Consider the following 119,872-nt stretch of genomic DNA (forward strand, 5'->3'; position numbering starts at 1 on the left):
GTTTAAAATGCCCTATAAGGAATTTACTCTCCCTTCATTTTGCCTATTTGACCATCTGACTATTTGGCTCAGTTCCTAATGTTGACTTTTGTCCATTCAGATCAAGGCAGAATTCAGAAGAATAACCACAATTCCCCTCGAGCAGACGTTTATGTACAAGCTTGACTACTACACACCAAAACTTGTCACCTTGATGAAAGCCAAGGGTGGTGTCCTCGGGACCAAGCTGAGGCAGTTGTTGGACAAACTCAGTCAGGTGTATTTGTTCAAAATTGTGCTTGTTCACATTTAATTGCAGTGAGAAAGACTATACATGCACATCGTTCCATGTCTGTGCATATAAGGCACCAACTCCAACACTCCGTTGCCTCTGTTAGTCCACACTCCATCTTTCTCCATTTTTCAAATGGCTCTTGCTTTGCTCTCAAGTCACTGTTTGCAGATTTGTGCAGTTCATTTTGTATGAATACTCGGTTCAGTATTGACAATATATTCATCTGTTCACAGAACCAAAGCATTGAGGTGAGATGTGAAGCTGTTATCCGCAGCCTTATCCTTTATCTTGGTGAGAAAGAGGAGGCACTTTTTAAAGATTGCCTGGTAAAGCTTGTTTTTGTTGTTTTGTTACTTTATTTTAATCAGAGTTTTTGTAATATTTCATTAGCTGGTGGTTAAGAAGATTCAACAATTCAACTGTTTCGCTTTGTCTTTTTAGTAATACGGTTCAAAATCTTAACTCAAAATTAAGAGAAATGCAAACTTGTAAACTGAGTAATTCTTTAATCATATTAGTTAACACGCAATTCTATTTTTTTGATCCACTCATAGTATTGTCTTAATTCTTCTTGTACATTGTATACAGGAGGACAGCCGCAGTGATGCTACTCAACACATCATCAAGATCCTGGTTGTCCATGGCACTGATGGAGAAGATCCCGTTGATGTATCCATCCTTCTTGAAGACAAGGAGATGTTGGTGGGATGCGGCAGTACTGCCAAAGCTTGCACGCTGCTTATGGGCCTTATTTATGCCCTCAACCTTGCATGCGCCCCAACACTGCGCCACACATGTGAGGTGTTTCAGAAACACTGTCTTGAACTGGATGGGATTAAGCTGTCTCCAAAAGTACAGAGCTTAAAGTTGAATTTGCTGTCTTAAATGCACACAGAATGAACACAAAATGAAAAGGACTTTGACAACTATTTTCTGTTCTAAAATGGTTCAATGCAAAAGTAATACATAAATGCCAAAACAATCTAAGTGTAATGATGATTCATTGTGTGACCATGTTACCATCACTATCCCTTCTATAATAAACACGTAGTCCCAATAGTATGTAAGACACTTTACAAAAATAGTAATGCAGGGTTATTGTTACCCTGCTTGTGCACTTGTGGCTCCCTGCCTCTGAGTTCAACTTTGTCGAGGCTAACTAGTTGTAGGAAGTCTGAAATGTTATCTGTTTTATGTCAAGTAAGGCATGTGTTCTCTGTCCTTGAAGTTGATTGTAGATAAAAAGAAAAAATTGTTTCATTCTTAAACTTAAAATGTTTTATTCTTCAAAATGGTAAATGCAGACTTCCGGTTATGCGATGTAGGTAGAGGACGCACGGCTGAGGGCTCCCAGTCTACTTTATGACGAACCTTGTTTTACCTAGCTTTTCCTTTGAGACTTTGACAAATAAGACCTCGTAAGACTTACTTTAGAGATATCTTGCGAAATGAGCCACTTTAAATGCAACAAACCAGCAAGAAGCATCGATAAAACTCCAGCTAATGCTAACCATGCATATGCTAACATTTCCAAGAACGCAGCCGAGAAGCTAGCAGCGTTTGCTAACAACCCTTCGACAACGACAGAAACCGGAGATACCACAGCTGATATGCCCATTTCCATGGATCAACTGTCTGCAGAATTCGAAAAGCAGAGGAGGTCACTAAGGGATGATGTTTCTTCCCTGATCCAAGAGTCCATTAAACCCCTGCAAGCCTCACTGGACTCCTTGCAGGCGACAGTGAACTCGATCCAAAATCGCCTTACCTCTGTGGAGTCTGTAACCAGTGACAACTTTGAACGTTTAACTGCAGCTGAGTCCACCATCAAAACGCTCCAAACCCAAAACCTGTCTCTGCGGGGCCGGATCGACGACCTCGAGAACCGATGATGACTGTGTGCAGCAGTCTCTACCCTAGCGAGTAGCATAGTGCGCCCCTTAAGGAGCGGCATGTCACTACACTTGTAAATCAATTACTATTAGTGGCCCTATATGTCATATGGGTTACACATGTATGCAGTACTCATACACTCCTAACCCAACCAGCTTGGCCTATTGCAGCATTACAACATTTTCGTAGTTTAGTCTGTTTCCTTCAGATAATGGTTAGGAACATTTACATTGAGCACTGACTGAATACACCTTTTTTGAATTGTAAGTTTAACTGATAGACCAAGTTGCTCACCACCTGTAGAGGGCGCACACTCACAAACAGGAATATTAAACAAACTTTAATGCGGTTCCTACAGCAGTTATATAGTAGTTAAGTCCGTTAGTTAGAACACTAGGTGTACATTCATACTAAATACACAAATAAACCTGAGATAACGATAAACTCATTTTTATTTTAAAAAACATCAGCATTCGTTTTAGTTGCACAACTTGAACAACTTGCAGCCTGCAAGGCTGGTCACAAAAAAACCTGTAAGAAAAACAACTTTTTTTCTTCCTTTTTGTTTTTTGAACATTTCTACTTTTAATGTGCAATGTAAACTCAAACCCTTTCATTTATTTTTTTCCAAACTATCGTTCTACCTCTCCCACCTTTCATACAGTATCTCACCTCTCCCAACTCCCACCTCTCCTACCTCTCTCACATCTCTCCTACCTCTCCAACCTCTCAACTCTCCTACCTTTCACATCTCTCCTCTCTGACCTCTCCTACCTGTCACCCCCCACCTCTCACATCTCTCCTACCTCTCCCGACTCTACGGGGAACGCCCCCCCCATTCATTCCTATGAAAGTTGCTCAATGGCGCATGAAGCCAGTGCTCAGTAGCGCATTTAATAGGGACCAAGCTCGGTACTGCACCTGGGGCCAAAAAGACTTTTTCACGTCCTTCAGCATGGGGAAAGAGAAAATAATTACGAGAAAGGAAATTGTTTGTGGCTACTAACCAAAGTCGGAATCATCTCTGTATATTGTCAGGTTTTGACATCTGAGTGTTTTTTTCTTTTTTAATTTGCCATTTAATTTCACCACCTACCTTTAGGAACCTACTTCCGGGCGCCGTTCATGTGCTCGATCTTGCACGAGCCTGCCGACCCCAGCCTGCATGCATGCGCTCCCAGCTGATCAGTCATTGATCACCGTCCACGCTGACCACCGACCCTCCAGCGATCGCCACAGAAGTGTATTCAAAGGTAAAATTCGAATATAGGCTATACAATGATGTCAATTAAAACAGATTTATATTAATTTAATATAAATCTGTTGTTTAATATGGTATGTCAGCTAATTATGGTCTGTTTCTGACCAATGTACTTGCCACCTCATTAGCTAAAGTTAGCTAGCTAACTAACGTTATTTTCCTTATTCCACAAGATCATTCTACTTATTTAATGGCCTACAAGTTGTAGAATATGATCATGTAAGCCACAATAAGGCATTGGCATATGCTTTATAATGGTTAATAGGTAATATGCTATTAATATGCATGGCGTTAATATAAACAGCTATCAGTGGTTAATAAGTGGTCCCTGTTACAGTAATTTCTTGCTAGCCTGAATGTCTCAAGACATTTCTCAAATTACTTTCATTTAGATGGCTACTACTCCGTCTACTGCTACTGCTACCCTTACTACTACTACTACTACTACTACAACAAGGCCCAGGCCGGACATGGCAGTCCCTACCAGTAAGTCGTATAACAATACGTCCCAAATAACTACTTTTGTATTGTTTTGTGGTCTGAAGTTAAAATTATCAATTCTTCCAATGTTCTCTTTGGAATAATAACTGAGATGAAGTGGTAATAGTAAACCTGTGTAAGTACAGCACATTTCAATTTGTGTAGCCTAAGTTTTAAGGTGGATTTTTGTCAGAAAAAGTTTCGATGCTCATCAAGCAATCACAAAAGCACACTGAATAAACTACTCAAAATAAATTGTAGAGCTTGATACTAATCACAACATAGTCCAAAAGAAACGTTAACGTTAATCCAGTAAATTTAATTATAACGTTACTTGTCTGAGGAACCAGCTTTCCTATCGATGCATTCAAAAAGTGAGGCACCTAGCTAGCACCATGGAAGTATTAGCCTAGCACTGAGGAACGATTTAATTGATGACGCAATGTTATAACGTTAGTTTCTTCGCGTGAACATGTATTTTGAAAAGATTAATCAACAATACAGCTTTAATTATGTTTGCATTGGATGAGATTCTATGTAATGTTAGTGTGAGAATAGTTCTTCTAGTCAAGTCAACAGAGTCTGAGGGTCGTTAGCTAGCTCTAACAAGCTAGCCTACGTTAGCTAGCATGCCGAGCACGCTTTGAAATGACGATTTTAGCTACATTTTACTTTTTGCCAATGAAATTTCAATAATCGGTACTAAGTAATCTTCGTCTCAGTTCAGGTCGTGCAGTTGAAGGCAGCACAAGTAGGCATTTTCGTCTTTCTTCTCTCTGTATTCTCAAGCGCGTTCAAGTGCACCTGTGTAATTGCCACTGACTGGGGGAAAGGGGGCTGTGACGTAGTGTTGCGGGGATACCTAGCTAGGAGTGCGCAGGCTGGGCTGGGGCCATGCAGTGCGCAGGCTGGGGCCAGCGCGTTCACAAGCACATTCCACACATTCTTTCCGGCCCCAAACTGCAGTACTGAGCTTGGCCAGTAATCGCGCACTGACTTCAAGATGGCTGCCGGTTCGTGGGGTCCTGGGGGGAGCAGTGGTTCGGCCTGGAGTCGCCTTGTCACGGAAGTGGGGAGGCGTCTCCTTTGAGACTGCCGGCTGGAGAGATGCAGTTGGCGAACGCATACAGTACGAGGGTGGGTGTTTGCAGTCGGCTTTACTTTTGTCACGGTCGTTTACTTTGAAATATCTCCACACGGCTGACATTGCTCCTCCTCCACCGCCTACCAGCTCAACTGAGAGGTGAATGTAGCGCTGCTGTAAAGTGGTATCGGGTGGTGTTGTATTGGAGCAGTTTTATGATTACGAGTACAGTATCAGACTGATACCCGATGCTGGTATCGGTATCGGTGCATCACAATCAGTAAAGCCCTTTGGGACTACCTTGTGATTTTGGGCTATACAAATCAACTTGACTTGACTATTAGAAGCTTGTCCGCAATGCATTGTGGTACGTGTAGTCGTTATGGAAAAGACTGTGAGCAGGAGAAGATGGATTTCTCCGTCAGTATAGTAGTTCACAGTGAGGACTGTGTGCACATGCATGAAACCATCGGTGAAACTTTGAGTGAAATAATATGCTCATATGCTATATTTATATTTGATTTCATATCTAACTAATGCCAGTAATGATGCCTGTGGTGGCCAAGGTTGGTCCAGTGGTAAAGGCCACTGCCTCAGAAGCTTTGAATCTGAGCTGCCGGACTTTGACTAATCCCATGATGGAGATGAGAGGCGCCCCAATTATTTCTTACATGTCCAGCAGAGATTACATGATAAAGGACAAAGTTATTTCTGTTGTTTTATTTTTTAATTGCATTAATCATTTTTATTACACTAACCATTGAAACCAAGTCAACCTCACATCTGCTGTCATCTGTAGGAGGTGTGATCCTCACACACACACACACACACACACACTGTCTCTCGTTTCCTCTCCCCAGTCTGCTCCTTTCCTCCCCTTCCTCATCCCTCTCTCTTTCCTCCCCAGCCATCTCTCTCCTGTGTCTTTCCTCCATCTCTCCATCACTCTCGCTCTGTCCCCCAGCCTTGCTCCTCTCCTGAACAATAAACAACTGATCACCTGCTCTGAAACTCTGAGACCCCCCCTTAATTTTAATTTCCTCCTCCTCCTCCCTACTCTACATCCTCCGCACTCTTCTCCCCCCCCTTTGCTCCTTCTAGATGCACCCCTCAGTCCTCCCTCTCGCCTATCCTCACCTATCAGTTCTCTCTCCTCCTCTCTTGACCCTCTCCTTTCTTCCTCCCTTATTTAGATGAAAATCAGCAGTAATCAATATCATCATCACAGTAATTGTCAGCATTTATCCCTACAATGCAAATGGCTAATTAAAAATGTGTGTGTGTGTGTGAGAAAGAGTAGAAATGTGTTTGTGTACGTGCATGTGAGATGTCTCTAATAACAGCATCCTAGCTGTATGTACACACACACACACACACATGCACGCACACACACACAGTCTCCGGTTCTAGTTTATCTCATTGTTTGAACAGTGCCTGCTTTAATTAGGACAGGCTTGACTAAGTGTGTGCTTGTGAATGTTTGTGCACAAAAGTGTGTGTGGCATGCATGTTACAACAGTGCCCCCATGTGGCAATAATGGAAGAATAGACTCACCATCTCATACAGACATAAACACACATACACACACTCAGACACACTCCAATGACACGCTGTTATATTTGGAAACACAATTTCAAGCTATCAGTACTGGCTAGCTATTCCATTTTGATAAGAGTGTGTGTGTGTGTGCGCGCACGCATGCACAAGCAGTGACGTGTGAGCATAAGTGTACTGTCTGTGTAGTTCAGACAGACAGGGTTTACAGAAATTGTGCCTTTGTAACGATGATATTCTTAGCAATTATGTTGATTAAAGTTGTAAAAATTAATCAAAAAGTGGAGAAAATGACCTGAGGTAAGATGCAAAACATCCAAGTTATTCTGACTGTCTGTGGCTGTTGAAGTCTGTCACTGTCTCATTCATTCTCTCTTAGTTTCCGGTGCCAAAGTCTCCTGTCAGAACTACAAAAAAAAAAAAGTAGTCATAGTGTGAAGACTCATCATCGGAGGTAACTTGGGGTTGAGCATGACCATCCTATGCCTGGGTCCTCAGGTGGGTGTAGAGGGTGATCCTGGAGCCATATAATGAGAGGACGCCTGTGCGTGACAGCCCCCCCCCCCTTTTTTTCCTTCCCAATTGTATCCGGCCAATTACCCCACTCTTCCGAGCCATCCTGGTTGCTGCTCCACCCCCTCTGCCGATCCGGGGAGGGCTGCAGACTACCACATGCCTCCTCCGATACATGTGGAGTCACCAGCCGCTTCTTTTCACCTGACAGTGAGGGGTTTTTCCAGGGGGACGTAGCGCGTGGGAGGATCACGCTATTCCCCTCAGTTCCCCCTCCCCCAAACAGGTTCCCCCGACGGACCAGAGGAGGCGCTAGTGCAGCGACCAGGACACATGCCCACATCCGGCTTCCCACCCGTAGTCACGGCCAGTTGTTACTGCGGGTGGGAAGTAGGGATGCACGACAAAGCCGGAGGTAACACAGGGATTTGAACTGCCGATCCCCGTGTTGGAAGGCAACAGAATAGACCGCCACGCCACCCGGACGCCCCGCATGACAGCTTTTTACATGGAGTGGCTGATGCACCTGCAGCCTCCACACGGTCCTTGGCAGGGGGTGGCCAGAGTTCAATGGTATGGGGAACCAAGACGATTGATGACCGCCCTCTGTTGCAGCCTTCATCCGCCTTCACTGCTGTTGTGACCTGGAGACATCTTCCACCAGTTCCACCGCTGGTCTTTGTTGGAACACACACACACAATGACCAAGACACACACAATGACCATGTCACTCTCTTTGCTCCTCTCTCTCTTTTGCTGTCACTTTCATGGCTTTGTCTCTCCATTTGGTCTCTTTTCAATTCATGTTAAAGTTGTTGTTTGGCATGATGTGACTTTTCATACTACCGGAGCGAACATACACCAACACCAACGGCATCAGACAATTAAAACACCAATAACTCTCTCATAATCTATCGCTGTCTGAATCCCGCTTTTGTTCCCCGGCTCTTTCTCCCCGTGTATGAATAGCACACAGGCTCAGCAAAGAGTAATCTTTTCTTTTTATTAGCAACAGCAGCACAAAAACAATGAATTTATTCTGCACCTTCCCTCTCTCTTCCGTCTCCTCTGTCAGGCTCTAATGAATGACAAATCTTATCAGCCATCTTTTCATTAGCTCTGATATCACCACTTCCTTTGCTTGGGCACATTCCTTTAAATCTCTTATTGGCTGAAAAGCAGCAGGAGTGGAGGTTTGGCATATACGGGTGACAGCTGGCTTTAAAGCAAAATACAGAACAGATTTTTCCAAAGACATTTCTGGCGCTAACAATCAGAGTCAATGATAGACAGAATGTTGTCAGATTAAATTTTTCAGTGGCAGTCCTGCTCCGTATGTGTCTGAGAAGTCCCTCCTATGGCTGATCATTATCATAAGCAGTCGTGGGAATCTCCCCGTAGTACTTTTGCAAGGCGTATCGTTGCATATTTGCGGCCAGCACGTGTTGGTTTTCTAGAAAGGACAGCAACATGGAGGCTGCCGTGTCATTGTACCATTACTGCTTTTATATTCTAAATGAGTTGCATGACCCTGAGACTGGGCTAAGCCACTGAAGACACCATGTGAAATGTCAAAGGTTGATGAGCACCAGCAGAAAAAAAAAGGCTGTATTTTTAGCTTCCTGAAAAGTTGGCTACATGACGTCTGCATGACAGTGACTGAGCCAAAGCACGAAAATGGAAAAAGCCCCTGTAGGACAGTGTAAGTACTGCAACTCTCCTTTGGTGCCTGAGCTCTCCAAGCCGAGGCCTCAATGGACCACGCCGACCATGGTCTTGAACCGGGTGTCATATGTATTATACTTTAAGCAAATTATAAGCATATACATACATGAACTTTTCATTTGCTCACAGTCCACTCGTATGTGTTGTATCGTGGGCTCCTTCCTCAAGTTTCCGTCTTGTTTCAATTCAATTCGAGATTTATTTCATCTCTGCTCAGTTCAGTCAGATTTGAAGTGGCTAAGGATTATTTTCAATTTGTATTTATTACAGACTTATTCATTCAAGCTTCAATTCACCTGAGCTAAGTTCTTACGATTTAGTGTAGTGTGTCTCTTGTCTGTATTACGGTATAACACTGTCATGACACAATGTGTCAATTAAGGCTTCTAATTAATCATGTGTATTTAATTAGAGGGAGGTGCATCTATGTGCGTGTATGTGTGTTGGGCTCCTGTCCTTCCCTCCTACTTCCTCCTTGAAGGGGTGGGACTCTTCGCTCCTCTTCCTCCAGCTGCTTTAGGAGGAGTGGGGCTGTGGGCGGAGGGGGCGGGTTGGTGGGCGGAGGCGGGAGCTTTGGGCTGAGGGATCTCAATAGGGAGTTTGGGAGGGATGATGGTCTTGGGGGTGAGTGTTGGTTTTGCTTCTGGTATTTTCTCTCCTTGGCGGTACGCGCTGACCTGGAGAGATAACCAGACAACACTCATTAGCATTAAACACTTTTAAGAACGAACTGTCCCTCCTTCAAAGCTAAAGGGCTCTTGTGTACTCAGCGTGGTCATAATGAAGACGCTGACAGCTTTCCATACGCTATTACAGTGATCAGGATGTTAAAAGGCCCAATAATAATGAACATCTTTGATAATGAAACTTGTTACCAAGAATGTCAAAGCCTTTAACCCAGCAATTTTCAAAATAGATGAAACATGTTATGTCGTGAAATACAAATTCATTTCATTACAATCCGCCGTGTCTGTGCATAATTTGAAGAGACAGGCCGCAGCAGAAATGCTAAACTGACTCATGTTATCTTCTCCCCTATTGTTCCCCGTCAGGACTGAAATAATCACATCTTATGGCTCAGACACAGGACACAAGTCCAAGTTCAACGTCTACATCTGAACTGAGGCACATGTTAATCTAATCAATATGCGAATCTAGAGAATGTCCAAAAGATGGAATTTGTGAAACGTATGGTAAGAATATGATTATAATATATAAGATGTATAATTTTTGTGCCAAAGTAAACCCAACTGAGCAGATGCAGACTCACCACTATGTCAACGGACTCCCCTCCATATTTGTTCTGGACGATCATGGTGTATCTCCCAGAGTCATCCATGGAAACTCCTTTAATGGTGAGACTGGCAAACCTGCCCTGGTCCAGGGACACGACGTACTAGAGTAAAGAGAGAAAAGAAAGGCAAAAATATAATGTTAGCAATCATTTTTGTGTTAAATTATACCACAGCTGTTGCTAAATGTTGGCCCACAGCAACATTTCTTATTAGCCCTCAAGAGTTCCCTTCTCTTTTTTTGGATTTCTCCCCCCTTCCCAATTGTGCTTGGCCAATTAATTTTCTGAGCCGCCCCGGTGGCTGCTCCACCCCCTCTGCCGATCCGGGGAGGGCTGCAGACTACCCCATGCTTCCTCCGATACATGTGAAGTCGCCAGTCGCTTCTTTTCACCTGACAGTGAGACGTTTCACCAGGGGGACGTAGCGCGTGGGAGGATCACGCTATTGTCCCCAACAAGTGCCCAACCGACCAGGACACATGCCACATCCGGCTTCCCACCCACAGACACGGCCAATTGTGTCTGTAGGGACTCCCGACCAAGCCAGAGGTAAGACGGGGATTCGAACTGGTGTTCCCTGTGTTGGTAAGCAACAGGACTGCTACGCCACCCTAAACCTTTTCAATCTATTCTGAAACAAAATGAATGTCAGTGATTGTATTAGGATTCATTTGAAAGTGTGTGTGTGTATGTTTATATACATTTTTTTTCTGTTATTGTATCCATGTCATACGTATTGCATTATCTTCTTGGTGACTGCAGGAAGGGATTTTAATAAACCAAGTAATATCACAATAATAAAAACCTTAATTAAACGGGTCTCCATACAGTTAATTATCAGGCATGCAAACTTGTCACCTTTCGGCAAAATTTTTAATCCAAAATAGGTCAACTACGTGAATCATGCTGATCCGCTGAGAAATTATTATTTGGGGGGGGGGGGGTCCGACAGCCTGTCAACTCAAAGCGACTTCCATAGAAAGACAATGGAGCTCGAACATCTGATGCTGTGGATGCTCGTTTGGATACGCATGCATCGACTGTCAACAAAAGGCAGCAGCCAATCAGTCGCTAGTCACAGTACAGCGTGAGCCCAGACCACCAGTCCTGCTGTGACCTGCTGTGTGGAAAAAGCTGAAATGAATTTGCCACAGTGGCGCGTGCCAGCCACGAAACTACAGCGAAGACGTCAACTGAAAACCCAAAAATGCCTGCCAGTCGAAAAACCTGAGGTAAGAGATCAAATTGGAGGAAACGAGAACTGTTAACAAGCTAGCTAACATTGTTAAGGGAGGATGTCAGGTAGGAGGAGGTGGACGGCACAATCTGTAAGAACATCCGGTCAGCAGGAACCACTGACAAACCCCAACGGCAGCAGAGCAAGTGTGTCTGCCAACAGTCTGGCAGTGCTCAGGAGAGCAAAAGGCAGACGGCTGAAGAGGAGAAGAGGGCAAGGATGAGGCATACGGAAAAACAGGGAAAGTGGGCCCTTGAGACACTTGGTCCAGGCCAAGAAGAAAAAATAAGGACAGACCCCTCCAGCCCTGTCCCCCCACCCCACCACCAGTCCTAAAGCAGAGGATACTCTTTCATGCTCACATTTGTGATTTTTCTTTTAACACTGTTTCTGGTAGAGTGGATATGGAGAGTAATAATTCTGAAAATAATTGTAATTAGCTATGTACGTGATGGGGCTGCCCTTTGTTAATTAGGGGTCCAAGCAGCGAAGTTAGGATTATTATTATTTTTCTCCGCTAAAAGTGTGTGAGGCTCAGCAACCGTAAGTCCTAGACCAACCAACTTTGGTACGTGGATTCCTATAGCCCCCCACTACTCAGGCACCACAAATCACCTATGTCAGCCAGATGGTGGCGCTATAACAAAGGGTTATGCGTAATTCCCACACCATAAGTCAGATCAACACAAAACTGCACAGACCTATGCATCTGAATGTGCTCTACAACTTTGTTATTGGGACCACATATGTCAGCCATATAGTTTGCCCGCCATTTTGACTTGTATTAGATTGGGCGCGGTTTCTCAGCTAAAAGTGTCTGAGGCTCAGCAACCATAAGTCCTAGACCAACCAGATTTGGTAGGTGGATTCATACGGCCCCCCACTACAAATCACCCATGTCAGCCAGATGGTGGCGCTATAACAAAGGGTCATGCTTAAAAGGCCATAACTCCCACAGCATAAGTCAGATCAACACAAAACTTAATCGACCCATGCATCTCAATGTGCTCAACAACTTTACTATCGGGACCACCTATGTCAGTCATATAGTTTGCCTGCTATTTTGACTTATTTGGTGTGGAAGTGCTGCAGCTCTACATACCACACGCCAGGACACCTGGGTATAACGACATACTTTTTCTTTTTACGGCAGTCGGCTAGGACGCAAGAAATCAGACACCGTCTGGTCCAGCTTTGGAAACTCTGGCACATGTTTCTGAAGCAATGGAAGTGTTACGACATTTTAAAAAATTACGGTAATCATCTAGGACACAGGCGACCTAAGTAATCCGACAGGCGACCTAAGTAATCCGACATTGTCATATCTAGTTGGAAACTCGGGTAGGCTACTGTTTCTGAAGCAAGATTCTTCAATCTTTATTACATTACCAACAGCGGTTTAGCTTCATGTTGAAACGGTAGTCTATTACAGGCTAGGTGTATAAAAGGCCCCTACGTATCATAGCGTTAATTATTTACGTTGGGTGAAGGTATATGGTCATGAGGACAAAACCATTCAAATTGCTCCATAGGGGGCGCAACAGTGCCAATGCTTGGACCCCTCCCAACGCCACTTGCGGCTTTAATTGTCTTTATAAATATCAGCATATCATATGCAAAGGTAGGTTTACACTTAATTAACACTTTGTACTTTATTTTGCTGTCTTGTAATTCTGTTATCTTGTGACCAGCACCAGAGTAATCCTAAAAGATGTCAGAAATGAGCATTTAGTAGCTTATTTAAAAAAAAAAAATCTCCAGGCAGCACAACCCGGACCCCCTAGTGGGTCTGTGTTTTCCTCTGCTCACGCATCCTTCTCACCGTTTTCACCCCTAACCAGTTTGCATGCCTGATTGTAGATGTTACATTTTTAAACAAGCACTGTCCAATTCTGTTTCTTACGCCGCCGCCCTCCACCAATCCTAAATTTTACCTCTGACCTTCAATGTCACATGTCAAAGGCATACATGGTCTGTGTCTTTTCTTTGTTTTTGGATGAGGAGGCTCTGGTGTGTGCTTGAGAAAGTACCGACTTCATTTCTTTTCTCCCAGACAGCCAGGCAGTGAAAATTAAATACTAATATTGTGAAATATTTGTACTTGAGCACAGGAGTTTTCCATAGTCTCATAGCAACAAGGCAAATCATAGATGGTCACAAGAGCCAATTTTCTATTCTAAATACAGGACGACACATCAGGGAGGCCAATTCCAGCGAGACTCCACAGAACACTTTAACATGACACATTATTGTTCCAATATAATTACTGTAGCGAATTCAGGGGGCAGCCGGGACGCAAACCCAGGTCTCCCGCACCACGGGCGACTACGTTAACCATTTAACTAAAGGGTCTGACCCATTAGCCAAGGGCTAGTGAGTCTAGTCATCTGTGGTCATTACAAAATATGTATATATATATAATATATAATCCAGTGAGTCAAGTACATTCTTTATGAGACAGTAAAAGCCTGTTTCATGCCATAAGCAATCATCAGCTGTCAGTTGACAGCTGATGATTGCTTATAAAAAATGCTGAAAAAGGTTCAGGTTTATATCTGACCACTTTACAGTGGTCAGATATAAACCTGAGAACTACCTTACGTCTGTCTTGATGCATACCTGCAGACGGCTGAGACTGAGTGATGAAACATTTCTCCCACTAAACTTTGTGTCCAGATGAACTGATTCAACTTTGTGGGATACCTCACATCTGTTTTTATCATTCATCTTGTTTTTATTCAAGTTGTCAGGTAAAGGTTGTCAAACAGTACACCTACATATGGAACTGTTGTGTTAAGAACATGACATGCCAGAGGGCACTGGGGTTTTTTCCTTCTTTTATTGTGGCTTGTAGGGATTTTGGTTAAGCTGAGAGTACTCTGTGGAGAGGCGTCTCCATAGCTGAATGGTTACACCAGATGCCACACGGTTACAATGTCACCGGTTCAAATCCAGCTGGCGACCTTTGTTGCAAGTCCTACCGCTCTCTCCCTCTCACTCCTCCATATCCTGTCTACCGCCACTGTCACTATCCAACAAAAGGTATAAAATACCAACAAAATAATCCTAAAGAAGAGGAGAGTGCTCTGTGGAGATGACCTTGCACCTACTCCCATCATTTTTATATATTTCCATAAAAACCTGTCTAGTGTTGTGGCTGATGGATGTACCTGATCATCGGGTTCAACGTCGGCTCCATTCTTCAGCCATGAGACCTGCGGCTTGGGGTCGCCACACACTGTGCATGTTAGACTCAGGGTCTGTGGTTTAAAGAATGGTTGTCATGAACAGGCATGTGTACTCATACACACAACTGGATCTCTCTCTCACACACACACACATCATACCTTTTTCTCCATGATGGTAACCACATCAGGCAGTCCTCCCACCACCTTACCACGGTCTGAAACAAAAATGCCACATCAAAAAGGAATGATCGCTGTCATGGATTCAAATTATGAATGCCTGTCTTAACAGGGGGCACTCTCACTGCTAATGCCACAAATTAAAAAAATGCTCCTCATTAGAAGCATTTGGTACACTTGAGCACCTTAGTAAAACAGTGTGACTGGAAAAAGGTATTAATCTGAACACAGATCAAGGTACAGAGAGGAAGGAAAGAATGGAGGGAGCTAAGAAGAGACGATGGGTCAGAGAACGATGGAGAAGGAGAGGTGTGAGGGAAAATTCAGGTGGATGGATAGACATGGAGGTGTACAAACAGACAGGGATGAGACAGATACAGAGAGCTGGACAGGATCGGAGAGGAAGAAATGCTGGCATGGACTCACTCTTTTCAGCGTAGGCCTCAGCCCTGAAACACATGAAGATTCGGGTAAGAGAGGTCTTCTACCCCAGCCCCAATTTCTCATTTAGAGTTCAATATCTATATTTGCATAACCTGTCATAGGCTGCATTACCATAAAATAACTAACAATCACAATATACGAATTACTGGAACAGAACGTACTGTACACTAGCCAAAAACAAGTTGGAAAATATCAAGCCATTAATCTTTCTTTGGGGGGGGAATTTTTCTCCCCTTTTTTCTCCCTAATTGTACTTGGCCAATTACCCTATTTTCAAAGCCGTCCTGGTCACTGCTCCACCCCCTCTGCCGATCAGGGGAGGGCTGCAGACTAACACGTCTCCTCTGATACACATTGAGTCGCCAGCCACTTCTTTTCACCTGACAGTGAGGAGTCTCACCAGGGGGACGTAGCGCATGGGAGGGTCCCGCTATTCCCCCCAGTTCCCCCTGCCCTCCGAACAGGCGCCTCGACCGACCAGAGGAGGCGCTAGTGCAGCGACCAGGACACATACCCACATCCGGCTTTCTGGATGTGGGTATGTGTCAGACATGGCCAATTGTGTCTGTAGGGACGCCCGACCATGCCAGAGGTAACACGGGGATTCGAACTGGCGATCCTCGTGTTGGCAGGCAACCGAATAGACCACTACACTACCCAGATGCTCCTCAAACCATTAATATTATAAACACAAAAAGATATTCACCCCATAAGCATTTTGGGAATCATTTGAATTAGAAATAAACCTCAGGAAAGGAAAGGTTAGTCAGAAAGGGGCCAGATGTAGTTAACTGAGATATGATTGACTTCTCAGGTTGACATAAATTGCACATGGAGCTGTGCAACGTATTGATATAGTATATCTGCTTGGTCATCATATCCACATTACTAATGATCACTTCTCAACACTTTATTGCATGTAAATATCGTATGAAAGCACCAATAGTCATCCCTAAAATATCCTCACATTATTGATATTGAGGTGTTCAGTCAAAAATGTTGTGATGTTGTGATGATTTTGTCAGTATTGCCCAGCCCTTATTGTATGGGAAAGGAGTTTAGTCTTGATTTTTCGATTAGCTAAAACCCTACAGTTTGTTGTGTGGATGTCAACGGCTATGGTTGCAAGCTCTCTGTCTGTGTTGGGAATTCGAGGGGAGGAACGATGCCCCAAGATCTTTTGACAGGATTTGTTCAGAGCATTGCATTTCTATCGCCACCTCGCCTAGGGAGCAAGGAGAAGACAGACGGGCTCTCTGTTCCTGAGCAGCCGGGTCAGGAGGCCGCCTGCAGCCAACAGTCTCCACCGTCTGGATGGCTTCACAGAGTCTGCATTACAACGTTTTTGTTTTATCCCCCCCACATTTGCATCATTGACGGCCTTGAGATAGTCTGACATAATATGTTCTCTAGCTCACTTCATGGTTTTGCTGTATTTCTTTCCTGTGGGGAATATAATTTGTTGTGGTTAGACTGTCAGAAGGTTATCCTGCATGACAGTGGTCACTCTCCAGACCAATTTGCCGAGAGGATTTTTGTATTTATTTTCAGCCTTGTAAAAATAACATTTTCAATAATAATATTAAATTATTGTTAAATTATTATTATTGTCAAATAATAAAATAACATTTTAGTCACAATAAGTTGACTTGAGTTTAAAAAGTAAACTTTTTTTGGACTATGTTTGTCGAAGTATACCTCTCAAAAGAGGGAATTCAGCCAAGCGTTGCACCGATTGTAATATTGGGGTTTCCGAATGGAAATACAAATTTTAGTAAAGGATTTAATTCTGCATTTGTCCCAATTAGCCAAATGACCGCGTGCACTAATCTTCTCTATATTCTCCACACCTGCATGACATTGTTAAACAATTAAACACAAATGCATTTTAACTTGGAAAAATTTTGCTCCCATTCACGGATCAGCTAATAGAAACAGACACGGGAATTTAGTTGGCTATTAGTGTAAGTAATATTTCTATGTATTCAAATGTTTGAAGCATTAGACTCGTTGATGGAAGAATTACCTTTTTTTCTTCTTCTCTGAATTGTACATTTAAACATCAGAATGAATGCACTGATTAGATGTTGGAATATTTGGGTTAAATGAAACAATTTTTAGGAGTGTAGTCTTACTTGAGTTTCTGGAACTCAGCATAGGCTTTCTCATAGACTGAAAGAAATAAAAAAAAGTCACTTTTGCTGTTCACATGACTTACTCACATGACTCTTTATTTACTTTAGCATCATACCTTTGAGGCTCATGAGTAAATACCAAACAACCATGAAAGGCTCTCATACATGTTTTAAGAGTACTGTAACTGAATAGTATATGTGCATGTGTGTGTATGTTTACATGCACACCAGGGTAAGTGTGTTTGTGTGTATCTGTCTCTCTCTGCATCTGTCTGTCTGCCAGTTGGACTGTTATCTCTAGACAGGCTCACTCATTCATTCATTATCCAAACTGCTTATCCTGCTCTCAGGGTCGCGGGGATGCTGGAGCCTATCCCAGCAGTCATTGGGCAGCAGGCGGGGAGACACCCTGGACAGGCTGCCAGATCATCACAGGGCTGACGTAAACACATTCACACCTAGGGACAATTTAGTACGGCCGATTCACCTGACCTACATGTCTTTGGACTGTGGGAGGAAACCGGAGCACCTGGAGGAAACCCATGCAGACACGGGAAGAACATGCAAACTCCACACAGAGGACGACCCAGGACGACCCCCAAGGTTGGACAACCCCAGGGCTTGAACCCAGGACCTTCTTGCTGTGATGTGACCATGCCTACCACTGCGCCACCATGCCGCCCTACACAGGCTCAGTATGTATCAATTTGAGATACAGTAATGAAAGTGATGTATTACAAGTGTGTGTGTGTGTGTGTGTGTGTGTGTGTGTGTGTGTGTACTAACCTTCTCCACTGAGGTCCAGTGTGCGTTTGTGTGTGTTCTCAGGGTCTGTGATGATGATAGAGTACAATCCTTTGTCTTTGTCCGTAGGCTCGATCACCTATCAATTAAATCAATTAGTCACTCAGCTACTCATCTATCTAAGTGTCTGTCTGTCTACCTTTCTGTCTATCCAGCTATCTATCTATATGTTTATCTATGCATCTATCTAGATGTATTTGGCTGGCTGGCTGGATTACGTTGTCCTCAGGTATCACCACTAAAAGCTTTTGCGGGCAAGGCGACTTTTAACATAGCTGCTTTCTTCCCACGGGAACGTCTCGTTTCCAGGAACAAGTCAAATAGATTCAAAACAACATGTTTACATTCTATGTTGCTGGACAAAATTACCACAAAATGTCAAATGTCATCAGTTTTAGAGATTTATGTAACGCATGGTACCTCCATTGTTGCCATAGCAGGAGTTCCTCCAATCATAATCTTCTCACTGTGGGAGAGCTTAGACTCGCTGAAAGAGGAGTGCGGAGTAGAGAAGAGGAGAGAGACAAAGATGAAAGGAGAAGAATATAAAAGGAACAGAGAGGAGAGGAAAGAACTGTGTGTGTGTGTCTGTGGGCATGTGTGTGAAGCTTGTTTCAGAGGTAATGGAAAATTATGTTTACATGCCCCCCTAATGTCTCGCCTAGGGACACCTATTTCTCTCTCTCTCTCTGTCTAGATCACTGCCCCTTTTGTGTATGTGAAACAACCTCCATAATTTCTGTTCTCTGAATGGTAGAAATTCCTCTTCAACCCATTCCCTCTTTCTCTCTCTACCTTTCTCATTCCCATCGACTCTCTATTTGTGTCTCTCTTTCACTCAATATACCCCTCCCTCCCTGTTATCTATTCTTTACCTTTCTCTTTAAGTACCCCCCCCCCCCACACACACACACACTCTCTCTCTCTGCACCCCAGTTTTCAGGTTTCACTTTTTTGTGGAGACCAAAACCCAAAAAAGAAGTAAACCAAAAGTAAAACCAAAAAAGAAGTAATAGAGATGTAATGTTTTTAATTACCGCAATTTCCCTGCAGTAACCAGTCAATCTTAATCAGAACATTTTTTTTAAATTATAATTTGGCTGTACTGATTCAGTAGATAGGTCAGTAGCGAGAGACACAAAAGACAGGGGTACAAGAGAAGATGAAATTCAACACCATTCTTGACAGATTTGAATCCAGAGATATTGTGGAGAGGCTGCAGTTTTATATGGAGCATATATGCTATGTGTTAATGCTCTTTTCCCCCACAAACTAATAGTGAAAATGTTGCAAAAATTGCCTTAAGTCATTGACGTCAAAAACGAAGTGCTTGGTGTGTTGACAGGAAGACTTCAAGTGTCAACGGATGCAACTACTACTACCACTACTTACCACTTACTAGTAGTGTCACTAATGAAGGTAAACATAGTGAATTACCCATGCATCCAGGTGATGTTCATCTCGGAGGTGTAATACTTCATGTGACACTGCAGCTGAATGCCTGTTGCAGTACAGTTAATCACCAGCTCTGCTGCACTGGCACCTAGTGGAGGTAATACAAAGGGAAAGAAACCAGTTTTGTGATTCCTTTCTTTTTTCAATATGTCTTTTTTCCCCCCCCTTTTTCTCCCCAGTTGTATCCGGCCAATTACCCCACTCTTACGAGCCGTCCCGGTTGCTGCTCCACCCCCTCTTTTCACCTGACAGTGAGGAGTTTCACCAGGGGGTCATAACGCGTGGGAGGATCACGCTATTCCCCCCCAGTCCCCCCCCCCCAAAAAAATTGGCACCCTGACTGACCAGAGGAGGCACTAGTGCAGCGACCAGGACACATACCCACATCCGGCTTCCAAACTGCAGACACAGCCAATTGTGTCTGTAGGGATGCCCGACCAAGCCGGAGGTAACACAGGGATTTGAACCGGCGATCCCCATGTTGGTAGGCAACGGAATAGACCACTATGCTACCCGGATGCCCCAATATGTCATTTTTACCATAGTAGTCAGGACCGAATTTGGGAAAAACCCTTCTGAAAATGAGGTGGTAGGCATTTTGGGGTAAAAGTGTTTTCTTGGTTGTTCCTATAGTATTTTTTTTGTGCTGAATCCATTTCTGCCGGATGCCAAGCTGTACAAGTTACGGTTTTGTCATAATTATTGATTAATTAGCATAATTATTGATTAATCGCCCAAAATTAGAAATGGCTATAATTTTCCTATTTGTTAATATTTAAAATATGATTGTGTTGTATCATTGTAAAGGGGACCTTCTAGGCTTTCATTTAAGCCCATGGTTGTATCTTTCTGACAAACACAGAGGTCACATGACCTCTTTAAAGCATAAATTACACACATTTTCCCACAATTTTCGCCTAAACTATATAGTTTCTTTTATCCCTGTGGGGTCAAGGGATATCAGGGACCCAAAATTCAACAACTTCAATACTTAATGGCCTCTGTGGATTCAGGAAATGTATAATATACCCATACTATTTCTTTGTGAGAGGTTATTGTCAGCCTCAAAGTAGCAGTAACAGGCCCATGCCCATTTACCTCCATCCATTCTTTGGACTAGCATTACATAAAAACTACCAAACCAATTTTCACTAAACTTTGTGGAGGTGTGTATCATGGTCCACATTGGACCCAGATCAAAGTCAGGAGTGGCTAGGCTGTATCGGCAAAAAGAGAGGAGGCATTATTGGAATCACAAAGACATCTTCAGCTCTCAGCCGTTGGGCTCTGTCTTTCAACCTCCGAAGTGATCTTGCCCATAACACCAGGGTGGCCTTGGGTCTGGGAACCGGTGACAACTGCATCCACAATGAAACCACAAAAGGCAGAATGAAACGGGACTCAAAAGATGAAGATTCTTTGCTCACTGTCTTGCAGAGATTTGGTCTCTTTTCCACTAACCTGCCCCAGACACTGCAAAACATTGCGAACAACGACTTGGCTACACAGGATATCAAAGATGACCTGTTGAACGCTCCACAGAAAGGGCAAGATCCGTTGGATGCTTTTGTCAAGGAGAGGCTGAAGCCATCTAAGGAGAGAAGAGTGGGCTTCAGGGACAAACTGATACAGAACAAGTATTTGACTTTTTCCTCACTGTTTGAAGTAAAACAGTCAGATCCCAAAACTGGAAAGGCAAAAACTGTCAAGGCAGACAGGAACATCCTACAGCGTCACATTACAGCCTATGAAGCAGGACGTACAGTCAACCTGGACAACATAATGATGCATGAACTGTTCGTTGTACCTCTGTCTTTGGCAGAGGTTAACGGGCAGCTTCGTTCAGGTTCAAAGGCAATATTTGCTAAGATCTTGACAGCTGACATACCATGTCCCAATCACCTCAAAGCCAGAGATCTACAGTGTGAACCAATGCTAGTCATTGATGGACAAGCTGTAATCATTTCCATTGGAAAACCACAAGAAGCCAAAACCTTTGGAGACCTGGCAGACCGCTTTGTTGAATCTGTTCTTCAAAGTGGCACACAGTTCCAGCGAATTGATGTCCTGTTCGATCGTTACCATGAGCACTCAATCAAAGGCGGAACACGGAAACGGCGTGGGAAAGGCTCAGTGGCAATCAGAAGACCAGTTACAAACAGATTTAACACTTCCTGTAAAGTGGGAGAACTTCATTGCTCACGAAGACAACAAGGCAGACCTTGCTCGCTTTCTCTCCCAACAGCTGATTCTGAGGGCACCAGCAAACAAAACCATAGTTGCTGCAGGTGGTTTCAGCAATGAAGAGAGGGTCGAAGTTTCTGACCCAACCCTTGATACAGACAGCTTGGAAGCTAAACATGGAGAAGCAGATACAAGATTTTTTCTTCACTGCATTAGAAACAGAGTGGCAACCACTGTTGTATCTGCAAGAGACACCGACGTCTTGATTCTGCTGATCGCCTACTTCCACAGAATGCCATGCCAACAAATCTGGATGAAAGCAGGGACAGCAAAGGACAGAAAGTACATCCCCATTCATGCAGTTGTGGAAAAGCTGCAGATGGAAGAAAAGGTCCTTGAGCTGCTTCCAGGTTTCCATGCACTGACTGGGAGTGACTAAACATCATACATTGCAGGACACACGAAGAAGACCTGCTGGAATGTGTTTGGACAGCACAGCCATCTACTCAAGGGGCTTGGTGAAGGTCCTGAGCTTAGTGACTCCACCATCCAGGATGCAGAAGTGTTCTTCTGCAAATTATATGGTGCAATGAACACAAACAACCTCAATGAAGTCCGTTTGGGCATGTTTGTCAAGGGCATGACCATAGAGAGACTGCCACCCGCCAGAGATGCTCTGAACTTTCACATTCAGCGTGTGCACTTCCAGACTTTGGTCTGGCGCCAGGCCCACTTACAGTACCCGGTGCTGCCACCCCCTGAAAATATGGGATGGAAGATGAAGGACAATGTGCTTGTTCCTGAACTCATGTCGCTGCCTGCAGTTCCAGATACCTGTGAGGAGCTAGTGACCTGTGGCTGCACAACTGGATGCAAGACAGCCCGATGCAGCTGCAAGCCAAACCCATGCACTGCATCTTGTCAGTGCCGAAAGTCAAGTGACCTTTGCATGAATATGTAATGCACTGAAGAAAATAAAAATGTGATCACAAAAAAATGAATATGTAATGCACTGTTGTTTTGATTCGATCATTACTATCCATATTTGTAATTAGTGGCCATGTTCAGTGAATTTTATTGATTAATTAAATGGATGAAAAATGTTTACCTGGCCTATGATTATAATTGCATTAGTATTAGTAATATTATCATTATATCTAGACAATTGGTGTGGTAGTTTTTACGTAATGCTGGTCCAAAGAATGAATGGAGGTGAATGGGCCTGAGCTGGTGACTTCTTATTTAAGGCTCACAATAACCTCTCACAAAGAAATAGTATGGGTATATTATACATTTCCTGAATCCTCAGAGTCCACTAAGTATTGAGGTTGTTGGGTTTTGGGTCCCTGATGTCCCTTGATCCCACAGGGATAAAAGAAAATTGTGGGAAAATGTGTGTAATTTATGCTTTGAAGAGGTCATGTGACCTCTGTATTTGTCAGAAAGATACAACCATGGGCTTAAATGAAGGCCTAGAAGGTCCCCTTTACAATGATACCAAACAACCATATATAGAATATTAACAAATATGAAATTTATAGTCATTTCTAATTTTGGGCGATTAATCAATAATTATGCTAATTAATCAACAATTATGACTAAACCGTAACTTGTACAGCTTGGCATCCGGCAGAAATGGATTCACCACAAAAAAATACTATAGGAACAACCAAGAAAACACTTTTACCCCAATATGCCTACAGGGTTCCAGAATTCTGAAGTTACAGCCCTGACTATACACTCACCGGCCACTTTATTAGGCACACCTGTCCAACTGCTCGTTAATGCAAATTTCTAATCAGCCAATCACATGGCAGCAATTCAATGCATTTAGGCATGTAGACATGGTCAAGACGATCTGCTGCAGTTCAAACCGAGCGTCAGAATGGGGAAGAAAGGTGATTTAAGTGACTTTGAACGTGGCATGGTTGTTGGTGCCAGATGGGCTGGTCTGAGTATTTCAGAAACTGCTGATCTACTGGGATTTTCACGCACAACCATCTCTAGGGTTTACAGAGAATGGCCCGAAAAAGAGAAAATATCCAGTGAGCGGCAGTTCTGTGGGCGAAAATGCCTTGTTGATGCCAGAGGTCAGAGGAGAATGGCCAGACTGGTTCGAGCTGATGGAAAGTCAACAGTAACTCAAACAACCACTCATTACAACCGAGGTATGCAGAAGAGCATCTCTGAACGCACAACACGTCGAACCTTGAGGCAGATGGGCTACAGCAGCAGAAGACCACACCGGGTGCCACTCCTGTCAGCTAAGAACAGGAAAATGAGGCTACAATTCGTACAGGCTCACCAAAATTGGACAATAGAAGATTGGAAAAACATTGCCTGGTCTGATGAGTCTCGATTTCTGCTGTGACATTCGGATGGTAGGGTCAGAATTTGGCGTCAACAACATGAAAGCATGGATCCATCCTGCCTTGTATCAACGGTTCAGGCTGCTGCTGGTGGTGTAATGGTGTGGGGGATATTTTCTTGGCACACATTGGGCCCCTTAGTACCAATTGATCATCGTGTCAACGCCACAGCCTACCTGAGTATTGTTGCTGACCATGTCCATCCCTTTACCACAGTGTTCCCATCTTCTGATGGCTACTTCCAGCAGGATAACGTGCCATGTCATAAAGCTCGAATCATCTCAGACTGGTTTCTTGAAGATGACAATGAGTTCACTGTACTCAAATGGCCTCCACAGTCACCAGATCTCAATCCAATAGAGCACCTTTGGGATGTGGTGAACCGGGAGATTCGCATCATGGATGTGCAGCTGACAAATCTGCAGCAACTGCGTGATGCTATCATGTCAATATGGACCAAACTCTCTGAGGAATGTTTCCAGTACCTTGTTGAATCTATGCCACGAAGGATTAAGGCAGTTCTGAAGGCAAAAGGGGGTCCAACCCGGTACTAGCAAGGTGTACCTAATAAAGTGGCCAGTGAGTGTAGTCTCTAGTTGTATGATCCTGCTTCTACCTCAGCTCAAGGGCTATTTACAAAATCAAGTCATCTAAAGCCATTGCAACAAGCAAAAAGCATTTTCGATTTCTCCATATTATACTCAGCAAGACAACAGAAAACGACCAGGAGAAGAAATTTTAGTTTTGGTCACGTACACTAGATTGAAAAACATACGAGACAAAGACTCCTGGCTACAGCATTATTGACTGAGTCTTTACTTATTGTAAAAATGCTTTTCATCTGGTCACATCACCATGTTACCCTCCATTACAGCAAAGAACTGTTATTCTAACTTCAGCTGTGAAAACTGCAGCAGAGTTGTCAAGTGACTGCAACTTCAGATAGCAGCCATGACAGCTGAAAGCTCCTCCAGACTGCCATCATGGCAGCTCAGCACAGCCAAATGCTCCCAGAATAAAAAGTTTTAGCACTTTCTAAAATGTGGTTTAAAGGAGAAATATCAGATCAGTAAGGTTTGCGTGTATGTGTGCATGACCGTGATAAATTACTTTTCAGTTGCTATAGCACGTATCACTTGAGAAGAAGAATATCATTAGTATAACTAATGCCGCAAAGTGATAATGATAGAGTATTGAATCACTGCTAACAATCTAATCTAATATATACATAATAACTAGAATATTTAATCTCATTTTTGTTGTGGATACCAAGAAACCAGGAAGAAGATTGATGTGTCATGTTGTGATTTTTGCATGTGTTCACATGTGCCTGGGATAAGGTGTGTGTATATACCTACCAGCCAGCTGATTAATCTTGTTAATGGCGTCATCAAAGACTAAAAGAGAAAGATGAGAGAGAGTCAGAGGGAAGGTTGGCTTTCATGTTTCTCTCAGGTGGTTGTGTTAAATTAAAGCCTTGGTGATGAAAATGGTAAATTAAACATGCACTCAGTTGAAATTATTATAGATTTCCCAAATAAAAACATCCTTGAAAATGTATCGTAAGCTACTAATGACAATATTGGGTATTTATGAGTGGAGTTGCAGCAAACTTTATTGTACATATATCAAAGAAGGTTAAACCAGTCCATCTGGATACAACGTTGATTGACAGAGACGTTTCATCACTCATATGAGTGATGAAATGACGATGAAACGTCTCTGTCAATCAATGTTGTATCCAGATGGACTGGTTCAATCTTCTTTGATATTCTTACCTGGATTATTGAGCATGCATCAAGACATTTATTGTACATATGTTGCACAGCCCAATCAATCATATGTATTCTGAACTACTTTTCCCACAAAGTTCATGCGGTTAATTATTCTCGCCATTCAATTTACATTTTGCAAAAATTAACATTAGGTTAGATTTTCTCACAAATAAATACAAACAGCAGGACAGCTTTCAGCACTGCTAGCTTTTACTTGGCGAGCAGTTATGACAACGAATTTTTATTTATTTTTTTAATGCAAAACTGGTAGACTTTAGTAACCGTGAACTTGTGTGTCGATGAGCCTCGGGTTTCTTTCTTTTTTAATTTTTCTCCCCAATTGTTTCACCAGGGGGATGTAGCGCATGGGAGGATCACGCTATTCCCCCCAGTTCCCCCTCCCCCCCGAACAGGCGCCCCCGACCAACAACAGGAGGCGCTAGTGCAGTGACCAGGACACATACCCACATCCAGCTTCCCACCTGCAGACATGGCCAATTGCGTCTGTAGGGATGCCCGACCAAGCCGGAGGTAACATGGGGATTCGAACCAGCGATACCCGTGTTGGTAGACAATGGAATAGACCGCTACGCTACCCGGACACCCTGAGCCTCGGTTTTCTCTTCATTCGCCAGGCTCCAGGTCTCAGTATGTCCGTTATTAGGTTAGCCGTTCAGTCAGTTAGTCGGAGTAGTTCATTTGCAGGTCATTCAGTTAGTCAGAGACGCAGTCAGTCAGTCAGTAAGCTGCTAGCTGCAGTTAGTAAAGTGCATTTACTTTGTCCAGAAATGTCGATGTGGCTCATATCTTTTCCCCTGTCGTCACTGATGGTTGCCTTATAAATTCCCGCTGTCTTCAATGAGAACTGATGGTGATACAAAAAATATGAGACTCAACGGTGGACAGTAGAGGCTGCTAAATTTAACTTCCACTCAGATTGTTTTTTAATATAAAACCCCATTAAGTAAGCTTGGGACTGGGGGATATCAAAACATCAGTACTCTAGTCACGTGCAAACTAAACAGAGATGGTTATGATTATTACCACCGGGAAGATTGTATAATATAATAGTGTCATAGCAATACAATATGCCAGTGATCTCCACAATAATCTAAAATAATGGTACATGAAAGTGTCATACAACACTGAAATAAGTTTAACAGTGTCAGTATAAAAGTAGGCTCGTTGTAACACTTCCAGATGGGACATTATTAATAATAGCAGCAATAACATTCTTCAGTAGTTAGCTCTCACTTTATACGTGTATATTGTCATATATTGTTAAGTAGATGCTTGTGATATTGATATCAAGTGTAATATAATATAATTACCAGCTTAATTGGCAGTTTGCAGACTCCTGAACCCAGGTCAGGTTTCACGTCGGGTATGATCTCTGTATCTTCTCTAAACCAGTGGAATTCAGATTCCTTCTTCAAGTTGGCAACCTGGTATAAAGATTATATTTATTGTAAAAATGGGGGGGGGATCCACTAAGAAGTAAGTTACATTGTAAACTATCAATAGGCAGTTTGAAGTTAGGCATATCAATATGAATGGCATGTGTTAAATGCATTTATTGTGTAGATGGAGACTGCAATGTCTAATGTTTAAGCAGCACACAAAAAAACTATACCAGTGACCCTGTTATAGACATTTTTGAACAACAATTTCTCCCCTGAATGTTTTCAATTGTGTTTTTCTCGTAAACAAAGCTAAGTTACCCTAAATACATATCGAATGGTTCACAGGTATTTAGGAATGCAGAGTGGATTGTTCATCAGTAATCTAAAGCACATTACAAGGTAACAAATTTGGTATTTTAGTGCAATCCAAAGAAATGTAAAGAGAATATCAAACACCTCTGCAGGCCTTAAGTGATTGTGGGCGAAGTGACATTTGTTTGAAACTTTACTTTCCACTTTCATGTCAGAAGTAAGTGGAGTCTGAAATAATTTACTCCGGCTGCTCCTTCTGCACTGTTTTGTGTTGTTGCATCGCTGTCCCACGGGGGCATATCACATCCTCTGCTGTAACTTTTGCAACTTTGCAAGGTGTTGCTGAGAGTTTTTGTACCAAATGGTTCTCATTATTCCGAGGTGAAACTTCCCGAGATGCTTACAATTTTACTTTAGCAAAAGTTGCACATAGCTTGGTTCAACAGACACTAACATTTTAAAAAATTACTCTATATCTACAAATTGATTTATGTTCATAGAAATTACAATCTGAGCAGGCAGTTTTGCTGTGATATTAAGTTAATGAGCAAAGAAAGACTCCTTGGCTTCATTTTCTATACAATGATTAGTCAATTAGGTGTTGATTGACTTTGTATTTATTTTATCACAAACATCAGCAAGTCTTTGTTTGCATGTTTGTGCTTACCTTGCAGACCAGGCTGACGGAGCAGTCATCGCCAACATGTACCGTCAGGAACTCGCTGAAATGGGGACCTTCGGGGAGGTGAGGTGGATGTAGTTTAGAATGAGGAAGGGGTGGGTGACATTACAGTTGCAACAATGTTCATTTCCAACTAGGAGCACTGAGCAAAGCCCCCCCCCCAATTGTACTTTTCCAATTAATTACCCCACTCTGCCGAGCCGTCCTGGTCACTGCCCCATCCCCTCTGCTGATCCGGGGAGGGCTGCAGACTACCACGATACATGTGGAGTTGCCAGTCGCTTCTTTTCACCTGACAGTGAGGAGATTCACCAGGGGGACATAGTGCGTGGGAGGATCGCGCTATTCCCCCCAATTCCCTCTCCCCCCAAACAGGTGCCCTGACTGACCAGAAGAGGCGCTAGTGCGGCGACCAGGACACATACCCACATCCGGCTTCCCACCCGCAGACACGGCCAACTGTGTCTGTAGGGACACCCGACTACGCCGAAGGTAACACAGGGATTCGAACTGGGATCCCCGTGTTGGAAGGCAACGGAATAGACCGCTACACCACCCAGATGCCCCCGCATTGAGCACATGTGTATGGAGCTCCAACAGGCTATCTCATATATGAGGAGAGTTTGATCATTTCCAGCATATGCTTGAAATTGTTGTTCACATAACAAAACATGGAAAAATGGCACAAATCATGGGCTAGATTTTCCACACTTGTCTCGGTTCACAGCCTCTTTTGCAATGTGGGGAAACATAGGAACTCATACTCGTTCACTTTCTACACAGGATAAAAAGTGAATGATGTGCATCTCTTACCCTCCTTGACTCTGATGTACTCTCTCCTTTGGTAGTCAGCCTCAGCCAACGCTGCCTTAAAAGCTACAAACACACACACAGTAATTAAATAGTCTAACAATCATCAACAGTTGCAATGCATGTTTTATGTTAAGTTAAGATGTGAAGTCTAGGGATCGGTGGGTTAAGGCACAGTCACAAAGTCCAAGAAACAGATTTGGCTCATGACCTTGTGAGTTTAACATTAATCTTTATACATCCATCCATCCATCCATTATCCAAGCCGCTTATCCCAATCAGGGTTGCGGGATGCTGGAGCCTATCCCGGCAGTCATTGGGCGGCAGGCGGGGAGACACCCTGGACTGGCCGCCAGACCATCACAGGGCCGACACAGTCATACCTAGGGACCTAGGGATCTTTACACATGTATATAAATATCATAAAGTCTGCCTAAATTTGTTTACATTTCATAAAACTTTGGTCAGGTTTGAATTTACATCTCCAGTTATGGGCCTGCTCACCAAAGTGATGCACAAGTGCATCTTATTCACCCTGCATGGAGAAGTGCTTTCATCACTAAAGTGAGGGGAAAAAGTGAAATTACAGAATAAGATTTTCTTCATTATTCCTCCTCCAATTTTAGTACAAGCTTATAAAATGGCATGCTTAGCAAAGTGTTTCCAGAACGATTTGTAAGGAAATATTGTCTGAGCGGTATTGTTGCAGCCAGAACAGCAAGGACCTGCCTGGTTGTAACACAGGAGGCAAGGCAACCGTTCAGCCAGGCTTGACCAGTTTCTAAACATGGTGGAGTTGCTGCCTGTGAGCCAAACAGACCACATCAGTTAGGTCGGACCTCTGGACACACAGACACACTCTTACCGTCTCCAATCAGAACCAGTGAGCTTTGTCCTTTGCCACCTCCATCTGTGATCTGGCAGGTGAACGTCCCTTCATTCTCCTCAGTGAAATGATCCATAATGAACTCAATAACGCCGGTGGACACATCATGACCCATCTTGTTGGGCTACACACAAAGAGAGAAAGGGGCAGAGAGAAGCATAAAGACAGTGACAACAGTTATATGATAGAAGAGAGGCCAAAGCCATCTGAGGCATCTGCTCTCTTCTCTCACGTCTTTTCTCTCTCTCTGAATGATGTCGTCTTTCTCTTTTTTTGTGTGTGAAGAGTGTCATGTGAGTCTCCTTTGTGTGCACGTGCAGTCAGTCTTCCTGCAAGGTCTCTTTGGTGATGGTGGCTGCCTGGTATCCCCCTCATCACATTTTATATATCTTATAAATCCATATAATTTTGTTATATCCTTCTCTACAATGATTTTTTTTTAAAATTTATTTATCTTTTTAACATGGTGATGGTGGTCACATGGCTCGGGTCCTGGGCTTTTCTGGTGGTGTCTGAACACTGCTTGGCATCCTGCTCTACATTTTATATTTCATTATAATTCTGTTATCCTCTTTCAATGTTGTATTGAGTAAATTGTGTAAACACAACATCCATTGCATGTCTGTCCATCTTGGGAGAGAGATCCCTCCTCTGTTGCTCTCCCTGAGGTATCTTCCCATTTTTTCTCCCTGTTAAAAGGGTTTTTTTTAGGGACTTGTTCCTTATCTGATGTGAGGGTCTAATGACAGGATATTTGTGTTGCTGTAAAGCCCCTTGAGGCAAATTTGTAATTTGTGATATTGGGCTATACAAATAAAACTGACTTGACTTGTTGATTCATAAGTACAAATTAATACACCTGGCCACTTGACAGTACTTTGGGTGATACCGATTTATTGTCTCATGGAAGTATGAATGTAAGATAGCATATAAAAACTGGTGAAGTGATACTGGACATCCAGCCCGAAGCCATAATCTTTTCAATCATCTCATCCGTTGCTCTCCCATTCTCTCCCCCCCCCCTTTCTTTATCAATCTATCTATCTGTGCATCCATCCATTAGAGCTAGGCATTATATCAATATAAGATTATTTTGGGGGGGGGGGGGTTCTCCTTTTTCACCCCAATTGTACTTGGCCAATTACCCCACTCTTGCGAGCTGTCCTGGTTGCTGCTCCACTGCCTCTGCCAATCCGGGGAGGGCTGCTGCAGACTACCATATGCTTCCAGTGATACATGTGGCGTCGCCAGCTGCTTCTTTTCACCTGACAGTGAGGAGCTTCACCAGGGAGACGTAGTGCGTGGGAGGATCACACTATTCCCCCCAGTTCCCCCTCCCCCCCAAACAGGTAGCCCGACCGACCAGGAGGCACTAGTGCAGTGATCAGGACGCATACCCACATCCGGCTTCCCACCTGCAGACACAGCCAATTGTGTCTGCAGGGACGCTCGACCAAGCCGGAGGTAACATGGGGATTCGATCCAGCGATCCCCGTGTTGGTAAGGCAACGGAATAGAATGCTACGCTACCCGGATGCCCATAATATTCATATTGTGATATGAAACTAGATATTGTCTGGGATTTTTGTTGTCGTAATATTGTACGTAACTTAAATGTTGTCATTCCCTGATCCATTACAGTAAAGTGATACAATTTTCTGAACTTATTTGGCTGCTTGGTCATTATGTCCACATTACTAATGATCATTTCTCAGCATTTTCTTGTGTGTAAGTATCTTATGAATGCGCCGACAGTCATACCCACAATATCATGACAATGTTGATATAGAGGAGTGGTCTCCAAACCTGCCCCTGGAGAGCTACCATCCTGCTGGTTTTTACTCCAGCCCTAACTTTTTTTTTTTGTTTGGCTCTTTTCCCCAGTTTTTCTCCCCAATTGTTCTTGGCCAATTACTCCATTTTCCAAGCCGTCCCGATCACTGCTCCACCCCCTCTGCCAATCCGGGGAGGGCTGCAGACTACCACATGCCTCTTCTGATACATGTGGAGCCGCCAGCCGCTTCTTTTCACCTGACAGTGAGGAGTTTCGCCAGTGGGATGTAGCGTGTGGGAGGATCACGCTATTCCCCCCAGTTCCCCCTCCCTCCTGAACAGGCGCCCTGACCGACCAGAGGAGGCGCTAGTGCAGCGATCAGGACACATACCCACATCCAGCTTCCCACCCGCAGACACGGCCAATTGTGTCTGTAGGCACGCCCGACTAAGCTGGAGGTAAAACGGGGATTCGAACCGGCAATCCCCATGTTGGTACTACAGCCCTAACTTAACACATTTGATTCAATTAACCAAGGCCTTGATAAGTTGGTAATTAGAATCACATCAAAAATATTGTGATATTTGATTTTGTCAATATCACCAAGCATTACTATTCATCCATCCATCAATCAATACCATCATTAAAACAGTCTTACATCAGCTCCAGAAAGTTCCTTGTTGTTGGCAAAGAATTTGTAGGTGACATTGGATGAAATTGCCTCAGCCTGGAGCCAGAACCTCATTCTGCCTCTCTCCAAAATCTTATAGGCCAACTCTGTCTTCAGGGGGATGACTGGAAGAAAAACGAGCAGAGGAAGGAGGAAAAGAAAAAGGACAGAGAAAGGTGAAGGATTCACAAACACTGGCCCTTTTTAAACCTTAGACTTCCCATGGGCTTTTCTAAATGAGAACATCCATCATAGGACTGAGTGTAAATACTACAAAGTGGAGAAAGGAGTCGTTTGATGAGCTCTTATTTTCTTAATTGAAAATACGGCGGGTAAAGTTGAGGAGACAGGAAAGAGAAGAGGGCATTGCTGAGAGGAACAGAGTTCTCATTCATATAAACACTGGAGAAAAACATCATGTAACATTAAAGTCAATATGGTATACTGAATTAAAAAAGGATTAAATGAATGAGGAGAGGAGCAAATGAGAGCAGAAAGAACTGGAGAGGTAAATAGAGGCGAGGTAGGTGATGCAAAAGAAGGTAAGATTTTCTTTCTTTTTTTTCATCAAGTGGAAAGAAAATGTACTCCTGAAAGAAGAAAGAAGTCTCACAGGTTCAAAGAGAGGCACAACAAAGGGCAAAGAGAGAGAGAGAAATTATGAAAGAGGAGGGATAACAGAGAAAGATGAGTGAGAGAAAGAAGAGAGCGAGACCTACTTGGGTGTCTGATGTCATAGCTGAGTGTCAGCATCTTCTGCAACTCTGCAACACAGGGAGACAACTTAAACCTGGGATGATTCAATAAAGACCCTGCTCACAGGTAACGCTAGCATGTTACTTCTGTCATCTGATCATTTCAGAAAACCACAAGCCACTTAAATCCAAATAATAATAATAATCTATTAGTGTAGTAAATATACTGCTAGCATTGCTTTGTCTTCCAAATTTAATGGTTATATATGTGTTTTCACAATGTATATGTACAACCAATTTCAATAAATGGAGTGATAAGGGGGATAAAGGACAAGGAGCAGTTTTAAAATTATTCACTTACTGGAAAGATACAATTTATATGTTTTAAAACAAGGATGAACTCCAAGAGGTATCTGATTTTATATATTATGATTACAGTTCCTCTCTTTGATTTAATGGTTTTTAATATCTGGGTTGGACTGCATAAAGAATAAAATCTTAGTCATTATTGTTAATAATATAATTAATTATACAATATATAAGTATATAATGATTATATATGTTCTTCTGTCGCAGCGACGAGGACCATCTAGTCATCCTGTAGGGGCCGAATTCTGTGGGTGCGAAGATGGCGTGTTAGTCCAATCTGCGCCCTGAATGTTCTTTGGCAGTGTGGGCATGGGATAGTGGGAGTAGCTGGAGGGTTGCTGGCACGGTCTTTCCTGGCCTGCCTACGGCTCTCTGCTGCAGCAATCCTGGCAGCCTCACATGTGTTTGCACCATTTCGGACAGCTGCACGCCACTCTCCTCTGTTCAAAGCTTTCTGTTCCCATGTATCATAGTTGATTGTGAAGGCCTTTAACGAAACCTTCAAGGTGTCTTTGAAACGCTTGTTTTGACCACTATGGGAGCGTTTGCCTTGCTTGAGTTCACCATATAACAATTTCTTTGGGAGCCGGTGGTCTGGCATGCGAACTACGTGGCCCACTATTGCATGAGGATGGTATGTATACTCGGCCGTCTTGAGAGAGTGAGGACCTCTGCGTCAGGGATCTTGTCATCCCACTTTATGCCAAGAAGTTTTCTGAGGCATGTGGTGTGAAAGTGGTTTAGTGATTTTGCATGGCGTTTGTAAAATGTCCATGCTTCGCAGCCGTAAAGCAGTGTATTGAGAACTATGGCCCGATACACTTTAATTTTTGTCTCCTGGGTGATGCCTCTCCTGTTCCACACATTCTTGTGGAGTCTGCCAAAAGCAGTACCTGCTTTAGCAATCATATAATGATTATATATACATACATATATACACACACACACACACACATATATATATACACACACACACACACACACATATATATACACACACACATATATAATGATTATATAATATAATGTTAGCCTCAGTTAGTCTGAAATGTTTTTTCAAACATGTTTATGCTGTATTTCCAAACCAAAGCCAGGTACATTAGGTTTTAATAGGTTGAGTGTGAAGGTCTGTGAACAAGTACTGGAGTAGTGGTCATATTAAGATAAAAGTAGATAGATAAAAAGTAGTCAAAAGCAGAGAGAGAAAGATGGACTGATCATCCAAGATTGTCTAAATAAAGTAGGATTTGGGGTTTGAGTCATCAAAACACAGCAAACTTTGCTGAGTCATGAAAGATACCTTTTGTTCATGTGGATCTCCAAAGACAAAGGTATAGAAGACAGTGACTGCACATGAACATCTGAGTCCTCTGTCAATACAGGTTAGACGCACCTTAAGCCATGCCATACCGAGGCAGAGATGGATAAACATCCTACCTTCAGCTGTGATTGTGTGGCTAGCTGACACGCCGTCTGTGTTAGTGACAGCGATGGAATAGGTTCCAAAGTCTTCCTTATGAGCATGTTTAAAGATCAGCTTTGACCTGCAGACACAGATAGAGCAATGGATAAAGATGGAAAGACACATTGGGCCACATTCATCAGTTGGTATAGTATGTACAAATTTGTTGTTTGTTAACTTTTTTAGCTCTCAAGATTGTCTGATGGTTGTTTGTAATTCCTTCCCCAAAACATGTATTTCTACCTCTTGCAACGAGTAATCACCCAGGCTTGCAAAGACACCAGTGTTAGCCAATTGGTGTCTAAATTCGGGGGTTACCAAGGTTCTACATCAGTCTGTGAGACAAACTTCAGGGCTAAAAAATCCCATGGGTGTGGAAGAACAAATTTGTATGTACAAGCGATTGATGGACGAGGCCCATTGAGAGTGACATTGAGAAGTGTTGTGCATTTATGTCTTGAAAATTCAGTTTGATAACATCTGCTGACTTGATGCTTACACCTTTTCATGCACAGGTAATAAAAAAAATCTGACTACAATTCGTTTGCACAGAAATTCTGAGGATTTGTAGAAGTCAGTCTTACAGGTGGCCTTCCGTCTTGACCACGACTCCTTCGGAAAAGTCTGTGATTTCTTTGTAATTTTTCTTCCAGACAAAGTGAGATCCCTCATTTAGTTGGCATGACTCAAATGACAGAACAATGTCGCCTGTCTTTTCTTCCACCACACAGGACACCTCCTGGGAACCTGGGTTACAGAGATACAAACACATAAACACACACTCGGGCACACATGTACAACTGTACATGTACAATTGTACAACACCTGTGCTGCTGTAATGTCTCTGGTGCACTGTATCAGTGTCCATATCTTTAGAATAACATTGTAACTCTGCCAACTTTTTTTTTTTTAAGAGTTTTCTCCCTTTTCTCCCCCACTGTATTCGGCCAATTACCCTATTTTATGAGCCGTCCTGGTCACTGCTCCACCCCCTCTGCCAATCCGGGGAGGGCTACAGACTACCACATGCCTCCTCCGATACAGCCGCTTCTTTTCACCTGACAGTGAGGAGTTTCGCCAGGGGGATGTAGCACATGGGAGGATCACGCTATTACCCCCATTTCCCCCTCCCCCTTGAACAGGCACCCCGACCGACCAGAGGAGGCGCCAGTGCAGGGACCAGGACACATACCCACACCGGCTTCCCACCTGCAGACACAGCCAATTGTGTCGGCAGGGATGCCCGACCAAGCCAGAGGTAACATGGGGATTCGAGCTGACGATCCCCGTGTTGGGAGGCAACAGAATAGATCGTTACGCTACCCAGACGCCCTTTGTGCTGCCTTCTTATCGCATGTAACCCGCTGTTTTTAAAAAAGATACACCATTCAACACGGCATAGAGTCTGAAACAGCACATCATGTGTTATTTACAGTACCAACACAATTAAAAACAGCTACTTACCATCAATGTGTTTTGAAGAGTAACCTTCATATTTTATATACTGTCCCAAATTGTTGAAAATTATCTTAAACTTTTAATTGTCTGCTCTCTTTAAGTCTTACCTGGAAGTGCCTTGGCGGTCACGGGGTCGGAGGGCATAGAGGCCATGCCCACGCCTGTCTCGTTGACAGCACGAATGCGGAAAACGTAGGTCGAGTGCTCCTCCAGACCTGTTACCTGTTAGGACAAAGAGATACTGATAAAGAACTGAGTTGATGAGTTGAAAGAAGCACCTGTACCAGATTTGACACATCGCTTATTTGAGCAAACTTTCAGCATGTGAAAAAAAACCTCTGCTCATCAGGCAAATGCTCATAAATTTTTACTAAGATTTGTAATTTTGTTTTCCACTGCTGACCACACATTCAGGTAATTTGTGCTTTTAGGATTTTTCTAATTTTTGGTATGATGAACTGGAGAAAATGGCTGATGAATGAAGTCCATCAGGCCAGTTGCCTGTATTGGGACTGTAAGTGGAGTAAAATTAAAAATATCCTTCTTGCACACACAGACACGCACGCACGCACGCACGCACACACACACACACACACACACACACACACACACACACACACACACACAGTTACTTTGCATGTACAGCTCTGTCTTTTATTATACTCACAATGCAGTATACCTGCACAAAGTGAAAATGAAAATGTAACAGCAGTAACTCCATCCAAATAAACAGCTGATTTTAAAACGGTGTCAAATGTCAGCATCCCTCTAAAGCCCAGTTACTGGATATAATTATCACAGCTATTTCCATGCCACATTTCTGTTTTGCCACAGGCACCATAGTCAGCACAGGCCAGCTGTAGTCCCTGTTTTACTCTTTGGCCAATAGATGTCAGTAAAATGCAACAGAAATGTCTTTAAAGTACAGTAAGCTAAAAGTAAAATGTATTTCATTAGATAAGCTCATTATGTGCACAACTGTAATATAAATTAGGTTGAATAAAACAGACTAGATCAGCAGGCTAGTAATCATTATTAAGAAGGTTGAATAACACACTTTTGCCTTGTCATCAGTATAAGTGCCTGCTGAATAAATCATTGTACACAAGATGGTTAAGAGTCAGTACGTAAAAGCATATTTCATTGAAATGTTAAGATGTCAAATATCAAGATATTTTAATTCCTACAAATATATGTACTATGAAAGGAGTCCCAACACACTGGCATACTGCAGGGTCATCAGCTGATCTTCATTATTCTGATCATATGCATCCACTTTCTCTATTGACTAACAGAATTAGACCCACTGAAACACTACTGAAAGCACACGCTAAATATTTACTGTAAGATGTAGGTGATAAACCTCGCAATAAGCAGACTGCAGTTGGGCATAACTTTAAAGGGAAATTTTACAGATGGTTTTGTGTATGTGCAGTCGGTACTGATGAGTAATGTAGTGGACTGAAGCAATAAAGTCCTCACTGTGTTTTATATTGCTGGAGAAATCAGTGCTCACCGAGTCTTTCCCGTAGTGCCTACATGTACCAGAATGCATTGCATGTAAGCTTCTGTACCATCGTCCATAAAACCCTGTGCACTAGTGCTGTGGGAATTTATTTCCATTATCAGAATGGTGACTTAGCCGAGAGAATGAGGATGTGTTTTTTTAACAGTGTCGTTAGAGTAGGATTATTACGCTGTATGTAGAATTTCCGGCTGCCAAATGACGTCGCGACATGTCACTTGGCTGGAGAAAAAAAAATCTGCCTCACTGCCGTCCCCGAGTTGCAGAAATGATCATGAACAACTGCAGGGGATTTTCATGCGGTATCCCTGTCGCAGATAATAATAATAACAATAAACTTAATTTATACCTTTACACCTTTCTAAACAACGTTACAAGGTGCCTAGATAGACACAGATATGGCTGAAAATCTGTGAAATTTCTCTTTAAGATTTTGACTGTAACACACACACACACACACACACACACACACACACACACAATATATATGTAATTAGTAAGTGGTTGTTTTTCTCTCTCTCATTCTCAACGTCCCCCTTTAGTCTGTTCAACTCTTTTGCTCTCTTCTCTTTTTCCTCATCTTCCCATTTTTTTCTTTTCATCTTTGTTCTCTTTTATTGTGAATTACTTACTAAACGGCTGTCAATCAGACATTTTGTTTTGAAAATATTTTCTTCTGATCCCATGGTGCCATAAATACATGTCCTCTTAGATTTCCACGTTGCCTGCCTATTATATATATATATTCCGCTCCTCATTAGTTGAGCACTTTTATCAGCACCGTTGACGGTTTACGGAAAACGCTATAGATATATATATAAATATAAATAAATAAATATATATATCTATAGCGTTTTTTTCCGAAATCGTCAATGGTGTTGAGTGCTCGACTAATGAGGAGCAGAATACATCAACACGGATACAGGAAAAAAGATTTTAATGCATAGCTTAAAAATTGGTACTGATGAGTGACGCTGGGCAATGTTACGGTATGATTCTTTGTGAAAAAAACATTAGCAGCTGATGAGTGCGAGACGCACGAAACAGGCCTGTACTGCTATGCATTAAAATATTTTTTTATGTATCTGTGTTTATATGTGTTTAACTATCTAGTTCTTTCAGGCAGAAGGGGCAAGGAGGTTCCGGGGGGTTGTGTTTGTTAAGGAGCCTAAACTGGCCTTGCCCCTGTTTCTTTAGATACAGGGGCAACATATTTCCTACCAGAGGGCATGATCTCAAAGCAGGTGCTGAGGTTATGAGTTGAGTCCCTCACCATCATACTTGCTTTCTTCACCGCCCTCTGGTCACAGAGCTGCTAGAGGGTTGAGCACTGCCCCTCGCAGAGCTTGGAGCCCAAGGTGATCACCTTACGCAGCTTGGCCTTGTTGGTCTTGAGAGCCCCTCATACCATGCCAGAAAAGAAAAGGTGAGGAGGCTCTCTATATGGCAGATGTAAAAGCTACAGCAGATGGGAGGGACTATGTCCAGATGCCTCAGCCTCTGTAGGAGGTAGAGCCACTGCTGGCACTTTTTGAAGATGGTTTGTGTGTTGTCATTGAAGCACAGCCCGCTGTCACTGATGGTCCTAAGGTACTTGTAACTGCTAGCCCTCTCCACAACCTGTCCTTTGAGTGTCAACTGAGGGGAAGGTTCAGCCTTCTTCCAGAAGTCCATGAGGAGCGCCTCATAAAATGGGTGTAATGTGAGTCATCCTGCTGGACCTGGTCAACAGCCTTGCAGCAGCGTTCTGGACCATTTGTAGATGGTCAAGGGACAACTTGCTAAGGCAGATGAAAAGGGAATTACAGTAGTCTAGCCAGAATTATATAAAAGCATGAATGATCATTTCTAGCACAGGTTGGGACACAACTGACCTGAGTTTGGCAATGTTTCTTAAATGGAAACGTGTACAGGTCAACAATATAATGTGTTGATCCAAGTACATAGCCTGATCAAAAATAACACCAAGATTTCTAACATTAGACTGCACGCTGAGGAAAGGCACCCAATACACCGAGCAACCTTGGAAGCCTTGCCTTACTATCTGAAGCAATGATAAGGACCTCAGTTTTATCTGCATTTAGCTGTAAAAGGTTGTTGGCCATCCAGTCCTTAATAGCAATCAGACAATTGTGCAAATCAGTCAGTTTGTCAGTCCTATCAGGCTTAAAAGAAACATACAGCTGAATATCATCAGTATAACAGTGATATGAGATACCTTTTAATTTGCTAATAAGATGACCTAAGGGAAGCATATATAAAGCAAATAATATAGGACTCAAGACAGAACCCTGAGGCACACCACAGGAAAGAGCAGCAGTTTCAAACATATAAGGGCCAAGCGACGCAGAAAAACTCCTATCTGAGAGTTAGGAGAACCAGTCAAAGGTGCTCCGAGAAACACCCATCCACTGCCTAAGCCTTTCAGTCAGGATGCTGTGATCTACAGTATCAAAAGCTGTGCTAAGATCCAGCAGCAACAAAGCAGAGCATTCACCCAATCAGAAGACATTAAATGTTCAATAATATAATTACATGGAGGGATTTCAGGCAGATTAAAAGCCTTATAGCCTAAACAATGAAATCCATTAACCATGATTGCTATAACCTTGATAACCTCACCTTCAGGAAGCGGTGACTGACAGCTGTCTCATTGGCTGTGGTCCAATCAGAGGACCCTTTCTTAGCATATTCCACATGATAGCCAGTGATTGACCCAGAGCCTGAGTAAACAGGCTTGTGCCACTCAACCACCAGTGAATTATCCCTCACTTCACAGAATGTCAGGTCAAAGGGTGGACCTGCAATACAGACAAGAGAAAAAGAAATGCATTTTAAAATTCAAAAGCATTAATACTTTTGAATATGTTTTATTGTTTTATGTATTTTATATATTCAGCTTTTACAAAGAATCTAGCAGCCATTAAGTGCTCATTCAGCAATGCAATATGCCTCTATTTTACACTGTTTATGCATATGGACAGTTGTGTGTATTCAGCACTGCCATAGGCCTCTATTTTACACTGTTTATGCACATGGACAGTTGTGTGTATTGAATCAATCAGTTCTGCATCAACAGTTCTGCAGTTGGAACTGACAGCTGTGAAGTGTACAGTAATGTAAAATATTAAGTAACTGGCATTTGGAAGAATTTAGTATTCCAAAGGAAGTTAAATGAGAGGAACATGAAAACACCCAATATTACAAAGGGCAATGAAAAAGAATCTAAAAAGAAAGATTTTTCTCTTTGGCTGGAGCTGTCCTCAAATCTTGGTGTGGAGTCATAATAGTAAGTAGAGAAGCAAGTACTGTAGGCAAGTAAGTAATTAAGGGCAAAAGATAAAAAACTTGAAACAACTTGAGTTTTTAAAAGTTAGCTTGATACAGTCAATTAGTCAGTTAGAAAGAGTTCACTAACCAGGTTCTGGCATGGTCCAGGCATTACAGGTGAAGTCAGCTGAATGTTTAGAGGCTGAGCCCAGACCAGCTATATTTGCTGCATACACCTGGAACTGATAGGTCGCTCCTTCCTTCAAATCTTCCACCTGTCAATTATAATATTAACAGGTCACTCCAATAATAATAAACATTATTATCCCACTGCAGTATTGTAGTAAAGTAGAACTAGTAGTAGCAGTAAAGTGGAACTAGTAGACAGTCGCCTCTGCTTAGTCTTGTATATGTTAGTCACATTTAGCAGGTTGCTATAGGGCTATATTAACAAATTACACATTTATTTCAGTATACTGTTTACTTGAGTCAGTGCTCACATTACTTATACAAGATTTACAAATATCAAATCACTTTAACCCCTGTGAATAAATATAACAATAAAAGGCTGTTCACTTAAAATACCATTTTTTTCTCCGTTAACATTAACATTTTATTGTTTGACATACTGTTACCTTGTAAAGTCTTTCTTTAACTGATGGGATGTGAACCTCCCTCCACATGGTTGTTCCGCTGTGTCTTTTATCCACATAGTACTCCTTGACGTTTGCTCCTCCGGAGTGAAGAGGCTTCTTCCAGTTCAGAACCATGGAGTGGCCATCGCAGTTCAACAGCGCAATGTCATATGGAGCAGAGGGTGGCGCTATTGATTAGAACAGTCACATTAAAACCTTCCAACAACAATAACAGCTTACAGCAATAGAATGACCACCCTCGTCCAATAAGTAGGTTGCATGTGGGGTGGGTACTGATAATGTTTTTTTTATTCTTATCACTACCATAAATTATAGTCATTACCATAATCATAAAAATACTAACTGAGAGCAGCTTTGACGGTCAGTGGTGAGGACTCCTGGGATTCATCACTGAGACCCAGCTCATTAATAGCTTGCACGCGGAACACGTAAGTCTCTCCTTTGGTGAGACCACTGACGACAAACCTAAGAAGACAGAGAGGGTGAGCATGAGTGTACATGTTAAAAAGTGCATTGCTGTACTGGGAGGTGGGTAGCATGCACTGACAGATACGACCTGATTTTAGCAAAGATAAGAGTAAACCATAAATTTTTTGTTATGTATTGTAATAATGAAAGGTGTTGAAACAAAAACTAATGAGAAGACATAAAAATGTATTATTTTGTCAAATTTCAATTTTGGATTTTACTAATTAATATTAAAGATTTGGCTGGGTTATGCCAATGGCTACATCCAACAGATTTTTTTTTTTTGTGGATTTTTTCCCCCCACTTGTATCTGGCCAATTACCCCACTCTTCTGAGCCTTCGCAGTCGCTGCTCCACCCCCTCTGCCGATCCAGGGAGGGCTGCAGACTACCAAATGCCTCCTCTGATACATGTTGCATCGCCAGCTGCTTCTTTTCACCTGAGAGTGAGGAGTTTCGCCAGGGGGACATAGCGCATAGGAGGATCAAGCTATTTCCCCCAGTTCCCCCTCCCCCCCTGAACAGGCGCCCCGACAGACCAGAGGAGGTGCTAGTGCAGCGACAAGGACACATCCCCACATCTGGCTTCCCACACGCAGACACAGCCAATTGTCTCCAGCCCAACCACGCTGGAGGTAACACGAGGATTCGAACTGGGATCCCTGTGTAGGCAGGCAACGGAATAGACTGCTATGCTACCCGGACGCCCCCCATCCAACAGATTTTCAACTCCTTAAGATGGAGTACAGTTTCATACCCTGGATGCTGCAAAGTTAAAGGCTTTAGACTGTAGAACTATCTACCAAAGAAAATAAGGCTAAACAAACTGTAACCTGTAGTTCTTTTTTTCTATTTCTAAGATACACTGTGACAGACCGAAAATTAACTTGGTCCTTTTGGAAATGATTGAGAAGCTTGTGATCTGTGGTAAGCCATCAACATACTTTGCATCTGGGTAAGAACAGTACATGTCTTTGTTTTGTTTTCAGCTCATTGAAACCTGCTCTTGTAGGCCACGTTGAGTCTCATACCAAATTACTTTCATGACCCAGTTTAACGTACTCTGGGAAAATATTTTTTAGATGATGCTTGACTGATAGAAAACATACTTGGTACTCTTGTGAGGTTTGTGGTTGGCTGACATCCAGTCCTTGGATCCCTTCACACACTGGTCAATGTAATAGCCAATCAGATTGTTGGGTTCCTTTGGAGGAGCCCATTGGATGAGAACAGATGTGTCTGTTTCCCTCGTGGCAATCACCTGACCTGGAGCTGATGGCACACCTGATGGCCACCATAATTAAGAAATCGAAAGAGTACAATAAATAAAACTAACATCAAACTAGATAAAAACAACAGTGACCTCTGAATCTTGGGGGTGGCATTATATTGTGCTTTCCCGGCACATGCTGAGGCGTTCTCTGCTCTTTTTACTACTGATGTTTGATTGCAGAGAGTTCTTATGAGCCTGCTTAAACCAACATGGTAATTCGAGGGAAGACAGAGACAGACCTTTGAGTTCCTGAGTATAAATCTGTTCAGTTGGTTCTGATGGCTCGCTTGTTCCATACATGTTGGCAGAGAGAACCCTGAAAAGGTACTGTTTGCCCTCTGCCAGATCGAAGACGGCATAGCGAGGTGATCGAACAGGGACCTGGGTGTTAACACGCTGCCATGATCCACTGTCCACCATACACTGTGCAAAGATGGAGAGAGAGCGAGCGACAGAGAGAGAAGCCAAACATAAATATCATAAACATAAATATATTGTCATGGAGTTTTATATACAAGTGTTGCTGTGTCATGTCATGGCATGGGACTTGATGTTGTGTACATAGTTAGTGTGTGCATATTTAGTGTAGTTCAGTTAACCTCAGTTCATTCTAATCCAATGACTAGCAGATGAAAAAAAAGTCAACAATATTGAACAAATGTTGCATTAAAAAGTTCTACAATGTGCAGTAGTGATAAGGGAGTACTAAATTGAATATTGCTATGCAAAGTTTTAGACTTCGCTCTCCCTGAGGTTTCTTCCTATTTTTTTCTCCCTGTTGAAGGTTTTTATTTTAGGGAGTTGTTCCTTATCCGACGTGAGGGTCCAAGGACAGGATGTTGTGTTGCTGTAAAGCCCCCTGAGGCAAGTTTGTAATTTGTGGTATGGAGTTATACAAATAAAGTTGTCTTGACTTTAGTAGTTCGGGGTTCATTCATTATCCAAACTGCTTATCCAGCTCTCAGGATCATGGGGATGCTGGCGCCTATCCCAGTAGTCATTGGGCAGCAGGCGGGGAGACACCCTGGACAGGCCGCCAGACCATCACAGGGCCGACACACATTAACACCTAGGGACAATTTAGTATGGCCAATTCACCTGATCTACATGTCTTTGGACTGTGGGAGGAAACCGGAGCCCCCGCAGGAAACCCACGCAGACACAGGGAGAACATGCAAACTCCGAGGTCCGTGGTGGTGTAGCGGTCTAAGCATCGGCTTTGTGTCGATGCAGTTGCCCACTGGGGACCGAGGTTTGTGCCTCGGTCTCGTCAGATCCGACTATGGCCGGACTCGATGAAGCAGCAATAATTGGGAACGCTGTCTTCGGGAGGGGGGCGGAGTCCGCTTGTGTTCGTCACATGAATGCGTCTTCGTATGTGTCGGAAAAAGCAGTGGTTCGGCCTGGATTCACCTTGTCACGAAAGTGGCGAGGCGTCTCCTTCGAGACTGCCAGCCGGAGAGATGCAGTTGGCGAACGCATGCAGTACGAGGGTGGGTGATTGAACTAAAATAGGGATCAATTGGCCACTAAATTGGGAGAAATCAGAAATAAATTTAGTAAAAAATAAAATAAAAAAAGAACATGTAAACTCCACACAGAGGATGACCCAGGACGACCCCCAAGGTTGGCCTACCCTGGGGCTCAAACCAAGGATCTTCTTGCTGTGAGGCAACTGTGTTAACCACTGTGCCACAGTTCTTACCCCAGTTCTTCAACCCCGAACTAACGGGGTTGTGATGTAAAAATATGTGACGCATGTGATTGTTTTTTTTTGTTTTTTTTTATCCCAGTAAAGACATTCCTGTTTTTTATTGCCCTTTCTAATAGGGTGGTCAGATTTCATGGGCAGCTGCAGAATAGTATCTTGCTGAAGTACACTTCCAGGGTGGTGCTTGTGGACACATTGGACTGAGCCCAGCTTCTTCTTTGTAAACATGACTTCAGGCTGCCTTGATGCCTCATTTTAAACCCAAAACTGTTCTTTTTTCATATCTTATTATCATGCATCTGAATTTTTCCATAGCTTATAATTATTGCATCTGACAACTTCAGAGCGGTTTTAGTGATTCCAATATTTCAGCCTGTCACAAAAGGAACTCCTAAGAAAAGCATAAAAACTGTTGACAGATAAATTACAATGGAAAAATGTTTTTTCCTCTGTTCAAGCTCACACATTAAAAACATTCAGTGTGGTCTATGCAAAAAGAGAAATTTAACCTATCGGGGATCGATGGAGTACACACACACACACAAAATTACACTTGATTCACAACACTGATTCAAACACAGTATTAGAAACTGTGGGATTGGGCAGTAGTACTGCAGTTTTCTGTTATCTAGTACAACACCACGCATTGGAGTTTCGGTGGTGTAGGCTTTACTGTTTCAAGAGCTGTATAATGCCGGGCAATATGCCATCATGTGAATACTTGTGTTCAGCCGTTATAGCAGTGCACATTGTAGTAATCATGTAGGGTCTGTTACCTTTTCTATGTAGTACCACATGGGGGCCTTATTGGAGTAAGCTGGGGCTTTCCAGCTCAGAACAACATATGTCCTGTCTGTTTCTGAGGCATACATTCCCGATGGAGCACCTGGAGGCTTGCCTTCAGCTAGAGACACATACATGCATGTGCACGTGCATGCACACACGCACACATGCGCGCACACACACAAATCATAGGAAGACACATTTTATTTTAGCATTGACTGATTCTCATTTGGTTCTTGACTGCTGCACACTAAAAATATTCCCCAACCAATTTTTGAATTTTGAAGAAATTCTACAATGTTCCTTCTGAACATCATGAAATGAAATGGATTTGAACTTCTGCCTGACTGCACCTACTCTAGCCAGTGTAATCATGTCTCTTACTGCTTTGATAAAATGAAATATTTTAACCAAATATCATCCATCCATCCATTATCCAAGCCGCTTATCCGAAGTCAGGTCGCGGGATGCTGGAGCCTATCCCAGCAGCCATTGGGCGGCAGGCGGGGAGACACCCTGGACGGACCGCCAGTACATCACAGGGCCGATAAGTTCACACCTAGGGACAATTTAGTACAGCCAATTCACCTGACCTGCATGTCTTTGGACTGTGGGAGGAAACTGGAGCACCCGGAGGAAACCCATGCAGACACGGGGGGGAACATGCAAACTCCACACAGAGGACGACCTGGGATGACCACCAAGGTTGGACTACCCCGGGACTTGAACCCAGGACCTTCTTGTTGTGAGGTGACCGCGCTAACTACAGCGCCACCGTGCTGCCAGACAGTAATAATAATAATAATAATAACAACAACAAAGGTTTAAGGTTTTCTTTCTCCATTAAACTATAGGGGAATGATTACGCTCTATGAAAAGTGTAAGGAACACTGAGGAACGTGTATATTTATATTTGTACTATAGTTTGTCTGTACAGACAAAAACCTCAGTTTTGATATTAAAAAGTGACACAGTTTCATAGAGAGTAACCAAATATCAAATTGCTTTTAATACAAAAATTATATTTATGTATTTGAATTTACATACTTGTTCTAATTTAACTGTTGATGCCAATTAACAGCTACCTATGATAATAAAACTAACTGAACTAACTTAAGTCCCCTTCACTCTACAGGCAATCATAGTAAGATTTTGACTTAGTTTCCTTTCTAGTAACACAATAATATACTATAATGTTGTAATAGCACATTAAATTACAGAATACATTTCTAAATATCTATATTTCCACTGTTTGATGTTTATGTGGTTAACTCCCTACCTTCAAGGTCATCATGGTAAGATACCACATCCAGTTTTCCACCCAGTTTTTTGGCTGCAAGAAGAAAAATCATCTTTAATGACATGAACCACATGCATCTACCGGGAAAATCCACACATGGAGAAAATGTAATCAAATATGCTTTTGCATTGCTGATGTGTTCATCCATTATGTGTATTTGGAAATCCAGTTTGTTCCGACGACAGGGATTAGAGTAAGTGGTTTCATCTTAATTGCATGTCAACATCCTAATGCATAAGTGTTACTATGTGTCCTGCTGTATAAACAGACTAATGTGTCATTAGGAATTCAAAGGGTCAGGGACCGTAATGAGGCTGTACATCAAACTAACATGCTCACTATGTAACTGTCCATACAACATTAGCTAATGAAGCCCATCCAAATAAATAAACTGTCACGCTGGCTGCAACTCTGCTACATGTAAACAATTTACATCACAACGTAAGGACAGTTACCTCAGGTCCATTTTGCTAGTAACTGTTGAACTCCATTTAATCTTACTAAGTAATGGATTCAGACGTGTCATGCAAATTTCTGAAAGTATTCACACATTATATCTCAGCATTGAATTACAGGTTTCAAATGTACAATCTCTGCACTGAGTACAGTGAAGCAATATGATCAGGTGGGTTATACAGTTAACCACTGAAATTAATTTCATTATACAATATCCTATGAAAATGTAACCCTTAGATGAATAAAAAACAAAAAATACATAAATGTTTCATAAGAATAAACTGATTAAATCAGACTGCATTGAGGTATTTTAAAGATACAAGAAACAAACTTTATCCTTTAACATGCAAACTAAACATTTCATGAATAGTTAAAATCCTTTACTCAACCAACATAACCTGTAAATGTACTGAGAAGCCATTCCAAGAAGCTAAGAAGCCTTTCCAAGTCAGAGGAGTTGAGTATAAAATGGGTATTATTCATTCATCCATCCATTATCCAAACCGCTTATCCTTACTCAGGGTCACAGGGATGCTGGAGTCTATCCCAGCAGTCATTGGGCGGCAGGCAGGGAGACACCCTGGACAGGCCATCACAGCCCCCCCCCCCCCACACACACACACACACACCCTAGGGACAATTTAGTACGGCCAATTCACCTGACCTACATGTCTTTGGACTGTGGGAGGAAACCGGAGCACCCGGAGGAAACCCACATAGACACAGGGAGAACATGCAAACTCTACACAGAGGACGACCCGGGGCGACCCCCAAGGTCGGACTACCCCGGGGTTTGAACCCAGGACCTTCTTGCTTTAAGGTGACCGCTCTAATCACTGCGTCACCATGCTGCTTGAGTATTATTTATCACTTTAAATCATATAGTGAAGCCTTTCAAACTTTCTAACATTCAAACAGGTCACACATGCAGCATTGCTTACAATATAGCCACAACCTATCCTGCAGGTTTGCATTCAGTCACAATCACTTTGCTCGACTTTAAGAGGGGACTCTGTCTAGTGCATAGTTGAAGTTTTAATTATTTCCAGCCTCAATGACTGCCAATCCATTCTGGTCAGGCTCCCTTTGGAGCTCATCCAAAACACTGCAGCCCACCTTGTCTTCCCAATGTAAGCCCTCTCCTACATGCTCTTCATCAGCTGCCTGTGGCTGCTTGGGTTGAGTTCAAAGTCTTGGTGCTGACAACCAAGGCTAGCCATTTTGCCCCCCCCTCCCCAGTCATGGTGTGGCAGTGCATGCCACCTTTTGCTGGGCAACCTGCATCTACCAGCCATGTGGCGGTTTCTTTTCTCCTGGCAATCCTATGTCAAACCCAAGCCTTGACACTTTAACACTCTCAAGTAATGGCAAGAACTCTTCCATGACACAAATACTTTACATCCTCCTCTCCTATCTTCCTTCTCTAAATGGTCTAATTTGAAGTTGTCAGGGGTAAAAGATATATAGAAATCATTCTCCTTACTTATTTGTTTGTTTGTTTGTTTATTTATTTGACCCCCCCCCCCGTTTCTCCCCAGTTGTACTTGGGCAATTACCACTCTTCCAAACCATCCCGGTTCCACCTCCTCTGCCGATCCAGGGAGGGCTGCAGACTACCACATGCTTCCTCCGATACATGTGGAGTCGCCAGCTGCTTCTTTTAACCTGAGAGTGAGGAGTTTCACCAGGGGGACGTAGAGCGCAGGAAGCTCACACTATTCCCCCCAGCCCCCCCCGAACAGGTGCCCCAACCGACCAGAGGAGGTGCTAGTGCAGCGACCAGGACACATACCCACATTTGGCTTCCCACCCGCAGAAACGGCCAATTGTTTCTGAAGGGACACCCAACCAAGCCGGAGGCAACACGGGGATTCGAACCAGCGATGCCCATGTTGGTAGGCAACAGAATAGACTGCTACGCTACACCCCTCTCTCCTTAATTCTATTTCTCTCCAAGAATCTTACTAACAATTCTGAGACTTACTTTTTCGGGATTTTCAGGGTTACTGTTGGTGAATGATGACCATAACCATTGCACAGCTCACTACAGGACTAGTATTATCTGGGGACCTCATGTGATTTAGAAATTACCCTCGGGATCCCAACTCAGTCAGTGTTCTGATGACGTGTTAGGTTTATGCTCGACACAGTGTCCTAACGTCATCAAGTTTCTTGCGTCGAGCTTGTAGCTCATGCGCCATCTGTCGAGGCCCACGCAACAGTCCATCCATTATCCAAGCTGCTCATCCCAATTGGAGTCGCGACGGAGTCTTGCGCGTATATAAACATACCAAGCACGCGCACGTTACACATGGCACTCGAGTGTGTAGGCAACAGGAGGACTACACATTCACAATTTCTGCAAGATCAAGGTAAGCGACGAACTGCCGTTATTCGTGAGGCAAACTAATGTGTGTTTGTAACGAAAGCTAATTTAGCTTTAAAGATACGTTAGGTTAAGTTACAGAAGTAAATAGGACTGGATATCGAACCTCAGTAGCCTACTTTTTGTGCACTGGTGTTATGCCCAGTTTTGCCCCCCCGCCGAGAGGTGCATGCACTGCAAATTTTCTAAATATGTACATTCAACATCATTAAGCTGCAGGCACAGAGACCACCACATCCAGTTTTAGACCAGTGCTTTTAAAATGGTTAGATGTGTCTGGGTTTAAACATGGATATACTAAAGGTAAAGTGAGGGTAAACATCTTTGCCTGTTGTAAATTATTTTTCTGATGTGGGGTCATTTTTTTTTTTTTTTTAATTTATTTCTGATTTTTCCCTTTTTTCTCCCAATTTAGTGGCCAATTGATCCCTATTTTAATTCAAACACCCACCCTCGTATTGCATGCGTTCGCCAACTGCATCTCTCCGGCCGGCAGTCTCGAAGGAAAGCGCCTCCCCACTTTCGTGACAAGGCGAATCCAGGCCGAACCACTGTTTTTCCGACACACACAGAGATGCATTCACATGACGAACACAAGCCGACTCCGCCCCCCTCCCGAAGACAGCGTTGCCAATGATTGCTGCTTCATCGAGTCCGGCCATAGTCGATGTGGGGTCATTTTTAGCTCTGTCTAAAACAGTGATGGCTGTTCAATCAAGCCATGTGAAATGCCACTAAATGCGTACATATCTGACAAATTTGTGGAGTGGATCCATTTTCTTGGCAGGGATGCAAAACTCTGCATAACACTTGACTTGACAGATCATTTTAGAAAGCAGAAATCCCTGTTTCATCTTTTTGACCAATCCAAAATGTAATAAAGCCTTGGCGATAAATTTGAGATGATAACCACCCCTAGAAATAAACAGTTTTCTGTCACTTCTGTCTAACATAATGCAATAACTTGAAGTTTAATTTCCAGAATTAAAATGAACAAGATAATGGCATTCTTTAATAAAAGCCCTAGGACAGAGGAGGAAGGAGAGAGGTGACAGACTATATTAATTTATCATCTATTCTAACATCTTTAGGCTAGTCATTAACTCGGCGAAATGTGCACAGAAAGACTGCACAATCTACAACTGAGGCTTCTGACATTTATATTGATTCCTGTACCAAAGTAAACACCGTCATTTGTCACAATCTTTATTTTTCATCTTTTTGTTCCATCCCGGTATAAAATTTAAATCCCTATGGACACTTTCATCTGTCAATTTGTGATTTTTTTCACTTAAGTGCATGACACTCTAAAGGTGCATGTACAAACTGTGTAAGCTGCACATGCCACGCACATTCTCCAGCCTTTGCCTCTGCCTCAAAAAAAAAAGAAGAAAAAAGCATACTATTAAAATCAATTCAAACTAATCTAAACATGCTATGCCCTGAAGAAAACATCCCATTATGTCTTACAAACTTATCTGGGAGCAGCTAAGGAACAGGGTTTCACATTGTAGCTGAGATGTGGTGCACAACACGCTAACAACATTCTGTAAATAAACTAGAGAATAAATTCTGTGTTAATGCATTCGGAATTAAGTCTTGATAAAACTCTGTATGTTCCGGTGCAGTGATGAGAACATATTTGTAGTAAACTATAAAAAAACAATCTGTTATGTAGCTCTGGCCAACTTACCATGAAGCCTTTCAAACTCAGTGGGGTCCAGTGCAGCGATGGGTTCAGACATGCGAGATGGTTTACTGATTCCATGGGAGTTGACAGCTCTGACTCTGAAGTAGTAAGAGTGTCCCTCGAACAACCCAGGCACTGGATATTTACAGATCTTAATGGGGTGATCATTGCATTGGGACCAGTTCTCTGTCCCAACCTCACATCTACAATATGGAGAAAAGACACAAGAGGAGAGGAGACGGAGAGTGGGGTAGTTGAGGATAACATTAATTCTTCATGACTACCTCACAGCTGATGTATGCTGGAAAAACAATGTACGATATACATGTTCAATAGATCAACCAAGATGTCACAGTTTTTCTTTCTTTCTTTCTTTCTTTCTTAAAAAACACAGCATTGACCAACATCTGCACGTCTAAATGTTGTGACTGTATGCAATTCGTCTCTCATTGGTTTTTATTTTGAGGCAATAAAAGTTTTTTTTTTCGATCGAAGAAGAACAGCTGTAGAAGAGGAATAATGTCACTGCACAAGATGTGTTAGTTGTAGCCACAAAGATCAACAATCTTCTGCGGTGCAAATATGACAAAATAAATGCAAATACAGGAAGGGTGGCAATCAAAAACACTCAGAGAACATACTGGATTAAATTCTGATAACAGTGAGCAACACCCAAAAACACATCATGGAAGGGATATTTGTATTGTTCAAGGGTATGCTAATGCCATATCTGCTAAACCTTGCAAACTAGTCAGGCAAAAGGCAGTCTCAAAATGTTTACCGTGTGAAGAAAACTCCAGTGAATAACATGAGTTCATAATCTATGGCCAAAAATCAAACAGAAGTGTATGTGACTAATGTCCTATTCCATGATGTCAAGTAACAAAGTGATTGGAGAATTTATTCAGAGTCACATGCAGCAAAACACAGCAAATTACTAACATCATATGATGCTTTGATGATGAAAGCTGAGGTAAGGAAGGTAAGTATAGGAGGTATGCTATGCTAAGAAGACCAGTATAAAGGATGTGGAGGAAGATGCTGCCAAGACCAATACCATTTTCTTAAGATAAATAGTGGATTCAAGGTGGAGGTGGGATTACATCAAGGATCGGCTCTGAGCCCTTTCTTGTTTGCAATGGTGATGGACAGGTTGACGGACGAGATCAGGCAGGAGTCTCTGTGGACTATGATGTTCGCGGACGACATTGTGATCTGTAGTGAAAGTAGGGTACAGGTTGAGGAGAGATGTGGAGGTATGCACTGTAGAGAAGAGGAATGAAAGTCAGTGGGAGCAAGACGGAATACATATGTGTGAACGAGAGGGAGGACAGCAGAATGGTGAGGATGCAACGAGTAGAGGAGGCGAAGGCGTACGAGTTTAAATACTTGGAGTCAACCATCCAAAGTAACAGGGAGTGCGGAAGAGAGGTGAAGAAGAGAGTGCAGGCAGGGTGGGGTTGGTGGAGAAAACTATCATGAGTGATTTGCCACAAAAAGGTACCAGCAAGAATGAAAGGAAAGTTTTACAAGATGATAGTGAGACCAGCTATGTTGTATGGTTTGGAGACAGTGGCACTGACGAAAAGACAGGAGGTGGAGCTGGAGGTGGCAGAGTTGAAGATGTTAAGATTTTCACTGGGAGTGACTTAAAAGGACAGGATTAGGAACAAGTATATTAGAGGGACAGCTCAGGTTGGACTGTTTGGAGACAAAGCAAGAGAGGCAAGATTGAGATGGCTTGGACATGTGCGGAGGAGAAATGCTGGGTATATTGGGAGAAGGATGCTGAATATGGAGCTGCCAGGCAAGAGGGAAAGAGGAAGGCCAAAGAGGCAGTTTATGGATGTGGTGAAGAAGGACATGCAGGTGGCTGGCATGACAGAGGAAGATGCAGAGGACAAGAAGAGATGGAAACGAATGATCTGCTGTGGCGACCCCTAATGGGAGCAGCCAGAAGAAAAAGAAGAAGAGAGGTAACTCGTCACAGCCACAAATCAAAACAGAACACACACATGCACGCACACACACAAAACTTATCCTCATTAGTCTTTCTTTATTGTCTGTGAATTATAGTAACGTGGCTCTCTCAGTGCAAGTATGAGAGGGAGTTTCCAGAAGAGGATGATGTGGTCTATCTTCCTGTCTATCTTTGTCTGTATGTCTATAGGTCTAAGACTAAACGCTTCACAAACAGTTTTTTTCCCCTAGCCATCAGGACTCTGAAATCCTCCTTGTAGTTCCCTCCTCACACACCATTGGCATGAATACCAACATTCACCTAATTGTTGTGTGTTATGTTTATTTCTGCTATTGTGTAACTGTATTGTTTGTGATAATATGTGGAGTTTCTGTTGCTGCCATGTAAGTATTGTGCTACAGAGTTTAATGTGTACCAAAAACAAATTCCACCGGCCTTGGTTGCGTGGCTAATAACGCAATCTACTCTACTCTACTCTACTCTAATCTAATCTAATACTGATCAATCAATCTTACTTATCTACAAAGTATCCAAGGATTGGACCCTCTGTGGTGGTGTTGGGAGGTTTCCAGGACACAATGACATAGTCTCTGTTGGCATCATGGATTTTGATGTCCATAGGGGCACCAGGAGCTTCAGGGACTGGAGAAGGACCGTCTATAGAAGAAGGAACAACATGATAATGGACTAACTGTGATGCTCAGAGTCATAATTAACATTATTACTATTGACAAAAGTTGAAGTCATAGTAATAGCATTTTTAACAATGCATTAGTGATAGTACTTTCAGTGATAACAGTGTTAGTAATCTTTTTAACTAAAAGAGTGCACTCAGTAAAGTGCAGATCCCTGCCAGGTGTATCTCCCCTTCACTGGTGCTTGGACTTGGAAGTAAAACCAACTGAGGAGTTGGCACTCAACTGCAGTTTAAAACAGGTTTTTCTAAGGTTTTGAATCACTGCAACTACGAGAGGTCCTTGATCATATAGTCATAACTGTGCACACAAATTATTAGACTGACAGGCCCAGTAGTATGTGAGATTAGCAGTGGACAGATACACGCACACACAGACAGAAAAAAATAGTTTTTCCGCCATCATAAGACTTTTGTGCAGCGTCCAAGTCGACTGAATGGGAAATATAGAGGAAAAAAAAAGGTTTCAATATGCAGTGCTCAAGCTAAAAAAAAACCCCACCTGATACACCTGTCAGTCTGTGGATGGGCAGCCTCCTAGGAAAACCCTCGCATGAATGCGACCAAGACTAATATGAACTTATACTTTCCAAAAAAGAAAAGGTTTGCTATGCAACCATTTTGGTCTGACCATAACTCTGTCTCTATTTTCATAATTCTGTAACAACCACGGATGTGTAGACTCGTTAGCCCTTGGCTAACAGGTTGGCCCATTTAGTCGACTGGTTAACGTAGTTGCCCGTGGTGTGGGAGACCCGGGTTCGTGTCCCAGCTGCGGTGGTTCCTGGCTGCCCTCTGAATTCGCTACATTCGTGTCAGAAGTGGGATGGCGAGACCGTGAGGCCATCGGAAGCAAGGGGGTAGTGTAACGACTACGGATGTGTAGACTTGCTAGCCAGCAAGGTCAGACCCTTTAGTCCAGTGTTTCCCAACCCAGTCCTCAAGGAACCCCTATCCTGCAGATTTGCTTTGCAACCCTGAATAGGTACCTGTTTGTAGTTATTCAACCAATCAGCAATGAATTATGTCAGATGTTGCACACCTTGCATAATTAAGTGCTGTGAGATGATTGGTTGAATAAGTACAAGCAGGGCTACCTATGCAGGGTTACAATGAAAATCTGCAGAATAGGGATTCCTTGAGGACAGCGTTGGGAAACGCTGCTTTAGTCGACTGGTTAACGTAGTCGCCCGTGGTGCGGGAGACCCGGGTTTGCATCCTGGCTGTGGCGGTTCCCGGCTGTCCCTGAATTCGCTACAATATAATAAAGCTGGGTAAACCATTTATGCATGCGCGACTCACATCTATGGTTGACTCAGGTTGGGCAGCAACAAGAATATGCAACACTTCCTGTTTGGACTGCAACCTAGAGGAAGTTGTTCGTTTGTAACTTTAGCATTTTTTGGATTATCAAAATTCTTTTACTAACTCTTGATCATGTCGCTGCCCGATCTGACTCAACCGTAGATGTGAGCTGTGCATGTGCACAGTCGATTTAGATCAGGCAGCGGCAGAGAACAGCATTGGTCAAGCGAGCTAGAGAGTGAATGAAGAGAGGGAGCGGTGATAAAGAGAACAAACGTTTTTCAAAGTTTTTGAATCACCGCAACCATGAGAGGTTCATCATACAGTCATAACTGTGGCCAAAATAAATTACGCTGATAGGTCCAGTAGTTTGCGAGATTAGCCGCAGACACACACACAGACACACAACCCCCCCTACATAGTCTGGGGGATCGTCTAGGGACCTCAAGAGTGCAAAGTAATGTATCAAAGCCTAGGTCTTTTTTATGCACACACACACACACACGTGCGCACATGTGCGCACACACACACATTACTTCTACTGGTAGCAGTAGTAGGAATATTGGTAGTAATAGAAGTGTTGGCAGTAGTAGTGGTTGTAGTAGTTGCTGTAGTAGTAGTACTAGTAGCAGTGGCCGCAATAGTAATACAATCAGTGCTGTTATTATGCAGCTCTATGATATAATCAGGTGCCAGACCAAGTAGGGCCTTATATGTGAATAAAAACATCTTTAAAATCAGTGCAGAGATGCCAGCATCAGAGAGATACGTGACCTGGAAGCTGAATTCTGAATACAAAGCTGTGCCACAGAGCTTGTAAATTGAAGCAGACAAGCACTGTTAAGAATTCATATAAAAATAGCTACGTTTAATATTACCAATATAAGACAGGATCCAACCTGTTATTAAAAACACTGCACAAGGTTTAAACTTGTATCAGATTACCTTAATTCTTAGACAAATATCTGCCATGTCTTGCTTTCTCTTACCTGAGACAGAGACAAATGCGCCGTGTTCAGCAGTGCCCCCTTTGGTGACCATTCGCAGGGTATAGAGGCCTTCATCATCTTTGTAGAGGTGAGGAAGAGTCAAGGTGGTGACTCCTCTGCCAGTTTCAATCTTCACCCATTTTGAATCAAATAAGCGAGTGTCTGTAAACAGAAAGAAAAGTAACAGATAGGAGAAATAGGGCGTTTAAATCAACATTACATCCTGTATTACTCTTAACAGGCTCCCATTTCAAACAACCAGGCTAATTTTGTTGTTGTTTGTTTTTTCCTTAATATGACCAATTGGGATTAACTGTCTATGAAACAGGGATTGTAAAGATAGGAGATAGTTTAAGCAGAATATAGTAAAATATTTTATTGGTTTTATTCAACATGAAGTAACACATGAAAGCAGTGAAATTTCTATAAAATATTTACCATCTTAATAGCACCCAGTTGACCTTGTTGAGGCAGAGAATCACTATGGTGGTCAGTCTATTTAAGCAAGTTATAACACTTAAATAATACTTAACTAGAAATAAAATTATATCCATAGCATAGTTACCATCTCTATACCACTGAGCGTCTGGCTGCAGGTTGGCCAGGTTGGGACTGAGGGTCATGGTGGCAGTAAGAGTGGCAGATTCTCCCTCAGTAGCAAACACTGGACCAAACTTCTCCACAAAAGTAATGTTGATTTTAGTGTATTGGATCTTGGGAAGCATGGGGGCTGGTGGAGTTGGAGGAAATGAAGAGGGGATAGGCAAGAGACAGGAGGGATGAGCATGACAGATGGACAAATTAAGGAAAGAAGAAAAAAGTGAGAAGAAACAATGAGCAACAAGGAGGGTTATCAATATTTTTTTAAGTATATAAAATGGTGGTATATTACTGATGTATTAACCCCAGCAAATGCAAAACTGTGACATATCTACAATGTTTTTCATCACTGCTAAAGTGTCCTTGAACAAGGCACTGGAGCTAAACACTTCTCAAGGAGCACTACACTGCAGGCAACACTGTACTGTAAACCTCCATGGGGAAAAGCAGGTGCATCTTCTGTGTTCATGGGGCTTATGTGTGCTTATCATTTGGAGTTTTGTGAAAATTGAAAAATCTCAGTTGGCCAATGAACGATTCTTTTAATTCAATAGCTAGGAAACTGCTCAAACCATTGCTAATTTAGCATCTGTTGCCAACTACAACATTTAAACAATTGTGTTGACATCTTGCTATGTCATAAAACCAGCTGTGTCAAGACTTGGCTTGTTATGGAGCTTACTGGTGTAAGGCAGCCATGCATATACACTGGACTCTTCCTCCTGCTTAAACCCTGTGGGACACAAAATAATAATAATTACTCATAATTATTATGATGATAATCATCATCATTATCATAATTATCAATGTTTTATCATCACAAGTATCATCACCAAAACAAATATTATCTTATTACCCCTATAAATTATCATTACTCACAACTGTGTTATAATGACCACCATTGCCAAGTAATAAAAACTATAACGTATCACAGACACACAAATGTAGGGGTAGGCAGAAAGACAGAACAAAATGACTGACAGGTAACATGGCATATGCAAAGGGCAGATACTGAAAGTACAACTAGACACTTGTGCCTCACTTCATTTCAATGGTGATGATGGAACTTGTTATGAGGCACCAGTGTTTACAAATCTGTGTTGGAGGGGTAAACTTTTCATTAAACCTGCCATACCTCAGAGGTCATTGGAGCACTTGAAATACTAGACCCTCCACTTGTTATCCCGTCTCAAAATGATACAACATTTTATATCAGAACACAACTAAAGGTGCCCATGGCACGCTTGCCAGCCATTCATTCTAACCTGTTTAGCTATAAGTCTCATGTGAACCATGAAGTGAAAATGTAGATAGACAGATGATGGTCAGGTAGGTAAATAAACTTACTCTTGACGATGACGGAGGCCTGAGAAGAGGCCTGTCCATGGCTGTTTGCAGCCACAACAGTGTACTGGGCCGTATCATCAGTTGAACACCTGTAGGAAAATGGCAACAAACAAGTCAGTACAATCCATGCCAACGGGCCCCAGAAAACAATTACATTTTCATTCTGAACTATGGTTGACATTTTTTCTCTTTAATAATTTTTAGTTATTTTCACAATACATTTTCATGCACATACACATGAATATATATGGAACTACATAACCATAAATGCATTATACTTAATCCATATACATAGATTAGTACACATATTGCACATATATCCTGCCATACATGTTATTCATAATACACACATACATATATAAAAGAGAAAAAGGAAAATAAACAGACAACAAAAAAAAGGGGAGGGGGCAAGTTCTCTGCCGCCTCAATCTAACTCTAATCTTTCTTATTGAGTAGGATTTGTTAGCGCTTGTAAAACTCGACAACGGGGGTCCAAATCTTCATAAACTTTTGTATAGAGCCTTGACAGGTGTATCTGAGTTTCTCATGTTTAAAAAACTGCATAATGTCTTTAATCTCTCTGACACACAAGTAGAGACATGCGTTGCTGCATGCTTGACTGACATCTCGGAGTGGATGGCGACACACCACCTGAAGCTCAATCTGGACAAGACAGAGCTGATGTTCCCTCTGGGGAAAGGTTGCCCGCACCGAGACCTGGCCATCACCATTGACAACACCGTGGTGACGCCAACTCGGACAGTGAAGAATCTGGGTGTGATCCTGAACGACCAACTGTCATTTGCTGAAAACGTTGCATCGGTTGCTCGCTCCTGCAGATTTCTCCTCTATAACATCAGGATGATTCACTCATTCCTCACCAACAAGACGGCACAGGTTCTCATCCAGGCTCTGGTCATCTCCTGGCTGAACTACGGCAACTTCCTCCTTGCTGGCGCCCCGGTGTCAGCCATCAGACCTCTGGAGCTTGTTCAGAAAGCTGCAGCTCGTCTGGTGTTCAACCCCCCTAAGTTTTCCCACACAACTCCCCTTCTCATGTCCCTACACTGGCTCCCAGTAGCTGCTCACATCCAGTTTAAGACTCTGGTGCTAGTCTACAGGGCAGTGAAAGGAACAGCTCCTTCCTATCTCCAGGCCATGGTCAAACCCTACACCCCCGCCTGACCACTTCACTCTGCTGCCTCGAGATGCCTGGTTGCCCCGTCGCTCAGGCCCTTGCTGCCGATCGACCCGGTCAGGGCTCTTTTTTCTGTCCTGGCCCCACAGTGGTGGAATGAACTCCCCACTGATGTCAGGACAGCACAGTCGCTGCCCATCTTTCGGCGCAGGTTGAAAACTCACCTCTTTAAGAACTACTACCCTGTTACTTGTTCTTAGCACTTATTGAATTCACTCATTAAAAAAAAACAAAAAAAACCCCTCTTTCTTGCACTTTTACTTTAGCACTGGTTTTGCTCTTAGAGGCTTTTTTAGATGCACTTATGACCTCTGATGACTAGTAGTTCTCCTGATTTCCTATGTTAAATGCACTTATTGTAAGTTGCTTTGTATAAAAGCATCGGCTAAATGACTGTAACGTAATGTAATGTAATAATCCATCTGGAAAAATTAGGTGATGCTTGTTGCTTCCATGAAAGAACAATGAGACATCTAGCAAGCAAGGAGGTAAACGCTATGATTACATGTGCTTTACCTTTAAGAGTAAGAGTTTCTGCAGTGAAACCAAACAGGGCACATACGGGGTTAGGACAAATGTCTTTTTGAAACATCTTGCTATAGGCGTTAAAAATACTGCTCCAAAATGTGTTAAGGTTAAGGCATGACCAGAACATATGTGTGTGATCTGCTGGTTGACTTTTACAGCAAGGACAGGAAGGGTCTGCATTAGGAAAAATTTTGGCTGGTGTAGTATTGGTCAAATGTGCTCTCAAAACAACCTTTAGTTGTGTTAAGCTGTGTCTTGCACATGGCGGAGGTATGTATTAGGCCAAGTGCCTCCCAGTCATCATCTGTCATTTTCCCTTCAAGGTCCTCTTTCCAAAGTCTCCTAACAACTTGCAATGAATGAGGGGAGCTATCACTTATTCTGTCATAAAGAATTGATATTAAGCCTTTGCGCTGTGGGGATAAAGAAAGAATGTGATCGATTGTATTGTTTGTTGGCAAATTTGGAAAAAAAGTCATGTTTTTCTAGACAAAGTGTCATATTTGGAGATATCTGAAAAAGTGAGATTTTGGCAGATTGTACATTTAGGAATGTTGTGTAAAGGAATCAAATTTTCCATCAACGTATACGTTAGAGAGTGACTTCATTCCCTTTGAGAACCAAACTCTAAAGGTAGAATCAGAGAGACAAGGCGGGAAGTTGTAATTATTTTGGATAGGGGAAAGCACTGATGTCATATGCAAATTAAAATGTCTCCTAAATTGTGACCAAATTCTAACTGAATGGCACACTATTGGGTTGGAAGAAAATTGGCTTTGAGGAGGGGGTGAGGAGGCACAAATTAAGGAGCATAAATGAAATGGGCTGGAAGCGTGTGTACAAAGAGATTTTATAAGTTTGGCCCACCCATTCCACACCCAAAAACTCCCTGGACTGTCTAAGAGCGATGGCTAAGGGTTCAATGGCGATAGCGAAAAGAAGGGGTGACAAGGGGCAGCCATAACAAGTACCCCTGCTGAGTGAGAAATAATTAGATTGTTGTCCGTTGGTGATCACACTGGCCAAAGGAAGAGAGTAAAGTAGTCTAATCCATGAGATGAAGGCATCATCAAATCCGAATTTAGTTAGGGTTCATCCATCCATCCATTATCTTAACCGCTTATCCTGCTCTCAGGGTCGAAAACAAATATTGCCATTCGACCCGATCAAACGCTTTTTCAGCATCAAGCGATACAACCATTTCAGGGGAGCGGATCGGAGGGGAGTACATAATATTTAGTAATTTTCTCAAGTTTGAGCTGGAATGCCTATTTAGAATGAAACCTGTTTGGTCTGGAGATATTAGCTGAGGCAAAACCTTCTCTAATCTAGCTGCTAGAATTTTAGCTAGTACCTTATAATCTACATTTAATAAGGAAATCGGATGGTATGAGGCACACTGAAGTGGGCCTTTATCATTTTTTGGCAGAAGTGTTATCAATGCTTGTCGTAGGGTTTACAGAAGGCACCCCACTGACAGCTTCATCAAACATGGCTTGAAGCAGGGAGGGCAAATTGGAAGCACATTTTTTGTAAAATTCAGAGGCGAAGCCATCTGGTCCAGGTGTCTTATTATTTTGTAAGGATTTAACAGCTTCTAGAATTTCTGTCTCAGAAATCTCATCACCCAGTGAGCGGTTTTGTAGGACCAGGACTGAGGGGAAGGTTAGGTTCTCCAGGAAGGAGTCAAGTTGTGGACAATTTCCATCACATTCAGAACCATATAACTTACTGTAATATTGCTTAAACATTTTGTTAATTTCGATCTGGTCCTTTACCATTTCCCCTTGTTGACTGTAAATCTTAGTGATTAGTTGAGAAGAAGAAGCTTGATGTGCTTGCTGGGCTAGTAGCTTGCCGGCCTTGTCACCTGATTCCTAAGTGTTGTACCGAGCTTTTGTGAGTAGACATACCACCGTGTCTGTAGAAAGTAAATCATATTCTGTCTGCAAGACACAGTCTTTCTTTGAAAAGGGTTGGAGTAGGGGAGGAGGAGTAATATCGATCAATGTCTAGAGATATTATCGAGTTTAGAAGCTCTTGCTTTATTTACCCTAAATGAGTATTCAATTATCTGCCCACGAAGATAAGATCCCGCCTTGAGTACCTCCCATAAGGTTGAATGGGACGTTTCTGAGGAAACATTAGTTGCCAGAAAAAAAAAACAATTTGAGAAGAGACAAAGTGTACGCATTGTTCATCAACTAATAGGAGAGGGTTGAGTCTCCAGCAATGAGAGGGCCTGAGGCAATTAGGTAGAGCTAAACAAAATAAAATGGCCCTATGAGCTGAAATTATAATACTGTGATATGAGCAGAAACTTAAATTCCCCAGTAGTCTATTATCAAGGAGAAAGTAGTCAATGCAAGTATATGTATGGTGGACCTTAGAGAAGAAAGAAAAAACTTTTTTGTCATCAGGGAACTTAAATCTCCATATGTCTGAAAGACCATTCTGAGCGATGTTATCATTGATAAACTTAGCAGATTTGGAGAAAGGCTGAGCTCTGTTTGACGAGCTATCCAAAATGGAGTTGAGAATACAGTTAAAGTCGCCTCGGACTATCATTTATAATCATTATGCCTGGGTATAATAGAGAATAGCTTGTTGAAAAAGTTATGATCATCACTGTTTGGGGCATAAACATTGACCAAAATAACAAGACTGGTGAACAGTTGCCCAGAGACAATAACAAATATCCCATTTGGATCACTAATTACCTCCTTCACTTGAAATGGGATATCTTTATGTATGAGGATTGCTGTTCCCTGGGCTTTAGCATTGAATCGTAAGTGAAATACTTGACCAACAACCTATCCCATTTTAAGGTAAATGGCATGATTATTTACAAGATGAGTTTATTGCAGGAGGCTTCGTCCACATTTAAGTGTTGTAAGTGGGACATGATTTCCTGTCTTTTAATGCAATTATTTATCCCTTTAGTATTTAGAGAGACAAAGTGGATGGGTCGGTTCTGAATGTAATTAGAGGTCACTGTCATGTGTTATTAACCTGGTTTGAATAGTACAAATGAGCAACAAGCACACCAAGCCATGGGCTTGGTATTTGATCATTGAAGATGAAGGAAATATGGGAGCAGCAGAGATAAAAGGGGGGAAGAAAGGGAAAAAAAGCAGAAGGTTGAGAACGAAGGTTGAGGGATGATAAGGAGGCCGGGGTTAATTACCTCTACCAGCCTCATAATACTCCTAACCGCCATTGTAAAGCACCTAACCTACACTTGGACTCTGTTTTACAAAATTTACTAATGTGAGAGAAAAAAAGAGGAAGCAAGGAAGTGACAAATGTATCTACTTTTGCATTAACGACTGAATACCGATAGATATCAGCAAAATGAAAGTACCACCGTGAGAGAGAAAAATAAAAAAATTAAAAAAACTGTTTTAGGTAACCTTCCAACTGCTTAAATGTAAATTAGTGGTACTAAATAGTGCAGACTGAAAAAAATTTCATAATCCAACAGAACGTTAACTTGCACATCAAAATGACTGTGATAAACACAAGTAGGGATTCACATGAATCCGTGACCGAAGATTGCCTTATAGTTGTGAATTTAAAATCATAACTACATCTTTTTAACAACTACACTGCTCAAAAAAATAAAGGGAACACCTAAAAACACAATATAGACCTCGATGAATGAAATATTTCAGCTGAAAATCTTTATTTATTAGACAGAGGAATGTGTTTAGAACAAAATAACCTAAGAATGATCAATGGAAATCAAAATCATTAGCCCATTAAGGTCTGGATTCAGAATCATACTCAAAATCAAAGTGGAAAATGAGAACATAGGCTGATCCAACTTCTGTGGAAATTCTTCAAGACGATTCAAAATGAGGCTCAGTAGTGTGTGTGGCCTCCACGTGCCTGTATGCACTCCCTACAACGTCTGGGCATGCTCCTGATGAGACGACGGATGGTCTCCTGAGGGATCTCCTCCCAGACCTGGATCAGGGCATCGGTCAACTCCTGGACAGTCTGTGGTACGACATCGCGTTGGCGGATGGTACGGGACATGATGTCCCAGAGGTGCTCGATTGGATTCAGGTCTGGGGAACGTGCAGGCCAGTCCATAGCATCAATGCCCTCGACATACAGGAACTGCTGACACACTCTGGCCACATGAGGACGAGCATTGTCATGCATGAGCAGGAACCCAGGGCCCACTGCACCAGCGTATGGTCTGACAATGGGTCTGAGGATCTCATCCCGGTACCTAATGGCAGTCATGGTACCTCTGGCTAGCACGTAGAGGTCTGTGCGGCCCTCCAAGGATATGCCTCCCCAGACCATCACTGACCCACCGCCAAACCGGTCATGCTGGAGGATGTTGCAGGCAGCAGAACGTTCTCCACAGCGTCTCCAGACTCTCTCACGTCTGTCACATGTGTTCAGTGTGAACCTGCTCTCATCTGTGAAGAGCACAGGGCGCCAATGGCGAATCTGCCAACCGAGATGCTTACTGGCAAAGGTCAATCGGGCTGCACGGTGTTGGGCTGTGAGCACAGGCCCCAATTGTGGACGTCGGGCCCTCATACCATCCTCATGCATTCTGTTTCTCACTGTTTGAGCAGAAACCTGCACATTAGTGGCCTGTTGAAGGTCGTTTTGTTGGGCTCCGGCAGTGCTCCTCATGTTCCTCCTTGCACAAAGGACCAGATAGCGGTCCTGCTGCAGGGTTGTTGTCCTCCTGCGGCCCCCTCCACGTCTCCTGGTGTACTGGCCTGTCTCCTGGTACCTCCTCCATGCTCTGGACACTGTGCTGGGAGACATCAAATCTTCTTGCCACAGCACGCATTGATGTGCCATCCTGGATGAGCTGCACTACCTGAGCAACTTCTGTAGGTTGCAGATACCGCCTCATGCCACCTCTAGTGGTGAGGGCACTAGCAAAATGAAAAACTAACCAAAGATCGGCCAGAAAAGATGAGGACAGGCAAATGGTCTGTGGCCACCACCTGCAAATCCATTCCTGTTGTAGGGGTTGTCTTGCAAATTGTCTAATTTCCACCTGGTGGAAATTAGACAATTTACCAACAAGTGAAATTGATTCACAAATCAGTGTTGCTTCCTAACTGGACAGGTTGATATCTCAAAAGTGTGATTGACTTGGAGCTACATTGCATTGCTTATGTGTTCCCTTTATTTTTTTGAGCAGTGTATATACAAACACATAACCTGCCAAAAAGAAATCATGAGAAAAATAGGAAACAGCAAAGCGTCCAGTCACCTTCCACAAAGGCTATTCGCCACAGGACTGATAGCTGATTTTTCAAGAAACACTCGGCGCAGGGGCTGTGTGTACCAGACGATTCTGAAGAAACGAAGATGCTTCAGCGGGAGAAAGAAAAATCAATTTCTGTCCATTCTTGTCAGTGACCTGGAGTTTGGCAAGGAAAAACATTCTGTATGTAAAGCCAGCATTTCTCAGCTGTCTTTGACATTCAAGTACTTGGCTCTTTTCTTCGAGATCTCCAAGCTGTAGTCGGGGTAGATGTGTATTTCGGACCCACAGAAACTGAGGGATCCCGCCTCCCTTGCCATCTTCAGGATGTACTCCATCTGGCAGTGGTTGAGCCGTGCAATGAATGGACGGTGGGGGATCATTCCATTCGCTCTGTAGAGTGGGTGCTCTGTGAGCCTGGTCCACAACTAAAGGGGTGAGAAAAACACCAGCACCAAAAATTTCTTCCAGACATGCTTAAAAAAAGAAAAGAAAAAGAAGAGGTAGCTTGTGAGGCTTCAACTTTTTCCGATATGCCCATTATACGAATGCTATTGCACCTCGATCTGTTTTCCAAATCGTCCAACTTGAATTTGAGCGCTTCATTTTCTTTGTTCAGGGCGACACAGGAGGATTCTAGAGAAACAAGTCTTGTTTGCATGTCAATGAGTGTCGTTTCCATTTGTACCAATGTCTGGTCATGTCGGTCAATAATTTCCCGATAAGCAGACTTGGACAGTTAGATTGGATATGATATGTTCCTCCATGGCTTTCAGCAGCTTCTCTGCGTCCATTAGGTTAGCAGCGAGTTGCTAGCTTCCACAGCGCTAGTTTGGCTAGTTTGTGTTTCACCATCACGGTTAACTTTGTCATTATCGTCCTTTGCCTGTTGGTTATGCTTTTTGTTTTGTTTCATCATCTTTGGTAGTCTTTCGCAAAAATCTACACAAAGTAGTAGTGGAAGTAGAGTACGTTTCAACAAAATGTAGCCAGGATTTCAACAGAGCTCTCCCGGTTTGTAACCTACTCCGCCGTTAGTCAAACCGGAAGTCCCTGGTTGGTATTTTTTAAATCATGCTTACAAACTCACTTTAATTTTATTGTGAATTAAGCAAGGTCTTATGATCAAAAAGGATGTGTTCTATTGTAAATTAGGGATGAGTCTCCTAATGTTATAATTACTATAGCGATCTACTCATTAACACTGATACAGAGAATGTTAATGTTTTGTAGCTGGGGCATTTCCTCCAAGGCTTAAACTATAACTTGATCTTAACTGTTGCCATCATATACTTCTTCTTTTTTAATTTTACTGGCGGATCGCAAACAACTTTAAGGTGTATACCGCCACCTACTTTACAAGAGTGTGTAACATCATGTCATTTTACCCTATTTCTTAAATTCTACCGATAAACCTTGTGTCACTTAAGAAAGTAAAGAGTGCCTTCCTGGTGATTTTAATCCCCTCTCCCTCTCCTTCTGTTCCCCATCAGATTCCACTCCCATCCGGCCTCTCGGACTTTATCCTGGAACCTTTCTCCTTCCACTTCATACATGTTACAACATAATATTACATGTTCAGCATTTTCTTTAACTCCACAGTTCTCACACTTATCACTGTCCCTTTTCCGCATTATAAACAAAGTGCCATTTAATCCTGTGTGATCCAATCTTAGTCTTGTTACAATGATTTCCTCCCTTCTGTTCCTTTTTTTATAGTTCTTTGTTATGGCAGACCAAATATAAAGGTGTTTATATGCTGAGAGAGAGAGAGAGAGAGAGAGAGAGAGAGAAAGAGAGACTGAGGGGGAGTGGTGGATAGCTACTGTGGCCAAAGTCATGTTTTTGTCACACCCCTCGTTCTCCCCACAAGCTTCTCATCCCTCATACTCTGTGTCTCTCTTTTTCTCTCTCTCTTTGTCTGTATCTCTCTCTCTCATATAAATCTGGGCCAGTCTAACACACCCCACAGGATTCCTCAAGTAAGGGGTGTGTGAGAGGCTTAAGTGGGGGGGGGGGGGGCAACATGGAGAGCTCTGACAGGAAACCAGTGGAGTACAAAAAATACTGTAATAACCCTATCTGGTCTTTGAGAACCACTTTTACTTGACAAGTTGTCTTGCAGAGTTTTATATTCAATCGGGGACTATGCATACTGTAAACTATATAAAGACACTGCAAGGCATGTGAAAAATAATAACAGTCTGGATGTGGGGGCTGACGAAGTGTGACATAATTATGTTTTTTTTACTGATAAGTATTTCATTAGTTGCACACATAATTATTGTTAAAAAGATCTGTCTCTCTGTCCACACCCATCACACGTGATCCCAACCCACCCCTTCATGACCAATTACAACTCCTCCCGTCTCGACAGCATTTGCTTTCCCTTGGCCACTAAAACATTTACAAGAAACCATTGAATCCCTCTGGAGAAAAATCAGGCTATAACAGTGTCTTGTTTCTACTGCTGGACATGAAATGTTTTTTCTGTTGCGCATTCATTCGAAAAAATAAAATGCTGGATTTACTTAAGCGGTTCTATGCAACTCTATTAAGTAAATTCAACTCAACACTTTGAGCACATATTAATGAATCAAGTTGTTTAGAAATTACTTGACAGTGGAACCACTTAACATAACATTTTTAAGTAAATCCAACAAAATCCAAAATTTTATTTTTTGAGTGTACTTTCATTTACTTTCTTTGAGTCTTTTAGTTTTTACTGTTGTTGTTTTTACTGTCTTTACATATGATGATTGTGAAGACCTTATAGCTCAGACAAATTTCTGTCCAAGGGATAGAAAACGATGTTTTCTGAATGTTTTCTATCTATCTATCTCTCTCTTTCTTTCTATCTAGTTAGCAAGCTAGCTAGCTATCTCTGTCTTACCTCTGGATTGTTTTCTTGGTATGTAAAGGGTGGAAGGGCGGATGACAGTGGCTTTGACTGTTTAAGTAGCAGTCAAATGAGTTTAAAGGGGAAGAAACCAAGGTATGAGTGACGACTGCTACTGGAATGTGGAGTATCGTGTAACACTGAGCTCAGCACTTGAACAGCTGAGCCTCATCAGACTAGAACTAGAGCAGGGTATGTAGATGACTCCTGTTGGCAGCCATATACCCACCCCCTGTCACCCTCATCCAGTTAAACCAATGAGACTGGAAGTCCAATCAGAACAGTGGGGAGATCCTCTCCCGTATCAGCCACTGTAAAGGGTGTCATAAACTGCTACAGTAATGCATTTGACAGTGACACAACTGAGAAGGAGAGAACCTGTTCCCTCTCGGGGAGCAATTCACTCAATGATACACATACAACATTACTTAGCCCCCTCATCACAGCTTCTTTCACAAGAGCTGCATTTTAAAGAATAGTGCTGGGTTGTTTTTTTTTGGGGGGGATTTTGATTTTTACAGCTTGGGTCTTATTTTTGTAGTTTCTGCCATTGTGCATATGAGTTACAATATCATTTTAGCAACTTCATTTTGGGAGGTTTTGGACATAGGATCATTGCTACACAGTTTTGCAACGGTGACTTACAGGACACCTGAAAAAACCTGTCCTTTCAACAACAAAAAAAACAAAAAACAAAAAACCTAGTGCCTCAGTTACACGGTGTACATGATTTCCCATTATCTATGACCTCCCAATAACACTGGTTGAGTAGTTTATCGATGGTTACTACTTAAAGTGATATCCATCTCGAGCTCTTCGCTCTCAAAATACAGGGCTCCTGTGTGTACCCAAAGTTAAGAAGTCAGCAGGTGGCAGGGCCTTTTCTGTTCTTGTGGAATACCCTGCCTGCTGCCGTCATACAATCAGTCTGTTGAGTCCTTTAAATCCAAACTTAAAACTCATCTTTTTGCCTTTAACTACAATTAGTTGCTTTTAAGTTGAGTACTTCACAACCTGTACTGCATGGCGGGTCGGTTTCTGTCTCAATGAATTTACCAAGCACTGTTCTGCCAACAAGATTATAGTGTATAGATTATTGACTATTGCAAACTGTTCTCTTCTCTCACATGTCTTTTCTCTCACTGAATGATGTCTTCTTCTTTCTCTTCTTCTGTGTATGTGAATGGTGTGATGCGAGTCTCCCTTGTGTGCATGTGTAGTCTGTCCTCCTCCTAGGGTTTTTTTTTTTTTTTTTTACATGGTGATGGTGGTCACATGGCTCGGGTCCTGGGCTGTTCCGGTGGTGTCTGGACTCTGCTTGGCATCCTCCTCATCATATTCTTTATATATTGTACAATTTCATTATAATTCTGTTATCCTCTTTCAATGCTATATTATGTAAATTGTGTAAATACAACATCCATTGCACGTCTGTCCGTCTTGGGAGAGAGATCCCTCCTCCGTTGCTCTCCCTGAGGTTTCTTCCTATTTTTTTCTCCCTGTTAAAGGGTTGTTGTTTTTTTTTTTTTAGGGAGTTGTTCCTTATCCGATATGAGGGTCTAAGGACAGGTTTTGTGTAAAGCCCCCTGAGGCAATTTGTAATTTATGATATTGGGCTATACAAATAAAATTGACTTGACTTGACTTAAGCTAAGTCATGCCGTTCATTCCCGCAAGCTGAACCAGGAAGTGGATCACAAATATGATCGACCATTGTTAATAATATTGGACATTTTGGGTAATACATTTTATCTTACACTTTCATTTTTACTTCCAAATACATGATTTTTGGGTCAAATTGTACGTGTTTGGTCCAATGGGTCCTGTATCCAAGATATCCAAAATGAGGCCGCAAAGTAGAATAATTTTATAACCCATATGCATGATGGCAAAAACAACGAAAATAATACCCTTTTCCCACTGGCTAAAAAACCCGCTAACATCCACCTTTTTACATTGACCAAAGGCGGACATTAGCAGTTTTTTTTGTGTGGGTTTTTTGGCCAGTGGGAAAAGGGTATTTAGTCTCAGGTTGTAAAAAACTGGAACTATCCTTTAAGGTAATGTGCCATGGATGTGTAACGTTTCTGGCATGTTTGTGATTTGCCAAAAAAGGCTTTCTCTCCCCACTTTTATCTTTTTCTCTACACATGTAAGAGAGTAGAGAGAGCGAGAGCGAGAGAGAGAGAGAGAGAGAATGAGTGTTATGTGTTTGTGCTTTTTTTAGGTTTTTGCTTTTTCTTGTTTTGGTAAAGATATCTCTTGAAATGAAAAACAGCTTATGTTTGGACTTACTTGAGGATCTCCAGAGAATGGAGCCCAACATTGGCTTCAACCAGGTAATTTCCAGAGGATATGTCCAAAATAACTCCATCTTTGTACCTAAATGAAGAGAAAACATCATCCATTACTGCATAAATTGGAAGGAGAGGAAAGAAGAGCAGAGGACGGAGGGAATCAGAGTGATCTGATCTCAGGGGATCCTATTCAGGACAATCATCACAAAAGTATAGTATTTCTTTGTATATATTATTTTCGTTTCATAATATACCAACCATTTTACTTACTGCATCTAATTTGTTGATTTTCAAGTGATTAATTTCACTGTTTATTCCTTAAAGCCGCGACAAGGAGGAGTTTTGGATTTTTGTTGACTTTGCATGCTTCTACAGACAAAAGCAGATGTGTTTTGCAGAAGAATGACTTCATTTTGCATAAACATTGTCTCTAGTCACAAAGATCCACATGCATTCAACCTCTGGTAGCTGGTGCATTTGGTTTTAAGACAAGAGTAAACGATGAAGTGGTGTTCTGGAAAAATAAGTGTTTGCAAGTCATGCAGTGATGAAGTAATGGATCTCTAATTATGGCTATTTATCCTGTCTGTGTGCCGTAAATCATTTAGTCAGACTTTGCGGGGGATCCAAGCCATATAGCATCATATAGTAATATCTAATGTTCTCGCTGATGGGATCATGTGATTATGTTAATCATAGAGATTGATAAATACTCAGTGGAAAACTCTTCAAAGCAGCTTTAAGATTTATAACAGGATCTTTTGATTTCGTTACCGTATTAAAGAGGTAGTACACTTTTTTTTTACATTTTTTAAGCAAAATCATGTTGGTATTTCCCTAGGATGGTCAACTGATTGTGTTAGTAGTAAATTCAACACAAAAACTAGACCATATCACATGGCCACTTAGAGGAAGAAAATCTATACTCTCTCTTCGTCTTCTGGGATAAAAAGCACATCATGATCAACCCCCGTGAACTGCCTACAACATATGGAGGTATCAAAGACATCAATACCCCATATCATGTAGGCGACATGTGTTGGGTCCAGTATGTTAGAGCTATAAAATATGAGGCAAGTAGAAATGTGAAACGCCGGCATAAGCCAACTAAGTTCTCTGGTTAGACTTGTGAGAAGCTGGGATTTGTTGTTCGATCACAACACTGCCACCTTCATCATGGTCTTCTTCATCTACACCCCTTTTTATTACCTTTTTATAAATGTGAGTAGGCAGAGACATGCTGAAAACAAGTGTCGACTTACTTGTGAATAAGTGGTGCCAGGCATAACAAACCCTGTCCCTGAACTTTGACCACTAAAAATCTTTAAAACATCCCCCCAGGGAAATTATGCTCTGCATTTAACCCATCCTAGCTGTGTAGCTAGGAGTAGTGGGCAGCTGCCGTGCAGCACCCGGGGACCAACGCCAGTTCGTCTTGCCATGCCTCGGTCAGGGGCACAGACAGGAGTATTAACCCTAACATGCACGTCTTTTTAATGGTGGGAGGAAACCGGACCACCCAGTAAAAACCCACCGTAGAGAACATGCAAACTACATATAGAGGACGATCTGGGATGACCCCTAAGGTTGGACAACCCTGGGGTTCGAACCCAGGACCTTCTTGCTATGAGGCGACAGCGCTAACCACTGCACTGTGCCACCAATTCTCTCATGACAATGGATAGGGATATGTTTTGGAAATAGAAAGTTGAATGTCTTGAAATTGATTGACAAAACAAAAATAGTCCAAAAGACTATAATGCACTGGGCCCTCAAAAGTAAAAAGGAGTATTGAGGTTGTGTAATAAAGTGAATATGTCTTGGATTTTTCCCATATTCTGCCTAACAAAAGAAGCTTGGCTACAGTCGTGAAAACAAAACTTTTCATATGACAATCCTTCCTCCTACCAAAACTCAGTACCAAATGGTCCAATGTTTTTTATATACCGACTTATGAAGAAAATTAAATATAGCTTTGAACGTCTTGATGCATGCTCAATAAATGCTGTCAATAAACATTGTATCCAGATGAACTGATTAAACCTTCTTTGATATAGCTTTGAACGTTACTGGAATTCAGCTCATACAAGTACAACTCATACATATACAAGTGCTTTGGGTGTCTAAAAAAGTGCTATATAAATGTAATGATTATTATTATTATATACAGGTTACTGGTGAAATCAGGCAGTCTGATGTCAGATTTTCAGGTAAAACCAGGAGATGTAGCTATACACTCCATTTACCTTTAATGTTGTTCACAGAAAGGTGAATCAGTTCATCTGGACACAATGTTTAGTGGGAGACATGTTTCATCACTCATCTAAGTGACCTCTTCAGTCTAAACTGACTGCAGGTATCCCCACCCTTATAAACAATACAGTTACATAACGACCAAAACCAAAGGCAAATAGGCGTGACCACCCACTAGAGTTTCAATGGCGATGTGTACTAGTCACAGACGATTGAGGAATGGTTGCAATCACAGCATAGTAAGATGGTGACAGATGTACTTTTAGCCCCCCCCCCCCCCCGGTTCACGGATAGTTGTTCCCTCTTTACATAGATGGCCTCTTTGACTCCCCGATCAAACAAGCGTTCCTCCCTATCAAGGATGTGCACATCCTCATCCTTGAAAGAGTGGCCACTGACTTGTAGATGGGTGTGGACTGTGGAGTCCTGGCCTGACGTGTTGGCTCTCCTGTGTTGTGCCATCCTCTTGGCAAGCGTCTGTTTAGTTTTCCCAATGTACAAGTCATGGCAATTCTCCCGGCACTTAACAGCGTACACTATATTGCTCTGTTTGTGCCAGGGGACCCGATCCTTGGGGTGAACCAATTTCTGGCGCAGTGTGTTTTGGGGCTTGAAAGCAACTGAGATGCGGTGTTTGGAAAATACGCATCTCTACTGCTCTGACACTCTCACCACATATGGAATCACCACTGGTTTACACTTAGACAGCTGTTGTCGTTCTCTCTTCGATCAGCTGGTGCACTGTTTGGGCTTCTTCCTGGCTTTGACAAATGCCCAGTTAGGATAACCACACTTAACCAGGGCCTGTTTAATGTGGGATTTCTCCCCTTCCCCAGTTGTCAGCTCGGTGGTGCAGCGTCCTGATGACTCCTAGTTTGTGCTCCAGTGGATGATGAGAGTCAACCCTTAAGTACTGATCAGTATGTGTTGATTTACAGTAAACATCAACAATCAAACATTCCCCATCACCAATTGCAATTTCAGTTTAAGAAGGCTAACCTGTCATTTTTCACATCATCCCTGGTGAATTTGATGTAGTTGTCTACCGAGTGTGGTACGTCGTGAGATTTAATTTTAACCCAGGTGTCATCCACAAATCTGAACCAATGGCTAGGTGGTGTCCCTGGATAGGACATCAGAGCCCTCTTTTCCACTCCCTCCATATACACGTTCGCCACTACAGGTGAAACTGGAGTGTTTTACCTGTGGCTGTGATCAGTTCCACTATTAGGATTTGCCTTGGTGTGACAGCAAAATTCAGCCCCTTAGCAAGGATGTCTTTCCCGCTTGGGTGAACTGTCTATCAGACAGATTCTTCACCCACTTGTCCACATCGTTGGCGTGTATCTGGCGTCCGTCTCTCTTGTCTGCTGTTGAGGGCGCCGTCTGTTGTCTGCCGATTTCTCTGGCGTGCAGCATGTAGGTCGAACCTCTTTTGTTACATGGTTTTCGACTTTCCATGTTGTGTTAGACTCAATCACATGTTGGAAAGTGGTCTGATCTAGACGTGTCGCGAGTCTCCGTTGGATCTGCTCCTCTTCGGCTTTCAAAGCGCCGATATAATAATGTTAGTTTGTCTCACCCATTTGAGATTGCAACTATTCCCCAATCCTCTGTGAATAGTACACATGGCCATTGAAACTCTAGTGGGTGGTGACGCCCATTTGCATTTGGTTTCGGTCATTATGCAACTGTGCTGTTTATGAAGTTGGGGATACCTGTAGTCAGTTGAGACTGAAGAGGTCACTTGGATGAGTGATGAAATGTTTCTCCCACTAAATGTTGTGTCCAGATGAACTGATTCACCTTTATGTGATTTTCTTACCTGGATTATTGAGCATGCATGAAGACACTTTAATGTTGTTTTTATTAGTCTCTAATATTTTATTTTATTATATTAGTCCTTCTTACGTATCCTCATAATATTAGTTAAATTACTTTTATATTTTTTATATTTCTTTTCTGCCTCCTTAGTTCTAGACTTTTATGAATTATCTAGAGTATTTTTCTTTTTGCAGGTATTTTGTAATACCTTTTCCTGCAAAAGACAAACACACAAAAAAGAAAAGTGCCAAAAACAATACCCCAGGAGGCAGGGTGAGAAATATGTAGGCCCATTACCATCACTGAATAAAAATTAAAAGGACTGAATTCACACAATTCTGATATTATATCTCAGAATTTCTTCTCACAGTTGTGACACACTGGCTATGATATGGTAATGGTGCAGTGGCTAGTGGAAAGCCACAGCAGTGAGTTATAATCCAGTGTGACACCACATTCGCCCATCTGTCCATAACCAGTTCAGCATTTCACTTGGTTCACTTGTGCCTTACAAGACTGTATTTTAGATGATTTTAGCCATGGATTACTGTTATGAATTCTGAGATTTATCTCCTGAGACCATGCGGCCTCATATGATGCCATGATTTACATGCACATTTCTGCACCTTATACTTCATTCCGCATGGTCTCAAGAGGATAAAGTTGCAATTGTGGAAAAAAAACCTCACATTTTAGTCCTTTTCAAAATTTATTCAGTTGCGGGAATGTGAAAATGGGTCTCCATACATTCCGGAATGAAAGAGGAAAAGGAATCCTAATGAGTATTGAAGCATTTTTTTCTTCAAAATTATATGCATGTGCATTTGTGTCTCTTTGTGATATATATATATATATATATATATATATATATATATATATACACATACACACACACACACACACTCATACACACACACACACACACACACACACACACACACACACACACATATATAGTGAGAATTGAATTGAATCAAGTAAATTCTTTATGAGACAGTACAAGCCTGTTTCATGCCATAAGCAATCATCAGCTGTCAAATAAAGCTACTGTGAAAGAACTTACCTATGTGAAACATACATACGTGAAAGAACATATTGGGCAGCTGATGATTGCTTACAGCATGAAACAGGCTTGTACTGACTGACACACACTTAAACCTAAACCCACTGGCTAAATTCAAAAACCTATCATGTTTTTTTTTTATTCACGCCAATCTCATAATGGTGAGGTTGTGGCAGTAGACTGACCATGTCCTAACATGAGCTCTCAAACAGTGGGCCTCTGCAAAATGTCCATCTTGCCCAGGCTGCCCAGGCAGTTAGCACACCACAGGCTTTTCAGGTTACTCTTTGTGAGACCCATTCTAATTGGATGTATAACCTCGAATCTGGATTAAAGTCACAATTATGTGAAACAATTCTCAAAATTCTGTGATTTAAAATAACAATTGTAAGAAAAAAATCTCACGATTAAGTCCTAATAATTTTACATAGTGGCAGGAATGAATGTCTATATCACAATCATTATCATAATTAGCTATGTTTCACTCACCATTTGACAAGAGGCGTTGGATAGCCCTCCACAGTACAGAACAGCTTGACTGGAGTGTTTTCAAACACAGTGTGGGATCTGAGCCTGGCCAGGAACTTTGGCCCCCTGATCATCGACTCCTCACGCACATGCTTCTCCACCATCTTCTTCCTCACCTAGAGAGCAACAACAACAAAAGACACAAATCACCAGTAAATAGTAATAGTAAACAGTTATGCTTTACATTAAGTGCTAGTAATAAGTGTTAGTTAATAGGTAATAAGGCCCTTATAAAATGCTTATTGACATTATTATGTGTTAGTAAGACTATATAAGTGTTAATAATAGCATCATAAACACGTTTTTGTCCACTAGATGACACTTGTGAAATATGCAAAGCCTACTTTTTATCACTCGTCTTAGGTTGTAAATCCAATCTGCATAAAATTTTGCACACAGCATCTAAGGACCCTCATGATTAAAATTTATTAAAATAATTTTGATAGTCCACAAAATGCAAATGTTATGACTTATATGGCCCTTATTACCTAATAACTAATGCTTATTATAGTCTTTTTAGCACAATAATGTTAATAAGCATTTCATAAGGCCTTATTACCTATTCACTAACGCTTATTACATGCACTTAATGTAAAGCATTACCCAATAAACAAACATAATTCTCCACCTTCTCCTTTGACAACTCTTTGTTTTACTGCTCTTGTTGTTAGTTAATTTCATTCTGTCAACTTCTCTAACACTTACTTTTTCATGATTCAAAATGATAAACTAAATGATTAATAATACCATAACCATTACTCAGGGATTCAACAGTATTAGTCCAATTCTATTTGACTAAATTATTATTCATGACAATGACATGATAATCATCAAACCCATGTCTAGGGACATACATAGAGTTGACTGAGGTGCTCCTCGGATGTCGGCTCCAAATAAATGTTGGCACACTGCCTGATTGGTATTTATTTGAGTCCATTTGATGTGGATATTGTTGTTGTCAGGCTAGAATAGTGACTCACAACCACTCAACTTGCAACGAGCGTGAGAGAGCGAGAGATGGAAAAATTCTTACCACTCCCTGGATGCGAGACTCTGCTTTGTGCTTATAATCGTCTTTCACCACCTCAGAGCTGTAGACAGACAAATAGTCCAGCTGATGAGAAGCAACAATTGACATAAACATCAACTAGGAGGTAGTGAGAGTAATAACACAAAAATGCAAGACTGTGTGTCATTTCGAAACCATAAAACAAGTGTAGTTTGGGACAGTAGGAACAATATTTTGAACATTTTGCTCTATGTTTCAATACAAAAAAAGTAGTAAAGATATATTATCAACAAAATTAGATGACACAGGAAGAGTGACAATAAGTGTAACACACTTATAGACATGTTGGAAATGATGAACACATTGATGCAAGGGTTTCTTTTTTGATTACAGAAGGTTCCCCTTAGACAAACTGTGACACTTTTCAAAAGGTTAAATTGCCATCAGTTGTGAATCAAGCATCCACTAATTAAATTTCATCTAGGCTAGCTAGTTTTTGTTTGTTTTTGTTTTGTTTTTTTGCGCAAACTACAGACCCACAGCTATTAATTCTATGCCAAGCAGGCTGAACACAATCTGTAGGCTTTGGTCCATCAGATGGTCATAGATTGTGTTCAAAGATAGGTTCACTTTTTTGAACCCAGACCTCATTGAAATGTTGTCAAGCATCAAAACTTCACTAATCACTTCAGTATTGAGTTAAAAAGGGGAAATGGTTCAAGTCTTCAAAAACCATGATACGTTTCCTTTCCAAAAACAGGAAGTGGTACTATAAAGTCAAATGTATATCAATATATTTGATTATATTTGATATATAATCAAAGTGACAAATGAAAGAAAAACCCAACATAAAGTGTCTTGGTGTTGGGCCACCAGGAGCCTCCAGAACAGCGTCAATGCTCCTTGTCATAGACTCTACAAGTCTCTGAACTCTACTGGAGGGATGAACACCATTCTTCTAGAAGATATTCCCTCATTTGGTGTTTTGATGGTGGTGGTGGAAAGTGCTAACATGTAGGTCCAAAATCTCCCATAGGATATGATTTACATAATTTTCATCCTCATCAAACTATTCAGTGACCCCTCGTGCCCTGTGGATGGGGGCACTGTCATCCTAGAAGAGACCACTTCCATCAGGATAGAAATGTCTCATCATAGGATAAAGCTGATCACTCAGAATAACTTTGTATTGATGTGCAGTGACCCTTCCTGATCTCAATGTGTGAAAGTTTACAGATGGTCAGGATAAATATAAGACAGTCAAGTCAAATCTGATTTTTCGGTATAGCTCTAAATCAAAATCAAGTCTCAGGGAGACTTCATAATTATATTCTGTATGACACCCCGTCCTTAGACCCTCAATGAATTCTAAGAATAGGGGAGAAAAAAATAAATAAAGGACGATACATGTGACTGTGAGCTTCCTATTTTCAAAAAGGAGAAGAATCATTCTTTTTGAAGGCTTAAACAACATCCTTGTTGGACTGTGTTGAATCCCAATGAGGAGATTCAGTAAAGCCTTAAATTTCTCAACACTGAAGTGATCAGTGAAGTTTTTGTCTTCAATTCTAAATTTTGCCAGACAAGATTTTAATGAGGTACAGTTTCACAAAAAGCAAACCTGTCGAGCAACAGACGACAGGATTTGTAACTGTAGGCCTTTGTGACAGAAGTCTGTTTAATGGCTTTCCAAATTGGAAAAATTATGTAACCTTTGGTCTCTATCCTATTTGGACAGCCAAGAGAAGATCGTGATTGCATCACAAAGAGTTGCAAATCAAATACTATGTAGTTTCAAACTGACAACTTCATTTACATATCTGTAAAAAAAAGCACCTCCTGTGCCTGTGAAAGTATCTGAAAACTGTCCAATTTTCTGTACACACAAACAACTTTACATTTTACCTCGTTACATGAAATAGTATAATTGAGAAGAGTGTATACAACTAGCACAATGCAGACATCAAAACAAAAGGGTAAATTTGTCTTCTGAGACTCTATTGGTGTCATTCTTTTACCTCCACATGTAAAAGTCATTATAAACACTTGGCTATAAAATTGTAAGGAGAATCAATTCACAACATGGAAGAATCTACAAAACATGCAGAACTCATTCTATTAATTACTGAGCATTACATTTAAACACCGTTTGCGATTATCAAATCAGTCAACTAATAACTCACAATTAAATGGCTTGCAATTAATGTTAAAGGCAAACTAAAGTGCATGTTAAGATTAAGGTAAGGTGTATTAATATTCAGGAGAAAGGTGTTCTGTTAGAGAGGAATCACTAGCACTAACTTACTAAAAATTAATGGATCAATGTGTGTCATCTGTTCTTCTGAAGTAGTGATATGTATAGTGCAGACTAACAGCAATTAGCTGTACACTAGCAAGCAAAAGACAGCTGAGAAGAGTAATAGTGAGGTTGAGACTTCTATGGTTGTCACCGAAAAGATGAATTGCAGTCCGCACACCAGTGTGCATGTATGCAGGTGCCAACACAACACACACACACACACACACACACACACACACACACACACACACACAAACAGATACACATATGTTCTCTCTCTGCGCTGCATTCTGGGAGGTTGGGTGTGTGAGCATGAGTGAGGGTGGTGGATGTGCGAGTGGCACAGAGTTTTGATTTCTGTTCGGGTTTTTTTTTCCAGATTCTTCATCTGTCCTATGTGCATGATCAGGTAAGCTTTCTAAGTTCCTTTTACTTAGTGTTGGCCGAGTGTTCACTGGTTTGGTCGAGTGGTTTTTGTAAGGAATGGCGTCCTCCAAGATGCCACCTCTGTCCAAAACCTCCTCCTCTGGAGGAGGTTTTATTGGCCGTAGGAGAGCAAGCTGCACACGGCAATCGTCTGTTTGCTTCCAGGATTAACAAGGTTGTGGTGATGTTTTTGAAGGAAGAGTATCATGTCAGTGAGATGATTGAGAGTGGTGTAGTTATCAAACCTGGAAGGGAAGAACACCTACATATGTCAAAATCCTCTTGATTTCAGTTCAGTATTTAACACCATCGTACCACAACAACTGGTGGAGAAGCTGAAGTTGCTGAATGTAGACACTGGCATCTGCGACTGGGTCCTCGACTTCCTGACATGGAGGCAGTAGACAGTGAGGGTGGGCAGCCACACATCAAATTCCATCTTAGTGAGCACAGGTTCACCCCAGGGCTGCGTCCTGGGCCCCCTCTTGTTCACCCTGCTAACCCATGACTGTACTGCCAAATTTGACACCAATCACATCATCAAGTTTGCAGATGGTACAACAGTAGTGAGTCTCATCAGCAATAATGATGAATCTGCATAGAAGATGGAGGTGGAGCAGCTAATGGTGTGGTGCGAATCCCACAATCTCTCCCTGAATATAAATAAAACAAAAGAGATGATGATTGACTTCAGGAGGGCCAACACGCACCATCATACGCCGCTGACCATTGATGGCTCCACTGTGGAGAGGGTCAGTAACATCAAGTTCCTGGGAGTGCACCTGGTGGACAACCTGACCTCAACCATTAACATTTGGCCATCATTAAAAAAGCCCAACAGCGACTCCATGCCCTCTGGAGACTTAAAAGGGCAACCCTCCCCATTCCAGCCCTCACTACTTTCTACAGGGGCACCACTGAATCTAACCTACGGTCTCACTTCCTGGTTTGGTAACTGCAAAGTGACCGAACAACACCAGCTGAACAGGATATTGAAGACAGCTAGCAAGATCATTTGTGCCCCTCTCCCCTTCCTGTTGAAGATTTACCATCAACGCTGTGTTCGCAGAGCCTCCAGCATCACTAAGGATCCTCACCACCGTTCTCACAACCAGTTTTTCCTCCTGCCGTCTCGAAAGAGGTACATGAACACCTGTGCTAAATCCATCAGAATGCTAAATAGCTTCTACCCACAAACAGTCAGGATCATTAACAAACTGTGTCCCCTGCCCCACGGTCATGCCCCCCCCCCACCCTCTAACCCCATCAGTGCTGGTCACTCGTTGACAGACACCAGCTGTCAACATCGAAATGAAATGGCACTTTAATGGAATGTGGAGCACTTAAATGGACTGTGTTGTTAACCATTTGTACTTTTTTTTTGTTCTCTGTTTTTATATGTTTTTAGTGGTATCGTATTTAGGGTATTTTTATATATATTTCTATCTTTTCTGTTGCACTGCTGTGGGCTGGGAGAAACAGCATTTCATTATTTTATGTACGCAGGTACATAATGAAATGACAAACTAAATCTTGAATCTCGAATCTATAGTACTGTTTCCCCATTGTTGGTTACCTCTACCAGAATCACAGTATCGGGTGTTACGCTGTTTATCTCCAATGAGCTGTTGGAAAATGAGCTGTGGATGTTTGGTAAATTCATCAGTGCTTTCAAAACTGTCAGTCTCGGATGTAAAGATCCAAAGCTGAAACATGTTCAATCACTCAGGAGACAGGTGTTACAGTAAGCAACTGTTTTTGCTGAGACTGGAGGAGGCAGATCTGACAGGCCTGTGGCCTTTCAACGCCTCTGTCCTAGATGCATGGAAGATCCTGAAGACCAACAAGGAGCCTGCTGCTATGGCTGGTCTGTGGCTGTTTGAGCAGCCACTGTTTTACAACAGCTTCATTCAGGCTTGGACCCTATCCTCAGCCAGCATGTGTGAATCTGGGACATCTGCTGATGCCCGCTAGGACCCTGCAACAACACACCAACATCAGACCCAGGTTGTTGAATCATATCATCATTGAGGAGGTGCGTGCATCTTTTCCAGAGTACCTGAGGTCATTTATGATGGACAACTGTGAGCTAGCTGGACAGTGGGAGGAGGATGTAGAATATAGTTTTCCACAGTTGATTATCTCTCCTAATGTGGGGGAGTGGAAGGACTGCCCCTTTCTTTCATGACCCCATAAATGGATCAGTTTGAAAAAAGGCAATTTACATCCTGTGCGTGAAGGTGAGGCACTTTCAGTCTCTGCAGGCCATGAAAACCTTGAAGGGGACTGAGTTTTTTGACCTAGGCTCTTCACCGAAAGGCTGCTAGCAGTCCCTGTATAAGCTACTGTAGCACTATCTATCCCTTTTAACTGTAAAGGACAATGCTCCTGAGTTCTCTATACAACTCGGTATCCAATAAACTATTGAAGTATGTTAACTTCGCTTCTTATGTGTTTAAAGTATGTTCTAAAGGCTCTAAATGTCTTACAGTGTCATCTGGTAACTCCAACTTAAAAGGTTGACTACCCCTTTAAGGCGCTCAAATATGGCATATGACCCCTTTAAGGCAATCTAACATGGTCTAGACACCTCAATGTGTCACCGAGTAACTTATATTAAAATGGTGGACTAGCCCTTTATGGTTGTCTCAACATGTCACTTACCATAGCCTAGACACCACAGGAATAAATACACATGAATAATCCACACTCACACAGGTACATAGAATTATATATACAAATGTATTATGAGTAATAATTATTAGAATGAATGAAAGTGATAAGCCTCAATGGCTAACAAGCATCTGCATTCAGATATACACAAATTAATCAGACTAACACATTAGCATATACAGCTCAATAACCCTATAACTAAGCCGGCAATAAAATAAAAGAAAGTCAACCCCCAGTTGCAGGCCTGTTTCTTTATCGGGTACGTTGGGACCCTAAACAGCCCTCTTCGCTCCCCTTGGAAGCCTGCACATCCAACTTGTACTCACAAAGAATGCTCCTCTTCGTCTCGCGCTTCTCACCGCAGCACAGCAGCGAACGTCAGGCAGGCAGCCATCCTAGCTAACTTGCTAGTTAGCCGTTAGCACCATCTCACGGTAGAACCGTGCGCTCGCCTCGGCAGACCAACACGGCAACAGACGACTCCTTCTGCGTTCCTCGATGGTCGCATGAATCCACCACTACACTGTAACTGATAATGTTACTTCGCTAAACTAGAAGACGGCCCGACTCACTGTGGGGAGAGCCCCTCACCGCATCCAGTCCATTCGTGTGTCTTGCTGTGCTAGCAACGAACACCGACTGGCTAGCTCGCTCCGTAACGTCGCTGGGTCCACATATGGGACTGACGAGTAGTCAGTTTGTCTCCCAAATCCACACAAACAGTTCCCGGGATGGGTCTCGGTCAAACACCCTCACACATCACTGTTCACTAAACTTCAATTACATTTCTCTCACCGCAAAATAGCATATAACAACTCGACATCAAACTGCTCCGTTTTGCTCACACAAGGGACGAGAGGCCTCCTTCTCTCCGTCCAGTCTGCTCGTGCTGACGTTTCCCGCTGCCCTCTCAACCAATCACATTCAAGGTAAGGTATTCTCTCCACAGCCAACCAATCACAACAATGGTAAGTTTCAACACGAAAGTAAATGCATTTCACATTGGTAAACAACTGTTTTGCAGAACAATATCAACAATATAATATATTCATATTCAAAAGGTATACAAAATAACAAACATAGGCCAAACTCTTATCTAATAGTGCAATGTAATATATCTAAGGCCTATAATTTAACCACAGGGTTACACTACCGATTGAAAAATGGTCAGCAGACCTCCAGTGGAGGATTGTGCATGAGGCGATAGCCATGAACAAACCGAGTGCACCTGGATCCTGATCACAGGGAAGCATGTCTGTTTTGTTCACAGTGTGAAACTCTTACACGTTTATTTGTCCAGTGTCCTAGGTTGGTGGGTGTGTTCGAGTTGTTAAGGGATTGGTTTTGGGGCTTGAGGGAGTCTTTTTCTCTTCAGTTGTCTGTCTATGGTCCCAAATACCTTGCCAGGGAGAAATGTAGGCACACACTTATAAACTTCATATCAGCTACTGCCAAATTAGCCATCTGGCTATTAAAACGCCACTGTCAATGGCAAATTCGATCAGCAATTGCACAGCGATTACACAACACACTAAACTGTACCTCAGAACAACTGATGAATTGAAAACCCACCTCATAACAGGATTCCTTTGCATTATCCCTACAGTGTAAGGTAAATCTCGATTTATGAACAACCCATTCCTTAAGCTAAAAATAACAAGGTGAAAATCCTCTTGGTGATTAGCTGAATCCACTAGCTATTCATATTACACTGACATCTACTTTGCTGAACTGCGCCATTATTTGGGCATATTTAGTGGAGGGCATGATATGTGCCTGGAGTAGCTGCAAAAAGACTATTTTGAGATTGTTTTTTTGTTTGCTTGTTTTTAGCTTCACAAATATTCATGTACACATTTGTGGTCTATCTAAAATTATAAGAATAACACATCTGAATTTTGCATTAATGATGGGATCATTTTACACTCTGAAATGTGACCGTGAGTAAGCTCGTCCGCACCCGACTCCACCGAATGAACTTAGGGTTTCTTTACTGTACTTTTCACGCTGTGGACAAAACAGTTTGCATACTTCAATGTCAGTTTACCATATTTACATGAGTGTGTGTTTATGTGTGCCCCTATTTGTTAAACATATTGTAGAATCACTTTTGATGATGCGCTACTACATCTCTACATTCGGATGTTGCTAATGTTAGCCACGCAGTGTATCACTTGTAGCAGAAGTTACATTCGTAACCTCTTCTATGCGTTAGTCAGTGTTAGCCAACCCAGATAGAGCTTTTCGAAGTTAGTTTAGTCTTGTTAGGTTTATCCCAACATTAACCATGTCAGCTTTGTTATGTTATTCTAGTGCTGGTTATAGCTAGATTAAATCTACTGAAGTACTACATTTGTTCTGAAGCAGCCCTTTAAATCAGCTTGTTTAGTTAAAACTACATTAGTCAGGTCTTTTATTCACTGTACCTGCTGTATTCTTTAACCACATATTGGCTCTGTTTGTGGTGGTATTCATGGTTGTAATGCCCAGATCGCATCAATATTGACATGGTGACACTGTAGATACTGACCTGTTAGATCAGCAACACAAAAAGACATCACTGACATTGTGACAAAGTACTGACGAACTTGTAGCAAACCAGCAATATACAATGTATACCCTTCAACAGACAGACACACAAATACAGACACACAAATACAAACAATTACATAAACAAAAAGCAAACAAGCATAGAAACACCAACCACTTGTTGCATTGTTATATATGTTAAGGTTTAACGTTTAAAGTATTGCTCCAAAGTTTTTTCCCACCCATTTCATTGGCCTCCATTCATTCAACTCAAAAGTTTCCACCATGTAACTATGCTACAAAATGCCCTTGTACTAACACTGGACAGAAAAGGGAACAAAGCCAATAGTGCTACCAGTGTCACAAGGAAATATGAGGGGGAACACTGGCACATACTTTGACACCTCAGCTCATTCTATTAACTCGTCTTCTTCCATTTTATCAAGAGCCATATTGCTGGCTTACAAGTAATTTGCTGCCTTGAAATCCAATAACCCCCAAAGCAATCCAGGAAACCTGTAAAAACTCTACAGATTCTAACAAACAAAAAAAAGACAGTTTTTTAGAATGAACTTTTCTTTGTTTTATAGACCCTATGTCTAGAAAATGTAGCACGTACACGGCTAGGAGAACTTTGAATTTAAATTAAAAACTCCAAAAATGATCATTTTGAGGTTATAATGCTACATTGACCATGTAATATGCTACCTTACTGATAAAGTCAGTCTCCATTTTGCTATTCATAGTGCTCCATTGCATCACCACGGCTATCTTGGCTAGCTCACAGTGGAGCCATATATAGGCAGTGTTCAGCAACAGTCATGTTAGCTTCAAGATTTTGCTCCATGATAGTTGATCTATAAGTATTATTTGCCATCTGATCAGAAGAATGTTGGGAATTCCTCAATGGAAAAGTTATTAAATACATTTTTATTTGCAGCCAGCACTGCTTAGAGGGGATAGGAACATGACATCCATGATGCAATATGACCAAACTCATGGCTCCCTATTTGTAAGCAAAAAATTGTGGAAGGGAAAATGTGAATTTTCTGGCACTATAATGATAGTGACTGCATGCAGTTTCAAAAAAAATTAGGACTTTCAGTAACTGATGAGCTAACTAGCCTTACACTGTCAATGCTCTTTAAAGCTTATAAACGAAGAAGAGACACAATGCTTAAGATGGACTCTAAATTCAAACAGAGTAAATTGATCTTCCTCATGATAAAATCTGCAGCAAAGTTTGTCTTTCAAGCCATTATTATTAAGATACCAAGCAACAGCTGGTATTTTGATCAGGCTATGTGCTGGTTCAGTCAAGGAGAGTGGATTTTCTTTGCTTATGTCATTGTTTTTAACTTGCTTTAACATTTAAGCAAATCAAGGCTCATCAATAAAAACTGCTTGTCTGCATTTTTGCCTTTAACTTACACTGAATACATTTTTGGCCATTTTTGAGGCATTCATTTGGCTGAATGTGTATTTAAAAGAATGGTTTGCATGTTGAAGAATTAGATGCTCATTTTTGAAAACTATGGTTGATTGTGTACATCCACAGTTAAATTACAGCTGAGGTTGTATGTGTCATAAGTAAAGTCCAGTTGCACTTGATTCAACTCCTTTGGATAACCATGACCTGGATGAATGAGAACATTCACAGACATAAGTAAAGGCTTTTTAATTTCTGTGCTTTCAGGCATTAGCACAAAAATTAAAGTTATATATCAGGTTATTGATATTTATTAGGCAACTATAAGGACACTGACTGCTTTTTAATAGATTTTTAAATGTTCCTGGTTTGCAAGCTTTAATTCTAATCTGATTCTTCGGCATTATTATAATCTATCAGTAGCTGGCTTCTCATGACTGACAAAATGTTTTACAGCACTGTACATCCTACACTGGAGTTTTAGCATAACTTAGCCTTACATCATGCACACATACAGGACTAAGGGCATTATTGTCTTACATCACATTAGTTCCCCAAGCCCAGAAAGAAGGTCAGTTGAAACATGAACCCTTATCTCCACTGTGCAGGCAAAGTAGCTGTTTCCTGTGCCATGAAATGGCTCTAAATCCTCATGTTCCTGGGCTCCTAAGTGCAGAAACTACCTCTAAACATCTAACCTATATCTACCCAAATGCAAATGCCCCAAAACACTCAGCTGGGCATCCATTTATACCACCAAACAACATCCTAATGTTGATCTATAAGCCCTCAACCCACTGTTAAGGGGGTAGTACTCTCATGGGTCCATAATCAATAAGTGGTCCCTTTAGACATATTACATTTACAAATAAGCCATTCACTACAGGGTATGCTGTTAATGAGAGTAGTGAGCATTGAATGCAACTAACACGTTTACCCTGAACAAGCTAGTTCATGGCTTAGCCTTCAACAACCCAACCTCATAGTTCAGGTAGTTCAGAACATTGGGATTTTGTGATCATAATATTTTTGCAAAAATCAATTCTCAATTCAACTAAAATTCTCCCTCCACATTTTCTGAGGACTTGTGATTTTGAAATATTCCAAATGTTCTATTGTAGAAACAATTGCAAGGAATGCAATTTTAACAAATTATCACAGGTTTAAACACAACCAGGCTCCCGTTGAACGATCTACTCCAGAAGATCATTGATTTTTTTTATTATTATTGAAACATTTTTGAATCCTTACCCTCCTTCTCATAATGAATGCTGAAAATATTTGAAACTTTCTTGCAGCTCTTGATAACACCATGCAGCTGAACATTACATCAACCTAACTACACTGACCACAAAAAGGAACGGTCAAAAAAGCGGATTTATGTTTATATTTATAGCAGCAATAAAATTTGACTTCTGTTTTAGCAATATTTTTGTTCAATATTTATTCTTTGAAACACTTGTTTTCACTGAACAATTCCTTTTATTTGATAAATCTTGATATAATGCAATTTGGTGTTGTGAATGTCAATACCAGAGCTGTTTGTACTCTGCCATTATTGCAAAGTTTGTCACTACTTTGGAAAATCTTCACAATGACTTTTTACTCATTCACGAAACCCTCTTCAGTTTTCAGCAGTCGACTAGATTATTTAATGAGGTAGTCGTATTCACTTATTCTTCTACCCTCCAACCATAATCATCTGTCAAACAGAGTTGTACTACTCTAACTGTTCCTATAGGGATTCCTCAAATTTATAATGCTGAACTCCACAGGACCTTCAAGATACTGTTCTTTGCAGACAAGTCACATGCTAGTTCCATCACCACTGTACCACCGTTTTAGCTGTCAGTGAGTTCAACCAGTAATGTAACTGCTGACATGCCTGCTGAATCACAAACAGACTTCTTCATTTCTGACGGTGAACCTCTCAAACCCTCAACCACAATCCTTAAAACCATTCAGCCATTTCTCCCATTGTCTGCCATTGTCTGCTCATAAACACTGGCTACCTTGCTTACAAACAATTGCTGCATACTAACGCATGGCTGTGATGATGTGACAGAATACTTTAAGCGCCTGACTAAATTTACCAGTAAGTAAATGTTTGCTGGATGCCAGGATCAAATAAAATCAAAACATCTTAAGCCCCAGGACCTCACACCCACAATGCTCCAAGACACTCATTCAGCTGACCAACAGCCAACCCACAGCTAACTAACAGAAGTCTAACAGCCATGCCTCCTCCTCTGCATATTAACTAATCAGTGAGTCATTATGATAAATCACACGTAGGCGTATTTGTCTTAACTATGCTTCATCATGACAATCCCCACAGACACAGACAGGCTATTACTGTTGTGATCCTCAAAGTGCTGCCTGACATGCTCATTACAGCATGGCAACCATATATTCCACATAAATGATATGCCATAACATTCGTCATCTCATTCATAACCAGGTCTACTCAGATCCCAGAGCACATCAATCTGTCCTTTATTTCTCTCCCTTTTGTGTATTCTTCCATACTGCCCTATCCTAGCAGGTATACCTGCAGTTGAAACAAAGAAAGAATAGCATGTGGACCAGCAGCAGTGGACCAGCAGAGGAGAAGAAAAATGCAGCGATCCTTACCCCTTGAGAGTTCTTCAGCAGAGCCTTTGGTCGTCAGCCTGAATCCACAGGGAGTCAGCCTAAACCGAGTGCTGGACCACCAAAACCTTCAGCCGTCTCCAACCGACCCCCAACTGCCTCTCCCTGAGGCCTTATAAGGAGAGAGAGGAGCCTATATATAACCGAGCTCCTTAAAGACTCTCAGGGCGCCAAGGTTCAGAGCCCTTGATTAGAAGAGTGTGGCCATTTCGGTTCCCATCGGCAGCCATGTTTGCACCATTATAATGCACCATGGACGTTGCTAAGGAACTGGTGATCCTTTGTCAGCTGGCTTTTAAGAATGTAGGAAGTCTCGCCTTGATGATGCTATCAAGAATGCAGCTAAATATCTAAAGCTAGCACTTTTTGGGCTCAGGCAGAATATATGGTGACCATATATTCAAACTAGCCCAGCCAAACTACAGTAAAAGTGGCTCTGGTTAGCAATAGACAATAAAGGATACCACACAGCTACACACTTCTGTTCATTTCTCCACATCATCATTTTTTTGGCCTGCTTCTCCATTCTAAACAACATTTCAAGTTAAAAGCATCACTGGCATCAGATTAATATTGCAAAAGGAGTTTTAACATATATGCATTTACAAAACTTTTTTTTTCTGTAACTGCAATTCAGACAGTACTGAGGTCTCTCTGTTATTCCTTCTTAACTTCCTAACATCTTAAGACATCATGCTGCATGCTGCACTTTGCCCAGGGCCTATTTATAAATCTAGCTACAGTTACAGCAGAGACTATTCCTGATACAGCTGGGTAGCTGCAAACACATTTCACTTCAGAGCAAAGGCTAAATCATATGATGAGACAACACGGAGGCACATGTGGGAGACAGAGAGAGCAGGAGAGAGTGGGACAGAGAGAGAGAGTGTGTGTGTGTGTGTGTGTGTTGGGGGGGGCAAGACAAAGGGTGAGAAAGACTGAACAAGATAACATTTTGAAATTTACCCCCCCCCCTGCCCTAAAATGCCTTCCAACTACTAGCAACAAAACTAAGCAATATTATAACCATGTTGGATTATTTCTTGGTCAAGCAATCAAAATAACTCATTTCTGAAATGCATTATTTTTTTCTAGTTTTGACTGGCCGATCTGGACAAACAAAACTCAGTCAGGTTTTTTTTCCATCTCCCACTCTTTATTTTCTTTTAATCAAGAGCACTCAAGCTCATCGTCAGTCAGTCAGGTGTCAAGCGTTTACCTGTGTGTGCGCGTGTGTGCGCATGTGCTTAACTACCTTGTACATCCTTTTTTTAGATCACACAGGGAATTATTTGAGCTAAGCAAGCATAGCTTTTTAATCTCTAAAGCCTGCAGTGTGCCCACTCGGCCTTACCCTGACGCTGACGCTGCAGCCCCCTAGCCTGCACCCAGCAGCCCAGGCACAGCGAGGACAGTTGCCTATGCAGTGACACAGCCAAACTAAAGAGCCGTTTAGGAGAAGGCAATATGGAAGAGTTTGTCACAAGTGTGCACGAGAAACAGAAGATGTTGTAAAAAACAAAAACAAAAAAAACAATTAAATAAGTATTTTGCTTTTACAAAACAAGAATCACCCTTGCAACATCGGATGCTATCACCAGTGTCCCAAGGTGATGGGGCCGAGTAATAAATTGGTCATTAAAATCAGGCCGCCCTCTGAAAAAGTGGCGAGGTTACACAGACATGTAGTCTAATTTTGTGGTGTGATAGCCTCCAAAAATCTGTGGCTGCACCCTCAATGAAAGCAGTGTAAACCGGGCCTGACTGGATAGTGGAACGGACACTGTCCACTTTATGCTCCAGAAGCCAAAGAATTTTCTGCTTTGATAAGAGGATTGGGACACATCAGAACCATTAAGAGCATATTTATTTATTTATTTATTTTTATCAGAACCAAAAAACATCAACAGCTCCAGCCTCCAGCTACTACAAGTGATTGACATTGTCTCAACTGGAAATGCTTTCTGGAGAACACATGTAACTGTATCAGACACTTGCTGCTTGGTACTGTATGTTGTCCGTAAGGTGAATTTATCTGGCAAACATAGTTTATTAGAACTGGGTACTGGGAGTCATAAAGTGTTGGCTTCCTTTTCACTTGGTCTGACCATGTTTTCCCAGGCTATCTGTGTATTTAAATCTGTAGAGTATTCGGATACATCTTGTACTGCACAAAAAGGAAAAAGGAATCTGATTTTTAGAACGCAACAAAAAAATTTCAGAGTGATGCATGAGTATACAGTTTATAAACTCACTCATATGGAAGCATCCCATCTCTTTTCAGGATATTTTACTGCTTTGTTGCATTATGTATTGCTCGTGTGTGTGCGCTTGCCATTGTGTGCATGTTGTTAAAACAAATCAAGGCCCGATATAAGAATAATGGTAATTAGGAGCCATTTATTGGTCATATTTGGCACTACGGCATTGGGCCACAGCCCAATGTTCAATTGAATTCAATGTTGCAAATTAGACTACTGAATCATGTAGTAGCTGACTTCATCAGAGAAAATACTGGCAAAATAACACATTTGAAAAAGTAAACCATTACATAGATTAAAACCTGCTCTGAAAAATTAAACTAATATACATTTATGAGCTGAAAATCCATAGCCGATTTAGACAGCTCGAGTGCAATGATCTCATGTATGGTGAGCCAAACAATGCAGAGGCACTGCCGAACAGGACACCACCCTACCCAGTTGGACAGTACTGGGTGGCTCTGGTTGGTCAAGAAGTGGATACCGGTTCAATGGAGCGAACCACGCAAACTGCTCATGCTCAAGTTTATGACTCTGGTGACAGGTCATTTGCAGGCTCACGCTAGCCAAGGTTGCTGTTGTTAATAAATATTGCAAGATATATTTTACAGCTTTTTTCTTAATATAGGTCTATTGTGTACATTTTCCATTTGTTCAGTGATTTAAATATAGCTACTTCTGATCCAATGAATTTGTTCCTTCTTTCTTGCTGTGGTTATTTAGAATACATTTCACCTGCTTTTTGTGTTTTTCCAGTCACAAATATTGATTTTGTGGTACTGGCAGTGTTTTCAATTACACTAATAAAATCTCAATTAAATATTTCTCCATTGTAAGTAGCCTAATTTCTGCCATCACTGTTCATCATAGACATAGGCTTGTCCAAGTTAATGAATATTCTGTTGCCCCAGCACAGAGACAGTATGTCCTGCCACCATTATTATTCTACTGCACGGTTGACTGAAGCCATTGATTGTGTACGCTGGATCAAGGTGAGTCACCTCACAATGTTTGAACACTGTTGACAGGCAACACTTAAGCAAAATACCTATATGGCCAATCAATTTGATCCTGATTAATAATGGATGGTTTCTATTTTCATTTTCTCTGCTGGTATTCTGTCCCTAACTTTCCAGTATCAGACTAGACAGATAGTTAACATGGTTGATCCAATAAAGACTTGAGGCTTGAATAAGTTTAGGTTCTTTACTTAGTTTCCTTGTTTATCCAGCTTTCTCACTGAATCTGTTCTTTTTTAAACTAAAACAAAAATACAAACAAAATACATCTGATTACAATTAGTTGTACGTGTGGTTATTTGCTTCCATATTACAGGTACACTATGTGTAAGTTTTCTCCATTGCCTTTCATGCCCCCCCCCCCCCGTCCTCTTGTCCACCCCTGATCTGGGGCGGGCTGGGGACTGAGCGCTCGACCTGCCTCCCTCCCCAAGCCCATCGGACACTGCTGCGGGCTGCCCACATTCAGTTCATTGGTCGGGACTCACCTCTTCAGACTTCATCTGTGATTTATGAGGTTTGTTTTTCTTTCCCTTTTGTATCTGTCCAAGTCGGAGAGTATGGCTGGCGTCGTGTGTGGCTGCTGCTTCTCCCTCTCGTAGCCCCCCTTCCCATCCACCCCTGTATGTCCGTGTTATGTTTATCTGTCGTCTTGTTTCACCCCGTTTATTGTACAGCGACTTTGAGTATTAGAAAAGCGCTATATAATTTTAATTTATTACTATTATTACTAATGTAAACTACTGATAAGACACATTAGCCCCTAGCTAACGGGTCTGACCCTTTAGCCGAGCGGTTAGTGATGTCGCACTGTGGTGCAGTACACCTCGTGTCGAATCCCGCACCGGGCAAGAAAATAACCGGTTACACTAAGTATACATTCACAAAGATAAACATTACATTACCCAGGACATTTCCATAGCAACCACGTTGTCATATAAGGCCATGTCCACACGTACATGGGTATTTTTGTAAACGGGTTTTTCCTCTTTCGTTTGCAAGAATATTCCTGTCCCTACAAGCACGGATTTTGGAAAATCTTCCTGTCCACACGAAAAGGCAAAAACACAACTGAGGCGCTGCCAAGAGCATGCCAAACCAACAGGTGGCGATATAACCCGGACGCTAAAGCCATGTTGGCCAATCAGAAGGCTAGGGGGGGGGGGTATTGCCGGAAGACCGAGATAGAGCCAGGGACGAGCTAACGTTACCTGGCTACCATGGCGCCTCGAGGAAGGCAGGATCATACGTGTGGACTGACAACGAAGTTGAGTTAATTCTCAATATTACACTCGAATATAAAGTTGGCAAAACTCAGGAAAACGTAGACTGGGAGTCTTGCCAGTCCAAGTATGCCGACATCCTAGCTCTTTTTCTAGAGCAGTACCCGGCTGAGCCAACCACGGACTTTCCCCATCGCAAGGAGGATTTAACCAGGGCCATTATCACCAAGATGAAGGCAATACGGGGAGAAGATATAGGCAGGCAATAGACTCCGGTCGGGAGGAACACTGGAATGGCCTCCTCGTGTTCCAGATTTTTTTTTTTTTTTGATGAGAGATCGTGCCATTTTGACCACGTCCGCCATTGTATCAATGTAGCTTAATTTTTTTTTATTGAACATTGTTCATGTACAGATTCTTGAAAAAAGTTCATTACAAAACAAACATGGCAAATATACATTCCATCCAAAAATACATAGCTATATCCAAAGTGCCAAAGGGAACAGTATGTAAACATTTCTATACAGTATATCAGGAAGTGCATAGAGATTAAATGTTATATTACAAATATATGGTAATGTATGACGAAAATAAGGGTACAAACAATAATAAATGAAATACATGACCTACACTAAAATGATAAAACATAGTCCATCATACAAGGAGGAATTAATAAGGATATCAGTCTTCTAATTCAGTGGGAAAATGTCTTAACACCTCATAAGTCTTTAGTGCTTTTGTATCGGTCATTAGTTTTAAAGATTTCAAGTATAATCTAAATTCATTTAGAAAATCAACAAATTTGGAGGACGACTTTAAGCATCTTTTTATGAATAAAGAATTCGGCTAAGCAGAGGATTGCATTACAACGGAGTCCATCGTTTTTGTTTTGCAAAATCATACCAAAGGTTATATTGTCTCTAGGATTGGAAGTTGGAAAGGACAGAATCCTTTGCTTTATCCATTTGTGAACGTCAAGCCAGAACACAAGTACCACACCACATGAGAAAAATACATGGTCCGTAGTTTCAATGTAGCTTCATGTAACCGTGGTAACGACGTAAACAAACGGCGCGCATCTGACGTCTCAAGCCAAAATCCTGGCGCATACCGTGACGTCACACACACAAAACCCCCGTTCCCCCTGTCCCCAGAAATACTGAGTATTTAAAAAATCTCCACCGTGGCCGGAGTTTTCCCAAAGCTTCGGTTTTAGTGACCGGTTGCGAAGTTTGCGTGTGGACAAAAGGCCAAATCGCACAGAAAAGCTATGGTTACAAAAATACCAGTGTACGTGTGGACATGGCCTAAAACAACTGCACACACATTAAAACAACGAAACAGTATTTTCAGGTACGCAACATCAACTCAATTTGAAGCGAACCTGAGCACGTGACCAGCTAACCAGCCAGGGCTCTTCGCTAACCACAGTCTAGCATGAATAAGCAAGACACTAGCTCTGCCAAACATATTCAGGTATCTGCAGAAGCAGCTCAAAAGGATACATTTGTCGTCCAACTATCGTCAATATACAACACATCAAATTTCGTAATACTCACAGGCATATATTCTCACAATTTCACCGTGAGAAAAACGATGAACTGCACACGAGCTTCAGTTGTGCAACAACTAAAATGGCGACTGGTGCAACGGACATTTATGTAAATTAACATTGACCACTAGAGGGTGCTCAAAACCATGAAATTATACTTGGAGTTGGACAAATACGAATTACCAGCACAGCTAGCATAGAGACAATAATAATAATAATAATGATAAAGGCGTGTAATACTTTCGATTGCAGTTTGGTCATCATACTGTAGTAAATTCAGGGGGCAGCCGGGAACCGCCGCAGCCGGGACGCAAACCCGTGTCTCTCGCATCGTGGGCGACCACGCCACTCTGGTGCATGTGCGGGAAGTGGTGCGGAAGACTCGGGTTCGCGTCCCGGTTGCGGCGGTTCCCGGCTGCCCTCAGAATTCGCTACACTGGTGTCAGAAGTGGGGTGGTGAGAGAAGCATGAACGCTGAGAGGCGTGAGGAAGCTGGTATGCTGAAGTGAAGGAGGGGGGTAGTGTAACGGCCACAGATGACTAGACTTGCTAGCCCTTGGCTAATGGGTCGGACTGGTTAGCGCAGGGTTCGCTTCCCGGCTGCCCCCAGAATTCTCTACATTAGTGTCAGAAGTGGAGCGTGTGCGCCCAGAGGCGTGAGGGAGCTGAAGCCTTCCCTAAGGAGGAGGGGGGGGTAGTGTAACGACGATGAATGAGTAGACATGCAAGCCTGATGGGTAACGGGTGGGATCTTTTAGGTTAACGTAGTCCCCTGTGATGCGGGAATCCCGATTTCGCGTCCTGGCTGCGCCCGGCTGGCCTCTGAATGTGTTAAAATACATAATAATTATTTTGTAATCATTGGTTACTTATAGTGGTGCAGCAGACGGAATTTAGAATCTCAAAATTAACAGCATATGCTGTCGAAATACTGACGCGGTTCTGGGGAGGGGGGCAGTGCGCCCGTAATATTAAGCCTGGACCCCCCCCCCCAACTGGCGAATATTTTCGTAAGGCGATTTTTTTTTAATAAATGTGGAACCATAAAATTAATCATGTCGTAAATTCGGACCATTTAAGTGACGGACCCACTGGATTTTGAACATCAACGTTCTTGATTCAAAAATCTTTGGCGTTGACTAAGACCAGTTTGGCGTGTGTGCAGTGCTCCTTTACAACAGATGGTCGTGATTTCAATCCCTACTCAACTACACAAATTTATAGTACATTAAAAAGGTATGTTTTTCATGAGATTTCCATTGCTATCGATGTTACTGTAATATAAAATGTAAAGGTTGCCTTGGCTAAATCGAACTAATGTAACATTTATCCATATTCACTGGTAGAGCAACACTTTATGTTGTTTAATTTCGTAGTATAACTTATGTCATGATAAAAAAAAAATTTCAACGTTTTTCCATAGATATACAATAGTCTAGTACATATCTATCTTTTTTACCAGCAAGTAAATGGCAACCAATTTGACTATGGGATTTGTTTCATTCATGCTAGTTCAGAGAACAGGACAATGCAATCACAGAAACTTGAATCAGTCCATCTGGACACAACGTTTAGCGGGAGAAACATTTCATCACTCATCTAGTGACTTCTTCAGTCTCAGCTGACTGCAGGTGTCCCCAACCTCATAAACCATTTAATGGAATAACGACCCAAAACAACGATCAGTTTTAAATGCAAATTGCTGTGACTAGAGTTTCAATGGCCATGTGTACTATTCACAGAGGATTTGGGAATAGTTGCAATCACAGCATTATAAGATGGCGACAGATGTACTCTTAGACCCCCCCCGCCCCCGCCCCCGGTTCAGGGATGGTCGTTCCCTCTTCACATAGATGGCCTCTTTGACTCCCCATTCAAACCAGCGTTCCTCCCTATCAAGGACATGCACATCCTCATCCTTGAAAGAGTGGCCACTGGCCTGTACATGGGTGTAGACTACGGAGTCCTGGCCTGACGCGTTAGCTCTCCTGTGTTTTGCCATCCTCTTCACCAGCGTCTGTTTAGTTTCCCCGATGTACAAGTCACAGCATTCCTCCTGGCACTTAACAGCGTGCACTATATTGCTCTGTTTATGCCGGGGGACCTGGCATAAACAGGGGTGGACCAATTTCTGGTGCTGCGTGTTTTGTTTGAAAGCAACTGAGTAACGTTTTTCCCAGTAAACATTGTATCCAGGTGAACTGATTCAACTTTCTGTGATTTCCTTACCTGGATTATTGAACATGCATCAGGACCATGCAATGCTTTTGAAAAGTAGTCCGAGGCGATTACACACATACTAGGCTTACATACTTTTGAAAACAAATTGTCATGGAAATGTTTTTGTAGTATGTTACCATTATGTTAACCATTGAGCAGGATTTTTAAATTTTTTTTATAAAAATCCGCTTCTATGCACCCTATGCATTGCCTTTGTGCGCTGCCTGTTGACACATATGTCCTATTGGACTTGAACCTAGTTTTTTGTACTTACTTGTGTTGTCGCCTCCTAACTATATCCTTGCTTGTGTTGTATTGACTCTGATGTACGTCACTTTGGATAAAAGCGTCTGCTAAATGAAACTGTAACAAATTGTAACATTTTCAAAATATGTGAGATTTTAGATACTTTATTGATCCCCGTAGGAAAATTACGCTCTGCATTTAACCCATCCTAGCTGTGTAGCTAGGAGCAGTGGGCAGCTGCTGTGCAGTGCCCGGGGACCAACTCCAGTTCATCTTGCCATGCCTTGGTCAGGGGCACAGACAGGAGTATCAACCCTAATATGCATGACTTTTTTATGGTAGGGGAAACCGGAGCACCCGGAGAAAACCCACCACAGACACGGGGAGAACATGCAAACTCTACACAGAGGACGACCTGGGATGACCCCCAAGGTTGGACAACCCCGGGGTTCGAACCCAGGACCTTCTAGCTGTGAGGCGACAGCGCTAACCACTGCACCACCACTCTGCCCTAAATATGTGATGTGATCAGCCAACGTCGATGATAAAATACATTGCTCATCTCTAATTACCAAACACTGTTGAATGCTATATCACTTTACATTATATAGTACATGTTTCTTTTAACTAATTTTTGCCCATTTTAAGTCAGACCAGAGAGATGAAAAGGAAACCACAAAAGGGCATAATGTCTTTTTTCAAGAGAGGAAAAAAATAGGGAGGTTTGGAGAGAGAGGAAGACCTGGAGAGGCAGTCAAAACAAGATTTAGATAGTGGTGTGGAAAGAGCAAGCTCTTGAGAGACAGAACAAGAAGGAATAAATCAAGATGAAGAAACCAGCCTGGAGAATGAGGCAGAGGGAAAGCAGGATGACGAAAAAGTAACAGAGACAGCTAAAGAAAGTGATCTAGAGATTGAGAGTGAGGCAGAGAGAACAAGACAGAGGAGCAACGTACATCCACTACTACTGGGCCACTAGGTTTGTCATTGTAAACAGATGCTAGTAGATAAGTTCATGTAGGCAGTTCACAGGATTTAGGTAGAAACATACAAGCCTACTATTAGAGTGAATCTGCATATCATTCAATATAATGGTCCTCAATTAATAACCCTCCAATTAAATGAAAGTGTATTGTGATAAAGTTAAAATTCGGTGTTGTCATTGTTCCCTGTAAAAAATATTGTTTCTCTCTTTTAAAAATGTCTATATTTTGAGGCAACTCAATTTCTATAATTGAGATATTAATGACCATAACTATTTTCGGGTATGATGACTGATGACTTGGGTGTGTTGTCTTCTCCACAGATATTTCCAAATGCAGAGATGATGCACCTGTGCAGCCCTTACTGAAGCTATACCCATAGACTCATGGAGGATAGGAGCAGGAACTTCAAGTCTGTGGTACAACATTCACCCATGGCTTGACTATTCAAAGATGAAAGACGCTGCATACTGTTATGCTTGTAGGGATTTCAGCCCTCCAAATGGCCTTGAGAGTGTGCTTGATTCATCCATCCATCCATCCATTATCCAAACCGCTTATTCTGCTCTCAGGGTCGCGGGGATGCTGGAGCCTATCCCAGCAGTCGTTGGGTGGCAGGCAGGGAGACACCCTGGTCAGGCCGCCAGTCCATCACAGGGCCAATGTTTGATTCACCCAATGAATTTAGGAATTGGAAGAAGGCAACATATAAAGGGGCTGGGGTTGTCATCCATGCCAGGTCAGAGTGGCATAATGGAGCCATCATTGCATGGAAAGACCATGAAAAGGCTGTTAAAACAAACGCTACACTATTAGAGAGCTTAAATAAGGAACACAGTAAACAAATCAGTAAAACCGTGACTATATTACGACAATAGGGGAAGTGTTACTCTTAACTGCAACACAAACCACTGCACAGAAAGGACACAATGAGACATTGGAGTCAGGTAAAGGAAATTTCCTGGCAATCTTAGAGACCATAGCAAGGCATGACAAAAATGTCAGAAAAAGGTTTAAGTCTATTCAGAATGCCAAATACACAAGCAAAGTAATTCAGGATGAAGTTCTTAGTTGCCTGGCAGGCATGGTTCAAACATCAATTATAAATGAAGTAGGGACAGTGAGGTATTCAGCATAATGCCCGATGAAACAAAAGACATAAAAAAAACCCAGAGATCATTAGTACTCATTGTATTACAATGGGGCTGTTCATGAGAGTGTTATCCATTTTGAATCAGCAGATCATTTAGATGCATCCAGGCTAACTGAGAAAATTATCCAGATAATAGAGAGTTATGGCCTTGAATACAAAGACAACCTAGTGGGGCCATCGCATGATGGGAAATCAGTAATGAGTGGCAAGACCTCGGGTCCAGGCATGCATTAAAGAGGTTGCAAAACATGCATTTTTACATCCACCACAACACACATAGTTTAAATTCTAGTGTTAGTTGACACACTAAAAGCCATCCCTGAAGTGGAACGCTTCTTTTCTTTATTAGAGACACATATTCATGTGTAGGTCATACTTTGTGCATCATAAATGGCTTAGCGCAGAGAAAGAAATGTATGAAGGTTCACCGTGAGAGCTCCAGAGACTACGTGACACCCGCTGGGCATGCTGCTATTTGGCTTGCTGCAGTGTAATGGACAGATTGCTGGCAATTAAGCGAGTTCTGCAAGAAATTGTTCAGGCACCCAATGGTGAAAGTTCTGTGGAGGCAAGAGGCCTCCTTGCTCGAATGGATATAGAATTCGTTGCACATCTAGTCACTGCCTGTAAAATCTCTGGAGACACAAAACCTCTTTCTCACATGCGTCAGTAATTCCTCTGTGGATCTCTCAAAGGCAGTTGATTTAGACAAAGCTTTGGTTCAGACTTAAAAGGAATATAGGAATGAGTCCAGTTTTGATGAATGAGGTATTGAAAATTGCTCAACAATGTAATATTGTAGTGAAGCACATTCCAAAGCCACAGCAAAGCCTTCGCTCTCACCTTGAAGGACATTGTGTACTCACTACAGGAGGTGAGGGAAGGTCTAAGCCATATACTATAAGTGCAGGTTTTGAACAAATGTTTTCTACCCAGTCTTAGATAAAATGTTAAATGAGCTTGACAAATGGTTCTCTAAAGAGAACTGTAATATCATGACTGGCATCCAGAGTTCCTCAGTTCTACAAGAGGAGGCTCTGTTGTTATTTGCCAACATGTATAATTCTAACATTGAGGACTTGGGACATAAATTACATCAGTTTAAAATAATTTTAGAAAGGAAAGTAAAGAATGGAATGCAGAGGCTTTCTGATGTAGTAGAGTTAACACTGTTCATTGAACCACACATAAGCTAAGCTATTCATACTGTTCAAAATTGCAGTTGCAATACCAGTAAGGACAGTTTCATGTGAACGGAGTTTTTCAACTCTGAAATTGGTCAAAACTCATCTTCGGTCGACCATTGCAGATGAGTGATTGGATCACTTGGGCATCCAAAGTATTGTGTCTCAAAGGGCAAAAGCTTTAAATACTACTGATTTTGTTGAAATCTTTGCAAAAAAACCCCACAAAAACTGCAGAATAAACCTGCTGTAGGCATAGCCTGTTTTTTTTTTACCCACATTTATTCCCAGAGAAGGGAAACTGTAATTATTCATAGGCAGTGAGTGATAAATAAAATGTACCTGAAAATCGAGTGGGTATTCATGTGTTTATTGTTATATGTCTATCGTTTGTGTTTTGGATAACCAAACCTGTGGGGGTAGTGGTTGTATGTAACTACTACTACTACTACTACTACTTTCGGCTGCTCCTAGTAGCGTATGTTACGTTACATTACATTAGTAATTGCAATAGTTAATACTATTGTACTAAGTACATACTACTTGAATTTAATATTTATTTAATATTAATTAATAATATTAATAATAATAATGTTACGTTACATAGTGGTTGTATGTAACAGTTGTGCTTAATATATTTGGTACCCTTTTAATCACATGCCCCCCCCCCTTTGAAATGGACTAGAACCACCACTGACAATATTGGATTTAAACATTTGTTTTACATCGGCTAAATTTTCATTGGGAGTGACGAAGAAGGACAGGATTAGGAATGAGTATATTAGAGGGAAAGCTCAGGTTGGACGGTTTGGAGACAAAGCAAGAGAGGCGAGATTGAGATGGTTTGGACATTAAGGAGGAGAGATGCTGAGTATATTTTATACTGGGATATATTGGGAGAAGGATGCTGAATATGGCGCTGCCAGGCAAGAGGAAAGGAGGAAGGCCAAAGAGGAGGTTTATGGATTTGGTGAGGGAGGACATGCAGGTGGTTGGCGTGACAGAGAAAGATGCAGAAGACAGAAAGAGATGGAAACAGATGAGCCGCTGTGGTGACTCCCCCTAATGTGAGCAGCCGAAAGAAGTTTCACCCCGACTAAACATGTCACCCCACCGGCAGGTCTACAGAGACCTTGGGGGTCATGAGCATACCATCGAGTATACTAGAGCTGATTGAAAACAGGTTAAAAACACACACACACACACACACACACACACACACACACACACACACACACACACACACAAAAACACCCTTCTGATTCATTGCTTAAAAGCTGCCTACAGTAGTAACATGAATGAAGGGATGAGGTCACATATGGGGCGACGGGGGGGGGGGGGGGGCTGGTAAAATGGAGTACCAAGTTTTTTATTATGGGGTGCTTAAAATTTACTTATGGGTACAATAACCTCGCAAAATAAATATGATGGGTGCTTGTTCTTAAGTAGTTATGCATCAGTTTTTGTATTTTGTCTCCCGGATTACAAGCATTTGATTTAAGATGAAGGTTTTATCTTGTTTTTGGATTTTTTTTAAAAGCCTTTGACATGATTAAACATGTTTCGTACTTTAGAATTGTTTGGATTAGGAGAAAACTTTATAAATTTAGTTAAACTCATTTATAAGGATACTAATAGCAGTGTTATTGCCACAAGGTCCATCTCAAAGATTCTTAATTGACAAATGAATTAAACACGGTTATCCCATCTCTCCTCTGCTTTTTATCGCTGCAGCGGAAATGCTATCCATTCTCGTGAAAAATTCAGACTTTGAAAAATTGACCGTCTCAGGCAAACAGCTGGCGATCAAACCAACTGGCAGATGATACAATCATACTCATGAAAAATGATAATCAAATTCCAAAAATTCTCAATGCAATCATTTTTTTCTCTAAGGCATCTGGCTTAAGATGAAACCTTCAAAAAAATGTGAATTCCAATTCATAACTCTCCTCTGACAACAATTCATAATATCCCTGTTAACTGCAGATGGCAGTTCTGACAGTCATCCTAGCTGGCGTTTGCTCTCTTGGACAGTGAATTATTTATTTTTTGGACATTTTGGGTATATGTGATTTTGTAGGTTTTTATTTGTTTTTATTTTTATTTTTTGTAGGGTTTTTTGTAGTTTGAATATATGTGTTCTTGTAGGTTTTGGATATGTCTTTGTCTTTGTGTTGCACTGCTGTGGGCTAGGGGAAATGAAAATGAATTTCATGTACTTGCGTACATGAAATGAAACAACAAATAAATGTTCCTGATTCCTAAATCAGCTGTTAAATACTTAGGTGTATACACATTACAAAGGATAATCTCAACATTTGGAATAATCTAGATAAATGTAAATCTTATCTGAATTTGTGGTCTCAAAGAGACATCCTTATTATTGGTCGAGTTTTTCTCACAAAAATGGAGTGCATTTCGAGATTCATTTGCCCAGCTTACTCAATGTCACTCCCCCAAAATGCAATGAAAGCAATAAACCGGGTCAACTGTAATTTTACCTGGGAAAGAAAAACACTATATTAGAAAAGGAATTATGGTTAAAGATTTTGAGGAAGGAGGGCTAAAAGCCATTGACATTGAATGTAATAATGGTACTATCAAAATAAACTGGTTAAGGTCCTTTGTGAAAAATGAAAACAGCTTATGGTTCCATATCCCAAGCCAAATTTTTACAAAGGTTGGAGACATCAACCTTCTTCTTATACGTGATTATGACCTTAAAAAACTCCCTATCAAATTGTCAGCGTTTCATCAACAGATATTACTATATTGGAAAATGATCTACAAGTATAATTTTAGTCCCCATACCAATCCATTGTGAAATTGCAGGTATGTGGTATTTAGAAATAAATCCTTGTTTTATAAAAAATTGACTTGAGAAAGGAATATAGTCTGTAATGTGCTTAATGGAAAATACAGGAAACGTTATATCTTATGAGAATTGTTATTCAAAATGTAATTTAAATGACCAAAAACAATATGATACTGTTATCAAAGCAGTCCCACACTCTATAATAGTGATTTCTTGTAACTTGTATCAAAGTAATGTAGATCTGCACCTTCCTAAACTTTTGGTGAACGGACATGATCTCATCAGTCTAAAATTGCCCAACACCACAATCCGGGGAGTCTTTGTCAAAGAATTATATCCATTTTCATCAAACAGAAACTCAAATTTTACAATATCTCTCCAAAGATGAAGCTGAAAAATTGAGAACAAAATTCTTCAAGTTTCCAACTGCACCAAAAGTAAAGGAAGTGCACTTTGAAATTCTTAATGGAATATATCTTTCTGGAGAATTTTTAAGACATCGATTTGGTTTGGACTATAACAACTGCTCATTGTGCAGTGGACGCATTGAAACAACAGAACATGTATTTTATGAATTTCAGTTTGCTGGTGCCTTTTGGGAGGATTTGCATTACTGGCTGTTTCCTAAATTTTACAATTTCTCTGAACTAAAAAAGGATGTGATTTTTGGCACGCTTGTGAAAGACGGAACACGTGATTTGGCAATTAACACAATTACTATTCTTAGAAAGTTCTTTTTACATGAGAAGAGATTCCTGAAAACGCAGCCAAACTTCTCCATATTTCATAGGGTATCGTGTGACAAGGTGTCACTATTTCTCATCACTGAGGTTAATGGAGAAGAAGAATGCTATGGACGTCTCAACTGATAACAGAGCTTGAACTTGCAGAGGCCCCCTAGGACTCCCCTCCCTTTAATTTATGTATTTAATTTTATGTTTATTTTTCTTCATTTTCTTTACTTTTACCCCCCGCCCCTCTTTTGTTTTATGTGTTGTATGTAGAATTTAACATGTTAATAATTTTTTTAAAGTGTCAAAAAAGCAGTCTTCCGTACACGATGTCACGTGACAACGCAGGGCGAGCTGGCGATTGGCTGGACGGGCCGCGGGACGGGCGGGTCTGCGGCGAACATGGGAGGAGGCACGGGCGCGTCGGAACCGACTGTAACTCGCTATCGTTGACCCGTCATGTTAAGTCTTCGCCCAAACAATTTAAAACAAATGTCACCTCAAAGAGTTTGTAAAAGGTGATTAGTTCCTTTAAGGATTATATCAAGGCTTCTAGTAGGGTCGCGAGGTTCTCTGCACGAGTCTACCTGAACGCGAGGTGAGTTAGTTTCCAGCGTTAGGGCTAGCTTACCTTTAGATATTTAAACGGTCGCGCTGATTAGCTAAGATGGTCAACATCACTTCGCGTAGACAAACTGAAGAAAGCGTGGAAACACTCACAGAAACGCTAGTCTGGACTAGCAGAGCCAGCTAGCTACTGGATGTTTAACACCGGGGTCTGCTTTGCTAACAAAGTCAGCCTCTGGTGTGATCAAGGTTAGTCCCTGTAAACCGTGTTTACTTCAGACAGGTCTGACATTTAACTTAACGTTCATAGTTTTTGTGCTTCTGTGTTTGCGGGACCTGTAGTTGCCTGTTGCCTGCCCCGGCATTCCTAACTGAAAGTTCTGTTTGGACCAAACGGGTCGCGCCACTCTGCTGATCTCACGAAACCAGACTGCCACCATTTTCCAATGAAATACTGCTGGGTGCTATTATCTAATGCTAGGGGCATTCATGAAGAAAGAAAGGTTAATTATAAATCGTCTAAACGTATTAGGCGTGAACCCAGCTGATAAGGTTCAAGATCCTCATTGTTGACAGACGAGTGTGTGTGTGTGTGTGTGTGTGTGTGTGTGTGTGTGTGTGTGTGTGTGTGTGTGTGTGTGTGTGTGTGTGTGTGTGTGTGTGTTCTTGCGCCTTGGTGTTTGCGTGCAAGGGAAGTCAGCTCGTTGTGGGTGGTGATTGCTTAATAAAGTTGTCACGTGAGCGTCTATCGTCCCTTAGTTGCTTATTCACTTAACCAACTACTTCCTCTCAGATCACTTTTTCTGTCTTTGTCAGCGATAAATGGGTCATGCTAAGACAGAAGTGTTTCTGCTGTCTTGGCATTGTTTTGGCCTTTTAATTTATTACTGGCTGTTTGCCGTTGTCATGTTGTTCATAAAGAAATTTAAGTTGTTACAGTGTGGTAAATTGTTTAGTGTGAGACCATATCCTAAATTCTTAAAATCTTATATCCAACACAGTCATGAGGCTCTCTTTTCCTGCCCTGCTCTGTCTTGGAACCTCCTTGGTCTCCCTTGCCTTGGTAGTCAACTCTCAGTAAGTTATACAATTTTCAGCTGTCTGTCTGTCCACCAGTCATTCTGTCCATCCAGCTAACTGCTTAAGTTATTTCCCAACAGTGTACAAGTGTACATCGTTATACACTATAGTCACATAAAACTAATTGTCACATAAAACTGTCAAACTGGTCTTAACTACAAAATTAATAATACTTTTTGCAGGTTACAAGTCATCAGACTTACAGTAACTGTGTGTGTGTGTGTGTGTGTGTGTGTGTGTGTGTGTGTGTGTGTGTGTGTGTGTGTGTGTGTTTCAGACACATGTGGACCAAACTGATTTTAACTCACCACTGGCCCATCACGTTCTGTAGTGTGAGTTTCTTTCTGTTCTTTATTAATGTTTACTTACATTATGCATGTAAAGTTACAATATGGAATTAATCTGATATAGTTGCTATATTCAGATGGAGAGGTGAATATGAAAAATGAGATTTTCATAACCTACGTACCCAGCACAAACCAAAAAATTCATACCTTTTGTATCACTTAAAAGTAATATAAAAAAGTACAAAAATGTTAGCCTAAATATCAATGTGAAAGAAGGACTTCAGTCCAATAAATAATTTGGTAAATGGGTTTTAACAGAGTCAATGCTAGGGAAACATACCACAATTGTATATTGAGGCTATAATATCGTGTGACAAGTGTCAGGACTATCAACAGTCTGGGGATGATTAATCAACATTTTGTCAGTCACAGAATTTCTACTAAGTGCTTTTTGACTCAGTAAAGTACAGTTTAGTGCTCCTCGAATATTCTACATTCTTTACTAGGGTTACTGATATCAGTTTGTATTGACAAATAAATGATCCATGCTAAATTAGTCCCTTTATTTAACAGCGCACTCTCGGGCCAGGGCTAAGAGGTAAAACTCCATTGTTAACTCTGCAAAGTCAAGGATAATTCTGCTCCATGGCAGGGCTGAATTCCTATCGAATTTAACACATTCACTCCGCCTGTTGTCAGTCCTTAAGCAAGCCCCCCAACTCGTGACTAACAACAGCTGAACTCTAATGCTTCTCGCAGTGCAAGGCGGGTAAGGGAAAAACACCACTTGCAACCAAACGACCCTGACAGTATAAGAAGGGAGCACATGGCAACTTTCCATACTTTTGCAAGATGCAGACATTATTGATTCAATATAGTTTTTGCAATTACAAGACACGTCACTACAAGTGTAGCAATGTGAGCAGACAAGGAAAGCAGTAATTATATTCATGTTAATAGAAGATATTAAAATATTAAAACTTTGAATAGCAATAACTGAGTATAACCCATAACTTTTCCTCATATGTATGCAGGAGCTCACCAATATTTTCATTTTATCTAGTGACCTTAGAGCAATGCATGATGGAATATACTTCATGCTGGAACCTTGAATTTTCTACCCTGTGCAAAGGAAGAAAAAAAGGAAATGCAGGGAAGCTAATGTTCCCCCAATTTAACCTAAGATGTAATACAGTCACACTTTAGAAGTCATCTAGCTTCCAGGGATTTTGGGGATTACCCCCTCGACTCAGGTGAAGACAGCATCCAGAGGAAAGCATTTAAATTAGAATGCAAAACAGCCTAGGTTTATCTCCAGTAGCCTTGTTAAAGTAAATGTTAGTGAGCATAGCCTACTGTGGTGTGTGTCAGCATGAAAATACTCCTTTCAAAAGCGATATATTTGTTTACTGCAGGGCTATCTAAGAATGCAGGAGACAAATGTGTGAAGACTTATTAGGATAGAAGAATGACCAAGTAGTTAATGAGGCCCCCAATCTGGAAATTAAGGTTAAGCTACTATATTAGCATACCTCTTAAAGTCTCCTTGAGCAAGATGCATAACCCTACCTGCTCCAGAGGCACAGCACAAAAAACAGAATTCACCCCATTGGGGTATTACCAAAGAGTATCAAAATGTCTCATGTTGCTTTTGTTATACTTTGGTGTACTAAGATATAACAGAAGCAACACTATTGCATGTTAACCACATGGGTCTTGTCCCATTTATTAATCTCTACCTCGTCATCCCCTAGTTTTGCTCCTCAACATCGCCTCAAAACATTACCTGTGTAGTTTTCTTTCCATATATTGGCCATAAAAATAGTACGACAATGATCAGAGCATGAGACCAGCAGTGTGTCAGTCTGGGTTTGATTAAGCAACACTTTGTCTGTGGTCACAGGGAGTGCGTAGTCTCCTAGAACTCACCACACATTTTACACAGGGCAGGCATTTAGATAGGCCAATGTTTTATCCTTTTTTTCAGGATTTCTGCTGCTAGATTTGTTGGCCCTGGTTCAGGTTAGTCATGTAGCCTCCGATTGTGTTTCGGAAATCTTAGTTTGAATCATATTCATTCTGGGAATGATCATTTCGGAGTAGGATTACAAATTGAATTTTATTAATGTTGGTTACTTAATTAGGACCATATTTTTGATTTCAAGTCCTCAAAAGTTTTCAGAAGAATTTTAATTTTTAAGAAACTAATGTCTGTATTTAGACACGGGGCTATTAAGATCTAGTAGGTCTAAATGTGTCCTTTAGCTGTAATAGCTTTGTTCCAAATAAAGCTGGAAAAGACCATTCTGATGATTTAATGATGATCTAATGCACCAAATAAAGCAACAACAAAAAAGAACCCAGTTCTGAATATTTCTAATATTTAAATTTACAGTAAATGTGGTTAGCTCTAGGCTTAAATAAGCAATGAAAGTTCCATGGCAATAAACCGCTAGCTAGCTAGATTGACTTTACACTTCTAAAGAAGCAGATTGTTGGAAAGGGAAATCGGCGCTTCACTGCAAACCTCGACACAGCTCACTACTGGCACTCAGTTTGCTTTTCCAGCCATCATGATCAGTTTGTATTTCTTCAGGAGGATGTATACTCGAGACCAAGAAAGTCAACGTTTGCCGAATGTAAATTAAATAATGGAGAACATTTATTTGAAGTTATAGCCTAATTGATTTATTTGAAATGCATTTTCACTGTGATATGAGGATGCTGTTGATAACTACAGACATTCGGTGCATTGTTTCTAATCCGTCTGTTATACTGTACATTGTAAGCACTATTGTCTCACATCCACACCATGCTGAACTAAATGCCGTATCGGGTACAGGATGCTTCCTCACTTGCAGGAACTGAAACCCCTGTCGGTATTACAGTCGGTTAATGCTTTTTTTCTTTGTTAAAAAAAAAGAACTACTTGAGGTGAATTTCGCACTTACTGTAATGGATAATGTCAATCGGAACAAAACCATGGAGGTCAACAACATTGTATTCAAGCATTTTGTTTGTTCAGGTGGAATAATACTTTTGTTGTTGAATTGTAGATGGAACACTGTCATCCCAACATCAGCTACTGGACACTGCATGGACTCTGGTAAGCTTTAACGTTTGTGTGGTTGTTAAGCTGGCAGTGATGTGTGTTGAATCCTAAAGGCATAATCAAAGTCATTAACAAGTACTGTCAGGTTGTGTGGCTTCTATATAACATTTACCAGTCAATGTGAAAGGTCTGAAAACTTTTCAAGATGAAAATTGTGTGTGTGTGTGTGTGTGTGTGTGTGTGTGTGTGTATATATATATATATATATATATAAAAAGTAGCATAGTTAGAAATGACATCCTTACAACTGTAAAGCCTTAGTGGGGAAACTTGCAATTTCTGTTAGACCAATCCAATTGATTGGCTGGAGCTACATGTACAATGTATGGTGTGGACAGATCCAGCGTTTGTGTGTGTGTTCGACTGAGAGAGCGAGGGAGAGAGAGAGAGAGAAAGATCTAATCATTCCTATGCTTGTATTTCCAGGCCAGATAAAGGGATTGATTGTAATTCATCATGGCCTTTCAACTCCTCTCAGATAGAGGTAGGGCAATGTTCACTATACTCCAGTGTGTGCGCTTGTGTGTCTTTAAACTTAAATGTACCTTTTTTATGTAGTCTTTTATCGTATTGATAGGACACTGCTCTGTGTGATGTGACATGAATTAACCTGGCAGCAGACAAGAGAAAGCCAAATCGTACCGATATAATTATTCAGAAACACAGTTTGGACAGGTGAGTTGATGGATTGTCTGGTTTATATTATAGATGTTTGTTTTTCCCAGGATCTGTTACCGGACATGATGAAGAGCTGGCCTGACTTGCTGAACCCTTCATCATCTGGATTCTGGTATTATGTCATACACTACCAGTAACACTACCATATTACATACTGTCAGTACTGCTGCTACATGATGTGTCTGTCCCGTCTTTGTCTACAGCCTCTTCTCTCTTGTGGATTACATGATTAAAAACTTCCACACCCCTATGTTATCGAATAACTACTTAATTTCTCCATCTCTCTGACCTACTCATGACACCCTCCTGTAAATTCCAGTATGTTCTGCTATGCCATGTCATATACAACTATCCTGTTCGTAAATCTGTATGATGTGCCAACCTTTACCACATCAGTGCTGCTGTGTTAAAATCTTAGTTTTCAAAAAGTTAAAAATAGTCAAATATCAGATAGTTGTCTATGGAGTTTTAAGATTTTATTGTGGGTATTTTGAATGCAAATGTAATTCATTGGTGGTTTCAAAACCTTCTTAACCTGTAAAGGATCATGTAAACCATCAATTTGAATTACAAAACATGAAAAATCCAACAAAACAAGCCCAAATCAGTATGCAAACACATCTGCAGTAGTTACTACTCCACCAGATTGCACAAAACTTGTAGATTATACTATATGTAATTTCTCTGGAAATGTAGCTGTTGTACTGAACAGCTCACTGCTACTGCTTTGCTGTTTGAACAGGAAGTATGAGTGGCATAAGCATGGTACCTGTGCAGCCAAAGCAGATCCTCTGAACAGCCAGCACAAATACTTCAGCAAGGCACTAGAGCTGTATCATAAACTGGACCTGGACAGGTATATAACACATAGATATCATACACACATTCAGAGATTGGTTTGTTTGCATACCACTGGATAAAATTGCATGATTTTTTGCTTTTGTAGCGTCCTGAAGAAGTCTAACATCATACCCTCAGAGGAATACTACTCAGTAAGTGCATCCTGTTTTATTTTGTTATATAGCAATGCTCCAATATTAAAATCAAAGATCCAAAGTAGTAAGCTATTTCATTATGTTGGTGTTGAATCTTGACTAGTCCAGTCTATTCTAGTCTATTCTGTTTTAGTTGTGTTGTCAGAAATATTCTAGACTGAAAAAAAATATTCTCTTTGCTTACATGACTCAGTCTTATGTTGCTCTGTGCAATGAAGCAACAAAATCAGATCAGTTTGATACCAGCATGTTGAAATGAGGTCAAATGGCTGTATTGCCTTTCACTTTTCCTCATATGCTTTAACTGCATCTTCATGTGTGTGTTTCTGTTGCGTGTATGTAGTTTTCAGACATTGAAGCAGTCATCGAGAACTTCTACAGGGTCAAACCTAAGATCCAGTGTGTCCATCCATCTAAGGTATCCACATGCACAGAAACACGCACACATATGTTTTGTATGTCTAGGTGGTGAAGGTATTGAACTGAATTCAGGTCTCTTCTGCCCAAATAACCTGTATCGTGTCAGTACTCGGCACTTACGGGTCTTTATCTTGAGCTGGGTTTCAACACAGTCCAATGGGGCAACCTTTAAAGCCTTCACAAACTATGAGATATCTCGTCTTGATGTATCCTCAATAATCCAGGTAAGGAAATACCACAAAGTTGAATCAGTCCATCTGGACACAACGTTTATCGGGAGAAACATTTCATCACTCATCTGAGTGACCTCTTCAGTCTCAACTTACTTCAAGTATCCCCACCCTTATCGGCTGAATCTTAGGTGGTACCTGTAGTCTGTGTCCAGATAAACTGATTCAACTTTCTGGTATTTCCTTACCTGGATTACCTAGATATTGAGCATGCATCAAGACATTTTGACTCATTTCGGCAAGGATTACCTTAAACTTGCACGTGAGTATGAGCAAACAGCGTTAAGATCAGACTACAGGAACCACCTGAGATTCCGCCTATAGGGGTGGGGATACCTGCAGTCAGTTGAGACTGAAGAAGTCACTTAGATGAGTGATGAAACGTCTCTTCCAATAAACGCTGTGTCCAGATGAACTGATTCAACTTTCTGGAAAGACATATCTCCTTTTCAAAAATCAGGAAGCTCATAGTCACACATATCTTAATTTATTTTGTTTTGTTTTTTCTTTACTAGGAGCAAAATCTGATTTGATTTTGAACTACTTTTTGCAGTTAATGCAGATCCCAATCAGCCATAACTGTCTGCTCTAGTGAGAGCAGGAAGTCTTGTAGCCTGACAACCAACAGTCCTGTAGCATTAGCTACTGCCGCAGAGCAGATGTGGCAAGGAAAATGTATTTTGCTATCTCAGAAAAAAGGTCCTTTTAACTTGATAGAATCCATATTTTGCAACTAACTCTTTCAATGGAACATATTAAGTCAAGTCCCTCAGGGCTTTATAATCAGTCCAATATACAACACCTGCTATCCTTAGACCTTTGACTCGAGTGAGGATTTAAATCCCCAAGAAAAACTTATCAGGAAAAAAATGGACGAAACCTCAGGAAGAACAAAACAGGAAGTCTCCAGGAGACAGACATGCAATTGGTGTTGAATGCACAGAGTACACAGAGCAAGATAATGTAGAGTATATACAGTTAACACATAATAGATTTTAGCAAAACAAATTTAAATGGTTAAACAATTGCCCCATTGGACTATATTGAAGCCAGGGAGAAGATTCAGCAGGGTAGTAAGCTTCTCAATACTGAACTGATCAGTGAAGTTGTTTTGTACTATTCTAAATGATGTTCAATAATATTCTGATGAGGTCTAGGTCAAATAAAAGGGAACTGATCCTTTAAGTGCATTCTCAGCCTGTGTCCTTACTAATTTGGAGAAACTTGAAAATGTTTTCATGTCGAAAAATGGATAGAAAGTTTTCCCAGTCCATATTAAAATACCTCCCCAAAAAAAACGAGAATAACACTTAAGTCTCTTCAATTGGGCATGTGCTGGCCACTTGAGCCATCAGCATGACAATAATACGTTAGCATTTTCAAAAAGTTCTGTCTTCCCCATCCACATTACAACACGAGACTGGCTTTTTAAAATTTATCCACTTTGGGGCGTCTGGGTAGCGGAGCGGTCTGTTCCATTGCTTACCAACATGGGATCGCTGGTTCAAATCCCCATGTTGCCTCCGGCTTAGTTGGACGTCCCTACAGACACAATTGGCCATGTCTGCAGGCGGGAAGCCGGATGTGGGTATGTGTCTTGGTCGCTGCACTAGCGCCTCCTCTGGTCGGTCGGGGCACCTGTTCGGGGGGGGGGGACTGGGGGAAATAGCGTGATCCTCCCACACACTACATCCCCCTGGTGAAACTCCTCACTGTCAGGTGAAAAGAAGCGCCTTGCTACTCCACATGTATTGGAGGAGGCATGTGGTAGTCTGTAGCCCTCCCTGGATTGGCAGAGGGGGTGGAGCAGCGATCGGGATGGCTCAAAAGAGTGGGGTAATTGGCCAAGTACAATTGGGGAGAAAAATGGAGGGGAACCCCCCCCCCCCAAAAAAAAAAATTTATCCACTTTGGAGAGTGTTTTCGCTGCTGCAAATTGTAAAATACTGGCATAATGTGAACTGGAAGCCCAAAATGGAGAAATGTTAGTGTGGACATGGCATAAGAAGTTATTAGTAGGATGTCAAAGAGATTTTAGACGGATGCTAGGTTGATTTTAGCTTTGCAAGGAGGGATGGGAAATGCTTAAATACTATGTTGAACAATCTTGAGGTGCTGTTGGGATAACTCAATGCAGAAATGAGGGAGGAAGATGTCCACTTGGTTATCCCTGTGACTTATGCTAGATTCACATGGACTCCAGTAAACAGCAATCAGCAAACAGGAAGCCATTTGGGAGGGGTTGGGGGAAGGTGAGGGTTTTATTGTGTTAAATTATTACACTAAAATTGTAAATGCCATTAAAAATATATGAAATAAACAGGAAGTCATTATTGTGGAAGAGAGCAGGACAGTAAAATCAGATGACACCAGCAAATTATGCTGATGATGGCAATGGCATACAGCACTATCGTCCAAAGTGAAAATATTTTAACTTAACTTTTTGCCATCCTCTGCGATGGAATTTACAACCAGATGTTATGTAGCACATCACAAAGAAGAAAAGATGGGGAGGTTCCCCCCTTTTTCTCCTCAATTGTATGTGGTCCCACTCTTCTGAGCCGTCCCGGTCGCTGTTTCACCCCCTCTGCTGATCAGGGGAGGACTGCAGACTACTACATGCCTCCTCCGATATGTGTGGAGTTGCCAGCCGCTTCTTTTCAGTTGACAGTGAAGAGTTTAGCCAGGGGGACGTAGCACATGGGGGGGATCACGCTATTCCCCCCAGTTCACCCTCCCCCCCGAGCAGGCCCCCTGACCGACCAGAGGAGGTGCTAGTGCAGTGACCAGGACACATACCTACATCCGGCTTCCCACCCAGACACAGCCAGTTGTGTCTGTAGGGACACCCGACCAAGTCGGAGTTAACACGGGGATTCGATCGGCGATCCCTGTGTTGGTAGGCAACGGAATAGACTGCTACACTACCCAGACACCACATTACTCACACTTACTCAATAAAGGCTGTGACATTTAGGTTTGCTGCTGGAGTGAATGTTGCTGCCTGTGCGATGGGCCAGTAGATGTAGGGTGGTGTGTAGTCTGACATCCTCTGTGGTAATTCCCAACACATAGGATGGAACTGTTTGAGGGTGTTTTGTCTGAAAGGGGCGTCTGTGTAAATTCACATCCTACACCAAAAATTGGTACTTTTTTAAAATGTTTCATTTTTGCCAACAAAATTTCATATGTAGCTGAAGTAAGATTATATACATACATACATATATATATATATATTTATAAATTTCAGAAAGATTGACTGAAAAATTTAAAGAAAATTTACAAAATGTTTATCTCTTAGTCCCAATTTCATAAGAGAAAAGAAATGCGATGAAAGTGTCTAAGTGTGTTGGTAGCTTTATTTTGTTAGGGTGGTGAGATTTGATCAGAGCCAACTTTTCAACCCTGACTGTCAGCTGATAGATTTAGTAAAGTTTATTTTTTTTATTTGTCAGAGTGATGTCTCTCAGCCCTGAGCCTTGACTTACAAACTCTTTGTGTGTGTGTGTGTGTGTGTTGTTTTGTATTTGGCAGGGTGATGCTGCCCAGGTTTTGGGTCAGATAGAGATCTGCCTTAGTCCTGACTTCACCCTCCTCAACTGTGAGAAACATAGTCCAAGGGAAACCGTTGCCAGTGAAAATCACACTGTCATTATGGGAACTAAAAAGGCATCTGGATTCAGCGTGTGTGACCACGATGTGCCTGTTTACTATCCCCCGCTGCCTTGATACACATCTAAGCACCCACTAAGGAAACACTATAGTGTTCCATGTACCCTGACACGGACATACAGACCCCCCCCCCCCCCACACACACACACACACACACACACATATTCATACTTTTATCAGCTGGACCTATTTACCCTAACCCTGCACATGCACACCACTGAGGCGGCATACAGGTACTGCTTTCATAGGACTCCTGGATAGACTGGTGACCAACATCATGTCTTCCTCATAATAAGCCTTCTAGTCTATTCCACTCCGTCTTTTTGATGAAAGTAAGGTACAGAATGTGACTCGGTATTCATTGCAAGTAAATTTGTTTCAGTTGGTATTTGCTTGAAGCCTGTGCTGAAAAGAAGTTTGGTAGTCCCTGAAAGTGATCAAATTTACCTGCATGAACAGATTCAGATGCAGCGACCTTCTGCCAGCACGATAAGCGCGATGGTTTGTACTCATCAGTGACAGTCTGGGATCTTTACTGCTGCAAACCCCTAATGCCATGTGAGCTGCTAGTGTTACTCCATGCTGTTGAATGAGTCTGAAAATGTCCATTATCTAGCTCCCTTTGTCTCTTGGGGATCTTGCAAACATTTAAAGATGAACTTTCTTTGTCTCATTCATATAAAAACAACTTTTGCCGGTTGACTTTTGCCAGTGTAGGTTGGTTGTGGCTGTTTTTGTTTGTAAATAGTTTAATTTAGTGTAACAAGGTTAACAATACTACAGTAACAATGTAACAATAATATTAATGTTTTCAAATTGTATAAACGGTGATACCAGTTATGCTGTTACCAACCATGCTAGCTCTGGATCCAAAGTGCTGAGTCTTACAAAGGATGAAATCAATGCAAATCAGTTCTTGAATGCCATTATTAATCACAATTTTCCATTATGCTCCAGAGGCAAATTTGTAATTTGTGATATTGGGCTACACAAATAAAATGGACTTGACTTGACAGTGATTGTCCAGGCTATTAAGTTCTTGTACAGTCCTTCCACATGTTGTCCATCCATCCATCCATTATCTGAACCACTTATCCAGGGTTGCGGGGATGCTGGAGCCTATTCCAGCAGTCATTGGGCGGCAGGCAGGGAGACACCCTGGGCAGGCCGCCAGGCCATCACAGGGCCCACACACACACACACACACACACATTCACATTCATACTTAGGGACAATTTAGTACGGCCGATTCACCTGACCTACATGTCTTTGGACTGTGGGAGGAAACCGGAGCCCCCGGAGGAAACCCACGCAGACACTGGGAGAACATGCAAACTCCACACAGAGGACGACCCCCAAGGTTGGACTACCCAAGGGCTCGAACCCAGGACCATCTTTTTGTGAGGCGACCGCGCTAACCACTGCGCCATCGTGCCGCTCCACATGTTGTCATGTTAGAGAAATGTTTAACTACCATTAGTTTCTGTTTAAAAGCAAGAGTTGAACTTGACCGAGTGTTCATTTGGCGCCATCAAGTGGTTATTGAGTTCCTCTCTCCACCAGCTTCAGGCTTGCAGACCTGTACTCAGTTCAGTCACGTCGCAGCAGCCTGCTCTGTGAGTAGACTTGCATTCTCGGGCAAGAAATCATTGAATTCTTTCCTTCTCCGCATCAAAAACGCTGCAACGTGACTGTACGGCGAGTGCAGGTCTGCAGCCAGACTGCTCTACTTCCTGTGGACAACGATCGATCCCATGATCCAGTAAGCCGACATTCTGGAAAATTTTTATAAAACGTTTCGATAATCAGACCTGTTAAACAAGTTATCTACACACTCGTGTAAAAGGAAATAAAGAATGATTGCTTAGACAAACACTAATTTGGCCACTCATATGACTTCATGGAGAAATGCAGAATAAACGGCAGTATGTGTCAAACATCCTCATGTCACAAACCTCAAAGTAGACATGCAACTGACTGTCAACTCCATTTTAAGATATTTTTCCGCATTAGGTGAGACAGCTGTTGATTTAGTATCGAACTTACAACTGTTTAGAATACTATTGATAATAGTGGTTATTCTAACACATACAACACTAGTAATCCCTGAATGGGATCATTTCTTGTGACTTCTAGTGATCCAGGGGTTTCTTGGGAGTCCACTCTGAAATTCACTGGCATAACATATTGCAGTTCTAGGAACATGGAAGTAACTTCATAAAAATATATTGCAAATTAGAAAATAACAATGCAGTCGCACAACTTAATTTTCATTGTATGAATGCATAAATTGGGTCAAAATGACCATTTTAATGCAACAAACCAATTCTATTTGACATTTTTAGGTATGAGGTATGCATATACAAGTCATTTTAGTACTGTGGCATACTCAGCTTTTTGGTTAAATAAAATGTTAATTCAAATGTGTATATTTAAAAACAAATGCCACCCACTTTTCACTTCCATGTGCAACATCCTGCTATGAACTCTGTCCAGGGTATCTTCCCAATACCCGATGAATGAGTCACTTATAACGCTGAAGACCAAAAGCCAACAAATGGTGTCTATCTGCCTTTCTGTTGATATCTTCTCAGTATTTATGAATATTAATTTCTTGACCTTCTTTTAGAGCAGAGCCTTAATCCTACCAGGACAAAGACAGATTCATAATCCCTCCGCTCCTCCCACAGCACACAGCAGCAGGTCCTCCGATGGGGTCTGTTTACCGTTTCAATAAAAGTATACTCCAAATATCCAAAAAAACATTTTAATCAGTTGATAAATTTAAGTAACAGTGTTTATAGTTGTGCGTTATTATTATTGTGCGTTTAAACAGTTGTTTATTGTTCCAAGTTCGGTTTTGAGGCTGCTGTTAAAATGTATCTTGGGATACACCTGATTAGTACATTTCAATCCATATTCAAATGTATGGAAGCCACCTACAATGGTCCGGCTGGAAGAACAAGTCCTTACCCCTGACCTCACTGACCCCCCTCCACCCCACCTCACTCCCCTAACCTTAGTGCACTGCTCCCTCTCCCTTTCCCTCTCCCGTTATGTAACACTGCAGTTCTGCAAAGCTGCTGATGTGACAGAACCAGGTGCACACTCATGCAAAGACTCACTCACACACACACACACGATCCAGCAGATCCACCCTCTGTACTCTATATGATTGCTGTTCTCTAATCTATTATTATTAACCTATTGATTGGTGTCCCAAATTCCATTCTCTCATTCTGCTGGATTTGGACAGTTAGTATGTCCTGATGTCTGAGCCAGAATCATTTTCCCAGACCTCTTCCTCCATTCTTTCCCTCCCTGCTCTGCACTGTCGGCCAGTTCTGCGTCACTCAGCTCCGTGGCTTTCTATTCTATTGTGTTCTGTTCTGTCAGCCCGTCTGTCTACATCTGTGGGATGCCGTGTGAGGGCGAGAGAGAGGTTGAGAGAGAGACACACACACACACACACACACACACACACACACACACACGGAGAGAGGTAGCCGTGTCAGACCATGTGATCTGCCCAGCTGTTGCTTTTAGCTGGCCGGAGGAAGGGAGAAGGGGGGAGAGACAGAGAGGAGGGGACGAAAGAGGGGAAGGAAAAGAAAAAAAAGGGGTAGAGACAGGGAAGGGAAGGGAGGAGGTGAGAGGAGGGAGGAATAGAGTGAATGAGGGAGGGGCAAGGGAAGGGAGCGGTCGGAGCTCTTCAGCAACACAATGTGACCGGTGACAATCCCTCCCTCTGCAGAGAGAGAGAGGGAGAGGGAGAGAGAATCCAC

General features: G+C 41.7%; 2 protein-coding genes across 2 annotated transcripts; one reads left to right on the forward strand and one right to left on the reverse strand.

The window, feature by feature from the left end:
• Nucleotides 1-9,249: 9,249 nt before the first annotated feature.
• On the reverse strand, nt 9,250-85,571 carry myom2b (myomesin 2b). Its single transcript, XM_056278543.1, has 38 exons — nt 85,473-85,571; nt 77,673-77,730; nt 76,601-76,755; nt 70,970-71,056; nt 58,802-58,890; nt 58,137-58,187; nt 57,420-57,584; nt 56,855-57,016; nt 54,382-54,523; nt 51,889-52,088; nt 47,333-47,386; nt 46,047-46,174; nt 43,799-43,982; nt 43,396-43,570; nt 42,163-42,284; nt 41,799-41,986; nt 41,312-41,438; nt 40,516-40,694; nt 36,476-36,590; nt 35,495-35,657; nt 34,886-34,992; nt 33,104-33,148; nt 32,373-32,509; nt 29,920-30,064; nt 29,058-29,120; nt 28,230-28,297; nt 27,179-27,292; nt 26,625-26,712; nt 25,431-25,469; nt 19,502-19,607; nt 18,485-18,551; nt 18,047-18,143; nt 17,261-17,297; nt 15,108-15,130; nt 14,664-14,719; nt 14,487-14,576; nt 10,056-10,181; nt 9,250-9,462 (listed from the first exon to the last, which is right to left on the reverse strand). Exons 1-38 carry the CDS (start codon nt 85,553-85,555, stop codon nt 9,250-9,252), a joined length of 4,248 nt encoding a protein of 1,415 aa, XP_056134518.1. The 5' UTR covers nt 85,556-85,571.
• A 19,883-nt stretch (nt 85,572-105,454) lies between these two features.
• rnaset2 (ribonuclease T2) lies at nt 105,455-117,100 on the forward strand. Its single transcript, XM_056278879.1, has 10 exons — nt 105,455-105,644; nt 106,615-106,690; nt 106,971-107,025; nt 110,037-110,086; nt 110,519-110,576; nt 110,818-110,882; nt 111,513-111,626; nt 111,717-111,762; nt 112,109-112,183; nt 115,950-117,100. The coding sequence occupies exons 2-10, from the start codon at nt 106,617-106,619 to the stop codon at nt 116,142-116,144; spliced, it is 732 nt and encodes a 243-aa protein (XP_056134854.1). The 5' UTR covers nt 105,455-105,644; nt 106,615-106,616; the 3' UTR covers nt 116,145-117,100.
• The last annotated feature ends 2,772 nt before the right edge of the window (nt 117,101-119,872 follow it).

The sequence above is a fragment of the Lampris incognitus genome, chromosome 4 (genome assembly GCF_029633865.1).
Source record: "Lampris incognitus isolate fLamInc1 chromosome 4, fLamInc1.hap2, whole genome shotgun sequence".
Lineage (NCBI taxonomy): Eukaryota > Metazoa > Chordata > Actinopteri > Lampriformes > Lampridae > Lampris > Lampris incognitus.

Excerpts from the sequence above, each read along its gene's own strand:
- myom2b (XM_056278543.1), bottom strand. The coding sequence starts at position 85,555 with ATGTCAATATTGATGCGATCTGGGCATTACAACCATGAATACCACCAC. Across the intron at positions 76,756-77,672 it reads AGTCTCGCATCCAGGGAGTG|GTGAGGAAGAAGATGGTGGA; the intron begins GTAAGAATTTTT and ends GTTGCTCTCTAG. Across the intron at positions 26,713-27,178 it reads GCAAACTGCCAATTAAGCTG|TTCTCATTGAAGACAGCGGG; the intron begins GTAATTATATTA and ends TATCACCATCAG.
- rnaset2 (XM_056278879.1), top strand. The coding sequence starts at position 106,617 with ATGAGGCTCTCTTTTCCTGCCCTGCTCTGTCTTGGAACCTCCTTGGTC. Across the intron at positions 110,577-110,817 it reads TCAACTCCTCTCAGATAGAG|GATCTGTTACCGGACATGAT; the intron begins GTAGGGCAATGT and ends TGTTTTTCCCAG. Across the intron at positions 111,627-111,716 it reads CATAAACTGGACCTGGACAG|CGTCCTGAAGAAGTCTAACA; the intron begins GTATATAACACA and ends TTGCTTTTGTAG.